Below are 144,179 nucleotides of genomic sequence, written 5' to 3'. Positions count from 1 at the left end.
AATTTCCACCTCACCGCATTGTAGCTGCAGCCTTCAAATCGTCAATCTCGCCTGGCTGCCTCAACACAAAGATGCAGAAGCGCCTCCCCTTTTGCCTCCCGGTGCCTGGGGCGATGCAGGGAGCCCCCCCAGCCGCCGCTGACACAGGGGTCCCCCGCTACGCCGCCCCCTTGGCAGGGGCCCCTACAAGGCTCCCTGTGCCTCCCCGATCAGGGGGGAGCCCACCAGGAGCACGCGGGGTGAGCAAAGCATGCCCGTCGCGATCCTCTTAATTATCTCCCCTGGAATTAGCAATCTTGCTGGCTAAGCTGTTCAAATACAGAGCACTTGCAGCAGGCCAGGAATCACTATGCTTAGAAGGGAGAAGCTCTGATTAAGGCATTCAACTTAAATAATGTGAGTAAAAGAAAATTAATGTGACTTGTAGCAGTAAGTATGCCCAAGAGGCCCATGGCTGAGCCTACATTAAGCATAGTGAGGCAATAAGCCACAAATTATGCAGACACTGGTAACAATCCTTCAGAGGAATGCCCACCTATGTCTTCAAAGCATTCACCTCTTTTGAAAGAAGAGGGTTAGGGTTAGGGTTAGGGGATTTCTGTTTTGTATCAATACGAGACAATTCTAGTCCCTTCAATAATTTCATGAAACCTGGCTCATTTGCATTCAATAAAGCCCCGACGGAAAATTCATCATGTGTTATTCATAATCCATAAAATGTTGGCCATCATTTACCACTGGAACCATTCATAACTACTGATGCAAATGTAGAACTAATTGCTATAATTAAAACAGAAATATAACACAGTTCAATAGTGTGGAAGGTGGCAAAAAATAACCTGTATGCTATTCACTGGTAGTGACTAACAAAGGTTCCTAATTTTTTTTCCTTTTTAAAATTTGAAAATCAGATTAAAGTTAAGTTTGAGTGGTACTAAAATTCTTGTGACTACTCAGATATAATGATGAAGCTTTTTCGGTTTACAATAATATGGAAAGAATTTATAACCGTTTCCTAGGCCAGTGATGGTGAACCATCGTATGAAAATGACACACGCATGCATGCTCATCGGGGCTTCTCTCTGGAAAAGCCGAACACATGTGTTCTAGTGCACATGTGCACCCAATGATCAGCTGGCTGGCGCACATGCCCAGGCTAGTTTTGGCAATGTTGTGCATGTGAAGGGATCATGCTCCTGAAAAGTTAAACTTTCTGGTTCTGATGCACATGTGCACCCAACAATCAGCTGGCCGGCATGCATCCACACACCGGTTTTTGGCACTGAAATGTGCAAGAAGGATAGCTGATCATCGCACATACATGCATTCCAGAAACCCAGAAGACAAACAGGCAAGGCCACACATGTTGGGCAAGATGGCTTCATGTGCCACTTTGGGCACATGTGCCATAGGTTCTCCATCAGGGTCCTAGGCTATTTTGACTTCTTCCACAGCCCTGGAGTTTCCTAGTAGCCAGTCATCCAACTACGAAACAGGCCAGATCCTGCTTAGCTCCAGAGCCATGACATGATTAACTGGTTGATATCATCTACCATGACAAATCAGAATTAAAACACCTTCAAATAAAGGCTTGTCCTCCGATAGCTCTGTAAACAGAGATATGCTTTCTATATAATACGATTCCTAATTATGTTTGATTTTGACTGTACATGCTATTCCATTCTTAAATAAAAAATTTGCTCTTTCTGATTATGGAAAATAGGCAGTTGAGACAATCTAATAAAGCGAAGGTCATATTGTCATCTGTAGTCTGAGGCAGCCCACACCAAGAAATAGATTCCATGGAAAATTAAAGCTAGTTTTATTTAGGTTGGCTATAGTAACATAATCTTGCAAGTTTGATTGTGTTTCCTATCTTCCCTTTTTTTATATTGATAGGTCTGTTTGAGATATCTTGTAACCCTCCCTCATCATTTGGACCCAAGCAATTCTTTCTTTTTTGTTTCTCTATACATCTACCTGCTACCAGACATTCTGTATGATACTGGCCCCAACCTTTTGGGCACCAGGGGCCAGTTCCATGGAGAGAGATATTTCAGTGGACTGGAGGGGGTGTGGTTTTGCATGCTACCTGCATCCCATGGATGGGGCTTCACTTGTTTGCATGGTTTGATTTCTGGCATGCCACAGCATGGGGCCAGTCCATGGACCTGGGGTGGGGACCTCTACTCTATGATTTCTTCATGCAGCTACGTGTCCCCAGCTGGGATTGTATCTCCCAGAAGTTTTCAATCAGCTCCTTAAGAAATTGCCAGTTTGAGCAGCTGTTTTAGTCAGATTATGCAAAGATCAGATATAATTGAATGAAGGAAGATGGAGGGTAGATCTCTGAAACGAGGAGGCCAAAGGTCTGAGATCCCATCCAGGAAGGAAGATTGGCTTATTTGACTAGGTTAAAAGAAGAAAATAATTATACCTGGTTGATGTTATTGGACTTTTGCTGACAAAGATTGATTGGCATACTGTTGGACTTTGTTTTGATTATCTAAGAAATAAAGTAAAAAAAAGAGACAAAAAAGTTTACTCATTGTTTAGAGATATGACAAGTTAGTAAAATTATTTTTACTTACGGGGTTGAAGGAGAAAGTTTATTCTCTATTCTTTCTCCTTCTCTTTTAACTTTTTTTTGTTTCATACACCCCCCTTTTGTTTTATATTTTTCTCTTCATATTTTTTATAGTTTGCAATAACTTTTGTTCTCTTTATTTGTAATTCTTAACGAAATTGGTTTTTTAAAAGAGCTCCCACGCAGGAATAGCCATCGTTTTTCTGAAATAATAGTTGGTACCGTCAAAAAGACACCAAGTTTACTTTTCTAGTCTCTTTTGGAAATCGTTAACTGTTTTTCAGCTATTAGGAACATTTTGATCAACAGGTTATACAGCACCAGGCAAGTCTCCTTTGATCCTTTACAAAATAAATTTTAAATACAGAGTTTAAGGACATTTTTTTAAAAAATCATGGGTTTTTTAAAAAAATAAATACAAAAGGTGATTCAAAAGTTGATTTTAGAAATTTACAAATGGAGTTTAGGTTTGGATGGATTTGAAATAAGATTTTGAAATGAATTAGAAGAATTCTTCTTGTGGGAAATGCTGTTCTTTTGATTTTAAAAAAAATTGATAGAATGAGACTTTGAAGGTTGAGCACTAGAGGGAACCAAAAGAAACTAAAGATTACAATTAAAAAAGAATAGTTAAATTTGACTTATTAGAATGGAGGAAAATATTTTAACATTAGATGTATTTGGGGGATATTTGTGAGTAGTGGACTCAGAATTTTAAGAGTGTCTGGCATTATAGACAAACTATGTTTAAAAGATGTTATGGAAGAGGAACATATTTTATTGGACAAAATCGAAAATGATCTAAAAATGGATTTTAAAATAAAAAGGCTACAAAAATGATATGAAAAATGCTACACTGGATATAAAAATGAAATTGGTGATGTTGTAATAATTAAAATACCACAACAAACCAAAAGAGTCACCTGAGTAACATTTCTATATTGGGTTTTTAAAAGAGACCCTTTAAAGTTTTGAAGAATTTGTGAGAAGGGAGAAAGAAAAAAAGAAAAAATAAATCAAGTTCTAGGACATTACTTGAAGGAATTTAAGATCAAGTTTGTTAAAAGTAAAAAGGAGAAATATAAAGTTGAATTATAAAGTTAAGATAGATATGTTGTTATCTCTGGTAATGGACTTTTGCTGACCAGGGCTGAATGGACAAAGTTTTAAGGATTTATTTATAGATAAGAGATGGGATATGGGAAGAAGAGATCATTTCTTGTATTTTAGGAGAAGGTGACAAATTACTAAAATAGTTTATACTTACTATGATGAAGGGAAAGTTATTACTTTGCATAATTTCTTTTATTTTCTATTTTTCTTTTCTTCGCTCCTATTTTTCTTTAGCTTATATTAGTTTTGATCTTTTAAATTGTAATTTTAATAAGTAATTTAAAAAAGGGAAGATAGTTTGATAAATATGGCTCCAAAATGCAGATTTGCTATGTTTGATTGTTAACATACATAATGCACTTTAAAATATTCTAGCAGCTTTACCCATTAAACAATATCCTTCAGATATTTGGGAAATACAATTCTGGTATGGCTGACTCTGGAGGCATCAAATTGGAAAAGGCTGATATAGTGCATTATATGTTGTGTAGGTAGGCATAGGTGATGACCGATATTCTTAGTTCAAATACAGTGCATTGTTATATGAAATCTGATCCTATGCATGTTTTCTCAGGAGTAAACCTCAAACACACTAGAAATCTCCATTTCTGTATACAGTAAGTCCAGTCTTCCTTGTTTAATGTAATATTCTCGGGCAGTGGTTCTCAACTTGTGGTCCACGGAGTCTGAGCAGCCATAATGTTATCACAGAGATTCTGTGAAGGTTTGAAAAAACGTTATGATTTAAACCTTGAGTTACATCTTGGGGGGGGGGGTCTATGGCCATGGTCAGTGACCACAAAAGGTATTAAAAGGGGGCCCGTGGTGAAGAAAAGGCTGAGAACCACTGCTCTAGGGCATCTCCAAAAGTACTGATTCATATCTCCATGTGATGACATAATTTCTTTAAATTTGTTTAGCAAAGGAATTTTTATATTTCTCCTCTGGGCAAATATACAACAGTCAGAATACAATGTTTTCATGGTGTGTGGTTTTTTTTGAAATATCTAGAGATTCAAGTAACAAATTTTACCAGTATAACAACCTGTCTCTCCATTCCGTTAGGATATATTGATTTCTCTCTATGGTATTTTTAAATTCATCTTTCTGTATATCAAATGCAAATGTTTTGCAAGCTCAGTAGATGCTGGGAAGTTGAAGAACTGTTTAGAAACAAAGCAGCACTGCTTTGCCCCACAAATGCCTCCCCCGTGTAAATTAAAATGCAAGGAGAAATGTATTTGCACAGAAGCACTCTATAGGACATGCTTAAAATGCATGAAGGAGATAAGCGCTAACATTTGGGAAACCTAAGAAAACAATTCTTGGAGCAGGCTGTCAGAGAGATCTCACTGCCTTAAGTAAAATTGCTTTCTCATACCTTATCCTTTTCCACTGGCATTCTTGAAATATTTTCATTTCATTCCTTTTCCAAACAGAACTTCTGCACTTCCCTGCCAAATAGCTCAGGCCAAGTCTACTAATTAGCTTTATCTAAAACTCTGTTGACAATAAAAGTTCTCAACATTGGGAAGAAGATACTGTTCACACAAGACAAATTGTTTTTGGCTCTAGGCTAAAAACTTCCCTTCGATAGCGTCAAGTCATTTGCATATCCTGCAGGAGATTGGGTTTTTTTTTCTTCTTCTTCTTTTTCTTTTTGGTATTATAAATTCAAATGACTTCTACCAAAACCTAACTCCTGCATGAAGCAGAATAAATGATGGAAGACAGGGAGTAGAGGCCATGAGCCAGTGGGCACGCTCTCTGGAATAAATTGCATGGAATTAGTTTGGTGCATGGCTTCCCAACTCATTTTTGTTTAGGATTTAAAAGCAGAAATTGAATGAATATGATTTTTTTTTCTTGAAGGGGAGGAAGAAATTTGAATCACTGACTATTTTTCAGCCTACGATAGCAGGGCCTGGAAAAATCCACTGATGCCAGTGTTAATTATTGGACACTTGAAAATGCCCATGCTGTCCAAAACTTGTCTTTCTGGCACAGGTACCAGGAGAAGCCGGTTTTCTGGATTTCTCCCAGGCTGTAGAAAGCACTCTCTTTGGAGTTGGGATTCACCCAAATTTCATATGAAATTTACAAAAACACACTTTCTTTGCCAGGATATTTAACTGGTATTTTATTTATGATTTCCTTTATTGATATTTTTCAGGTGACCTATTGAGAGGGGGGATATGTTTTGTTTTTGTTTTTAAATTTTGTTAGTTGCCTGGTGTTAAGAGTGTCTAGACCAACTTTTTCCAATGAGCCATGATTTGTTCATGAGCCCAGTGGTACTCAAGAGTTCAAAGATCTACATTTCTGAGAATATCTTTTGCAGACTTAAAATTTCTTTCTGCTGTTGAAATTGTGCCATTATCTCCAGCTAACAACACTGCTGCTCTAGCTTGGAAGGTTTTAACAACATTAAACATAGATTCACAATAACGTTTTATTTTCACCTTTCTCTGGTTAAAGATATACTTCAAAAGGACATCAAACACATATGAGAGGATAGAGAAGAAGTTGGAAGACTTAGAGAATCTAACAGCAAAATATGATGAAAAAGTTGGAGATGTTTATCAAGTGGAAAAAGTGGTGGTTAAAATCCTAAAAATCGAAGAGGAAAATGAATATAAAGAAATTAAAATTGCTGATATTTATGGTGATTGATTTGTCTCTGAAAATGGAAAGAGTGGAATACTGAAAGAGGAATTAAATGGAGGGGAAATCTACCCCAGATGGCAAGATACAGAAGAAGAAAAAACAAAAGAATTTATGGATTTAAAGAGAGAAATTTTATTAGCAATATCATTGATAATATTACCGACAATCAAAGATAATCTGATTAAAGAAACAGAAGAAGGGCATCGAAATTACATGAGAGATTTTATAAGCAAGGAGTTGCTAAGAGGAGTCCATACAAAGTTAAGGAGATGATTAGAGGATTGACACCACGAATGGCAGAAGATATGAGACTGTTTTGCTACTGGAAAGATACAGGTTGATAGATGGAAGAGTATAATTTAAAACTAGCTAAACTTAGCGAAATTTAGTGACAATAGATATAGTTAAATAAATAATTGATAATGATAATAATGTATACAATGTGTAGTGTTATGATAAGTAATAATTGGATATGAATATTGAATGGTACCCATGAAAGGAAGATTAGAAATCCTTTTGGATTATATATAAAGGTTAATAAAAAAGAACTAAGTTAGATACAGTTAAATCTTGATTATTAGGGGAAAAATGTTATGATGCAGGATATAGTTAAATAAAGGAGGGATAATGATAACAACGTATATACAGGTATGGGTACAACATAAGGAAACTGGATGTAAATTGTAAACAGTGATTTCAAAAGGAGGATTAGAAAACATTGTTATTAAATATTATGAATGTTTAGCTAGAATAGGACATAAGGATTCAGTGTTATTGGAGGATTTTAGAAATAGTAATGCCAGTATGTGGTTATGTATTAAATCTTGGTATATTTTATGATGAAGGACGTTTAAACAATTATAGTCAAATGAAAATGGAGGTATGATGATGGTAACATGTATAAATATCTGAGTTAAAATACTTGAGTTAATATGAATTCTGTTTGTTGACTGTGGAAGAGATGCACGAAAGCCTTTTTGTAACCAACCAATACACTTTCTACAGTATGTAAAGAAGGGTGTGTTGTGTTTGTTTTGAAAATTAAAAATAATTTTAAAAAATTATTAAAAGAAAAAGAGTTCAGAGATCTATGTTTCATCAAGAACTACCTGATCCCTTGCAACTGCAAAAGTCAAAGATCAAAAGTGGGACACTCTACAACAGTGGTATCAAATTCAATTTCATTGAGGGCCACATCTGGGTTGTGTTTCAATTTCATTGAGGGTTGGAGTAGGTGTGGTCAGAGTGGGTATGGCCAGCTTGACGTCACTTATATGGGGCCCAAGTGCTCTACCAGCAAAAACAGGCCCCTGAGCTCCATTTTTGGCTGCAACGGCCTCCTGCAACCCTCTGCCATTGAAAATGGAGCTCCGTTTTCACTGGCAGAGGCAGCATGGGCCAGTTCTTTGCTGTTTCCAGGTGACCCCATGGACCAGATCTAAGCATCCTGTAGGCCAAATCCAGCCCCCGGGCCTTAAGTTTTTTTTCACTATTTAACTTTTGCATCTTTTTCTATTCTATGAGATTGGCTACACTAAATGTTCAATTTGAACAGGTGGGATATAAAATGAGGAAATGTAAACAAACAATTTGCCACTAAGCTATAGTAAGGGTCTTTCAACTTGGCAACTATAAGACTTGTGGTCTTCAACTCCCAGAATTTCCAAGTCAGCCATGCTAGCTGGGGAATTCTGGAAATGGAAGTCTACAAAAACCGTGATGGCACAGTGGTTAGAATGCAGTATTGCAGGCTAACATTGCCCATTGCCATGAGTTTGATCCTGATGGGGCTGAAGGTTGACCTAGCCTTCCATCCTACTGAAATTGTTAAAATGAGGACCCAGATTGTTGGGGAGCAATATACTGACTCTGTAAATTGCTTAGAGAATGCTGTAAAGAACTGTGAAGTCTAATCTAAGTGCTATTGCTATTTCTACAAATCTTTAAATTGCCAAGGTTGGAGATCCCTGAGCTATAGATTTTTTGAGAATCTCACTTACTCAATCCACTGTGAAATTTTCAGCTCCGCTGTTCCCCAATCCATTGACTTTTCTTATCCTGGAAGTTGGTGCTGCTATCTGATAATTGTGATCTGTCTTACACACATACATGCCCATCTTGCTATTCTCTTTTGTGCTCATCAATGTTACATAATGTGTAGAAATTGAATGAGAAAGAGTAAGGCATGCAATAAAAAATAAAATATATAGATCTAATTTCCATCAGTATTGGCACATCTGAAAATGTCCCCTCCCATATCCTTTCTATGGTAAACATTTTGCTGCGGTACTGTATAGAAATTCATATACTTATGCTCATTCTTCATTCATGTGATCCATAATTTATGGATCATGTTATCTATAAATTATATCCTCTTCACAGCAAAACTACTTCATGGCTGGTATTTTGCTACATATTGAAGCAAAGGGACTTGGAAAAGCCAAATGCTTTCCCTCTTGTCAGTTTACCAAGTATTTATTATAGTTATTCCTGCATAATTATGTTGATTTCATCACACCATTCTTAGTAGTTTTCCTTGTGTGATTAAATGCATCTCTCATCAAGACAATCTGTTTTTCCTTGATATGTTTGCTTTTTTGCTTCATAAATCTTAGGCTGGATGATTTTTTAAAAAAATATCTAAAAATGAGCATGAATTTGCCTTTATGTCACTTTGTTCATTTTTCTTCTTTGCTGAACTTTCCCCTACATGTTCCTTTCTTATGTGGGCCACTCTTAAGACCTACCTTCCCAGCTATTCCTGTGGCTGGCAGAAACAGCTGTATGGAGGATAAAGACTATGGGGAGTGGCATCTGGTGGGCACCAGAAAGAAGGTTGTTTCCATAGGAAGCTCCCTTCTGCAGCTTTTTTCCTTCAACATCTCCATCTCCATACTAGCAGTGTTATACACACCACTAAGGAAATGTCCTTCCTCCCCTTAGGTTGCATGCACCATTTCCTTTCAGTGGCTTCATTCACCCCATTGCATTCACTCTTTGTTTGTACCTTGTGTAAGCATTGCTGCATCCTTTTTACTTTTTTTTTCTTGTTGAGTTACCGCTGCTTTATTCCTCCAGTATCAAAAATGCAGAGCAAAACTGCCCATGTATACATTTCCTCACTTATGCTCAATGTTCCTGGAAAATCTCACAGATACTATCATAAAGCTAGACACTGAACTAGTGGGGAAAATAATAATAATAATAATAATAATAATAATAATAATAATAATAATAATAATAATAATAATAATAATAATAATAATATATTTATTTCTTAGCCGCACCCTCTCCTGAAGGACTCGGGGCGGCGTACAACGAAACATACGAAATAAATATGTAAACAAAACAAACATATAGCAAAGACATACACTGAAACATACACAAGGAGGAGGTCGATTGATAAAAACAATTAAAATACAGTATATAAAACCCCTAGAAATTAAATATAATTAAAATACCCAGTTAAAAACCCGTCAGGAGCGATATGGTTAGATCAAAGTTGAGCCAGGCCAGCTGCTTGGAATAGGTGGGTCTTAAGCTTAATACGGAAGGAGCAGAGGTCAGAGGTATTCCTAATATCCGGAGGGAGGTCATTCCACAGGGCTGGGCCCGCCACAGAGAAGGCTCTACTCCTAGGCGCCGCCCCACGACATTGTCTAGCGGACGGCACCTGGAGGAGCCCCTCTCTGTGCGAGCGAATTGGTCGCAGGGATGTATGGGGCAGAATACGATCCTGCAAGTAACTAGGTCCTAAGCCATGGAGCGCTTTAAAGATAGTTAGATACCATAATTACCCGCGCGGCTGCGTTCTGGACCAACTGCAGCCTCCGGGTGCATTTCAAGGGAAGCCCCATGTAGAGAGTGTTACAGTAGTCCAAGCGAGACGTCACCAGCGCATGAGTGACTGTGCGCAAGGCATCCCGGTCCAGTAGGGGGCACAATTGGCGCACCAGGCGAACCTGGTGGAACGCCCCCCTTGCCACGGCTGTCACATGGTCATCCATGGACAGCCTGGCATCCAGGAGGACGCCCAAATTGCGCGCCCGCTCCATGGGGGCAAGATGAATGCCCCCAATGGCCAATGATGGAATTAATTGGCTGAACCGGGGGGCTGGTACCCACAGCCACTCCGTCTTGGAAGGGTTGAGCTTGAGTCGGTTGTCATCCATCCAGATCCGTACGGCTTCCACACACCGGGACATCACTTCGATGGCCTCGTTGGGGTGGTTCGGGGTGGAAAAGTACAGCTGAGTATCATCAGCGTACAGATGGTATCCCACCCCGAAACCATGGATGATCTCACCCAGCGGCTTCATATATGTGTTGAACAGGAGTGGCGAGAGGACCGACCCCTGTGGCACCCCACAAGTAAGGGGGCGTAGGGTCGACCTCTCTTCTCCTGTCAACACACGCTGCGTCCAGTCAGAAAGGAAGGAGCCAAACCACCGCAAGATGGTGCCCCGGACCCCCAACCCCTCCAGCCGGCGCAGCAGGATACCATGGTCGATGGTATCAAAAGCCGCCGAGAGGTCTAATAGGACCAGGATAGAGGAACAACCTCTATCTCTGGCCCTCCAGAGATCATCCACCAACGCGACCAAGGCCGTCTCCGTGCTGTGACCGGGGCGGAAGCCGGACTGGCGCGGGTCTAGATAATCATTTTCCTCCAGATGTCGTGGGAACTGGTGGGCCACTACACTCTCTACAACCTTCGCCAAAAAGGGAAGGTTGGAGACAGGACGGTAATTGGCCAGCTCCAAAGGGTCCAGGGAAGGCTTCTTGAGCAAGGGTCTCACCACCGCCTCTTTCAAGGCAGCCGGGAGAGACCCCTCGCCCAACGAAGCATTCACTAGGCCCAGGAGCCAGTCTCGTGTAACCTCCCAGGATGCCAGTACAAGCCAGGAGGGACACGGGTCCAATAAACATGTGGTGGGTCGCAGTCATCCACGCAATCTGTCCAAATCCTCGATGGCAACCAAGTCAAACTCCTCCCAGATCGAAACCTCAAGACTCGCCATGGGCATCTCCACTGGACCACTGACTGGAACCCAGTCTCTCCGGATTTGAGCGATTTTATCCTGCAGATATTTACCAAATTCCTCTGCCCTGCCCTGTAAAGGGGCCTCCCGTGGCCTCTGAAACAAGAGGGAGCGGGACACCCGAAACAGGGCGGCAGGGCGGTTCTCCGTGGACGCAATGAGAGTGGCACAATATTGACGTTTGGCCGCTCTCAATGCCACAAGGTACGTCCTTAAATGGGCTCGTACCTGTGTTCGATCAAATTCGGAGCGAGAGGATCTCCAACGACTCTCTAGACGTCTCTTGCGGCATTTCATCACCCTCAGCTCCTCGGTAAACCAAGGGGCTAGGGTGGATCGTTGCCGCCGGAGAGGCCGCAAAGGCGCCATCCGGTTCAAGGCCCCGGTAGTTGCATTATTCCACGCAACCACCAGGTCCCCTACCCGGGGGCGGGTCAAGGTTACAGGAGGTGGCCCAAGCTCCGTCTGGAACCTATCAGGTTCCATCAGGCGCCTGGGGCAGAACCATCTGGAACTTTCCGGTTCCGCCTCCCCGCGGCGGGAGGTAGCACCAGGGAAGTCAAGACGAAGGAGTGAGTGATCTGACCATGACAGGGGAGTGATGGTTAAGTCCCCTCCTCCCAGATCACTCAACACTGGCCAGAGACAAAAACAAGGTCCAGAGTGTGTCCTCCCTCGTGTGTTGGGCCCTGAATCATTTGAGTCAGGTCCATGGCTGTCATGGAAGCCATGAACTCCCGAACCCCCTCTGATGCTTCTCCCACCGACGGCAGGTTAAAATCCCCCATCACTAAAAGTTTGGGGGTCTCAACCGCCACCGATGCGATCAGCTCGAGTAGTTCAGGCAGGGCCGCTGATGTATAGCGAGGAGCCAGGTATACTATCAGCAGGCCCAACTGTCTCCCAGGCCCCCATTTCACAACAAGGGTTTCACATCCGGACGTCTGTGGCACAGTAGACTCCCTCGGCTCTAAGTCCTCCCGAATAATTGCTGCCACCCCGCCGCCCCTTCCCTGGGCCCGGGGCTGGTGAAATGCTCGGTATCCTGGTGGGCACATTTCCACGAGGGGAAGACCTCCCTCGTGGCCCAACCAGGTCTCCGTTATTCCCGCGAGGTCCGGCTCCCCCTCTAAAATTAGATCGTGAATGAGGGGGGCCTTGTTAACAACGGACCTCGCATTGCATAACAACAGCCTTAGGCCTTGGGTCTGTGACTCTTGACCACCTAGAACGCGGGGGTTGGTACAAGCGACCGGGTGTAACCAGCAACCACGGTCTCCCAACCGACTGTAAGTTCTTAAACTGTCCTCGTAACTGCCCCTCCCTGCGACTGTTGGAATTAAAGAGCCCTGTATAGGAATGGTATCCTCCCCCTCCTCCTCCCTTCCACCCCTTCTGCTCGCGACCACACCTGGGGGCCCGGCTCTCACATCGCTCCTGATCTGACCCACCCGCCCCACAACCCCTAAAACCCCACCCCTACAAATATTTAAAAAGCAACTAACTAAAAACCCCCTAAGTCTCCGCTTCCTCCACCTCTCGGGATTAATAAAACCGTCATCAAGGTGGGCCCTCGAAAGGGCGGAGGGCCACACCTGCGAGAGGGGGGACTCTCGCAGTAGGATAAGGTCTGACCTTGAATACATAAAACGTTAAAAAGTTCGTCGTCGGGGCTTAGGGTCTGTGCTGAAGATGTCATGATCCAATAAAAATTTGAAGAACACAATTGCAGCAAAAACAGAATAGTCCAGTCATTAGACTTAGATGGGGGGGTAATAGTAATGGATTGGTTAGATGACAATCAAAAGGTGGGGGCGGTGGGTGGTAGGTGGCAAATGGCAAGGGGTAGTTGGACTGTAGTTGGAAATAGGCAGGGAGCAGATGGTCAATCAGCAGTGAATCATATAGGGTAGGCAGAGGTCCTCTAGGGCACACGCAGATGGAATCCGGGCAGTTGTTAATAAATAGTCAGCAGGGGGGGGTAGGTGGGGTGCAGTCAAATGCACGATGACAAGGGCCTCCTGGCAATCCACCAACAAAACTCCCCCCCCAGTCTCTATGGGGGGGAAGTAAAAAAGGAAGTAACAAGATACACTACATTCAATTTGGATCGCAAGCACATTGACAATTATTCAAACGTATCTGCTTCCTTGCCTCGCATTTTATGCACAGTGGAAATCTTTTCCATATCTTTTCTGGATGCCTAATGGATATCGTTATTATGGCAGACAAAGGGGCAGAAAGTGCTATGGTTTTTATTAGCATTCTTCATTATGTTGTGAACAGCAGATTTTCCCAGGTTAAAAGCTTGTTTTAAGACGGACAATTTGTCAGCTTCAATGCTCTGCAATTTGTCTAACTTTGTTCCTGGTGTCAGAGAAGTTATTTTCCTGTTCCTTTTGGGAAAGGGGATTAGACAAGATGTAATAGTTATATAGCCATTGCAATTACAAAATAAACGGGAGACGGGATGCACAACCAGAACAGTGTAACAACACAATGGTAAATGCAGGAACAGGGGGAAAAGGTTTTGGTATGAAAATGTTCAAGTAGTTTTGGTAAGAAGAAATCTTTGGCATAAATTGACTAAGCTGGCACAAATCACATAATGGCATTTCCCCCTCCCCTCCCCCACATGAAGCAGATTCTTACACAAAAAAATATCAACCCTATGATAGCAAATCTACATTAACTGAATGGAAACCTGTTTTTGACTTTCTTTCTCATTGCAAAACCATATGATGATTGAATCATTGAGGCTTCATTAGAGAACTCGTATGTTAAAGTTGTGCAAGGAGGATGGCCCAACTTTGAATGCAGCACTGTAAAAAATGCTCTCTTTTTTTTGCCTGACTGCAGCTTTTCTTTTGAATTCTAATTACTCGAAAGTAAAGTTGCTCTGATTAAGCATACTTCAGCTTTTCCCATTCTGGTGTGATATGGTGCTTTGTTCTGCAGATATAAAACCCTCACTGTGAAAACTGTCACTTGCCTTTTAGGTAAGAAAAAGAGAAACGGTAGGTGATCAGCAGAACATATTACAGCATGCTTGAAACTCGTGTTCTCACAACATGCCGAACCTGCTTGCTGAATTTGCAGAGTTGATGCCGGTGTGATGCATTGAGTAAAACATATTGTTAAATTGGACCCTGACACCTTGGCAGGTGTGTTTTTTACAGTGCAATGTGGCAACGCAAATACGGTCATAGCTACCGCCTGCTGCATGGCAGCTGATGACAGCTGGCCAGTCAAACGATGGATCCATTTCCTTATTGGATGAGGGAGATAGTTGTGCCAAGGGGGCAATGTGCTTCTGCTCCTGGAAGTGCTTCAAATCATTTCAAACTTTGATCAACAGTTTGATCAAAGTTTGGGGAAAATATCCTTTGCTGGGGTGTCTTCTGCTTACTGAAATGGCCAGATGCAGGCCTGCAACTGGCATGTTTGTTACTATGAAAACGTGCATGTATCAGAGGTGGTGTTCAGCAGGTTCTGACCAGTTCTGGAGAACCGGTAGCGAAAATTTTGAGTACTTTGGAGAACCGGTAAATACCACCTCTGACTGGCCCCGCTCCCATCTATTCTCTGCCTCCCGAGTCCCAGCTGATCAGGAAGAAATGGAGATTTTGCAGTAACCTTCCCCCGGAGTGGGGAGGGAATGGAGATTTTACAGTATCCTTCCTCTGCCATGCCTACCAAGCCACACCCACCAAGCAATGCCATGCCCACCAAGCCACGCCCACAGAACCAGTAGTAATTTTTTTAAATCCAACCACCGGCATGTATGTATGTCTGCAGGTGCATGCACACATTTTTTCACAAGCAAACTTGATGGGATACTCCATGCAAATCTTTGTCAAAGTGAAACATCCGTTCAAAGATTTGCAAGTTCCTAATCAGACCATGTCACTGTAGCGGGTATAGATATATATCTATAGCTATACCAACTACAGCGGGTATATATCGCAGAGACATCTCCCTTTTCAGATTGTCCTACCTTTGCAAAGTTAAAACATTAGAGCACCATTGAACAGGTTTTTATATAGCTTATCCACATTGCTTCAGTATAAACAGGATGCAAACTATGACATACCTCTGCTCTATTATAAGGGGAAAAAAGCAGTCCTTTGTGAATAAGCAATGAAGTGGAGAGTTAAGAGCATTTTATTTAATGGCATCACTCAAGGGTCCATTAGGGTCCATTTGCAGAGACCAAGTTATAGTCGCTGACTTAAAGAGCAGTTCAGTCCCACTGAATCTGAAATAGATTAATACTACAGCAGATTATTCTTCTCAAAACCAAAACTTTGCTGGGCACATGGAGAAAGAAGAGATAGCAGAGAGACTATGGTTGAAATTGAGCTAAGTTTTCTTCTTACAGATGTTTCAATATCAAAATAGATCAGGAGTGGGATTCTACCAGTTCAGACCAGTTCAGGCGAACCGGGAGCTCCAACTATCAGCTGGGAGCGAACTGATTCACTCCGACTTTTGCCCCTGTGCTATATTCACCTATATTCCCTTTTCTGAAGCCCAGATGATAGGCGTGGCAGAGTGGATTGCTGTGCCTCAGCTGTTTTCTTCCTGCGGAAGGTGATTTCCCTGTAAACTGCGCATGCGCAGTGAAGCGAACCGATTGTTAAACCGGTAGGATCACGCTTCTGAAATAGATCATTTCGCCAGGACTCTAACACAAGTGCTTAGGATTTGCTGTTTTTTTTGTTTTTTTTTAAAAAGACCTTTGAAGTATGTACAAGGAAAACGTAAAACTTGGCAAACACCAAGATCCCATTGTTTCAGTGCTAGGTATTAATAGAAAGGAGCTCAAAAGGTCTGAAAATTTGGAGAGCTACCCTCAGAGAGTCTATGGAGCATGCAGCTTCATGCAGGCTATTTTGGCTCATGTTTCCCTTCTCAGCCGTAGCTGGGGTTTTTGTGTAAAAACAAATCTGCTCAATTACCTCAGACAGGCAAGCAGATGAGACAAGGACCTTCCATTTGCCAGACAGATGATAGGTACCAGGCCCTTCATCTCAACGCACCTCACTTCATAACTTGAAGGTCAGTGACACAGAACCAACATGAAATGAAATGAATCCTGTCAGCAGGATGCCTTGTAATGATATGAAGTTGACAGCAGTTCTGAAACATGCCTATATAGGGCAGTTAGCTAGTCCAGCTGTTGACAAAAAAACCCCTGACAAGACAAAGTTTAAGACAGAAGGATTTGGATGGTAGTTTTTTTGGCTCTATATACCCATCTATTCCCTATCCCTATCATTAGAGCTAATGCGAGCACTCTAATTGAGGGCCTAATCTCACATGGCTATACTGAATACAGCACCTAGTCATAAGACTGCTTTGCTGTGAGCCTGCCCATACCAATGTTTTGCTTATATCCATGGCAAAATTGCTTGGATCTGCGTCAGATTCGGAATGGGCCATATGCAGCACTCATTCGTGACAAACTATATACAGTAAGTATTTATTAGTCTTCTACATGATGAATCAAATTTTTCCATAGATTTAGTGAGCAATCCTACACAGATTTAGGCAGAATCTCACTATGACTGGGGGCAGAGCACCAGCTGGCCTCTGTTCTGTTTCTCTCTTTCTCACTCATGCCCAGCCTTGGCTGGTTGAAGGCTCAAGTAAGCAACCTGTATGGACAATGGCAGTGTAAGATCACGGACGTTGGCCTGGATGGTGAGGCAGAAGGGAATATGTTGTTTTAACTTTTGATGGGAGCTGTCCAGAGTGGGTTAGAACATGGGTGGCTGCATAAATGTTTTAAATAAATAAAAGTATGGAAATGCCCTGAGTCACTATCTGAAGTGATTAAAATATTGGCACACATATTCAGTCTTCTCCCACTCTTTAACTAAAAATTTAACTTTGTTCGTAAATGTGGTTATACGATTTATTTAATTGGCTCCTTTCACATTGCCAAAGTTAGAAGTGGAAGAGAATTGCCAAATGTCAAAACTTGTATGTTCCTATGCCCAATATATATAGTTGGCCCAGAAAAAAAAAACAGTTTCTATGATTTAACAGGGCCATGAATATTTGCAGTTATCTTAAAGCCAATCTAAATTGTCTTAAATTTATTGGTAGTACATCCAGCCGATGTTGCCTGTGAGCTAAAATGAGATTGTAGGGGCTACTCATAATGGCTTCTGGCCAGCTAACAGAGCAAAAGTCAATTATTTGTAAGAAAGAAAGCTGGGTAGCCAAAACAATAGGCTGCAACCAGTAGTCCACGGGAGATCAGAGATCAAAGACAAAGAAATATTCTTTTGAGAGGAGGCTAGAATACTAGAGAGTCTTTTAATTAAGGGAGTTTGAAAAGCATTGCTGCTTCCTATTAAAATCAGGCCTTACATTGAAGGGACCAGGAGAAAACTCAGATAAACAACAGAAGACTTAAGAAACGATGTCTATGCTTTCACTCCAATATCTGACATTTTTACATGTCCTGGCAATTTCTCATCAGAGATATGAGAAATCATAAAGTCATTTGGATGGGCTTGTACGGCAATAGTAATTAGACCTCTATACTGCTTCATAGTGCTTTACAGCCCTCTCTAAGTGGTTTACAGGGTCAGCAGATTGTCCCGAACAATCTGGGTCCTTATTTTACTGACCTTAGAACAGTGGTCCCCAACCTCTTTTTGGCCATAACCCACCTAAGCATCTCTAAAATCCTGATGCCCCCCCTGTGACATATAATTCTTACTTTAGTCAACTCTACTCATGCGGAGGAAGTCTAAAAGGCCATTAACTTGGTTTAAACAAGGTTCAAATTGTCCCCATTAAAAATCAAATTGCCCCCCTGTGGGGCATGGGCCCCATGTTGGAAACCACTGCCTTATAAGGATGGAAGGCTGAGTCAACCTTGAGTCGGTCAGGATCGAACTCCTGGTTGTGGGCAGAGTTAGCCTGCAATACTGTGTTCTAACCACTGTGCCCTCATGGCTCTGAATAAATAAATAAATCATTACTTCAGCCTTCCTCAACTTGGCAACCTTCTACATATTATGGGATTCAACTCCTGTAATCTCCAGCAGTATAGGTAGTTCTTGACTTGCAACTATTCATTTAGTGACCATTTGAAAGGGTCACAACAGGGCTGAAAAAAATGGGATTTTTTCACACATATGACTGTGTGCAGCATCCCCATGGTCACATGATCAAAATTTGGATACTTGGCAACTGGCATGTATTTATGAGGGTTGCAGTATCCTGGGGTCCTTTTTGTGACCCCCCTGACAAGCAAAGTCAATGGGGAAGCCAGATTAACTTAACAACTGTGTTACTAATTAACAACGGCAGTGATTCAGAATGATTGTGGCAAGAAAGTTCATAACATGGGACAAAATTCACTTCATAACCTTCTTGCTTAACAATCGAAATTTTGGGCTACATTGTGGTTGTAAGTCAAGAACCACCTATATATGGGGCATCAGACAGGGAAGGCTGAAATGAACAATGAGAAAATTTGAAATCCACACATATTTTAAACCATTTTTCCCCCTTTTATGTGTGAACTGATCATCTCCGCTTATTTTTAGAATTAGTTTTTGGTTTGCTTTTAGCGCAATATATCCTTTGAATTATAGAGTGGTGATAATGAAAAAGCATTAGTGTTTGAGGGAAGAAAACAATCTATTGTGAGAAGCTGTCGTAATTATTCTCTCCCTTTCTAAGAGGTTCTTAGACCTGGCAATCGGTGAATTCTACTGGATCTGATTAGACAATTACCCACCCAATAAAAATATGCAATTGGAGAAGACCGCGTAGAAAAAAAATACTGAATGTTCTGCATATGTTAAATGTCTACAGTATTTCAAAAAAGTGGGTTGTATTTTAACTTATTTTTCAGCAAAAGCAAAAAACTGTGTTACTGCAAGGACACACATTATTATAAAGATGGAAGATTCGTTTAATTCCTTTACTCACTGGCAGCTTGAGACTGATAAACAATTGCTATGCAAGAACTATTCACCGGGAAGATCTTTTTTACATTAATGAGTACTTAAAAACCCAGAATCCTAGAGCGAATGTTAATTTTTAAAGTGGCGAGCACATATGCCTTAGAAAAAGGAGTTGAATTTTATCAAAGGGATACTTCATCCAATGTCCCTTTGCTATATCTTTCATCTGTTGGCCTCTCATGAGACAGGGCCAATTTGGTTTAATGGTTAAAGCACTAGACTAGAAGCTAGGAGTTCTGAGTTCTAGTCCTGTCTTAGGCATGAAAGCCAGCTGGGTGGCTTTGGGTCAGTCATACTCTCTCAGCCCAACCCACTTTACTGGGTTGTTGTTCTGTGGAAAATAGGAGGAGGAACAGTATCAGACATGATTGTCACGAGTTATTTATAAAAAACAATAAAGGTGGGGTTAAAATAAAAAATAAATAAAAAAGAGAGCCCTCAGAAATCTGGCAATGGTAGAAAGAAAGAGAAGAAGAGAACCACCAGCAGCAAGAGGGATGGACTCAAATACAGCGATGATGGATGCACTGTTGGGGGTAGAATCATCTTGAAGAAGGTCTATGTGGTCATTAAGAGTCAACATCAACTTAATGACAATCAATCAATCAATCAATCAATCAAGCCCTGAAAAATACAACCCCCACAGGACCTCTCTGCAATGTGACTGTGAGCTGTCTATCATTTTAAAATACAAAGATAAAAAAAGATAAAAGTGCAGTTTTTAAAAATCTAGTGGGATTGTGAAGTTTGTAGAGAAAGAGCTTTTAAAAATTCCTACACTAGCCACAGAAAGTGCCCAAGCATGCTAATTTGCTGCTGTCCTAGAGTTCACTTGAAGAAAATTAAGACTGATGTGTCTAATAGAACATTACATGCTTTACTTTTAAATGAGTTTGAGGATCCAGAAAGAGAAGAGAAGGAATTGCTTGGAATGTGTAATAAAATTTAGTGATTAAAAATAGGTTCTGCATCATACTGAGTCTTAACCTAATATGCTTACATATGCATGTCAGAAAAAATAATCAAGATTTATAGAGAATTCTGCTTATTGGTTAGCTAAGAAGGAAAACGAAACATTTTAGCCAAGCCTTATTCATTCTAGTTTTATTTTAATTTCAAGAGATCTAGAATCATGCAAAAGGCCATAGAACTGAACTCTTCAGCTGAGATATATCTATACCTATATTTATATATCTATATGCACATATACACACACATACATATATATATCCTCTCATATTAGATGGGTGGGAGAATATCAGCAGGAGTATGATAGCCAGTCTCTTCTCCATCCCAACTTTCCACATAAATAGGGTGGGACTTGGTCAACTTTTAGTTGGATAATAATAGTAATAATGGACAAGCACCTGTCCTATAGCATCTGAGATTTAACAATATTTGATAAGAAAGACAAAAAAATTAGATAATGGACGTTGTAGTGCAAAATATAAAGACCCACAAATAGAAGTAAAACAACTGTGGCAAAAAAAGCAAAGCTAGTACTAATAGTAATAGGCACCTTGCATAAAATCCCGAAATACATGGCATGCCATTGGAACACCATTGGCACTAACAAAATCACCACCAGTCAATTGCAAAAGGCAGCTTTACTTGGAACATTTTACATCCTGCAACGATAACTTGATAACACTATCAAATAACATCTTCCTAGCCCAGGTCCTTGGGAAGGACTCAATAGGAAGATAAACATGCCAAATCCAGTTTAAACATCTGGATGACTGTATGAACAACCATATTAATGTGTTCCCTATGGGGCTGCCTCTGTAGGCTACTCAGAAACTATAATTGGTTCAAAATTGTTCAAAGCAGTTGAATGTTTAATTTATGGATACTATCCAGTTTGACATCTCTCCTGCTCTGGTTCTCTGGTTGCCAATTAGTGGTCTGGCTATAATTCAAAGTACCTTAGATAGCTGATGACCACTAATCCTAGATATATATGCAGCATTCTACTGAAAAAGGCAGCTGCCTATTCAATAGGAGTTGGAAAAGGCCTAGGCCCCAACTCCTAGGGACTTTTGCTATCAGAGCTAATGGGGATGAACTTTCATTACTGCTCCCTTCTTTGGAACAACCTTGCTAATATTTTAGTAAGTTGTTAAGATCTGGCTTTTCTATAATGCCTACGGGAGATGATATGAGTACAGAATCCTTTTCAAAAATGAAAAATTTTCTTCGATTATTGTTTTGAGTACAACAGTTTGTTAATTGTTTTTAGTTTGGGTTTCTGAATATTTCAGAGTAAGCAATTTAGAGTCAAATGTAACCTTAAAGCAGTGGTGGGTTTCAATTTATTCTACTACCGGTTCGCTCGTGTGCACTTGCGCACTGCTTCTGTGCATGCGCAGAAGCATCCGGACGTGTGGGCAGAGCCTCCCACTGCTGCCACTACCAGTTCTCCTGATCCAGGGCGAACCGGCAGAAACCCCCCTCTGCCTTAGAGGCTCATAAACCTCAATCAATCAAACAATAGGAAAAGATTGCAATACTCCAACTTGGCAGATTCCACAGCATGAATCTTACTATATTGCTCATTGAAACCTCCTTACATATTTAGCATAGAAAAGGAAGCCTTTAAACCCATGGTCTGATTGTCCTAATTCCTCCTTGTTATTATCTATAAATTTAGGGGATTGAGAAGCTCTGCAGTATATGGCACTTGATCCTCCATTTTAGATTTAACTTCCTTCCTTTTGACTTGACAAATTATTATCTTATTGCTCTCTAGTGCCATTGGTGGCACAATGGTTAGAATGCAATATTGCAGGCTTACTTTGCCCACAACCAAGAATTCGATGCTGACCAGCTCAAGGTTGACTCAACCTTTCATCCTTCTGAGGTCAGTAAAATGAGGAGCCAGATTTTTTTTTGGGGGGGGGGATATATTTGACTTTGTAAACCTACATAAATCTAAGTGTTATTGCTCTCGACCACAGAATAAACTAAGATACTGACATGTTTTTTTTCTTTTATAAAGTATACAAAACAAATTTATGACATATACTTCCACACAATGCCAGCATGTTCATATCTGGCCAAGTTATGGATCTTTTTTGGGCCAGCTGAATAAGTAAACTGACTGACTCATGTTAATATAATGTTTGGAAATGTTTATTTGCATTACATTGAAATGGCAACATTCTCCTACCAGTTTTTCCAATCTGGTTCCCACCAGATGTGGGACATTATCACTCTTAGTATTTCTGGCCACTGTCAGTGGTGTTATGGATAATGAAAGCTGAAATCCCAAACTTCTGGAGGGTATAAACTAGAAAAGGTTAGATTGATCTTTACTAAGGAAACAATCCATAGAGTCCCACAGAATGCAAACTCGTTTTTTAAAATGACCTTGAGAGCTGATATTTTCTCCTGGCTTCCAGAATGAAAAAACAACAACACAGAATGCTGAACTAATGAGTACAAAAATGCAACGGCATGCCTCACATCCTAAATATTGAATTTATATACCACCTTATATACTGCATCCAAAAATAAATTCTTCTGCAAGAAATAGAATATTTAGAAAGTGTCATGTTCTTATATTTTTATGATGGGAGATAAACAGTTTAATTTTATAAGCAACATAATAAAATTCCACAATGGTGGGTTGTTTTTGAAAAGCAACTTGCACCTCATAAATAAAAGGAATATTTTAGCAAGTGTGGACAAAATGTATTATTTATTTCTCTTGACTGTCCAAGTTACTATTTAATTATAATGCTGGTTGCATTGTTAAAATACTGAAATTAAAATACTGAAAAATAATTTGAGTAAATGTTTGCTCTTGTGAGTCAGTGTTTGGTCTCAAGTGGTTAACTAGGAGAAATGAACTTTTTCTGAATATCCCTATTTGAAAATATTTATTTATTTTTTATTATCACATGTTTACCTCAGATAGGTAGATGGATTGAGTACATGGGTAGATGGATTGGGAGTACATAGATATGCAGCCATGTTTATTTATAAGCCAATTTGGAGAAAGAGCAATGCTTCCGCTATTGTGTTATTGACAATGTTAGCCAACCACAGACACCAAATAAATACTTTTGCAGAATGTTCACAATTACTCCAAATTTGCTTATTTGCTTTGAAAAGTAGTTCTTCTTTTTGGCTCAGATTTATTTATATCCTTAAAAACAAAGACTAATATAACTCCTTCTCTCTGTCACACACACACACACACTTATTTTTTTCACCCTTGAGCCTAGCTAACAATAAGTATTCAAAAATAATGAACTGTGAAAAGAGTTCCTCTTAAATTAAATGCAAAATTTCTTAAGTGCAAACATTCTGTTCAGTGATTATGTTACAATTAAAATAATAATTGTACCCCTGCAACAAAAAGAACATTTTTTTCTGAAAATGTAGATATATGATTTTTAATTTTATTACTCACTTTTGATATAAAATAAATGATCAGATGTTACTGTTGATATGTTCACCTTTAACTACTCTAGGGTTTATGGGCATCATACATGATAGGAAAGGATAGTTAGGCCCACGTTTACAAATACTGAAGGCTTAGTCGAAGATAAAATAGATCGGCCAGTGGACAATCATACCAGCATATTATTAGTAATAAAATTTATTTTTATTTAGTTTATTATACCTTATTTGCAAGAAAAAGGAAAGAAAAGAGAATCATAATTCCTAGCCATGCTTTCCAGCTAAAAACAGTAATAAGTTTTGAAATCATAAACCCAAAGCCCAGAGGTTGAAATGTTTAGGGCAGTATCTTTCTCTGCATCCTTCCACATTTTGATACACCCCAAATATGGCAAAAGAAGGAAACGTGAGGCCCAGACTCTAAGCACTTTACAAGCATCTGCTGAATATAACACTGCCTTTTAAAAGCTAGAGATCCCTAAGGAATATCCTTTTAAAATCAAGTAAAAGCAGATGCACATAAAAGGCTATATCCACAGGAGAGCAATATAGATTGACTGAAATGTATGTTTAGCTATTGAACAAGCAATTTACGTGCTAAGCCCATCATCTAAGCTGTGGCCTTTTGAATGAGAGGTTAACTCAACAACTCATGATCTTTGATTGTCTTGGACAATTAGGGCTATTATTTAATATTTGACTACTGTATTATCACTACCTCTCATATCGCTTCAGAAAATGGTCAGAAAATGGGCACTTGGTTAATAGCTGAGAGCATTTAGATATTCTGTAAGATGCTAGATTTCCTTGGCAGGCCATTAATATTTTGGAAAAGAAGAACTAAGATATGAAGCCAGAGGGCAAAATGTCTGTCATAGTTCAAATTACATACTTGATCTGACATTTATGGGAGGCAATCTGCACAACAATCAGATTATGCTGTTGGAATACAGACTTAGAGTCATCTCTTCTCTCACACTTTGGGAAAGAAAAAAGAAAAAGAAAACCTGTCTTGGCAATGCCTTCATCCAGGGTGATTTTTAGCAGTCGTGGTCATGTTTGGAAAGAAGTCCTTGGTGGCTGCAGAAGCAGGGCATGGCGGCTTCTCTGCAAAGCTGGGTAGGTTCAAAGACTGGTGGGAATGTATAGTGGCACTAAGCCCTATTGAATTCGGCAAAATTGGTCTAGGTTGGGTGTTGGCAATTTGCGGCTCTGGAGTCGCATGCAGCTTTTTCATCCCCCTGCTGTGGCTCCCTGTTGGCTGAACCAACCACTGGCTGGCCCCACGCCTTGCCTCCCCTCCCAGCCACTCCTCACCTGGGCTGAGAAGGTAAAGGTGACAGCAGGGGATGGAGACTTGCTCCATATTCCAGAATGGGAGTGAAGCGTCCCTATATTTTCCATATCTCGTTTGTGCTTCTTCTGGCCCTTGTTGGTTCTGCACACACCTCGGTCACTTGGGGAGACATGCAACTTGCTCTCTGTCCTGAGACACTGGCCCAGCCCGGCTGCGGCCGATGCTCTGTGTTGTAATGGGCTCCAGGAGGAGGAGAGGATGTCGTTCTCCCCCATTGTGAAGCATACTAAATTTAACTGCTGCACAAAGTGCTGCGAGAGCAGTGGTAAGGCTATGGAGGTGGCAAAGGCAGTGGCATTGGCCACAGTCGCACTAGGCCAGTGTCTCGGGACGGAGAGCAAGTCGTGTGTCTCCCCGAGCAACCGAGCACCAACAAGGGCCGGAAGAAGTTCCCGTGAGATGAGGCAAGTACAGGGCCTTCGTTTCGCTTCATCTCTGGAATATACGGAGCAAGTCTCCTTCCCCCACCTTCACCCTTACCTTCTGAGGCCAAGCAAGGGATGACTGGGAGGGGAGGGCAAGGGGTGAGGCCAGTGAGTGATGGGTTCATCCGACAGGGAGCCACAGCAGGGGGATGAAACAATTTCATTTATCTGGGAACCTGGAATGACTCTTGATTTAAATCATATGATAAAAAGCACCTGAAGAAGGAGAAAGAACATCAATGTGTTTTTGGAAATGATTCAAGAGGAAAACACACACACACACACACACATACAAACACACACGAGACAGACACACACACACACAGAGTGTTGTGTTCCAAGTGTGTCAACCAGCAGATGGTGCTGTTTCAAGCGCCTCTGAATGCTATTGGTTCCCCGTCTGACAGCTACCCGTATAAATAGCTGTCAGACGGGATTTGCTTTGTTCTGTTCCTGTCAGGTTCCTCTTGTTAATAAACAGTTAAAGGTTCTGTAGCTGCCTCACTTATTGTTGCTTCAGAAGACAAAAGACAGAGAGAAAGAAAGATGAGCGAGAGAGAGAGAGGGAGAAAGAGAGGGAGAGACAGAGAAAAAGAAAGAGAGAGAGACAGACACACACAGAGATAACTGTTTCCCACAGGAAAGAAAACACTAGGAGCTACAAAATCTAGGGTGTGTGTGTCATGTGACTGGGTGGGAATGAGTGACGTCAAGTTGGCCATGCCCACCCAGGTTTTGTGGTTCCCGGTGTTTTCTTTTCTGTGGGAAATGGGTCCAAATGGCTCTTTGAGAGTTTCAGGTTGCAGACCCCGGGCCTAGGTTAATCCCTGAAAGGGCCCCTCTAGTCCCTCTATAATTGACTGCAGGCAGGTAATGAATTTATATAGTGGCTTTGTTACTCTTTCTTCATGCAGTATGTCTCATGAAGAATATATTCATATGGATTTCCCCCCGTTTTTCTAGTAATGAGAGGGAGGCACATGTCAATGACAAGGAAAGATAGTGAAAATAATGTGATGGGAAGAGAAAAAAATATTTTGGGAGGAGAGGAGAAAAAAGGAGAGGAGAGCAGAGGAAAAGACACTAGCAGAGTATCCAAGAGTCAGGAGATTTGATGAGATATCAATCAAACAAATGCTCTGTTTTAGGTAGCTATTGCCTCATTTTTTTTCTCCTTTGTTTCTCTTTGTTTGAGTGCATACGCGCATGCGCAGCACTGAAAAATGCTTCTGCACATGCGCAGAAGCCAAAAACAAGGTGGCGGCACCTATGGTGCTGCCGAGAGAACCGGTTCAAGGGCGTGGCAGGCTGAGTTACTACCTACTCTGCTGAACCGGTCTGAACCGGTAGGAACCCACCTCTGATCTGAATACCTGTGCATCTGCTTCATACACTATTCTACAGATAGCAGCAAACATTGTTCCTGCAGACAGGTAGAATCCAAAGAAATGAACCAGGGGTGACAAGGCAGGTTAATTTATGTAACCAATTTCCTGGGCAGAGGGTTCCAGCAGATATACCGGCAGGGCGCTCCAAGGATGCAACTAGCATTCTGTAAAATATACGTGTTGGCTGCTTTGCTGCTGGGGCCATCGTGACTTCACTAAAGCAACCAAATCACTTTGTGACCTAAATTTAGTGACCTAAATTGAATAAGCAGGCATCAATGCAGTGTACACTGAGCTTGCAGCAAAGCACTGGCTGCTTGCTGAACAGCTCTGAGCAAAAGTACCTTTGCCCTACTACACTGCAAGGACAAGACAAAAGGAGATCAATCAAACACCTACACCTTCCACTCCCTGAGCACTAGATACCCCAGTGACTTTTACTGGTCAATTGCCAAACCACTATTCTTACAGCATTTTTGAAATATGTATTTGTTCACAAGCGCAAGGATGTAATGTATATTTGCAAGCAAATATAGCGGATAGTAAGAGAGACAAGGTTGAATGAATCCCCCTTCTCAGTATAAACTTATAGGGTCTGCTTTCACTCAAACATTTTTACAGGTAGGTTCCATTTTTATTGGTAGCTACCTATTATCACAAAAGCAGTGGGGAGCTACAGTTCAGAAAAGGAAGATAAAGAAATGATTCTGGATTCTAATTCAATTCCCAGCTTTTGAAATTTCAGAGGTGGGGAAAATTCATGTCTGAAATGAAAGGAAAGTGGCTGTCAATCAATCTGGAAAAAATACTGATCAATGATCTTACTTGGTATGACCAGGTCAAAGCATGTGTTTTTGTCAATGTCTGGTTTCCAAATGTCAAATTGGTTTTCTCTCAATGCAGGTAAAAGTTCCCATTAATAGCAGCAGCCAACTGTCATGTTTTCCTGAAAATACAACCTTCTCCCGAAAACAAGCCGTAGCCCGGTTTTCACACCTGTACCTAATAGAAGCTCTACCTCAAAAATAAGCTCCAGTTAAGCACAGCCCACTGCCTAGTTCTATAAGGTGAGGTAAGGCGCATGCGTAAAAATCAAGCTAGGATGGGGGTGGCAAAGCTGCACCCTGTGCCCCGTACCCACCTACCTTAGGGCAATCACAGCCAGGCCTCCAATGCCCCTGTACCTGTCATGCGGCTGCCCAAGTTCTTCTGCAGCCATTTGTGGTGGCTCATGGCAGGGGACCATGTGATGTATTATGGCCATGCCGCAGCTTGCAGCAGGGTGCCGCCTGGCTTATTGCGCCAGTACCGCCACTTGCAGCAGGATGCCATATGGCCCATTGTGCCAGTGCCACTACTTGCAGCAGGATGCCATGTGGCCCATTGCGCCAGTGCCGCCACTTGCAGCAGGATGCCATATGGCCCATTGTGCCAGTGCCACTACTTGCAGCAGGATGCCATGTGGCCCATTGCGCCAGTGCTGCCACTTGCAGCAGGATGCCATATGGCCCGTTGCGCCAGTGCCGCCACTTGCAGTAGGATGCCATGTGGCCCATCGCGCCAGTGCCGCCACTTGCAGCAGGATGCCATATGGCTCATCGCCCCAGTGCCGCCACTTGCAGCAGGATGCCATATGGCCAATCGCGCCAGTGCCGCCACTTGCAGCAGTATGCCATATGGCTCATCGCGCCAGTGCCACCACTTGCAGCAGGATGCCATATGGCTCATCGCGCCAGTGCCGCCACTTGCAGTAGGATGCCATGTGGTGCATCATGCCGGTGCCACTGCTTGCGGCACGACATTGGATGGCACATCACACCAGTGACACCACTTGCATGCGCAATGGCACAACGCATCACATAGCTTCCTGCTGTGATTAGCCACACAGGCACAATGAGCCACATGGTGCCTGGCTGTGAGCGGCCACAGAAGTCAGGGAACAGCACAACAAGTCTGGAGGCCTGGCTGTGGTGGTCCTAAGGTGAGCGGGTAAGACATCCCCCGAAAATGATATCTGGTGCTTTTTAGGGGGCCTAAAAGAAAATAAGACCGGGTCTTATTTTCGGGAAACATGATATAAACAAATTAGCAATATTCATTTAAATATTTATTAGCTGATCAAAGGAATGTTCCTAAGCATTATCAGAAGAAAAGTTGGAGAGCATAAAATCAGTTGCTGGGAAAAGTAGTTGCAGTAGGAAGATTACTTAAATCATGCACAACATGCATTTTCTTCAGACCTTGGGGGGTGGGGTGTCATCTTGCTTTATGACAGAATTGCTCAGTCTATAGCCAGGACATGTTTGCAAACTATTGTACTGTCCTATATAGAAAACAAGGTACAATGTAGACCAGAAAAATTATTTGAACAACAGTAACTAAGCCCAATTAATAGCGCAAAAAAAAAATCCTGTCTCTGATATTAATTAATAAATCTCTTAAAGACTAAAATAAAAATGACTTATAACTAAATAACAGCCAAGAGAAGAAATGAAATAAGATAGAAAGTATTAATATTAGAAGTTTGCAAATATAACGATGCCCACATTCCCTTTCAGGGTTTGGAGTTTAAAATCAATCCTTGTTTGTTTTTGCTCTTTAATTCATTTTGGATTAAATAAACCAGCTTGAGGTATGCCCCCTCCACTGCAATGTAATCAAGCTAGAACTTTTGTAATATGGCTTCCTGCCGTGCAATAAAAGAGAAAAAAACATACATCATAAATATTGCAGCCTATATAGCTAGTTGGATACAAACAGCACACACACACACACACACACACACACACACACATTTCTGCTCTTTACGAAAAATAATGTTTAGAAATAAATAGTAAGGAAAAAATGTGCTCTTTGGTAAGTCAAATCACTGAATCTGTTATTTAAACCTTTCGTGAAATTTCTTGTCTCTGCTCCCCTTTATTCCCTGGGAAGAAAAACATTTGTTCAACATCCAGAGGAGTTTCATAGAATTGGCACAGAGAGAAAACAACATTTCAGGTGCAAATTTTCTTTTTAATTCTAGTGTTAACCTGGCCATGTGTGATTTGGCATGATGTAGCCGATTTTGTACAAATAGATCCATCTTAGAAGGTTCAGATTCAGTGCACGAAGTCCTTGTGGCACTGAGAGAAAAACAGATATTGCAGAAAACAGATTGTTAGATACTTGCTTCAACTACAGTGGTTTCCACCAAGGTCCTCTGTTCTGGCGGGAACAGAGGTTTAATCCTATTGTTCGAAGGGTCTGACAGCTCCCTATTAAAGGGCTGCTGTCAGACTCAACCTTCGCTGGATTGTTCTTACTTGTACTTTAATAAAGAGCTGTTGTTGCCTTTAGCCTGAGTGTGCCTTTCCATTACCCGATCCAACACAGATTTTTCTGTATTTTCTGTGGGGGCATATATATTTATGTGCATTCCCTGAGGGATTCTGTTTCTATTCTTAGAAATGGAATGCTTTTGGGAATATCATTCACAGGTACATTAATGTACCTTTAAAAAAAGTTTTAAATGTTTTTATATTTTTTTAAAAAAATATTTGTAGGAAGCATTGAGCCATTGAGATTGGGCTACAGCAGGTGCATCAAACTCAATTTCATTGAGGGCCACATCAGGATTGGGTTTGACCTTGGAGGGCCAGGTGGAGGGGTGCGTGGCCACACCTCCACAGACATGGTTTTATAAACTTATAAAAATAGGGAGGTGTATATTTCTTTAAGTATGTTTAATACTTACTTGATCTACTTGATCACTTTATGAGAGAGAGACCAGATCAAGAAACTGACTCCATAGGAAGACTAGAACTATAAATTATTGACATAGGCTGTAGTAGCAGATTCCTGCAAGCCTGAAAAGTAAAATATTCTACTTTTCCTCCCTTTTATAACCTTCTGAGTCAAGGACGGCTTCCTGGAGCACTCTGAAGGCCCCGTTTTGGACCTGAATGTCCTTCTGGAGCATTTTGCAGGCCCTGTTATGGGCCTGGATGTCCAGAGGCCCCATTTTGGGCATGGAAGGCCTCCTGGACCACTCCAGAGGCCAAAAGCCTGTACCTCATTTTTGCTAGGAGAGCCACTGCGGGCCAGTCCTTTGCTCTTTCCAGACCGGCCCCATGGGGCAGATCTATGCACTCAGAGAGCTGGATAGCCCAGCCCATGGGCTTTGAGTTCGACACCCCTGAGCTACAGTATCTGCATATTTAACAAAGGTCTTAATTCAAATCCCCAAAGCGGTCCAAATGCTAAACAATCATTACATTATATGACATGATATAAGCATCATAAATGCCCCGGTGGAACAGAAGACACAAAGATCTTTTCAAACCATTTCAAAAGATTTCAAAAAGGTTCTGTCACAAAGATTTCCAAATCTTCTTTCTGGAAAGCATTTGTATTCCTTCTTCAAAAGAAATGACTAATGAAGATCTTGGGAGTATGCGTTAATATGGGTTGAATCACATACAAAAATAGGTGTTTTTTTCTGCACAGAAAATACTGTCATTCTTAATCTGATAATATAATTTAGACTGAGCTGAATATTGTTGTTGATATTCTCCCATTATATAGATTTGTAGTTTTAAAAAACCAAGTTGGTGAAATTTTGAAAAAGTTGATCTAAATCTGTGATACCTGTATATGCTGTTTATCCGCTTTGTGTTTTATTTTTTTCATTGTCTTCCCTCTGTTTTATCCTTCATTTTTTTGGTATCTTTTTTGGGTTTTCTTTTCTTAAAATGCTTAATAAAAATGTAATAACCATAATCAAAAATTCAGAAAGATGAATAAAGAAGTGAGTCTTAGGTGCTCAGTGAATTGGACTATGGGAGAATCTTCTGAGGGACCCCAAAAGCAGAGAATCATTTATAAAGAGGAAGTGATAACTAATGAAACTCTATACTGGTAGTCCCCAATGTATGACTCAGTGGGGGGATTCACAATTTTTTACTACCAGTTCTGAGGGTGTGGCTTGGTGGGAGGGGCGTGACTTGGTGGGCATGATTTGGGCATGGCATGGGAAGTATACTGCAAAATCCCCATTTCCTCCCGATCAGCTGGGACTCAGGAGGCAGAGAATAGATGGGGGTGGGACCAGTCAGAGGTGGTATTTACTGGTTCTCTGAACTACTCAAAATTTCTGCTACCGGTTCTCCAGAACTGTTCAGAACCTGCTGAATACCACCTCTGGTATGACTGGTTGTTTAGCAAGGATTCGAAATCACAACAGACCTCTCCTCAAAGCTACTTATGATTCAGTTTTAAAGTTGTGACCATTGCACCATCCCTATGCTCATTAGCCCTTATGACTGACCAAACAATGCTGTAGCATTTCTGCTCCCATCTCCTCCCCATTCCACCATAGACCTTCCAATCCACCAACCCAAGGGAGATTTAAGCTAGTTGCACAGGCAACTGGCACAGCTCACAAGCCTTGGGCCCCTTCCCCACCCAGCCACTCAAGCATCCAAGGAACTTGCAGGACTCTATTCCTCACCAGCTCCAGAGCCTGGAGTACCTAACTTACCTTTCTGTTTCTTGCAACTTCTGAGAGAGGCTCTCAGCTGATATGATGGAATGTGATATGTTGCAAGGCTCAGTTTCCTACAGAAGCAGCCTCCTCTTATTCACCAAGCAGATTCTATTCTCTTGATCCTGTGGGGGGGCTCCTCTGTTTCCTTTCCTTAAAAACAGAACCTCCTTAAAAATGGAGGCTTCCAAAGGATGGTGTAAGTAAGTAAGTTAATCTTTATTACAGTCAAAGACCAACAATACACATTAGTTTTTACAATATGTTAAAAAGTACTGACATTAAGATATAATTAAAAAGTATTGACATTAAAAATGAAAAATAACATACATGTTCTCAGATTGTTAGGGTCACTTCCTAATTTACCTGGGTGCAACACTGTTATGTATAGGAGTAAATACAATGGTCCAAAGATTGTTAGAGATATGTCCAGATAATTGGTACAAGATGACAACTATACTTCTGTAGCCAATTTTTTTCTTATGGACATTGTAGCAGCCCAAAACTTTGCCACTGCATACGTGGTAACAGGGTTAGTGTCCTGGAAGAGAACGCCTAGATAAAAATTGTCTGCCCTCCCTGGCAATCTCTCTAATAAGGGAAGAATATGTGCAGACCTACAAGCTCTGTATAGCTTGGAGTCCAAAGGATGGTGAGAACAGCACTCACTTGCAGAATAGCCTGAGGCTCCCACAACCACTTCCTTTAGCTAGTTTGCCTTTTGATCCTCATTCCTACATCCTTCCATTGTTCTCCACGGCTTTCTTAAAAAAATATGAAATCCCTCTTCTGCTTAGCTCCATCTTGTTTCTCTGTCTTTTTGTCAAATCCTTCCTTCCTTCCTTCCTTCCTTCCTTCCTTCCTTCCTTCCTTCCTTCCTTCCTTCCTTCCTTCCTTCCTGCTTCCCTTCCTTCCTTCCCTCCCTCCCTCCCTCAGTCCATCTCTATTTGTCTTTAAATATTCTTACTTTTAACTTCCTTCTAAATCAGCACTGCACTGGAGATAATGCAACATCTTGCACTTCTCTCACAGAAAAATAAATTACAAACCACATCCCATGCGACCAAATCTGCTCACTGATCATTGTCAGAATTTCTTTGCTGCCACCAGGAAAAATACAAGTTAAATTGTATCAAGACCTAAATGCTAAGTAGGTATAATTGCTTTAGTTTAATGCCAAACACGATTCATTTTAATCCTGACATATGTGCTCTAAATGATACGTACCGAAAAGAAATCAGGTGCCAGGAGAAGTTGAGCACCCTAAAACATTTCTAAGCTTGGCAATACATATTATTCATTAGATAGTTATGAATCCAGCAATACCCAACTTAAAGTTGAAATTATAGGAGTCCTATTTTAGAAGATGACAGTAGTAAGTCCCAACCAGCTTTCTGAGCTACAAGTTTGTCATATTGTTAGGAATACATTGTACAATGTATTATATCATCAAATCTCTGTCACACAATTGCATTGGTTTGCCAAGTATCCATTAAACAGATTTTATGCAATACATTGGCTTATCTGTTGATGGTGGTGAATATCACGCTGTCAGATGTAAATGACTGGTGGTTTCGATTAAGCCTCATTTCCCAAATGGGGATTCCAGAAATATTTGGAAAATAGTTTTCTCCACATGGAGTGACTGTCATTGCTGGCTTCTTTGTTCAACATCGCAGAAATGCATCAGTCTCCATTAATAGAATTCTTAGAATGCAAGGGTAACATGCAGCTAGAGTAAGTGTGTTTTTCTGTGCTGAACTACTATGTAATTTTCTAGTTCGTAGGAAAAAAAGCAACAACTTCCTTCAGATGAATAGAAACAACATTTGCATCCTGGACTTTATACAGATACCTTTTTCAGATTTTAAAATTTGTAATGAATAACTTTTCCTTCCTTCCTTCCTTCCTTCCTTCCTTCCTTCCTTCCTTCCTTCCTTCCTTCCTTCCTTCCTTCCTTCTCCTTCCTTCCTCCCTCCCTCCCCCCTGCCACAATTTCATGCATCCCAAATCCATTGATGTTAAAAATCTTGTTTTTAACATCAACAGGAGATAACCAGAGGTGGTATTCAGCTGATTCTTTCCAGTTCAGGCAAACCTGTAGCAGCAGCTGGGGGAGGCTCTGCCCACCCACCCTTACATAATGTGCGAGCACTGCGCATATGCAGAAGGCAGTGTGCATGTGCAGAGGCGGCACATGCATTCACATTTGCGAACCGGTAGGGAAGGTAAGTGAATCCCACCACTGGGGATAACAGCAATTGTAATCCAAAGTCTAGGACGGTACCAAGTTATCTTCTTCTGCTTCATGGCATGTATAGTAGATATCAAATATCAAGCTAGGATGCGGGAGTAACAAACTTGTCGCTGCTTCATGTGCTGCTGAGCTGCATAACTTTGATGAGGGACGCTGGGAACAGTAATTCAGTGACTCCAGTTCTAAACTGTTACTTTTAGAGTAATAAGACCAGGGGGCTATAGCAGGAAAGATGCTTCTTTCCCCGAGGAAACAGGTAGAGAAAATGTAGTATAGTTACAATCTGGTTTGGGTTTTTGTGTGGGTGTGGGGGGATGGGTAGATAAATCACTGCCAAATATACACTGGAGCCTCCGGGAATATGTGAACATAAGGCACAAAGCAAGCTTCTGTTTGTGCAATGGATAAATGCTAGCATTTATCCCTTAGCATCCATGGATCTTTGCCTACCAAACTTCTTCCACCCACTCAGATTTGCATATCCAGAACCCAGTCATTAGCCTATTGGTCAAAAGTTATAGCATGGAAGGCCATTTAAGAAAAGAAATTCTTTAATGACTTTGCCTATTCCCACAAATGCCATATTAGTTCCTTATTCATTTCTAAAGACAACACCATTCAGCTTCAGAAAATAAGCTTATTTTTTTCAGCGTAAAAAGAAATGGCTTCAATATATATTTTTTAATTATATCAGAAAGAGGAACACGACTGCCTAAAGTTTTTAAACTGAAGTCATTACAAAATGGAAAAGGAACAATTAGATTTTATGTTAGAATTGCCAATCTTCCTCTGTTTTAAAGACAGCTCCGTTTTTTTCTTGCTACCTCTTGAGGACAGGCTATAAATGCTAATAAATGTTAAACAGTCAATAGTATCGCCATTCTTTTATTAGGGAAAGTCCATTTGATGGGAAAGAAAATGGAAAATAATTGTGCTTTCTTGGGCTAAATAAGAAATCTAAAGGAACAATCTATATAGGAGATTTAAAAAGAGAAATCATTTACAAATTTAGACACCATCATGAAGGATAAATTTATTTCACTGAAAGTTTAGAACAGTTAAAGCTTTCCAGTGGGAATGGGTGACTGTGAAAGCTGGACAATGAGAAAAGGCAAGAGAAAAAAAAATACAGGCATCGCTGGAGATGATTGCTATGAGTAGCAATAGCAATCGCACTTAGACTTATATACTGCTTCACAGTGCTTTTACAGCCCTCTCAAAGCAGATTACAGAGTCAGCCTATTGTCTCCAACAATCTCATTTTACCAACCTTGGAAGGATGGAAGGCTGAGTCAACCTTGAGCCTGGTGAGATTTGAACTGCCAAATTTCAGTCAGCGGGCAGTCAGCAGAAGTAGCCTGCAGTACTGCATTCTAACCACTGCACTACCGCGGCTCTTACAACACTATCAAAAAATAATATCATTCAATCTACAACCAGAATCTGACAATTCCAGCAAATACAAACTCATATGGGCATATGATTCCAGTAAATGATGGACTATTGAAGCAATTAAAAAAACATGAAACAAACACGTATAATAAACACTAGCTTAGTTTTTGTTATAGTTTAGCTTTCAAAGAGCATTTAATATTGACCACACCAAGCAATGCTTATCCATCTTTCTATCAGACTGTTAAAAGAGCCAGATCATACATAGAAAGCAAACATTTGGCATCTGTCTAAGAACATAAACACAGGGCTGCACCATCTTTTCATTATAAAACAATACAATACAATACAATACAATACAATACAATACAATACAATACAATACAATACAATAGTAGAGTTGGAAGAGACCTTGGAGGTCTTCTAGTCCAACCCCCTGCCTAGGCAGGAAACCTTATACCGTTTCAGACAAATAGCTATCCAACATCTTCTTAAAGACTTCCAGTGTTGGGGCATTCACAACTTCTGGAGGCAAGCTGTTCCACTGATTAATTGTTCTAACTGTCAGGAAATTTCTCCTCAGTTCTAAGTTGCTTCTCTCCTTGATTAGTTTCCACCCATTGCTTCTTGTTCTACCCTTTTTTGAAGATGGGAACCACATCAGCTCTTTTCCAGTCCTCTGGTAGTTCCCCGGTGTTCCAGGATCTCATTCGTTCCATATGCCATACTCAATAAATTCATAGTTCTTCAAGCAGTGATTGTAGGGGCCTGGAGCTAAGCCCATAGGATGAAAAGTTGGAGGTCTTCATCTGCTCTCTCGGATGTCCTCTGAAACTGCCCACCATTCCACATGCTTTCCTGTTGTGTTGCATCTTAGTTAAGGTAGTTAAGGATGCCATCATTTCTCTGCTTTTAACTAACATCCTGCCTCCTAGCCAATATAGGGATCCCACAATTTAGTGCCCTACTTGGATTAGACAGGGACATAATAATCATAACAATGTTGGTAATTTTATAGGGCCAACTTCTGGCACTTAGGAAGATACTGTAAAGCTTCTCTCTTTCTCGGAATAAAATCAATCACACAAAGGATAAGCAAATTGTTTTGAGGAATCAAAAAGAGATACAGGGCATAGAATTATAGAGGTGTATAATCAACAGAGAATCTAGTCCCCATTCCAGAAAAATACAGAGGGGAGATTTAAATTAAGAACAAAGAGTAAATTATGAGCTATTAAGGGAAGCTCTGTCAAGGATAGAAAATTCCTCTAAGCACTGGATTTGCACAGGTAGCAAAGATATCATAGGGCAATGAAAGTATCCAAGTTGTTAAAGCAGACCTAGCACTCACAGCTACATCGAAGCACAATATTGAACAAAGATTTCTAGCCAAAAACGTCTCCCTATTCTTTAGAGGTAAGAGAGTTCTTAAAGCAAATGATCCATTTTTCTTCTGTGGATCTCCCAGGGGGTTTCTAACTTTTTTCTTCAGATGCTTCTGTTCTTTGTTTCAGTCTTGCAGTTTTCAGAGGCTTCAATTAAAAAACAAAATACTTTTGTACTCCAGAAAAAGTAGTAGTTAAAGAGATCTCCATTTCCTACCTGCACATAAGGATTAACTCTCCAGCTTTTGATGAAGGATGCCACTTCTGTGCTTGGAGAAAGTTGACTGATATCATGAAAAAGATTCAATTTTTTATTCTTTGGCACAGAATTCAAAATCCATGTATGTCTTTGAACCATATAACTTTTCCTAAAACCATATTAATAAACATAGTGGCATTGATGTTTCATGGTCAAGCTCATGTCCAAGTCATGACATTCACTAGAAAAGTGACTGGATATTCCCACAAAGTTAAACATTTAAATACTCATTTATTCTACCTGTACAATTAAATATTATTCTCTGTCCATTCTTGTCTAAGATAATTTAAAGGATTTCAGAGAGAAATTAAAGAGAGAACAATACACCATATTGTAATTTATCCTTAGTTAGTTATTCTGGTGCCATTGAGCCAAGTTTGAATTCAGATGATTGTGAAGACAAATGCTTATCACCTTGACTTTTGTTTCATAGTTATTTTTGTATTATTCTACTGTTATATTAAAAGGGGCATGCCTTACACATTATTATTGTTTATATTTCAAAGTAATAAATCCATGATCAGAGGTTTTAGAAACTATCAATTATGTTTCTTAAGTTCTTAGATTAATTCAGCGGTTTTTTCATGTGTATTAGACTCTTTGAAGAAGATTTTAGAAGATTAGGATGTCAATATTTGAATGCTGGAAATGTAAAATGAAAGAAGGGACACAATTTTGTTTCATGTCAACTTCCACAGCCTTCTCTGCTCTGCTATATATAAACAGAGTTTATAATAAAGTTGGACAAAAGAACAGATTGGGGGAAAAGAGAGTTAGAAGCAAGGAAATTACTTATATGTTAGGAATCTGGAGGACTTCAGAGTTTATAAATTAATGGGAGATAGGAAAGTAGACAAAAGTAAATAAGAGAAAATAGGGGTAAGAGATCCTGGAATACAATAAAGATATTCTTATCAAATCTGGTTTCCTAAAAAGGAAACCAGATTTGCAGAGAGGAAGGCCAAAGAACTCAGAAGAAGACATGAAATTAGAGTTTGGGAAAATGATATAAAACATGTGGGAACAATGAGAGAGAAATTTAAAATGAGAGAGAGAACACTCATGAGTCTGGCAGTTTAAGAAGACACAGAGGAAATACAAGATGAAATGTTCCAGTTAGGAGCGAGGCAGAAACAGAAAAATTACTTTGTGGAGTAAAGAGATGAAATATCTCCTTCCCCTTCTGCTAGCATTGGGCCCCTCCTGGATGCTTGCCTGCAGCTTGGGTGCAAGGGAGTTGGTTTGGTGCGACAGTGAACAGAATCATGGGTCAACCAGAGGGAGGGCAAAGAGCACCCAATCGGATTCAGTTGGGAATAAACTGGGACTGGCAGAGCAGACAATCTGGATTTTGACAGGGGCAGAGGTGGGTTTCATGTAAGTTTACCACCAGTTCGCCCTGCTTGCGCACACTTGCTTTGTGTGTGTACGCACCTTCCATGCATGTGCGTGGCCTTCCACTCATGAGCTTTGCTCTTGCATGTGGCTTGCATGCATGCACATGGCTTTGAAAAAGTGGCTAAATAGGACGGCAAGGATGGGTGGGCAGGTAGGAGGGTCCATCCCAAGGTCGCCACTACCGGTTCACCCGAACTGGTCTGAACCAGCTGAATACCACCTCTGGACAGGGGGCAGAAGGAAGAACTGCAAAGAACCCAGGCAGAGCAAGAATAGGAGAGTGAAATAGCTCCATGGGATTTTTGTAAGGCAACTGTTAGTGCTAATGAAGTAGGCGGATTCCTTGAAGTTGTGAGTTCAGCTCCTTTCTATTAGACCCATATTCTCTTGGTTAGTCAAGACCTCCTGGGAGGTGGCACGTGTTAATGCTTCTTTGCAGGAGGGATGGTTTCACTTGCTTTCAAAGAGATACAACACTGAATGGCTATGGGTTTTAATAATAATAATAATAATAATTTGAATTTATTAGCCGCTCCCTTTCCAGGCAGGACTCGGGGCGGCGTACAATGGAAAATAAAGAACATAACACATGTGTACAAACACATAAACATACATATATACAAAGACATACATGCACGGAGGAGGTAACAAATTACAACATTTAGACAATTAAAAATCACCATTAACATACCCCAATAGTAAAAACCCAATGTACAATTAAAATTTAAAATTTAAAAAAGACAGTCAGGAGGAGTAAGGAAAATTACGGTTGAGCCAGGCCAGATAATTGAAAGAGGTGGGTCTTCAACTGTACACGGAAGGAGCGGAGATCGGAAGTAATCCTGATGTCACGGGGGAGGTCATTCCACAGGGCTGGGCCCATCACAGAGAAGGCTCTGCTCCTGGGTGTCGCCCCCCGACACTGTTTGGCGGACGGCACCCGGAGAAGTCCCTCTCTGTGTGAGCGAATTGGTCGTAGGGATGTGTGGGGCAGGATGCGATCCTGCATGTAACTAGGTCCTGTGCCATGAAGCGCTTTAAAGATCATAATCAAAACCTTGAAACGCACTCGGTAGACCACAGGAAGCCAGTGCAGCTCGCGCAGGAGAGGTGTTACAGGGGAGTATCTAGTCCTCCCCATAATCACCCGCGCGGCCGCGTTCTGGACCAACTGTAGTCTCTGAGTGCATCTCAAGGGAAGCCCCATGTAGAGAGCATTGCAGTAGTCCAGGCGAGACGTCACTAGCGCATGGGTGACTGTGCGTAGGGCATCCCGGTCCAATAAGGGGCGCAATTGGCGCATCAGGCGGACCTGATGGAACGCCCCCCTTGCCACGGCTGTTACATGGTCATCCATGGACAGCCGGGCATCTAGGAGGACGCCCAAATTGCGCACCTGTTCCATGGGGGCTAGTTGCACGCCCCCAATGGCCAGAGATGGAAGCACCTGGTTGAACCGGGGGGCCGGAAGCCACAGCCACTCCGTCTTGGAAGGGTTGAGTTTTAGTCGGTTGCCATCCATCCAGACCCGTACGGCCTCCAAACACCGGGACATCATTTCGACGGCCTCATTGGGGTGGTTCGGGGTGGAAATGTATAGCTGAGTATCATCAGCATACAGATGATATCCCACCCCAAAACCACGGATGATCTCGCCCAGCGGTTTCATGTATGTGTTGAACAGGAGAGGCGAGAGCACCGATCCCTGTGGCACACCACATGTGAGTGACCTCCGGGTCGAACTCTGCTCCCCTGCCAACACACGTTGCGTCCGGTCAGAGAGGTAGGAGCCAAACCACCGTAAAACGGTGCCCCTGACTCCCAGCCCCTCTAGCCGGTGCAACAGGATACCATGGTCGATGGTATCAAAAGCCGCCGAGAGATAGGACCAGGATAGAGGAACAACCCCTATCTCTGGCCCTCCAGAGATCATCAACCAATGCGACCAAGGCCGTCTCCGTGCTGTGCCCGGGTTGGAAGCCGGACTGGCGCGGGTCTAGATAATCATTTTCCTCCAGGTGACGTGGGAACTGCTGTGCCACCACACTCTCTACAACCTTCGCTAAAAAAGGAAGGTTGGAGACTGGACGATAATTGACTAGGTCCGTTGGGTCCAGGGAAGGCTTCTTGAGCAGGGGCCTCACCACCGCCTCTTTCAAGGCGGCCGGTAGAGACCCCTCACCCAACGAGGCGTTCACTAGGCCCAGGAGCCAGTCGCGCGTAACCTCCCAGGATGCCAGTACAAGCCAGGAGGGACACGGGTCCAATAAACATGTGGTGGGTCGCAGACGTCCACGCAACCTGTCCAAATCCTCGATGGCAACCGAGTCAAACTCCTCCCAAAGCGGTCCCTCAAGACTCGCCATGGGCGTCTCTACTGGACCACTGAAAGGGGCCCATCCCATCCGGATTTGAGCGACTTTGTCCTGTAGATATTTCCCAAACTCCTCTGCTCTGCCCTGTAAAGGGGCTTCCCGCGGTCTCTCAAACAAGAGGGAGCGAGTCACCCGAAACAGGGCGGCAGGGCAGTTATCTGCGGACGCAATAAGAGCGGCGCAATGTTGACGTTTGGCCGCTCTTAATGCCACAAGGTACGTCCTCAAATAGGCTCGTGCCTGTGCTCGGTCAAATTCGGAACGGGAGGATCTCCAACGACTCTCTAGGCGTCTCTTGTGGCGTTTCATCACCCTTAGCTCCTCAGTAAACCAAGGGGCCAGGGTGGTTCGTCGCCGCAGGAGAGGCCGCAAAGGCGCCACCCGGTCTAGGGCCCCGGTAGTCGCACTATTCCATGCGTCCACCAGGTCCTCTACTCGGGGGCGGGTCAGGTCCACAGGAGGTGGCCCAAGCTCCGTCTGGAACCTATCTGGTTCCATCAGGCGCTTGGGGCGGAACCATCTAATACCTTCCGGTTCCGCCTCCTCGCGGCGGGGGGGGTAGCACCAGGGAAGTCAAGCCGGAGAAGTGAGTGATCCGACCATGACAGGGGAATAATGGCTAGATCCCCTATTCCCAGATCACTCGTCCACCGGCCAGAGACAAAGACAAGGTCCAGCGTGTGGCCTCCCTCGTGAGTAGGGCCCTGAATTAACTGGGTCAGGTCCATGGCTGTCATGGAAGCCATGAACTCCCGAACCCCCTCAGACGCTTCTCCCATCGACGGCAGATTAAAATCCCCCATCACTAAAAGTTTGGGGGTCTCAACCGCCACCGATGAGATCAGCTCGAGGAGTTCAGGCAGGGCCGCTGACGTATAGTGAGGAGCCAGGTATACTATCAGCAGGCCCAACTGCCTCCCTGGGCCCTATCTCACGACAAGGGACTCACACCCGGATGTCTGTGGCACGGTGAACTCTCTCGGCTCTAAGTCTTCCCGGATAATCACTGCTACCCCACCGCCCCTTCCCTGGGCCCGAGGCTGGTGAAATGCTCGATAACCTGGCGGGCACATTTCCATGAGGGGTAAATCACCCTCGTGGCCCAACCAGGTCTCAGTTATTCCTGCGAGGTCCGGCTCCCCCTCCAAAATTAGATCGTGGATGAGGGGGCTCCTGGATCAGATTTCTGTCCTTAACTCTGAATCGGCTTGTATCCCCCAAGACAGACTTGATGAGCCATTTTGAGGCTGTCATAGATTCATGGCTCCTGGTCCAGGGACAGCTGGCAGCTGTGGCTAGGAGGGATTAATCTTGTGCCCCAACTGCATCCATTTATGGATTTAGAGAATCATAGTAGCTCTGGCTGGTAATGTATACTGTCTGTGGCTGTCCTTGGAGAATATTTGGAAGGATAACTGGTCCAGAATGTGGCAGTGTGGGCAGTTCTCTACTTTTCATAATGATTCATTATAGTCTTTGAAGTATACTGGCTTCTGGGTGCAATTCAAGAGGCTAATTGATAATAACGCTGCACATGGCACAGAATCAGGCTATTTGGAGGACCACCTGCTTCCTATTGTTTCTCTTGACTCCCACCAAATGACAGGGTGAACATGCCCTGCATTTTTTACATTAAGCAAAACCATTTTGGAGGATCCAGGAGATGTGCCTTTTTGTTGTTGTGATGCCTCTGTTGTGATGTTAAAGGGCATCTCCCTGGAGATTTGGCTGACCCAACTCAATTTGTCTTTCATAGGGCCCCTAAAGAACGACTTGTTCACTCAAGCATTAAGGCTAGGGTCTTTGGTGAGTCCTGTTTGTTTGTTTATTGAATTTATATCCTGCCCATCTCCCTGATAGGGTGACTCTGGGCAGTTCTGTTGCTTGCTTTTTTGTTATACGGATTGTAAGATAAAATGATCTGTTTGGACCCGCTGGCACATGATACATTGGAAACTTTTGTAATTTCTTTTTTTATTTGAGTTTTATTTTGTGAGTAGTTGTCCAGAATGAGATGGGCAGCTGTATGAATGTATAAACAACAGACAAACAAACACATAAACAAACAAACACCACTGAATCTTTTAAAAAGCCTTCCTGGGTGTTGTAAGAGACAGAGAAAGAGAGAGGGAGGGAGAGATATAGATAGATAGATAGATAGATAGATAGGTAGGTAGGTAGGTAGGTAGGTAGGTAGATGATGATGATGATGATGATAGATAGATAGATAGATAGATAGATAGATAGATAGATAGATGATAGATGATGATGATGATGATGATGATGATGATGATGATGATGATAGATAGATAGACAGACAGACAGACAGACAGACAAACAGATAAATAGATGAATAGATAGAAACAGACAGACAATGAATTTTTTGTTAGATACAAAGTAAATGATTGAAACTACTGAAAGATACAATGTAAGAATAAGCTGTTAAGATTTATTTAAGCAATAATATTTTGTTTATTATTTAGTAAAAGTTATGAGACTTGGGGGGAATACCATTTTCTGCATGATGTAGCTGTCAAAAAATGTTCTTCCATACCCATTATCTTTTCCCTTAAAATTCTGTAAAAACCAATAAAAAACTTTTAATTTAAAAAAAAAGAAACAGACAGACAGACAGGGAAGAGCGATTATATTCTGCAGGCAAGTGGTAATTCATTTTCATTGGGTTCAGTAGTTACTGAATTTGTTGTGTTAGTCTAAGTGGTGCTGTATGTAGACCCGTTATTGGAAGCAATAAAAAGGGAGAGAAATGAAAGAAAACAACCAAGCTACTTGGAAACATTTGTCAAGAAGGGTCATAAAGGCCAAGTTGATTTTGAACTGAGCAGAGGAAAACTTCCCATCATAAAAAAGTAGAATAGAATAAAGCAAACAAGCACAACTAGTTAGCAATAGCAGTGGCCCTTAGAGTTATATACTGCCCCTCAGTGTTTTACAGCCCTCTTTGAGCAGTTTACAAATGTCAGCATATTGCCCCCCAACAATCTGGGGTCCCTATTTTACCAACCTCAGAAGGATGGAAGGCTGAATCAACCTTGAGCTGGTCAGAATTGAACGCTGAGGGCAGAGTTTGCCTGCAGTACTGCATTCTAACCATCGCACCACCATGGTTTCTAGTTAGGAATCTGAAACGTTAGAGGAATACAACGTATTCCACATATCCAGGGCTTTCATTGGAACCAGCTCCTTCAATGGGCTGCCGAATATCTTTGAATGTGTTATTTTTCTGTCACATTGCAGACCCATCAAACAATCCTGAGTTTCAGCAGCCAGAAAAACAACTGCTAACACAAGTGCCTGGAGAGTGCCTTGCTACAGTACTACAGTACTGCAGTTCAAAACATGGCACTTAAAACAAAATTTGTAGGAAAACAATGTAGTACTCTGCTGAGATGCCATGTCAAGTTTGAACAGATACATGTACAAAAGAGGCAAAGCAAAGCAAAACAAAAACAAACAACAACCACAACAAAACCGGAAAAAAAAATCCCCAGTCCCAGAAAAATGATTTTAAAAAAAGATATCAGGATAATGAATCGCTAACTGAGAAGCCCGGCTTCTTCTGTTGGCAAAGCAGTCAACTCCAGGAACATTCTCATTTTAACACAATTCTTCTAATTGTGGGTTGGATCCAAAGCAGTGATTAACAGACATCCGTTTGCATTGGCAAAAGAAGCTGGGGAGTCATTTTGTGGTGGTGGTGATGATAATGATCCTTCTTTGTGACTTCTGAGTTTTTAAATTTAAAGAAATAATGTCGCTGCCCCTGCCCCTGTCACAGCTAAGGTCACTGAAAGCTAGCACCCAACTTCTGTGGGACTTGAAGCAGAACATGGTTTTCTTCTGTCATAAGGAGTTCTGCTACTTTATTTACTTTAATATCCGACTTCACAAACAATCCGAATGAAAACAGGTGCGCAGGAATTGTGCCTGACAAGTCTATATCTCTCATTTCTCAACAAGCTGCATACCACTCTTCTTTGGTTATATGATATCGGGGTTGATGGCCGCAGGCATAAAATATAGAAATTACTTTATCCAGCTTGCTAATCATGTTTTAGCTGAGAAATAATTATGTCTTATGTTGTAAAACATGTTCACTTTGAGCTGGACCTCTGGAGTGACTATTTGGGCTCACATAAATTATTGTGATACTTCAATTATGGCACATGTCAAAATTGAAATTCCTGAGATATATCCCACATGTGTGTTGTATGTTGTTGTCCTCATCCATATTTATAATAATAATAATAATAATAATAATAATAATAATAATAATAATAATAATAATAATAATAAAAATTTATTTCTTAGCCGCACCCTCTTCCGAAGGACTCGGAGCGGCATACAATAAAACACATAAAAAACAATATGGACAATACACACACAGAATAAACGAACACGCGTACATGGAGGAGATATGAAGATAAGAAAAGACAGTTAAAACATAGTTTAAAATCCCCTAATAAAAGTCTAAAAGTCACAAAAATTAAAAAACTCATCAGGAGCAGTGTGAACGAACTATGGTTGAGCCAGGCCAGCTACTTGAAATAGGTGCGTCTTGAGCTTTATCCAGAAGGCGCGGAGGTCAGAGGTAGTCCTAATATCCGGGGGAAGGTCATTCCACAGGGCTGGGCCCGCAACAGAGAAGGCTCTACTCCTAGACGCCGCCCCCCGACATTGTCTGGTGGACGGCACCTGGAGGAGTCCCTCTCTGTGCGAGCGAATTGGTCTCAGGGATGTATGGGGCAGGATACGATCCCGCAAGTAGCTAGGTCCTGAGCCATGGAGCGCTTTAAAGATCGTTATCAAGACCTTGAAATGCACCCGGTAGACCACAGGGAGCCAGTGCAGCTCGCGCAGGAAAGGTGTCACATGGGAGCACCTTGTACTCCCCATAATTACCCGCGCAGCCGCGTTCTGGACCAACTGTAGTCTACGAGTGCATTTCAAGGGAAGCCCCATGTAGAGAGCGTTACAGTAGTCCAGGCGAGACGTCACCAGCGCATGAGTGACTGTGCGCAAGGCATCCCGGTCCAATAGGGGGCGCAATTGGCGCACCAGGCGAACCTGGTGGAACGCCCCCCTTGCCACGGCTGTCACATGGTCATCCATGGACAGCCGAGCATCAAGGAGGATGCCCAAATTGCATGCCCACTCCACCGGGGCAAGTTGAATGCCCCCGATGGCCAGAGATGGAATTAACTGGTTGAACCGGGGGGCCGGAACCCACAGCCACTCCGTCTTGGAGGGGTTGAGCTTGAGTCGGTTGTCATCCATCCAGACCCGTACGGCTTCCACACACCGGGACATCATTTCGACGGCCTCGTTGGGGTGGTTCGGGGTGGAAATGTACAGCTGAGTATCATCAGCGTACAGATGGTATCCCACCCCGAAACCACGGATGATCTCACCCAGCGGCTTCATATATGTGTTGAACAGGAGCGGCGAGAGGACCGAACCCTGTGGCATCCCACAGGTAAGGGGGTACAGAGTCGACCTCTGCTCCCCTGTCAACACACGTTGCGTCCGGCCGGAAAGGTAGGAGCCGAACCACCGTAAAACGGTGCCCCCGACCCCCAACCCCTCCAGTCGGCGCAACAAGATACCATGGTCGATGGTATCAAAAGCCGCCGAGAGGTCTAATAGGACCAGGATAGAGGAACAACCCCTATCTCTGGCCCTCCAGAGATCATCCACCAACGCGACCAAGGCCGTCTCCGTGCTGTGCCCAGGGCGGAAGCCGGACTGGCGCGGGTCTAGATAATCATTTTCCTCCAGATGTCGTGGAAACTGATAAGCCACCACACTCTCTACAACCTTCACCAGAAAGGGAAGGTTGGAGACAGGACGATAATTGGCCAGCTCCGTAGGGTCCAGGGAAGGCTTCTTGAGCAAGGGTCTCACCACCGCCTCTTTCAAGGTGGCTGGAAGGGACCCCTCACCCAAGAGTATTTCCTAAGAGAATCATCTCTGCACCTCATGATACCTGTGAAATGGAAACAGGTGGGTGTGAGAGCCTCATGGCATGCTGACCCTCTTTTTACATGCAGTTTGCAGCATAATTTTGAAAGTGTACACAGCCTACACAAGAAACGTAAATGCTGTTGATGCTATGTGCAAAGAATGGTAATGATGTTCTAACAATTCTGGAGAAGTTTGATGTGTTCAGTCCATGAAACACAACTCTGAATTAAAATGCAGTAAATCACCTGGGTGAGCTCAACTTTTAATATTGTGCACTGCATTCATAATCACAAAGGAAATGGAAAGTTGTTTCTTTTTTGATAACATCCCTGAAAGAGACTCAGGAGCTATACTGTTTCATCTTTATTCTTAACAACTTTACCAGCATAAGATCATATTTTGCAAAAAGGTTGATAACAGAGAAGAAATTTCCACAGGTTTACCAATGCACATCCTCGACCCCCTGTGTGTCAGGGTTCCAAGTAACACCCCAATGAAAGAAGAGTCCAATGCTAGAAGTTCCTACAAGTTCCACTTTATTAGAGATATCATATTGGCACATCTGGGAAAAGCCAAATCTGAAACCTTCCGGGTTTTCCCCACCCAAAGAAAAGTCAAAGTCCCTTCCCCTGCACCCACACGTCCATCACATGGTCAAATCAATCCACCGTCCCAACTGGAGATGCCTCCTAGTCACGCCATTCTAGGTGCAGGCTGAACGCCCTTGACTCCCAGAGAAAAGAATGTTGTTATGGCTATATATCTCTACCACTCCATGAAATCCCTCCTCCCAGTTTCCCACAGCACTAAAGATCAGCTCTGAAGATCCAGAGAAAAAGACAGCCTCCAGGGCTGACACTGTGATCTCAAAAGAGCAAGTTAGAGAGAGTCCAGGCCAGGGCACCCTTGATAACTTGATCTGGCATTTGCTTCCAAAAGCTTGCCTGTCTCTGGACAACTTCTTCTAAATTCTCCATCAATGTGTTCTGCGAGCACATTGTTTAAGAATGGAAGGTCCTGGAGGTGACCATCTGAAGCTTTGCTTCTTAAATAAGGTCACCTACGAGTATCAGTGACTCAATCATTTCTTCTGTGCCTGGCAATAGATTTGGTCTAAAATTGGATGGTAGCAAAGCTGTCCTTGTTACACCCACAACTTGCTTGTTTGCTAAGATTCTTGAAAAGAATTGGTATCACATTGGAAATGGATCAGGTGCTAGACACAGTCTACTGAAAACAATGAAACACTTCAAATAACTTTCAGGGGTTCACTGAAATGAATGTACTTTTAAAGAAATGCCTGTCTGGCCAAGGTGACATGAGAAATACTGTCACTTAATCACCTGACCCCATCAGAGAGGCAAGTGCACACAATGGTCCAAGAGAAAGTTGCTATCTCTTGGTGCAAACTTGGTCTTGCTCCACGAAGAGGATATTGGATCCATCTGCACAGAATCAGATTTCTTTTCTTCTCTCCATCATGAGTGAAGGCTTAAGACTTTTTCTACCACACTTCACTATATGGGATACTTCCACAGCTCCCTCCTGATATCCTGATATGTGGTGAATCAAGAATTCCAAAATTCTTTGTGTTTCCACCAATATCACTTTTCCTTGATAATAGCTTTACTCTAAGCTTGTTTAACTGATGCTTAGACTGAACCATGGGATTTCTCTCATAGCTATTGTTGACAATGTGATACTGTACTCAGGGTACTATTTTTCCTCCAGAGCTTTTGTTACTTATTAGTATAATTGTCTAAGTGGATAATAGTAGCCAATACAAGTAACATACCCTGTTTCGCTGAAAATAAGACCTCCCCAGATAAGGCCAATCAAGCTTTTGAGCGCATACAGTAAAATAAGCCCTCCCTGAAAATATTGCAATACAGCAGCAGCCATGAGGTGACCACGCTCGCCTCCTCCTGCACCTCAAAGATAATAAGACCTTCCCCAAAATAAGGACAAGTGCTTATTTCGGGGGTCAAAAGAAAATAAGACCCTGTCTTATTTTCAGAAAAACACGGTACATTAAACAACCCACAATTATTCACTAAAATAAACTAATATTCATATCAGTTATAGCTGTGTCTACATTTTGACTACTCTATTCAGAGAATTTTGGGAAGTTTCAAGCAACCTTTGATTAAAAATAAACGTGATTAAATCCATAATGATCATTTTTAGTAGGGTTGTACAAAGCATTCAAGAAAGGCACTTTGTAATGTGCAATGATAAAAATGTAGTACCTCTCTTCTCAAAGTGTTGATGCAACCATATCTGGAAAATTCAACAAAAAGATCTCCTTTTACCGCTGCACCATAGAGAGTATTTTAACTTACTGCACCTGTGTATGGTTTGCCAATTGCACAGTGGCAGATAGGACAGCATTCCAGAGGGTTAACATCATTGTCCAGAAGATCATTGGTTGCCCTCTCCCCTCTTTGGAAGAGCTTTATATAGATCCCGTTGCCTTAAGAAAGTTCAAAACATTCTTAAAGATCCATCTCACCCTGGGCACCTTTTTTTTTTTAACTATTACCATCTGGCAGATGATACAGGATAATAAAAACAAGGACAAATACGCTGAAAAACAGCTTCTGTCCCAAGGCAGTAACTATATTGAATTCTACAGTATAGTGCAATATTAATGCAATATCGGGTTTTCAATTCAATTGTATAGAATGTGGATGCGTGTTTGTATTTTATTTTTATAGTGTACACTGCAGATGGCATTTAATTTTGTTGTACAAGGTGCAATAATAAACTTATTGTGGGCAGGTAAACAGAGACCAGGAAACTCCTTCAATGGGACCTTCTGGAGAACAATATTTTTTTTAACAAGAAACTTCATACCTGTCAAACATACCTGAATGTTTTGCAAACCCTAAGGTTGAGAATGTATTCAAATTTGGTTTTTTTTCTTTTGCTATAAAAAACATTACAATATATTTATCTTCTCAATAAACCAACTAATTTCTTTGTCAGTTCTAAATAGCAATTTTTAATGTTATGCATTTCATTAACTTTAATGATTATGATTAATAATAATACATTAACAATGTACAATTTATAAAGCATATCATTATATGAATGCTGCAAAAGCAGGAACCATAGAGCATGCTTGCAGGTTTATAATATTTTTGTATTTGCTTAGGGAGACTTGCTGAATCATATGAACACAATTCCATGAATATCTCCTTCAAAGTATGAAACTGAAGGAATATCTCCTTCAGTTAAATTTACAACAGAGGTATATGCACAACTGTCCTCTAGAAAAAAGAAACCTCTCCTTGTTTACTCAGTTTTAATAAAGGATACTTTTAATAAAGAAAGTAATACCTCCTGGTGTTCTCATTGGAGGAAAGAATGAAAGGACTTGAGGAAAGAGTTTCCATACTGAAACACACCAGAGAAAGTGAGAATGTCTTAGATAAGACAAGTGATGCTCCTTAAGAGGGCTAACAGATTTCACATATTAACAGAGTTCGAAGGGACTTTGCAAGTCATCTAGTGCAACCCAGTAATGGTTTCTTCTTATCTTCGCTAGCGGTTAGAAACCGGGAGCTCAGGCAGAGTGCTCGTGATGATGTCTGGGTGGGTGGGCAGAGCCTCCCACCCCCGCTGCTACCGGTCTGTCTGAACCAGGGCAAACCAGCAGAATGCCACCTCTTGTCCAACCCCATAGAGTATTTGACCTTGTAGGTCATCTACTCCAACCCCATAGGTAGAGAAGGGGAGTGAATACAAAAGAAAAGAAAGAATAGGAATGTAGAGAATATGACTTAGAGAGGCAAGCAAGGTGTTCAGGAGGAACACCGGATGAATGTCTCAACCAGTATCAAACATAGAAGATGATTCACAGCCATCTGAGCAAACCTCTTCAATCCCAGTCTCACAACTCAGGATGGACAACACACACACCTCTGTGGGTTGAAAAAGCCCATGTACCATATTGAGAGAGAAAAAGTCCTGATGCTGGAGATCAGTTATTCCTTGCTGAAAGGATCCTAGGCCATGATATACAAATCTGATATGAAGTTATAGCCAGGTTATGGTGACAGGCTACCAAGACTACTTCAAACATACTGATAACTCCCTTCTTCCTATGGATTCTTATGGGGACAAATTATAAATCACAAACAAATACAAACCAGGAACAACTGATGTTAACAGTTTGAACATTTTAATATGATCTGGTAGACAGAATCTGTCTGAAATCTTAAAATGAGACTTCACTGCCAGTTGTCTCCATAAAAGTGAGCTGTGTGGAATTTTCTTAATACCTTTGCATTCTCACTTTTCAATTCCAATATCCAGAAATTCCCACTGATCAGTTTTTTAAGTATTGCAAGTTTCAGATTCAGCACTAGCACCATTTATTAACCTGAGAAAAAGACATTTTTGACCACCACAGGATATTTCAAATTCTTTTGTTGTGATGAAGGGCATTAAAGTGAGCTCACTGCAAAGCAAAGCTCTCAGAGCAATCTGGATTTAGCAACCTTGTATAAAAGTGTTGGCAATCCCATTGGTGCCTCCAGAAAAATCCCTAAAATGTTACTGCTGTCCAATTTTTGATCCATTGGTGGCTGGTTGATTTGTGATTTGGAGGGATTTTATGCAGCAAAACAAATAGTTTAATTTGTACTCCCTTACTTTAAAAAAAAGTCTCCACCTCCTTCCATCCCTTCAATGAAGGCTTTCCAACATAAGAAACCAGGTCTCTTGTCTGTCTGGGCAATGGATACCATCCAGTCAACAAAAAAAAGGATGGGGGACTTTGTTCAGGCCTGATAAGGCAACCCAGCAGGTGTTTTCTCTGCAGGCTTGTCTTTGTCCTCCTTTAGCATCCAACATCTCCTTCAACCTCCCACACCTGTCTTTTTTCAACGCAGCCTTGATGCTACACAGACACCGCAGGCACTTACCACTGTCTGGAACTGTGGCTCATTCACAAAGAGGTTGGTGTTTTCCCTTCACCACACTCTCATTTTTGATGATATGAAATTACTTTATCAGCATGATGCGTTTCATATTTCCTATTGGTACTGACTGCCAAGCAGCTCATTCCTTTTCAAGCCTAATAACATCCATTCATTTAGACACTTTCATTGAAAGTCCTATTCATGTGATATAGTCATAGAAATAATTTCTACAGTGTCCATTAAGCAGCAAACAGAAATGTAGAATTATGACTTCAATGATATGAAGGGGCAGCTGAATGAATATTGGAAACCCTTCAGTCATTTAAGCAGAACTATTTTCACACTATCCTAGGAATTCTTTAGTATCCTAAAAGAAAATCCAGAAAAGACTTTGAATGCCACTGATAGATTGCTAGCAGCCTGCCAAGGTTGCATCGGACATCTCTTCTCTTTCTCTATATCCAGCCCTCTATTCACTTTCATTTATGGTCTTGACATTATGACTATTTTCTTAATTGATTACGCACCCGTGAATTTGCTGCTGAAGAATCACTTTATATTTGAGGCATTCTCCTTGTGTTGAACATGTTGTAATGTTATGAAATTCTTGTTGACATATTCGAGGCCATCTGTAGCTCCCAAAGCTAGTAAGCGCTGGTAGGAGGGTGACTGATGCACAATGGGGAGTTAGAGCACTAGTTTTCAAGATGAGTATGTTTTATAACAATATGATTTTATTGATTTCATTAGGTAATAATATTACCTAATTTACCTAATTTATTAGGTGTAGGTAAAGTAGAACAACACAAGGAAAATCTTGTAAACACAACTCAAACATTTGTATGTAAGCCATGGGCTATCTAGGAGCTGCGGTTAAACCCTTTTATCTCAGGTGTCTGGAAAATAGTAACATAGTAAACCCTTGAATTTATTTATTTTTAAAGAAAGAGGAAAAAGTAACCACTCAAGAAAAGAATGATGTAATTGGAAGAAACATAAAATGTGCTTGCAGGGATTCAGACTGGCAGTCTTTTTTATGCCACATGAAGATCTCAACCACTATATTATTTCACAAAGGCTGATAAAGGAAGGTATCTTCCTTCCATTCTAAAACTCTTAGAATGCATCATAAGCATTGGAGAAGCCAATTCTTTTGCAGAGTAGCTAGTGAGTTACCTGTAACCAACTGAAGTGCTACCGTGTTTCCCCGAAAATAAGACAGGGTCTTATTTTCTTTTGACCCCCAAAATATGGCCTTGGCCTTATTATCAGTGTGGTGGTGGTTATTATTCTTTGACAGGTGAGGCAGGCAAGAAGCGAGACACGGGTCTTACCTTTCCAGCTCCATTGTGTTCCTTGCCACTGTGTCCAGGCAAACATGTAAAAAAAAAAAAAAACTTCTCGCAAGTTCAATCAAACTTCTGCTGCCCCCCTCTACACTGGTAAAAAATGCCAGAAATAACATGCAGGTGGGACATGGAGCAAGACATGGCTCCCCTTGCCATCTTTCTTGCCCCTTCACTGGGCATGGCAGGGCTTCCTACCCATCGCTTAGCCACCCGCCCCCTTTAGACTTGCAGTTTGGGAGTGGCAGGTAGGGCATGGAGTGAGATGTGGCTCCCCTTGCGATCTTTCTTGCCCCTCACCAGGCATGACAAGGATACCCACCCATCGCTTAGACACCCGCGCCTTTAGGGTTGCAATTTGGGGATGGCAGTTCGGGCAGGGGAGAAGCGAGTTGCACATCCTAGTGGTACCAGAGACTTGCAGCTCCATTATGTTCCTTGCCATTTTGTCCAAGGAAGCACCTTGTAAAAAAAATGTCACGAGTTTGAGAAGTTTGATGGAAGTCACGAGTTTTTTTTTACAACATGCTTCACTGGATAAAACGGTGAGGAACATGACGAAACTGCAAGACTCTGGTATCACTATGTGTGCCTCGCTTCTCTCCCACCCCACCTGCTACCCCTCTTGCTAAAGAGATGGTGGGGAAGGGAAGCAGGCAGGATGCTGTTGGCATTGGAGCAGAGTGGGAGATGTTGGATCACAAGACGCGCGTCTTACCGGACATTGACAGCTTTGTCGCATCTCTCAGCCAGTCTGTGCAGGGAAACAGCTTGCACAGTAAAGAAAAACTTCTCACAAGTTCAAGAAGTTAATTGCTTGCACTCGCGAGAAGTTTTTCTTTATCATGCAAGCTGTTTCCCTGCACAGACTGGCTGAGAGATGCGACAGAGTTGTCAGTGTCCAATAAGACTCGAGGCCTGGCCTGCCCCATCCCCAACCCATCTGCCATCTCCAAACCCTGCCCCACCATGAGGCACATGTCTTACCGGAGACTGGCAGCTCCATCACATTATCCAGGGAATCACCTTGTAAAAAAAACCTTCTTGCGAGTTCGAGAGGTTTGATTGAACTTGTGAGGTTATTTTTAACGTGTTCCCCTGGACACAATGGTGAGGAACATGACAGAGCTCTTTTTGAGCAGGAAGGAGTGGGGCGTGGGGTGCGTTGCTGGCCTGCCACCCTTTTTGTGGTGGGCTCTCTTTTTGCCCGGCCATCAGCCTTACTGGTAGGTACGGTAAGGGTGTGTGGGGTGCATGGGGCATGTCCCCTGCTTTCCCCCCTCTGGCCTCTTCACCTCACCTGTTTGTGTATAAAGCAATCAGTGGAAATGACCGGTGTTTAAGTAGTGGGGGGGTGTTATTTGAGGGGGGTTATTTTAGCACATGCCCTGAAAAGCCCAATTGGGCTTACTATCAGGATATGTCCTATTTTCAGGAAAACATGGTATAACCCAAACAAGAAGGAAAATTTGAGCTTCCATAACAGAGAAAAGTGTGCTGTAGTTTAGATGGAGCAGACAAACACACCCTCACATCAGGTAAATGGAGAAATAACAGAGATAGACATCAAACCTTTGTGTACAACAGTACAGTGCAGATAAGCCCTAAGGATTTTCCATAAGATTATTTAGCTCATTTATTTCACTCATATTCTCCTAATAGATTTGATGCACCATTTTAAAAGGAGCCTTACTCCAAATAATGAACATCCCTTGAGAATTCAAATAAAATTTTAATGATGTTTAACCCAATAGTGCCCATGTGTGTCTAATTGCCTTAAGTGCTAGAAATATCACCAAGTTCTTACTATAGTTAGAACCAAGTGTTTGCCAAGATTTGAAGGATACCAGACAGTATAATTGAATATTACCCTTTAATAATTACTAAAATCAATATAATTTACAATATTTTTATAATTTACAATAAATTGCTGACATTTACAAGAAGATCCAATATTTGAAATTTGGGAGATTAAACTCTCCCTCTTTGTATGAAAGGCATAGCTTTAAAATAGCAATCCTTATTGTATTTGACCATTCATTAGGACTTTTATTTTGGAAATCTCTTTTTCCAAGTTAAAGATGCAGTCAAATTCCTAATATGTGTTTCTGAAAGCATTGGTAGATTTATTTTGTGTAAAAAGCCATCCATCTGCTTGGTAGTGTCACTTCATTTATGAAAAGTAGACTTGAATAAAACTCCACCAACTGAGAATTGCTTTATAATTTCCACGAATTGCTCCTGTGGAATCTTTTATTATAGATATTATTCTTTTGTTTTGGATGTTTCAAACATGAAGCCAACAGTTTTCCAGGTTTTTCTCCTTGTTCCCAATAGGACTGCTCAATACACTTTAATGAATATTCAATACTCGGAGCAGATAATTGGTCTAACTCCAGTTTTACAGCTCTGAAGGCACAGTATGATTCCAATGCGTGATTTCTACCATAAATATTCAAAGCCTCCTTTACATGTTTTTCTAACTTTTTAAGATACAATTCATTTTTTTCTGCTAATATGCCTGTCCATGTGTGTCTCTGTCTGCTTGTTATTGGTTAACAAAATGAAGCTTGTTGAGTAATGAAGCATTACTATATTTCTTCTCTCTAATTTGAACTTTCCTATCTAAAATGTCTGATATTTTTTTTATCAAAGCATTATGCAAAATTATAACTGAAAAGCTCTGATTGATTTAAAGCATTTATTGATTTATTAGAAACTCCAGCCCAGCCCATTCAAGCATATTCCACCTTCAGGGTGTCAACTATAGATGCTCTTCTAATTCTTTACTGTTTGCAATAAGCCTTTTAGAATTCTGAACCATCATAATTAAAATGCTATCAGAATTATATTCCAAAACTGATGTTTATTAATCTCACAGTAATCTAGAATTTGATATATTAAAATGAGCAGAGGGGCTCTTGGCTTAAAGGTTGCCTGGTGCCGTGGGCAGGGCTGGGGCTAGTAAAAGTGTGCTGGAAATATCTCCAGGCACCCAGAGAAACAGAACTCGCTGGATCAGCTGATCTGCAGGCTGCGGTTAAGGGGCCCAGCAGCCATGAGGTGACTGCTCTCTGCCTCCTGCACCTCAAAAAGCCTCCCCGAAAATAAGTCCAAGTGCTCATTTTCAAGCCTGAAAGAAAATAAGGCCCGGTCTTATTTTCAGGAAAACACCAGAGGTGGGTTTCTGCTGGTTTGGCACGGATTGGGCGAACCGGTAGCGGCAGCAGAGGGAGGATCTGCCCACTTACCAGGACGCTTCTGTGCATGTGCAGAAGCGTCGAGCGCACGAGCGAACCAATAGTAAAAAAAAAAGGAAACCCACCACTTGGAAGCACAGTGTGTGTGTGTGTGTAAATATTTGGTTCCACCTCATTAACAAGCTCCTTCTTTCTTTTCCTTTCCCATACTCCTTTCTCCAAATCAAACTAAACCAAAACTGCAGGGATTCTGTTTGGTTCCTTGATAAAGGTAAGGGGCATCAGAGCCGAATGAACTATGAAGGCTGTACACTTATGGATAAAACTAGTGAAATGCCATTTACACTCACAGAGCAAAGGACGAAATAAATTCCAGAATATTAAATAGTCTGAATAGTTTTAGGTTCACAGAGCCTGCACAGCTCACTGCTCCAGGGAGGACTTGGGTAGAACGCATGCGGCAGAAGAGCATGGTTAAAATGCATTCAGGCAGCAGCACATAAATCAATTATGCTAGAGTTGATTGCAAATTAGGGCAAAAAAAATGCAGTATACAACAATAACCCTAGATTAGCTGGATGATGGAATTGGCTTCTTAGAATGGACTGCATGGAATTTATGTAGAATTGTTTTATGCCAGATCTTGCTGAGGCATAGCTCTGTAATTTCACTTTGGTCTCCCCAAAGTGCATTCTAGTTGTGCTTTAGCTGAAGGGCAGAATAAGTGCATGTAAAATGTCCCAGGCTTTATCCAGTAAACTATTTCAGGAGCTTTTCTTTTCTGATCAGGATGGATCCTGGAAATGTACGAATTCCTACCAAATCTTTCCTAGTCTATTTTTTAAAAATTAACATACCAATCTTAGTCCTGGCAACAGGGTCAATACAACTAGTGAAAGAGAATGATCGATTTATTTGCAAACCATACCAGAATGAACAGTAACGTAAGACATTCCATTCCATACCAGTGACTGTACATCAAAAGTGGACATGGAATGGCTGGGAAGACATGAGAAAGGACACTCCGTGATCCCTGGTCAAATTGATCATGGGTTTTTAAAACAATGTACCACAGCAGAAAAAGACATAAAACATTGCAGTTGCAGAGATTTAGCAAGATTCTGTGCTTTGAAAAAAACTTTTTCTCTTGTGTCTGTAGAGATTCACAGGCATCCAGGTCATGGTTGTCCCAAAGGGGCTTTTTTTCAGGAGGCAACTGGACTTTCTGGTTTTTCTTTGAAAACATTTTGCTTCTCATTCAAGAAGCTTCTTCAGCTCTGACAGGAAAGTGGGGAATGGAAAGAGTTATACACCTTGCAGACAGCTGGTCATTTGCATCCTTTTAGAGGCTCTTTGAAGCACTTGGAGGTTTATCTGTGTCCTCAGGATCTCCTGAGTAGCGTTCCTGGTTGCTGTAGTCTACAATTTTTTCTCTGGAAATCCATTCCTACTCCCACACTATTCAAAGGATCCTCATCCCAAATTATACAGCTAATACAGAGATTCTCAGTCATCCAGGTCGTGGTTGTCCCCAAAGTGCTTTTTTCAGGAGACAGCGGGACTTTCTTGTTTTTTCTTTGAAGATGCTTCTTCTTCTCTTGTGTGCAGCTTCCTTAGTAAAGCCTAGGTAGACTGTTTTCTTTTTCTTAGGAAACACCAGCGAGATCTTACTAATTCCTGTCTATATGTATGCAAAATCTCTTCTAGTAACATGCAGGAATTGAACAATAGCATTATTTGAGCCAGTCTCAATAGCAACCTTCACATAATGAAGATTTTGTTCACATGTTCAGTTTCATTTAAGAATCAGTGGTCAGGTAAAAAAAAAACCTTCCTAAAGTCTAGTAAAGTGAGTTTGATTAGGAATATTCACAATGCCACTCATACTGTTTTATTCTGTGTAGCTGAGATTCCAAAAGAATAATTCAATTATTGAAAATACTGTGATTATCATTCACTGTTGTTTCCTAAACTTTCATTTGATCCTCCAGGTTAGAGACTTTATTCTAGATCTATTTAAGAGAGATATTAGTCTCTATAGTGACTGGATAACGAAGAGACTATTAGATTCCCTTCCAATTAATTGGCAAAGAATCTCTTCATTGCTATGTAAATTACTAGTGGGATCTTGCATGAGGCGTGACCTTTTACCTATAACTTTTTAATGAGCCTAACTTTCCATTCAGTTGTCACAATTGTAAGCTATTTATCACCACCACTTGCACCCGCTGCCAAATACATCTCTCTCCCTTATTTCAAAAGTCTAGTATTGTTATTGGTGATGATATTGCTTTATAAGAAATGCAAACTGCTCAGCACCGCCTTATAAGATTAACTAAAATGCTCCAAGTCTTAACGTTCTGCAGACCATCTTAATACTGCTACATTCTGTTCGGAAGCACCTACCAAGGTTGAAAGGAATAACAGGTGACATCACCAATGTCCAGGGAATGCCCAAGGGAGATCCTTTCAGTCCCTGTTATTTTTTTACCACTGAAGTGGTACCTCTTTATTTACTTGCATTTGCCTGCTTTCAAACTGCTAGGTAGGCAGGAGCTGGACAAATTGATGGGAGCTCATTCCGTTATGTGGCTTGCGGTCTTGGGTTTTGAATAGCTGAGCTCTCAACGGTCTTCAGACTCAGCGTCTTAGCCACATGAGCCACAGCAGCTCCATGATCTTTAATCATTGATAGCGATATATCTTTCTATCACATAAGTATATATGAAGCTGGAATACAAGTTTATTAGATTATTAGACCTGTTGTAGCCCGGGTCAGCCCAGTGATATTTTTCATGTATACATTTCACACATGCTGAAAACATCTCAATTTTCCACCATCCTTTCTTAGCTTAAAATGCCTCCCCTCGTACACTTCTGCCTCACATCTAAATCTTGATGGAGGGGGAAAAATTCAATGTTCCATTATCAATTCTTGGTGCAGGAAGGGTATACCAAATTACTGATTCATTGGAAAGCGTAAGTGGATGTTGAATAATCTTGAAAGGTGGCAAATGAGATACAAGTACTTCTACAGTTCAGGTTGTTATCCTTTCCTGATTGCTGGCACAAAAACAGTTCTGGCAGAAGCAAGTCACTTTTTTTCTCTATTTTTGTTGATAATTACATATACTTCACAGGGCAGAGGAATGAGGTGAGCTTGCAAAAATTTCCCCATCCCTCCTATTGGCACTGATAGCTGCAGTTCTTATAATGTGTATTTAGTAAGCAAAATTTTCCCTCTACCTGCAGTTTTTGTAATGATGTTTTTAAAATGTAACTCCAATATTAAAACTGTTTTGCAATTGAACCATAACGTGCTTTATTATTTCTTAAGTTTCAATCCCAGTAAACATTTTACGAAGCAACAAAGATCCACTGAAAATGAGTAATCTTGTCATAGGTGCACAATGCACCATTGGATTGTAATCACTTCTTCCCAAGTTATTCCTTATGCTAATTTAATGCAAGGAAGGGGGCAGATCTGAGGGTTCTGTACCTTGACTCCAACATTTCTGTCACCATAAACTTCCAACGTGCAGAAAATTTTAAAAGTATGATCAGTAAACCTGGATGGTTATAATTTGTAATCGCGTGGAATATCCTGTCTATATGTATGCAGTATAGCTTCTCCCTTCAAATATTCTGAATTTTGTAATGAAAAGAGTGGAGCCTTCTTTGACAGGGGCATTGTGAGGCAGGACCCATGCACAGAGTCTTATACATGTTTGACCACATGGAAAACTAACTTTGAAGGTTAGTAAGAAACAAGAGATACAGCTGACATGCACTCTCTTGAATGCCAGATTTATTTCCTTAGTGTTTTCACTACGGAAGTTTGCTATTTGCATTTACGGAACGTAGATCTTCACGTATGATTTATTCTGAACGGACTACCCAGAAAAAAAAAATCTCATGAGACAGCAAATGGACAATGTGAGTCTTCTGCTTGATTTTATCTCAAGTTTCTTTTGGGACATTTAAAAAAAAATGTCCTTTGTCCTTCTTAGCTCATTGAAATAGCAACATGGAAGACAGGCAACCTATTTGTCACAGTGTGACTGACATACATCAAAGTAAATGATGTTCACAAATGAAGTCTTTCAATTATCTTTGTTCTGTGTCCAAAGTTTTCAAAGCAGTCTTTTTTCTGCTGTACCAGATCACATGCTCATTGCCATCAAGTATAAAAGCTGGAAAGCCATGAAAAAAATACTTGCTAAAATGAATTTACATATCCATGAACTTAGCAAATTTGACGGCTATTGGAAATAAGAAAACACCTATGACACTGTCTAAAAAATCATGTTCAGGTCTCGGCCATATATGTTGCTGGAAAAATAAGGGATGTATATTGTTTCCCACCCCTCCCTGACAAACTGATTAGCAAAGTAGTCTGACACTAAGCTTGTGAGGCGTCTTTACCTATAGGAATCTCTGGCTCAGGATCACCTAAGTCAGGGGTCCCCAACCCGATCTATGGACTGGCACTGGTCCATAGCATGCCAGAAACGGGGCTGTGTAAACAAGCAAAGCTCCATCTACAGCAGCAGGTGTGCCGCTGGTTCAGCCCTGATTGGGCGAACCGGTAGTAGTGGCAGTGGGAGGCTCCGCCCACCCACACAGATGCTTCTGTGCATGCACAGAAGTGTCGCATGTGTACGCGAGCACACCTGAACCGGGAGAAAACTTGACAACCCACCTCTGATCTACAGGATGCAGGCAACATAAAAAACCACACCACCAGTCTGTGGAAAAACCTCTCTCCATGGAATTGGTCCCTGGTGCTCAAAAGGTTGGGGACGGAGGGACACTGATTAAGTACATTGGGCGTTTTTTTAAAAAGTCAGAAGGCGATGATGGCAAGCAACTTCTCTAATGCTGAAATTATAAGGATATCCCTGTGAAGTTAGCAAGAATCAAGCTTAATTTTCAGGCTTTACATTAATGATCTGGTTATAGATATAATAGAAGGGTGGCCATATTAATCTATGATAGCCAAAATCAGAGGACGTGTAGCACCTTTTCCTACTAACACATTTTATTAATAGGCATAAGCTTTGTTTGAATTGCAGCTCACATCATCAGACTGATCATGCTTATGTCTTTTAAACAAAACGTGTTGGAAAGATGCTACCAGACGCTTTTGAATTCTTAACTGGGACATGCAAAGCAAATACATGAAAACCGGAAGAAGCTCAGTGTGAGCAAGAAAATAAGAATTTAGAAGAAGTGACAGCAGAAACAGAATTATGTATGAGCTACACTGAAAACTGGTAAGCTGATTCTATTGATCAGTATTGCCATCAGGGATCCATATATCTATTTCAGAGATATGTGTAGATACTGAGAGAGAACGATCCTGTTTAGAATAAAAGAACTATTCATCTATTGATCTCTAGATTAAGTAGTAGAGTACAGCTTAGAAGAGATCCATGCTATATTCAGTTGTGTCACTTGAGACCTGCAGAAAGTACATAGAATTGCACCTGAGCTACCTCCTTTGAAACTTTTTATAAAAGCTAATTATGTGCTAAGAAAGCTTCGATACTTTCATATAGAAAACTGTGATGAAATGGACTCTGCCATGCATTTGGTCCCAGTTTCATTTGTACACGTGAGGATGTGTAAGAGGCTTTATGTTGTTATACATATACTGTAGTTTTGCACATAAAAAAGGAACTTGGGTGTACCAAATCCCCCATTGACAGAGAAAGTTCTCTAAATGTAATTGGTAAACCTATCAATTCCATTCTCATATCCCCAGCCTACTCTCCTGCTCATGTCCAGCTAGGCAGGGAACACGCTCGGCACTTAACTGGATTGAATCAGAACATGATAACCAGTAAGTGGAACCCTTAATGTTATGACGTTCTTTTCTTTGGCATATTTGATAATTCTTCCAGATGGCATCATTACTATGGATTGGATTCAAGGCAATAAGGGCAAGCACAAAAGATCTTCATTAGGAGTTCTAAGTAATATATCTGTTAATGTAATAAATGTGACATACTCTTCTTGCATGGTTTTGTTTAAAAAATTGTGGTTCAATTGCAAGGATCCATAGCTTCCTTCTAACAGCTATATTGAATACAGAATAAGAACTGGAAAGGACTTTGGAGGTCTTCTAGTCTAACTTCCTATTTTCGGAATGGGTTGGTTTGTTGTCTGAGGACAGGAGGAATAGAACTGGGTAGAAACGGAAACAAATCCTAGTTACACAGTAGACTTGTGGAGTTCATGTTTCCCACCTTAAATTAGGTGATGCAAAATGAGAGGGCACTGAAAACTGAATGAATGAATGTTTGCATGCAAGCGTAAACTGCTTATTCTTGTTCCAGTTGCTGCCTGCAATAAATGTGGGAGAGGTAAGATGAATTACTTTAAAAGTGACTGCCCTATCAAAGGCAGGTATTTGTCATCCTTTGAATACCACAATGAGAAACCATATTATGGAATCAGTTGGTGTAATACTTGCTTCTCCATTTCACTTTAGACTGAACATGACAATAGATGTCCCAAATTTGAAAATTCCTCAAAACATAACTTTCTACCCTGCACTTTGATTACAGATAATCCTTGTTTAGCAACTGCCTCTGATAGCAAAAAATTCACATGATGGGAATGAAAAAACGACTTTAGGACCTTTTGTAAAGCAAAGGGAACCTGAAGTAAGACCGTAAGCACAGTTGCAGTTTTACTTAATGACCATTTCACTTACTGACAGCTGAAGATCCCAATTGTAGTAGCTAAAAAAAGGCTGCCTATAAATGATTTGTTTCTCATAGAATTAAAGCTTTCCATTGTCAACGATCATTTAAATAACTGTGTTAATTAGAACTAAGTACACATAAAGGTATCATAACTTTTTAAAAATGGTTAGATACATACAAACAAAAGTAAAGAAAAAAATAGATTATGGTAAGATACCAGGCTGACACTGAATGTTATAAAGGGAAATCTTTTCCTTCTAGCATAAAACAATCAAAAGAATGAAAGGTAAGAAAAATAATTATCTTTGTAAAATGATGTGCTGACATATCTGAATATTTAGAATGTCTGCTATCTTTCTCAGACTTGTTAGGCAGTAAACAATTGTCAAAAATACTTACTGTGATATACTTGACTGACATATACTTCTTTATACTGCTTGCTGCAATGACTGCTTAAGTGACTCTTATGCTATGATGTAAATTTGTTTAGAAAGACTTCCCTGCATATTTTGAACAAAATTAAAAGTGCCAAAATAAAATATTCAGGATTAGATTTAAATAATTTCACTTCTGAAGCTCTAGAATATCAATTCTGACAGAATCCTTTGGTGGGAGAAGAGAGAAAGCAATCTGAGGCTATCCGGAATATATAAGGTTTTTTTTTTTGGGGGGGGGGGGTCCTCTGTGGCAAAATATTTCTCCACAGCATGGTTGCAATATTCCAGTTTCTTAAATTCAATATGTCAAAAACCTCTTGCACTGTAAATCTAAAATTTGACAGTGGGGCACAGTTTTGCTCCTTGGAATGTCAAGTCACTGTCTGGGACTTAGGTATTCACTATCATCATTATGATCATCATCATAATGTCAGTTTAAAAAGAAAAGAGCCAAGAGGAGGGGAAAGGGAGGTGCTGGAATGTTTTATTTCGTATCTTTGCAGCTTCTACTTTTCCACAAGTGGACATCTGAACAAAAAAAGATATACTGCAAAATTCTTGTGCAGTTTCCAGGTCTTTGTTTGATTTCATCTTCTGTTGCATCTGAAGAAATGCAAATGAAACTGAAAAGCACATGATCTATAATTTACAGAAAGCATCCTTTTTATTTATTCTACTTCTCCATTATGTCTGTCGATTGAGTGGCAGACTTTCATGTCTGCCTAGTGAGCAACATTAGCTTAATAGGAAGCATGTTGTGCTGAGCTCAGAATCAAGAGTAATTTTCAAAACTAGCATGCTAACGGAAAGCTAAATCTACTAGAGTAGCTGTTTTGTCTGGCACTGTACACAGGCTATCTTCTCTGATGTAAGTGATTTTAGAGCCTTACTGGGTAAAACATTTAATTGCTGGCAAAATGTTTAATTTGATGATTTCATCTTACTTGTTTTATCCTAGCTCAGGGAAAGAATTTGGCTAATTATTCCCTTCGGCTATAAGTATTGAAGGGTTATCGGAATATGTTACTACTTTGGTTGAGTAATTAGACTCCACTCCATTTTTGTGTTAATGATTCTCTCATTAACTAAAGAAGTTTAATGATAAAAACAATTAACAGTGAGCACAAAAAGAAATGTGAGCAACTGCCTAGCTGAATTATTGAACTGAATATAGTAAATTCACGTTGGTAAGAAAATGAAAATCAAAGCTACAACCAAATCAAACAATTTCCCAGGGCTCACCAGATGTTTGGATGCAATTTCCATCCACACCTAAACCTGCCACCCAAAAGTTTTGCTGCTATCTAGTGGTTAATCAGACCACTTTGCAACCCAGGTAAAACAGTTCTCCACTCACCCCTTTTCATATTGGGAACGATTAATGGGAAAGATAATTCAACATAAGACACAGGGAATTTTAAACGGAAGAAATCTGAAGAGCAAAGAAGAGATGAGGTTATGACAGGCAAAATAATAGATTCTTTGATGATGAGAGTAAATATTGGAAAGTTTACTCCAGAAGATAGATTGATCAGAAAAGGGATGGTCAAAGAGCTTTGTATAAACCAGGGGTGCCAAAGTGCTTAAATCTGGCCTGCAGTGGCACCCTGAAAATAGCGAAGGCCTGTGGCACCTCTACTAGTGAAAACAAAGCCTGGGAGGGCCGCGTACGACCCTCCTAGACCCCATTTTTGGCCACAATGACCTCCTTTGGCCTTCTGCCAGTGAAAATGGAGCCTGGAGAGGCCCCTGGGATCCATTTTTGCTGGCAGAGGGCTGCAGAGACCATTGTGACCAAAAATGGAGCCCAAGGGGAACACATTTAGCCCCCCTGGGCTCCATTTTCACTGGCAGAGGGCTGTAGGTTATTGGGATCAAACAAAAAAATGAGAAATGTTTCCTCTTTTGTATTTGAACATCCAAGAAGGGACAGGAAAAGAGAAAGAGAAAAGACAAAGAAAAAAAGATGGGAAGAGAGCAAGGAAGGAAAAAGAAGGAAAGAGGGGAAGGAAGAAAGGAGAATGAAGAGGGAAGAAAAAAGAAAAGGAAGAAAGATTATGAGGGAGGGAGGGTCTGAGGGAATTCCTGCCTTAACACTTGACTACCAGCAGCCCTGCTGCCGTTTTGCCAACTCCTTTTCTCCTCCTGACCTCTGATGTCTCCCATCCTATTGTTGTGGATGCTTTTGTTACAAAGCCAAGTCTCCTTGGGTGGAGAGGGAGTGGGCCTTTCTCTGACATTTTGCCCTCCCGCACACACCATGAACCTAGCCAAGGAGAGTGAGAACAGCAGCAGCAGCATTGAGGAGGTAAGCGCAGCTGGGCACCTCATTGGGGAAGCAGGGCGGGGCTGGAATGTGGGGTCCCAGTGCACTGGGAACTCGAGGGCCAGGCTGGGTGCTTGCCCTCCATTGCCTAGGGCTCTGGACAGCCTGCACTGCCATCTGGGGGTCCTCCGTGTGGCCCGAGAAGGTCAGCGAGGCTCCTCTGGAGGATAAGAGTTTGGCACTCTCCCTGGTCTTGCTTTCCTCCACTGGAGACAATGGATCCCCCCAGCCCTGTCCGGCCCACTACAGGTGCCCTGACATGAAGGACATTGAGCTGGCCACGCCTACCCCAGCCCCCGAGGTCAAATATAATCCTGATGTGGCCCTCAATGGAATCGAGTTTGACATCCCTGGTATAAACAAATATCTGTCTTTAAGAGTTGATAGAACATATATAGAATTTAAGGAGAGGAAAACATTTTGCCTGCAATAATAAAAACATAACTTTAAGTTTGTATTTTTAATGTAAACAGTGGCATTATTTTAAAAAGCTATTCACATAATTGTGTAGGGTGATGAAAGTGTTGCATCTCTCTTGTGTTTTTTTAATCTGTTGCAATTTAGGTATGTTTTATAATTTTAGACAGCTACTTTTAGTAGAACAATGCTTTCCATTTTATTTTTTTCTCATTAATCTTAATTGTTAAAATGGCTAAAGGCCAAGGTACATATTATGTATGTAAATTGCCTGAAACATTTTTTAAAAAACAGCAAAATTTCCAGCTATTCAGAAACTTACTATTTATTTATTTATTTATTTATTTATTTATTTATTTATTTATTTATTAGCGTTTATATACCGCCCCCTCTCCCGAAAGGGACTCGGGGCGGTTACTATATGTTCTAAAAAAATGGCTGACACATTGGGACTTTTCACCTAATGGTAAAATATATGTGATATGCTTCTATTAATTACAGAGGATATCTGGAGTACAAGAGAGTTTATTCAGTACTTGCAAATGGTAGATCTTTCCTAATTATAGATATGCCAATCATTTATTTCTTGAAGAAAGTGGAGCCTTTTGAACTTGTGTTGTGATTTCAATTTTAAAAAGTCCTTGAACTGTACATATCTGCTAAGAGTTAATATTCTCCAGAGATATGTTTTGAAAAGGAAGATAACTATGGAAAATCAGTGAGAAATAGAATTTGCATCAAACAGCCAAACTGTGACGTAATTAACTATGGTCAATTAAGGTACCATTCTGGGAAATTTTAAAACAAAATACTTGATAGAAAAAAAATCAATTTCAAGTCCACATTGCACTACAATTTTAAATATTCTAATATCTGAATTCATAATTGCAGAGCTAATTTTTAGTATCAGAGTTAATCTGCTTTATTCAAAGAACATATTATAAATGTTGCTCAAATTTTAGCCACCAAAAACTGAAGTGATCATGAAACTGCCAAACACCCAATCAAGCAATATCGGACACCAATAAAATAAAAATTTATTAACACCTTTGCTTCAGAGCTTCATCTCATTCAGTGGAGAATTTTAGTTGCTTCCTGCCTCTTTCTTAGCAAAAGCTGGTCAGCTTCTTCCTTGAAGTTCTGTTTGTGCTGCATTCAAAAGTGTACCCAAGCGCCATAAATAAATACAGAACAAAGGAAACTCATCAGAGAGATGGAGGACAGCTTGATCAATGTCCTGCAAAAACGTTTTCTTCTCTTTTTCTTCATAACCAAGACTGGTTTTGTTTTTTTGCTCTGTGTCTGTTTCAAGAAGCTGTTCCAAAATATTACACAGAAAGAAAATATTTTCATACTGTACATTGTATTTGGCTTGAATCTGGAATGGGAAAAAAATAGCTGCATCAGTTTGCAATCAATGATAATAAGCAAATGTACATTGAAAATAATCATTAGAAAAATGTGTGTTATAGATCATACAATGCATTCATTAAACAAGAAAAAATTACATTGCTTCACAGGAGACAGGTCTGATTTTCTTTGTTTCTAACAGATCAATGAAAATGATTGGCCATATCAAATTAAAGTAGTAGTAATATGAGGAAACCATCAATAGCTTGATTAATCAATTATGCATAGACTTTTTCAGCCTTCATTTCAACATGCTTTTTTATTAATGCAAGTGTATTGTTTTATTGAAATATGTCAAAGTTTGCTTTTCTTGAATAGCAATGAAGCAAATGCTTTGAATACAGTTTCCACTTTCTATAAAGACAATCTAATGTGCTGAAAATGGGGTGGAATAATATCTGATTCCAAATGACAGATGACCTCACCCAGATACTTCATGCAAAAGTTAAATAAAAGGTGTGACAGTGTAGAATTTGGATACAGTCTCTTCCTTAATGCCAAAATTGAATGGATTCAACCATAGAGAAAGCTAAACCATCAAAATACTAAGTTCCTCAATCATTGCAATTAAGCCAGCAGGATATCACAGTTGATGGTATGGAAAGCCTCTGAGAAATCAAATAACCAAAATGTTGCACTACCCATAAATAAGTGCAACCAATGCTGTCTCAGTATATGTTTGAGCCCGAAAATCTCATTGAAAAGGGTGCATATAATCAGCCCAGTCCAAGGCCTCGGTGATAACATCTTCATCTCTTGGATAAAAACTGTCCAATATAGTTAGGACTAGAGAAATATTCTTGAGGAGGGAGCATGACACCACTCCTTCAAAAAAACAGGGACCAGCCCCTCCTTCTACAAAACATTAGTGTGGCCTAACCACATACCTTCCCTAGGGCTGACTTCACAAACAGGGGACACAGATGTAATAAATAGGTGGTTGGATTAGCAGTCTTGGGAAATCTGCTTATCTCCTTAGGAGTTAGCAGGTTCTAGCTTAGTTTTATTTATTTGTTTGTTACATTTATTTGCCACCTACCTAAATTTATTTGCCGTTTATCTCATCATGGTGCTACTCTGGGCAGCTTACAATAAAAAGGAAGAAATGAAGAGAGTGGAAATAAAGCAGAAGTAAAATAATAGAACAATAAAATAAACAATGGAAATTTTTAAAAAAGAACACTTGTCTCAGCTAATCACATAACACCATTTTGATGTGACTTGAGCAGTTGGAGTCCAATTCTGACTCTATGGTCCTGTAGCTATTCTTAAGATTCATCTTTCCCTAGCAGAGTAGGAATAACTTAAAAAGGTCTGATGGACAGCTACCTGGAGATTCAATTTTAAACATTAAAAAATATTTTTGCCACTCTAATATAATCCCTAACATGAGGGTCTTATTTGAGTTTCATCATACACCTTATCTGTTATATAAATTTTATTATTTGAAACAGTTGATTGCCTTCTGTTGATATGAAACTGCAGTCTTTTCCTGTATTCATTGCAATTTAATTCTGATATGTTAACAGACATTTTTCCTTGAGCCTTTTGGGGTTGAAGCTCTTGGACATCTCTGCCCTGAAACTATGACTTTCTATTTCACTCTTACGGTGCATCTTAAACCTCTGGTAGAGAAAGGCATGACTACCCACTTTTCCATAACAAAGAAGATTGAAGATAAGTATAAAAGATGATAGATAGCATAAAATAAACATGGAATTTACTTCAAATAGAATATCTTGTAATTCCTGAAGAAGAAAATATATGCTATACTCCATATCATTTGAACCTTCCTGAAGCTAGGATTGGAGCTGCTGGAGAGAAGGGGGGGAGAGTCACAGAGACAAAGACACTGAGGTGGGGGCCCTTAAACTCCATATCATTTGAACCTTCCTGAAGCTAGGATTGGAGCTGCTGGAGAGAAGGGGGGGAGAGTCACAGAGACAAAGACACTGAGGTGGGGGCCCGCGCGCCTAACAGCGCGCGAATCATATATCTATAAACCAAAATAGCAATAATACATTCTGGATTAGTGTGTTTGAGATTGTGATTTTATTTATTTCAAAATGACTGGCTTAGTTCAATGTAATAGCTGTTTTGCACCTGTCTTTCGCAGTACTCTTTTCAAATTTGGATACTGTCCCCTTTGTAAACAAATTACGAGTCTACATAGGCAGATTACCTATCTAGAATCTGTAATCTGTGCTCTCCAAGCAGAAACTAGGTGTCTACGTCAGCCATTCCACTCTATGGTGAAGCCACACTATCAGCCCCCTCTACCACAAAGATCTTGCAGGAGAAGAGCTGTCTGGACAACTGTGGGATCTGGCAGGTTGAGAGCTGTGAACCATAAACCCAAAGCTTTTGCTGTGACCCAGCAAAACAGATATAGTGCCCTTGCTGACCTTAATGGGGACACTAAAGAGATAGGTCAAGGCAGTTGTGATAATGATGACTCAAATAAGCAGGGGATCGTGGTCCAAAACGAAGAACTTTCTTCGGAAAGGCGAAAAGGGGAACCAGGTATCACACATCAGTCGCAGAAGAAGATCAAGGTATGTAAAAAGAGAAGTCACCTTCTGGTTGGTGATTCAATCGTAAGAGATGTTAATTTAGGAGAGGATACGGAGGTTTTAAAAGAGGTCAGGTGTCTGCCAGGTGCTACTGCCAGCAGAGACAAGAGGCGTATTCTTAAGATAGTCAAGAATGCAAGTAAGGACTGTGAGGTTGATGCTATTATACATCTTGGCACTAATGATCTATCCCAGAAAGATGTACTTTCTGTGCAGAATGATTTCCAGAACTTGGGGTATGAACTTAATAGTATAGGTTGTAGGCTTATCTTTTCAGAGGTTTTACCTGTATATAAGGAACAAAAAGGGAAGGGCCAGCGTGTAGCAGAGTTTAATGTTTGGCTAAAGGAGTGGTGTAAAAGGGAAGGCTTTGGTTTTATTAGTCATGAAGCCTGTAGCTGGTCCAATGAAAAACTGTACAAAAGAGATGGGTTGCACCCATCCAAGAAAGGAACTGAGTTACTTGGCATTAAATTCACAGATTTTCTTGATAAACATTTAAACTGAAGAGCGGGGACAGAGAATTAATAGATACAGAACATCTCTGTCCCCAGCAAACTAAAATTCATAGGGTTATAAATGCATGTAACATAGATGTGTGTGTGGGTAAGATTATCACTCCTGCTGTCAAGCAAAACCAAGCATGTAATAGTGATTGTCATACCATGTGCATGAATCACACAAGTGGCAAGAAAATAGGGGCAGTCAGGCATAATACAGGTTATGTAGACAGTAAACACAAGGTCAATCAAAATGGACTCAAATGTCTATATACCAATGCACAGAGCATGAGGAATAATAATAATAATAATAATAATAATAATAATAATAATAATAATAATAATAATAATAATAATAATAATAATAATAATAATAATAATAAATTTGGATTTATTAGCCGCTCCCTTTCCAAGTAGGACTCGGGGCGGCGTACAATGGAGCATATAACATGAAACATATATAACAACACCAAACGTACATACATACACAACACACATACATACACGTACATACACGGAGGAGGAAGCAAATTACATCAATAGACAGTTAAAAATCTGCTTTAAAATACCCCAATTGTAAAAACCCAATAAAATTAATATTTAAGAACAATTTAAAAACAGTTTGGAGGAATGGGAAAATTACGATTGCGATTGAGCCAGGCCGGATAATTGAAAGAGGTGGGTCTTCAGCTGTACACGGAAGGAGCGGAGATCAGAAATCATCCTGATGTCACGGGGGAGGTCATTCCATAGGGCTGGGCCCATCACAGAGAAGGCTCTGCTCCTGGGTGTCGCCCCCCGGCACTGTTTGGCGGACGGCACCCGGAGAAGTCCCTCTCTGTGTGAGCGAATTGGTCGTAGGGATGTGTGGGGCAGGATGCGATCCTGCATATAACTAGGCCCTGTGCCATGGAGCGCTTTAAAGATCATAATCAAAACCTTGAAACGCACTCGGTAGACCACAGGCAGCCAGTGCAGCTCGCGCAGGAGAGGTGTTACAGGGGAGTATCTAGTCCTCCCCATAATCACCCGCGCGGCCGCGTTCTGGACCAATTGTAGTCTCCGAGTGCATCTCAAGGGAAGCCCCATGTAGAGAGCATTGCAGTAATCCAGGCGAGACGTCACTAGCGCATGGGTGACTGTGCGTAGGGCATCCCGGTCCAATAAGGGGTGCAATTGGCGCATCAGGCGAACCTGATGGAACGCCCCCCTTGCCACGGCTGTTACATGGTTATCCATGGACAGCCGGGTATCCAGGAGGACGCCCAAATTGCGCGTAAATAGGGAGAATTAGAAATTCAAGTAAAAGAGGGCAGATATGATATTATTGCCATTACAGAAACTTGGTGGGATGAAACTGACAAATGGAACATACAGCTAGAAGGATTTAAATTATTTAAAAGAAATAGACCAAATAAAAGAGGAGGTGGAGTTGCACTATATATAAGAAATAACTATGTCTCTACAGAAATAGAGCACAACAATAATGAGAACTATCTTGAATGCATTTGGGTCAATATTAAAGGTTGTGGGGGAAATGACATTGCCATAGGTCTATACTACAGGCCACCCAACCAAGCAGAGGAAGAAGATGAACTCTTTGCTAGTCAGCTAACTAAGGTATGTAGGAAGCACACCACAATAGTAATGGGAGATTTTAACTACCCTGACATCAACTGGGAAACAAACTCTGCACCAAGTGGAAGATCCAACAGGTTCCTAACAAACCTAGCAGACAACTTTGTTTTCCAAAAAGTAGAGAAGGAAACAAGGGGATCAGCCATACTGGACTTAATTCTCACTAACAGAGAGGAAATGATAGAAGGTGTTGAAGTCATAGGAACCCTGGGGGCAAGTGACCATGCAATATTGGAATTCAACATTATCCAAACACAAGTAGTAGAACAAAGTCAAACTAGAGTCTTGGACTTTAAGAAAGCTAATTTCAATAAACTTAGAGAGAGCTTGGGAAAAATTCCATGGATGAGAATCCTCGAGGGGAAAACAACTCAAGAAGCTTGGGAAATTTTGAAAAATGAGATTAGAAAAGCCCAGTCTAACACAATACCAATGAAGAAGAAAAACAACAGCTCCCAAAAGAAACCAGCATGGCTGCATAAACAACTATCTGACAAACTGAAAGACAAAAAAAGTAAGTATAAAAAGTGGAAGGAGGGGGACATAACTAAGGCAGAATATCAGCAAATAGCCCGAGCCTGTAAAGATGAAGTGAGGAAAGCTAAGGCTCACAATGAAGAAAGGCTTGCCACAAAAGTAAAAATTAACAAAAAAAGCTTCTTCCAACATGTTAAAAACAAGAAAAAAGTTAAGGAAACAATTGGTCCATTGCTAGGAGAAAGTGGCAAGAAGGTGACAAGCAACAGGGAGAAAGCAGAACTATTTAACTCATGTTTTGCATCTGTCTTTACACAAAGGGATAAAACAGTCCAACCTATCAAAAGCAGCACCACAAAATTAGGAACACAAATTGAAATAGGGAAGAAAATGGTAAGTGAGCACCTGTCTACCCTAGATGAGTTCAAATCACCAGGACCGGATGGATTACACCCCAGAGTTCTGAAGGAACTAGCAGACGAGATCTCAGAACCACTGAATTATATCTTTCAGAGATCCTGGAACACCGGGGAACTACCAGAGGACTGGAAAAGAGCTGATGTGGTTCCCATCTTCAAAAAAGGGAAAAAATTAGATCCAGGAAACTACAGACCTATCAGCCTAACCTCAATACCAGGAAAGATTCTGGAAAAAATAATCAAGCAACGAATTTGCGAACACCTAGAAGCAAACAAAGTAATAGCCAAAAGCCAACATGGATTTGTCAAAAACAGATCATGCCAGACTAATCTTATTGCATTCTTTGATAATGTGACAAAATTAGTGGACCAGAGGAATGCCGTTGATATAGTTTACTTGGACTTCAGTAAGGCTTTTGATAAGGTAGACCATAACCTGCTACTAGATAAAGTAGAAGAATGTGGGTTAGACAGCATCACCACCAGATGGATTGGTAACTGGCTGACCAACCGCACTCAACGTGTAGTTCTCAATGGAACTGCATCTACATGGAGGGAAGTATGCAGTGGAGTACCCCAAGGCTCTGTTTTAGGCCCAGTACTCTTCAACATCTTCATCAATGATTTGGATGAGGGAATAAATGGGGAACTCATCAAATTTGCAGATGATACCAAGCTGGCAGGAATAGCCAACACTCCAGAAGATAGGCTTAAGATACAGAAGGATCTTGACAAACTTGAACATTGGGCACTATCTAATAAAATGAAATTCAATGGTGAAAAGAGTAAGGTTCTACATTTAGGCAACAAAAACGGAATGCACAGGTACAGTATAGGTGATACCTTACTCAGTAGTAGTAACTGTGAAAGGGATCTTGGAGTCCTAGTGGACAACCATTTAAATATGAGCCAGCAGTGTGCAGCAGCTGCCAAAAAAGCCAACACAGTTCTAGGCTGCATCAACAGAGGGATAGAATCAAGATCACGTGAAGTGTTAATACCACTTTATAATGCCTTGGTAAGGCCACACTTGGAATACTGCATTCAGTTCTGGTCGCCACGATGTAAAAAAGATGTGGAGACTCTAGAAAGAGTGCAGAGAAGAGCAACAAAGATGATTAGGGGACTGGAGACTAAAACATATGAAGAACGGTTGCAGGAACTGGGTATGTTTAGCTTAAGAGAAAGAAGGACTAGGGGAGACATGATAGCATTATTCCAATATCTCAGAGGTTGCCACAAAGAAGAGGGAGTCAAACTATTCTCCAAAGCACCTGAGGGTAGAACAAGAAGCAATGGGTGGAAACTAATCAAGGAGAGAAGCAACTTAGAACTGAGGAGAAATTTCCTGACAGTGAGAACAATTAATCAGTGGAACAGCTTGCCTCCAGAAGTTGTGAATGCCCCAACACTGGAAGTCTTTAAGAAGATGTTGGATAGCTATTTGTCTGAAACGGTATAGGGTTTCCTGCCTAGGCAGGGGGTTGGACTAGAAGACCTCCAAGGTCCCTTCCAACTCTACTATTGTATTGTATTGTATTGTATTGTAAGTTTACCAGCCTATATTAATTAATGTCTCATAATAAAACATAAAACTATAAGACAAATATAAAATTTAAAAACAAAATACACATTAGTAAGTTCTCTTTATTTACAGTACATTGCCAGACACTATTTATTTGTTAAAATTTGCTGGTTTAAATAAAGCATTGGAAGCCATTTTAAAATGAAACAATGTTCATGCAATTTTACATCTATTATCCATTTATGTAGAACAAATAACCTACTTTTTGACACAAGAGTTTGAATTACACAGCAATAATATTACAGGAAAGGCATATGCAGCACACCCAGATATTTACAGTTGAACATTTGGCATGCATTCAAGAATGCTGAAAGGAAGGTATGATTAATCAGCCCATTGAACAGATAAAAATGAAAACAGCCCCTGTGAAAATTAATATTTAAGCTTCCTGTCCTCCTGATATTTTCTTTATTAAAAAATTCCAGGTGGTTGAAAGTAGATTAAAGTTCTAATTCCAATTGTTACTGAACAAAAGCCTGACACACAGTTTCTGCTACTCATGCAAAATCTGTGCTGACTTGAAAAACCACTTATGCATATATATGAAAACATTACGGTAAACTGGTAATTTCTAACTGGGTTGTATCCCAAGGTAGCTATTTTAGGAGTAGGCAAGGCCTTTCAAAAGCAATTTTGTGAGTGCACCCATAACTTATCCTCAAAATCCCAAATATGCCTTTCAGCTAAAAAGGTTGGTGACTCCTTTTATGAAATTTTATAATAATTAATTGGCTGCTGTTGAAAGATTACATGAACTATGTGCCCCATATTTTGAACTAATATTTTGTTATTTGTTATGGCTGTCAAGAATACTTGATTTTTCCATCCTAAGAAAACTTATTTATAGTCAAACAAAATTAACAAATTCCATCTTTCTCAATCAAATTCTTATGCAATCCTTCCCCACGCCAGGAGAAGGACTTATTCTATATGCATCTCTCTGTAAGGATTGCATTAAATAATGCATTATTAGTAAGAATGGCAATAGAAGGTTGGATGATGATGATATTCCAGGTCTTTAGGAAGGAATTGAAAGCTGGACAAAAATGCCAAATCCAATCTAAATGTCTGGCTATGTGGCCAACCATAATAATAATACTATAATAATAATTGAACATTATTCAATATTAATCTAATATCAAGTAACTTGTTTTTCTTGTGGTTCAAGATATTGAACCACAATTTTCCTTAGCATCATAGTATTTCTTCAGCTTTACTGATGGTTCAGCTTTCATAGCATATACTGTATTACAACTGGAAAAACCATAGCCTTGACAATATAAAACATTGAAGAAAAGGATGATATTATTTTCTTCAATTTACAGAGAGCACTCTGCCAATTCTCCAGGATTTTCTCAAAGAAAATACATTAAAATTTCACCATGTCAAATTTTTAATCTGCGAACCTGTGAAGAGCAATGTTGCTATATATAATTTTCTGACAGACCGTAAACTATAATGTTGAAGAAGACTGAAGCAAAGTAGAGGTTGGGTAGGTTTGCCTTTTCTTTGTTAGTATTTTTCTTTCTTAGCTGCAGAGCCAATATATTTTCTTCTTCTCCATTTATTTTGGACTTATCTAAAGAAGTCTTAGCTTTCCTTCATTACCTTCACATCATTTGGAACATTAACTTTCTAGATCTGCTCTCTACAGTTTCAGACTACTTCTTTGGTGACTTGACTTTTTTTCATTTTCTGTATATGTCTACTTTTGTTTTCAGATCTTTAAAAAACATTTTGTGCATTTATACTGACTTCTTCCGCTGTCCTCCATTTTTTTCTCATTTGGATTGTTTGCAATTATGCTTTTATGTTTTTTAAAGGAACTCTAATTAGCCTTAAGCTTCTTTTCTCATTAGTTTCTTCCCATGTCCTATTTATCATTTCTCTTAGTTTATTAAAATCTACTTTTCTAAAGTCCAAGATCTGCATTTAACTAGGTTCAGCTTTAGTTTCCCTTAAAATTTCTAATTCAAATTGTTGAACATCACCTCTACGATACAGCATTGGGATATATCAGGTAACAACTTGTTAAAATTGAACCTGCCCATTCAATTCAATACATTTGAAATTGCTTGCTATGGTTCTCTCCTGCTGGTAGCCTCAGTTTTGTGCCACATTTCCCCCTTGGAAGTACAGAGAACCCCCTATTGTACAAGTACAAGATTCTAAAAACAAATTAAAGCAGCACTATCCCAGTAGGCATTTGATCCTGAAGGATACATTTGATATTGTCATTTTTATTATGTTTTTAAATTACCCATATTTTTAGTTTAGTTTACTTTGTCACTGCACTTCGTACAATGAAATTAAATGCCATCTTTAATGTACATTATAAGTATAAAAATAAAACACAAACACAAATCCATCACATTCTATACAATTGAATTGAAAACCAATATTGCATTAATATTGCACTATATAGTAGAATTCAATATAGTTACTGCCCTGGGATAGAAGCTGTTTTTCAGCCTTTTTTCCTTTGTTTTTATTATCCTGTACCATCTGCCAGATGGTAATAGTTTTTTTTAAAAAAGGGTGCCCAGAATGAGATGGATCTTTAAGAATGTTTTGAACTTTCTTAAGGCCAAGAGGGCAACCAATGATCCTCTGGGCTTTTAAAACTTCTTTTAATTTTGTTGTACTTAAGAGTCCTTATGGATTTGAGTAGCCTCTACATACTGAAAAAGATACAGGTAGTCATTGACTTATGTTCAGTCACTTAATAACCATTCTAAATTATGACAGACTTCCCCAGAGCTACTTATGACCCATTTTCAGAGTTACAATGGCTTGCATATACTGGATGGTCATGTGATCACATTTTGGTTTCTTGGTAACTGGTTCACCCTTATGGCTGTTTTCAGTGTCCTATGGCTACATGACTACGATTTGCAACATTTTTGTTAGTTACTGGCATTTACTTCTGGTTTCTTATCCAACTTTTCAAAGTTTAACTAGAATTATATTACAGCTCTTAAAATACAGATATAAAAGTTATGTCTGCCTGATAAATCCTATATGAACTTATAATTTGTAAACCCAAACACACCATGTTTTTAAATTGTGGTCTATAACCAATCCTAAACCATGTTTAGATTTATACAGACTATAAAGGACTGTTTATATCCATTCTTGTATCTTCTTGTTTCTCCGGGACTTGTTCATATGGTGTTTTTAATGAACAATGTCTACCTAATTCTGGATAAAGCAAAACTGTATTTAAAATTAATTTGATACTTGCATATAAGTCTAGATTTATAATTTATAATAGATTTATAATTAAAAATTACCAATGCAAGCAAATTGAAAAATGTATAAAAAGAATATTCTAGGTATAAGAATATATGCAAAGTTAGGATTATTTGCTTGCTAAAACTGACATAGGTACAAAAGACCTTTTTTATTTTAACATCATCATTTCTTCTATCAAGAGCTTAGTATTTGAGCTGCAAATTTTTTTTATTGAGATGCTGAAGTATAAATGTCAAACCAAGTCAAGTTTAATTTCGTTGTTCAACCATAAGCCATAACATTCAGGGTGGAAGAACAGAGGATCAATAGGTTATCACACAGACAGCATTCCACTTAAACTTTAAAATACCATTTATACTACCATACATAACACCTTTGGATTCTAATGTAAAAGTACACATTTCCCAAAGTTGGTTAAAACATAATTATACAAAACTTAAACATTATGTATAATATTAATTCAGATTGCCATAAAAATAACTAATTATCTATTTAGATACACTGTACATTCAAAATAATGTTGTATTAAATGTTCCTAAAGTTCTATTCAGGGAAGAAATAATTACATATATTAATTTGATTTAGACTTTGAGACAAAGTTTGATATTTTGGGTTGCCCATTTTCTTTTGAACTATACATTTATTCCATTAAAATTTGACGTGGGAATACAGAAATGCATTATCTTTGTTGTTCTTATTGCTGAGAGATAGTCCTTCAACATTGGAAATATAATTTTCCTCAGTGGTTTGAAGACTTGATGTTACTTGCAATTCAGGAACAGTTTGCTTATATCTAAAACATACAATAATCCCTCAAAAGCTATGTGTTTAGATGGGGAAGGAAACCATGTCCAACTCAAGACAAGTGGCTGTGGATATTAGAGCACCAAAATCTGGGGGCATTCCATCTGTAACCTTGTTTCAGGGAATGAAAAAAATGTACTTTAGATTATTGTGTCATACATGTGTTCATCATTGTGAATCAGTAGAGCAATGGCAGCCCCAATATTTCTGCAAGAGAGAATCCAGCTCCCACTAATACTAATTTTTGCCCACATATGGTATTACAAAGAGGGGGGGGGAATCTGGAGAAAATAAGAATTTGCCAGAGAAAGTTACCTGAACTGATGCTTGTAAGAATATCAAATTATCATTTCCTTTAGTGAGTACCCACAAATAAGAATTTGGTGACATACAAGTCATTGAATCTAAAACCAATGTCAACAACCAAATACAGTAAGGTACTCAAGCTCACATTACAGAGTGAATTAGATTTATAGCATAATCCTCCCATGTGTACTTGGCAATAGAGTTCAAAGATATACTCTGTCTAAATCTAATTTTTGTTAGACTAATAAGTGATTTGCTTATTTCATCAATTTTTCAGCATGTTATTTTCTTTAAAGGTAATTTGCATTATCATATCCAATTTTCTAATAAACGAATTTTTCTACTTAGTTTTTCGTAATATGACCTATGTTTAATATATTATGTTCCCTGTATGAATTGTTTCTGTTTCACACCTTCAACCAAAAAATGCAAGTATGAATAGCCTTGTGTCTTTCCAACTGGAAAGCACCATCACATGATTTCCCACTTAGCAACCCATTCTGCTTTGTGATGGATTTGCCTGGCCCAATTGAGGTCATCAAGCATTGCTATACCCATAACCTATTTCTGAGTAAAATAAAAAATGACAACTTTGCCACAGAGATCAGAATCAGTAACAGTGAGCAATTCATATAAGGCTGCAGAGTTTTTGCAAAGAAATTGTTGAAAATTTGTTATAGCTCACAGGTTCTATTATGAGCAAAATTACGGTCTATATGCCTTTCTCAATTTTTTTATGCTGAAGGTACCCTTGAAATAATTTTCGGTATCTGAGAACCTCTGTGTACACCTCTGTGTACATGGTAATTCATTTCTAAGTGACACAATCCATGTTTTACCATGTTTTCAATGGCAAAGCAGAAGGCCGGCTGCCATATCTCGGTACGTAAAAATTCCCACCTGTCCTGCTTCAGGCTTCTATCAAACATGATGCTCTGAAGATTATCAGTTTTACTTCAAAGCTGAAGAGTTAACAATGAACAAAGGGATGTAAACAGAGCAGAAGCTTGCCACAGAGTTTTCTTTGAAATAGAGCAAACAGAAGAAATGTCCAATGCCAATCCAGGGTTATTAGTCAGTGCAGAGGTCACAAGCTCAACGTTTCTTTTACAATCAGGAACATCACACGAAAGCCAGAGGTCAGACATTGATCCAGCAAAAACATGGTCAGAACTGCGCTGGCAGCTAAGACTGCAGCCAGCTGTCACTAATCAAGAGATTTACTCCCTTGCTTGATGAAGAAACTTCCACTGCTCTAGTCTCTTCTCTACTCATCAGGAGAGCAGGATTGGAGGTCTTACACCATTCTCATCTGACTTCTCCAGCTGCTGAAGTGGTGCTTATGGTTAATTAGCCTCATGTCATTCTTGGCTTTGTCTCTTCTGAAGTTGGCATTCCACAGACTCAGCCACTGCAGCTACTTCAGGCTCATATTCTAAATGAGTCTTGAGCCAGGGCTATGACACCCACTACTGCAACAGCTAGTATGCATGGTGCATGACAAATTTGTTCTTTTAATCACAATCTCTTATGAAAGTCTAGATCGCCTGTGTCAAACTTGCAGCGTTACGTTGCCATCATGTGACGTATTGCGATGTTTTTCCCCTTTGTGGAACTGGGGTGGGTGTGGCCTGCGCGTGATGCATCTGGCCATGGGCCGCCAGTTTGTCATCCTTGCTCTAGATTCTGTGGAGTCCCAGTTAAGAATGATGTGATAGAAACATATTTTATTGAGGATACCAAATATTTAGCACATATCAAAATCAGAACTATGGTTGAAGGCTATAAAATTTTATTTCTCTCTGTAACCTGATATAGGACAATGGCCTGTGCTCTCTGATGATTACTTGCAACCTTTCCATCTCTGGCGTAGGCTATTTAATTCAATTTTATGGTGGAAAAAGATGGTAATTAAATCTGTTTTCCAAAAACAATATGGGGATAGATTAAACCGCCATGCTATTCTAGAGAGGGCTGCTAAATATATATTTTCATTTCGTAATTTGATATTCTAAACATTATTGGTCCTTTTTCATGCTCACACCTGTGCCCAATATATTTTGTTGGGAAGAAGGAAATAGAAGCACTATAATTATTTAGCTGACCCAAAGTAATGCTCTCTTATTGACAATTAACTCCAAATATGGAAATTTCAACAGTTTTATACCATCACACCTGGGAAAGTGTCAGTGCATTCTAGCTTGTTAACTAAATTATGCTAGGTCCATGCTGGCACTTTAACTCTTGAAATGGTTCCCTTCAGACCCATGAGCTGATCAGCAAATTTGAACCTGTTAATGCACGTGTCCTTGTTTTTAGATGATCTTTTGTATTTGAAAAACTTATGTCTGAACCCCATCTATGAAACTTACTATCTTTTTAAAAACACATTTTGCCCATTCCATGTGACTAATAAATGCATAATATATGTTTCTCAAGTGCTCCAAAGATTCTATTTCTAGCAATGTTTTATTATTTATGCCTCTTTATTGTAGTCTTGATTTAGTTTTTGTTACATTATTCAGGATCTTCCTTGGGTAACTTCCAGCATTGAATACAGTGAAACACCTCTGTGCAACATCAACCTTTATATACATAAGCTTCCCCAAGTTTCTTAAATTTACAATACTTTAAAGAGTATGTGGACATATATGTCAACACCTTGCAAGACTAAGAAAAACCTGATCCCTTCATCGAAAATAATCTGTTAAAAATACCATCCCCTTCCAAATCTCAAAAATCTCATTTCAAATAACTGATCCTTCCAATCGTTTGCCCAAGTTAATACTAAACTTTTGAATCTTTTGTTCTTTAGCCACACAGACGTATTATGCAATATAATGGAATAATTCAAGAATGAAAGCGAACATCCCAAGCCTGAAACTATACATTTTTTAAAAAATTCCTCATTTGATGCATCATATAGTTTAAGCACTTCACCTCTTTTGCTTTCCAAGTAGAAGGTGAACCAATTGATAACACCATGTCACCTTGCTTTATTTCCAGTAAATCAAACACATCTGAAATCCAGTCCATGTACCTGAAGTAAAGGAAATGTTCTGTTGAACTTCTGATATGTGGTTTAGTTACAAATTCTCTTTTGTAGCATTTCTGGCAATTGTCTTTACAATGTAAAGTAAAAAACCAAGGATGAAAAGGAAATGGATTTTTGTGGTACTATAAACTCTAGTTCTGGGGGTGGGGGGACAAAACAAAAACAACATCAACAAAACCTTACTCTTCAGCAGGTGATTTATTAATCCTCACTTTGCTACTTCTTTGTTAAGCATCACATTTCAGAATAATTAGTTAATTCTGCATCTATAGAAGAGTATCAATGATAGATATATTGTTAAATTGTGAACATAAAATTGTGGTATAATTTTTCCTGACTGATTTGCAGTTGGAAAAATCTAGAGTGAAATTTACTGTTTCTAATCAACTCATCCTCCCCAACTCTTATTTTCCTTAAACACGTTGATGTGATGATGAATTGAAAATACTGATTTATAAACAAGGGGCTTTTAAAATTGTTTCAACTGTAAAACATGCTAGACAAATTATAAAACATAGCTTTAATCCATATGATACAAAGATTGATTTTGCTAAGAATGACAGATGAGTCTTAGAGCCAGAAAATTAGTGTTTGCTTTAATTCTTATGAATGTAATAAACTTACACTGTTGTCTGTAGAATTTCATGTGGGGACTCACCTTATTACTTAAAGTATTTACAACCTACTTCATTTCTATGGATTTCTGGGAAAGGAACACGAATAAACCAAAGTAAAGCTGTAATAGCAAATGCTTCAAATTCTATAATGCAATATTATAAAATAAAGCTATAGTTCATAATGACAGAAATGTTTGGATAAATATTTCTTTGGCCCTGGAATGAAATTGACAACTAGCCTTAACAAAGGACATTCTATTACTATTATGAACTATGTATGCAGATATATTCTAAAAAGTAGCACTCCAAGGGGAAATACAGAGATATATATCAGAAGTCCTTGTTTAGTGACAATTGGAACTGGCAACTCAGTGATTAAGTGAGGCAATTGGTAAGTGAAAACCACATGACTGGATGAAGGCTTGCAATTTTACTTCAAATACTTCCTTTGCTTTATAGAGTTAGAAGAATAAAGCAAGATTTCAGCTTGATTGGATGAAAGCATGAAGGTCAATAACCATGGTTTCAAAGGAGGAAAGAGCCCACATTTGAATTGTAAGGCAATACTAACAAGTTACAATAGTGCCCTTGGGTTTTTCTTGCCTTGCTAGTTGTAGCTAGGACTGGGTTAACCCAATAGCAATCCAAACCCAGCTCTGATGTAACCCAGATTTCCAGTGGGAAAAGAATATAATAATGTGATATTTTTTAAAAAACACTAATATTTGAGATTCGACCGGAAGTTCTCCAGCTGGACAGGCGAGGGAGGTGTGAGCTCTGAAGAGTCTCACATGAACTCTGTCTGACAAACCAATTCCGAGATCCTTTTTGGATCAGAACCCCCCCTGGGGGGAGTGAAGAAGGGGCAGCGTCTCATCACACCCAGAGGGAGTGGAACAGGTCCCTTGTAGGTCGGAGATTTGCCCTCTGAATCGGAGTCAGGGCAGCAGCATGGCAACATGGCTGCACAAGAAGCTGACTTTCAGCCAAAGCAACTGAACAGAAGCATCCAGGACGAGATGAAAGCCCAGTAAGATCTAATTAACTCACAGTCATAAATCAGAACTTGGAAAGGGCAAAGAATCTTGAGAGTATAAATAATATTAATGGACATATTTGGATTTTGGCAAAAAGAAAGAAGGGGGAAAAATGGAGGGTTGAACCACTAGCCCAAAAAGAGCCATTTGCTTGAAACACATGTGGACAGAAATCTGGACAGAAAAGGAGAAAGTAGAGAAGTGACAAACCCACTCAAATACAAACTCTAAATTTGGTCTTGGATTTGAAAAGATTGTGTTTTTAAAAGAGAGTAGGACGTTGAAATGGAAATCAAAACATACCAAGGAGATTTGTTCCGTTCGAATTTCTTCTAACTAACATATCTCAAGAAACTCCAATTAATGAGAGGTAAAATGTAACAAGGAGAAAAAAATCAAGAAAAATGCACTGTTTTCTCACTGATAACCTAACCTTGCCTATGCGGTGAATGGAATGTGAAACCCTGAGCAGGAAAATTTAATTAACCAATTGCCATAAATCAGAACTTGGAAAAGCAGGAGGTGAAGAGAAACATACCGGAATTTGGCCGTATGCAAGTTATTCCAATTAATATATTTTGAGCAACTATAACCAACGAGAGGCGGAAGGTAACAAGGGAAAAAATAATAAAATCAAGAAATGGGAAAATACAAAGTGTTTTTTCTCTGCAAAAGATCAAGATGGCTCCCATTTTTCTTCCCTTTTACATTAGCTGAATTAGCTAAATTTAAGGTGGACCAGAACTCTGAAATAAGAACAGACAATTTTGGAACTGGACATTAAGGAAGAACAAAAGATTAAGATGGCTCCCATCTTTCTTCCTTTCCACATAAGCTGAACTAGCCAAAGTTAAGGTGGACCAGAACTCTGAAATAAGAACTGTATAACTAACTGTAACTTTGGAACAGGACATTATGGAAATGTGGGAATTTGAAGAAGTACATGGAATAATGAAAAACATGCATAAATGATTAAAATCAAGTCTAAATAGAATTTTGAACTCAGAGAAGAAGGAACTGAAGGAAGAAGTGAAGGAAGAAGGGAGGAGGGATAATGAAGGGGTAGAAACAGTGGAAAATAAAAAGAAGAAAAAAACCTGGGTTTGACAGTGGTATAGGGAAAGTCGAAAATGGGGATGTGTCCCAAAAAAAGGAAATAAAAAGCAGACAAAAGATTTTATTGAGGTTGTTATTTAAAGACTTTAAATTTCTCTTTTAAAAAAGAGGAAGATATATGTTAGAATTAAATATGTATATTGAAAAAAAATTATAAATACCATCAACATAAAATGGAGCTCGCTCAGAGGATGAAATATACCAAGTAAATGAGATGAAGAGTGTGAAGTAGAGGAGAGAGGTAAGGGAAGAAGAGAGGGAGAGGAGAGAGGGCGGGGGGGAGAGGTGGAGAGAAAGAAGGAGTGGAAAGGGGAGAGAGGAGAAGGAGAGAGGAAGGGGAAGTAGAGAAGGACGACAGAGGAAAGAAAGGAGGTAGGAAGGAGGAGAGAGGGAGAAGAAAGTGATGGATAAGGTACAAATATGGTGTATGGAGAGCAGAAGAGCCAATAATTGTTTTTGAGAGTTGATGGTAAGATGTGATGTAAACAGTTAATAATATAATAAGATGTTGGTTATGTAATAGTATACATGTGGCTATATGTTATGAAAATAAAAAACAAAACTATATATACATATACATACACATACATACATACATACATACATATTTATATGAATGCATGAATGCATGCATGCATGCACCAATATTTGATGGAACTGACTAACTTGCCATAAGCGCCTTTGAATTTTCTCAAGGGAGTTCCTCTCTAAACTGATTTTGCTTTTTATCTTCAAATCAGGGGTAAAATGCTACTGGTGCTACCTGTCCGCCCGAAATGGTAGTAAAAAAATGCTACTGGTTCGGGCGAACCGGTATTTCCGACAATCAGCTGTGACACACAATTTATATTAGCTAGAAAGCAGGATTTCCTGCTTTCTAGCTAATCTAAATTGTGTGGCACAGTAGACCCCCCCCCCTCGCTGTTCTACTTACCTTTGCAGGCACACTTGGTAGCAGGCTCCACCCACCCGGACATCATCACGTCTGTTTTTGACACTCTGCGCATGCACAGAACGTCCTGTGCATGTGCGGAGGTGGCACATATGCTCACATTTGCGAACTGGTAGCAAAGGTAAGTAGATTTCACCACTGCTTCAAATGTATTTTCTGTATCTCTGAGGTTGATGGTTGGACTGTTTAATTGCAATGATGACATACAAAGAGCCCCTGTATGATGGTCAACATTGGAAGCCAGTTCGGAGGAGGAAGATGCTAGAACTGGAGCCCTCAGATGGGGTTGGCATGAATCCCCCGAAGTGGCCAGAGAATCCAGGGGCTGAGGAAAATGCAGTTCTGGACCTGTCTAGCATCAGGGTGAGCAGTCGACTGCATAGTCAGCAGCCTACACTAGCGGAGTTCCGCCTCTAATGAGGAACAGCTACTGCTTGCACTCAATCCACAGACACAAAGAATGTAGTGTAGAGAAGCACAGAAGTTGGTGAGACTACTTGCAAGGAAGCAGCCTTACTCCTCCTAATGAAAAACACTGGACTTGGGAGATTTAGCCAGACATAGGAGAAGGTAAATTTGTTGGAGACAACCATTTACTTCTGCACTACACTCTCTTTGACTTTGTGAATGTTGGACCTTGTTCTTTTTTTTGGGATTGCAGACTCTGCTCTGTGGACTTTGGGCTTTGCTGTTGCCTCGTGGAACTGCAGACCTCGCTCTTGTGGATATTGGACCTTGTCCTTGGAACTGGGCTCTCGTGAATTGTGGGAGTTTGTCCTGGGGAAATTGGGGCCAAACTTTAACAGCCTGACTAAAGAAAGGTTTGGCAACTGTCAGTTGCTTTGAGAAACAGCTTGACACAATACAGTTGGACAATAAACATACTACACTAGAACCTGTTGCTGTTTGTGTGACTTAGGTCAGAGCATCCTATAAGGGAATCCTGGCTTATCTCTCACTCATCCATGACTGATAAAGAAAGCTCTAACAGCCATTCCCTCTCCCCCACCCCCAGTTGTGTTTGCAAATCCCATTCTAAAACTTCAAATGAGTTGGAAATAAGAGGGAAGTTGTTTTATTTAGAACCTTTTCATGTAAAAGGTTACCCTATCCGGTTGTTTAGCTGACTTCCATGGGGAGAAAGATCCAGGGCCGTTACTTTGCTGTTTCTTTTTTACATATCATATGAACCCACAGAAAAGCTTGCTCTTTGTCTCACTCAGAATAGTGTAACTTATGTTTAAAAACAGTCCTAAAATATGTTAATATAATTAGGGATAGGAGAGTTGTGAAATGTGTGTTACTAAGCTGATGTCTCAAGCTCCTTCTACACATTGAAAGGAACATGTAAGGACTGGCTGTTTGCCTAGCACGCTTGTGGCTGCAGTTTAGAAAGCAAATTAAAAGCCTTCAGTGTGAAACTGATTAGGGCCTTCTCAATATTAGGCAGCAGATAGAAACAGGCTAATTAAGGTCACAGAACTGAGATTGTTAATTTGAGGTTAGTGCTTTCAGCAAGGAGCTCTACTACCAGAAGAATCTCAGGAAGATTAGTTTAAGCAATCACTTCACACTGGAAAAATGGGTCAAGCACAGGACAATGACTACCGACTGACTGTAATGCTGAACAGATAATTCAGAAATGCTGCAAAGGTCATAAAAGCATGAATTGGTCACAAAGGTATTTTTTCATCATCGTAACTACAAACTGAGACAGTCCCTAACCAAGAATGGCATTTGGATGAATTTGTAGTATTATGAATATGGATTTATCAGATGTAAATAGGGCTTAGGTGAACTAATGGCTGCCGTTCTATTGAATACAAAACACCTAGGAGTCATGCTCTAGCTTGCTTTTTGGGTGGTAGAGGCGTGATCAGCTGTGTCAGAAATATACATCGGCATTTCTAAAACACATTGCTATCCATTCCATAGGTACCAGTTTCTCACAATCTGGAACAATAATACCTTGCTGTTTTCATTTCATTTAATTACTTCCATCTAAATCAGTATTTCTCAACCTTGGCAACTTGAAGATGTCTGGACTTCAACTGGGGAATTCTGGGAGTTGAAGTCCAGACATCTTCAAGTTGTTAAGGTTGAAAATGACCATTGCCTTACCTGAAGGTAAGGGTGTTGCAAAAGAGAGTCCAAACAAGGGTTAAATACAGCCAATCTGCCCAGAACTGAATTGAAACTTTAAATCACATCCCTGGTTCTGATTATCTTCAGATTGTTTCAGTGAAGACGTGGAACTGTTGCGCGCTGAGAAGTCCAACAATGTAAACAAGTCAATAAGAAAACCAAACCAACTGGAACCGTAAACGTTCGAACTGTCACCAACGGAGCCAGACCCCAGGGTGGGGTGTACTCTCCTTCATAGCGCCCTGAAAACGACCCTTCAGGTAAGACAATGGTCATTTTCCAGGGCGCTGCTCTGGAGAGTCCAAGCAAGGAACATGCCCAAGCTAATTGTCACTAGGGCGGGAAACAGCAGCATCCAGAGTCTCTCCGCTGGTGTGAATGCCTTGAAGAACACGCCTCCCGAATGTCCCTTCCGCTGATGCAAAGCTGTCCAACTTATAATTTCGGACAAATGGAGACAACGAAGTCCAGGTAGCTGCCTTGCAAATTTCCTCAATCGGTGCCTGGGTCGCCCAGGCTGCCGTGGTGGCGGCGCTCCTAGTCGAATGTGCTGTAATGTGGTGAGGCACAGGTTTTGACTGCAGGACATGAGCAAGGGCGATGCAGGCCCTCAGCCACCCTCCGATCATAGAGGAGGACACTTTCCTGCCCTGGGAAGCCGGCTGGAATGATATGAAGAGTGATTCAGATAGTCGAAACCCCGCCGTGCGCTTGATGTACCTGCGAAGCGTCCTGCGCACATCTAGCAAGTACCAGCGTTTCTCCCTCGGATGTCTAGGATGCGGACAAAAGTCCGGGAGAACTACCTCCTGGGCTCGGTGGAACCAGGAGTTGATTTTGGGGATGAACGACGAGTCCAGCCTAAGAATTACCCTGTCTTGTCGAATCAAGCATAAGTCCTCTCTGACGGACAGGGCAGCCAATTCCGAAATAAGTCGAGCTGAGGTGATGGTGACCAAAAATGCTGTCTTAAATGTCAGATGTTTGAGACTGGCAGTTCTGAGTGGTTCAAACGGGGGGCCGATAAGGGCACGTAGAACTACGTTGAGGTCCCAGGATGGATATCTGTGAACCACTGGGGGTCTCAGGTTAGTTGCGCCCCTGAGAAAACTGCGAATGGTAGGATGCCGGCAGACCGAGGAATGTCCATCGGGAGCCATAATGGTTGAAATTGCCGCCACCTGACGCTGTAGAGTGTTAGGTGCCAGGCCCTTGTCCAAACTATCTTGCAGGAAGTCCAGGATGACAGGGACCGAGGCTGAGGAGGCTGAAGATCCACGAGCAGTGCACCAGCTGGCGAAGGCTCTCCAGGTAGTGTCATAGATCCGGGTCGTGGACGGACACCTGGACGCTTGGATGGTGCAAATCACTTTGGCCGAGAAACTGCCTCTGCTCAGGAGATCCCTCTCAAGTGCCAGACAGCTAGTTGCAGTCACTGGGGCTCCAGATGTTGAAGAGCCCCCTGGCTGAGAGAGATCTCCTGCGGAGGGATCCGCCAAGGTGGTTCGACAGAGAGGCTCACCAGGTCCGCAAACCAGGTTCTCCTGGGCCAGAACGGTGCCACCAGCAATACCTCCGCCGCCTCCGACAGGATCTTCCGGATGACTCTGGGAAGTAGAGGTAATGGAGGGAAGGCGTACAGTAGTCCCCGCGGCCAAGGGCAATGCAAGGTGTTGACTCCTTCGGCATGCGGGTCGTGGAACCTCGTGAAAAACCTTGGGAGGTGCGTGTTGGATGCGGTGGGGAACAGGTCTACCTGCGGACGGGCGAAACTCTGGGAAAATTGCTGGAACAGGTGCGGATGCAGGCGTCACTCCAAGTGGTCGACCATGGCCCTGCTCAGCCAGTCCGCCTGGGTGTTGGTCGTGCCCGAGATGTGTTCTGCCTGTAGGGACAGGAGGTGTTTCTCCGCCCACTGTCCTAGGACTTCGGCCTCTGACATCAAGGATCTGGAGCGAGTGCCCCCTTGGCGGTTGATGTGTGCCTTTGTCGCAACATTGTCCGTCAGTATCCACACGTGGCACCCTTGTATGCTGGTCTGGAACTGGCGGAGGGCCAACCTGACTGCATTCAGCTCCAGCCAGTTGATGCTGTGAGCAGCCTCAGAAGGAGACCACCTGCCCTGCGCCAGTTGACTGTGGCAATGAGCTCCCCAGCCGTAAAGGCTGGTGTCCATCGTGATGGTGAGACGGACAGGTTCTTTGAAGGGGGACCCCTTTGTTAGGGCAGGGGACAACTACCACTGAGGGAACGCCGTACCTCTAAGGAGACCGGGATTAGCTTCGTCGAGCTGCTTTCGTTGGCCCTTTGGTAAGGGAGCAGGAGCCACTGGAGCAGACGGGAGTGGAGTTTTGCCCAAGGCACGATGGACAGGCACGAGATCATTTTGACTAGAAGCTGAGACAGCTGAACCACCTTGGCCAGAAGCGACCGCTGCACTTGTGCGACCCTCTCCCTAAGGCTGGTCACCCTCTCCGGAGATAGGAAGACCCGGCAGGAGACAGTGTCGATGATGGCCCCTAGAAGTTGTAGTCTGGTTGTCAGAAGATGACTTTTCTCCAGGTTTATGGAGAACCTGTGGTCTTGAAGCACCTGGATGGTGTACTCCAGGTCTCTGGTTGCCTGTTGGTGGGATGACGACTGGATGAGGACATCGTCCAGGTAGCAGTGCAGTCTTATTGGATGGGATCTGAGGAAGGCCGCCACCGCCGTGAGGATCTTCGTAAATGTCCTGGGGGCCGATGATAGGCCGAACGGCAAGGCTCGATACTGGTAGTGGCGGCCTGCGTAAGTGAATCTCAGGTATCGGCGGTGGGCTTTGCGGATGGATACATGGAGGTAGGCCTCTTTAAATTGTATTTGTAAGTGGAGGACTACCTGCCATGTATTTTTGTAGACAAGCTTCCCAGGGTTTTGCTATTTCATGCCAAAAATCTGATAAAATTAAGTTGCACCTTCCAGATAAGAATGGGATTATTGAAACTGTAAAGCAACTAGAGAACTTCCATTTGTTAAAAACATGTTTTACTCAGAGCAAGAGGGGAATAGTAAATGCAAGTGCTTTAACAGCTGTTATCCATGGTATATAATTATGTTTTTATCTGAAAGAAGTGGTGACCCATAGTGACCACACATTATAAATGAAGTGTACTTCAATTTGTTTTTTTTCTGTAGCATGAGAGGTGCATACCTACTTAGTGGAACAGCTCATACAAATGAGTCCTACAATCATATTACGATATGTGGATGTGTTTGAATGGTTTTTGACACAGCTTTTGAGAATTCTCAGGACTCACTCAAACCTTCTGCAGCCACCTGTTATTTGACAGCCCAAAGAAAAGTGTGAAGCAAAGGCTACCATCAGTCTTTCTCCTGACAAGTACCTATCTCAGCATGTTTCTCCACAAGTTAAATCATCTTCAGCAGAGCATATCAGATCTGATTTTCTCCATTAATGTCTTTCTGTTTGTTTTACAGTTATGTGAAGCTTTTTAATATTATAATCCATATCTGCTGTCAATAATATATTGGACAGACATCTTATTCTGGATGCCACCATTTCTATGCTTGGTCATTGGGTTCAGAATTCTTTCTTTAGCAAAGTTCCTGGCTTTCTGTAAGCATTCCTAAACCTGATCCCATTAGCTCCTCACCTTGCATGTCACCATTGAAGGTCTCTAGGTCAAGCGTGTCCAACCTTTTGGCTTGCCTGAGCTGTACTGAGTGAAGAGGAATTGTCCTGGGCCACATATAAAATATATGGTTAATGTATATAAGCAACAAACTTCCTTTATTTTTTTGGGGGGGGGGGTGTCTTGTGTGCCCACATGACTAGTTGTTCAGGGCTGCATGCGGGACACAGGTTGGACATGCTTGCTCTAAGTCAGGGCTGTCAAACTCCCGGCCCATGGAACAGATGCATCACATACTGGCCATGCCCGCTTTAGCGAAGGGGGAAAAAGTCCCAATATGTCACGTGACGATGCAATGATGCCGTGAGTTTGACACCCCTGATCTAAGTTGTTGGTTTCTTCCTGGAACCCTGCTACTACAATATTTTGGGTGTGGAATAGATAGACTCATGCTGGCTAAGTCACAATTACAATCGTACAGGATGTATTTTCCTAATAGCAACAACTTGTTAACTAATGGTGTCATTTCCCAAAACGTTTGGAGGCTCTTTTTTCTCTTCCAGAATACATAGAAGATTAAGAAGATTCAAGAAACAATCCATGATATCTCTCACTACTTTTCATCGGACAATGGACTGTCATACAATTGTTATTACAGGGATGTAAATTATTTTTACAGAAAGAAAATAGGCCTCACTCAACAGGCAGATAAAGATGCCCTAAATGCATTTTATCTTAAACCTTCTTATAATAAATCATTTCATTTTCACGAAATCAATTTCATTGCTTATTCAGCTGAAGAAAAAATAACTTTTATTTTCTGATTGTCACATTCAGTTTTGTTGTACAATAAAAGAAAACAGCAAACATCTGCTTCGAATCTGCAGAGTGCTGTGTTTTTTTTTTAAAAAAAGCCATTGATCATTCTCCAGGTTGACTGGCAGGTCACATTTTTAAATATTTTCTTGCCATTTCTAGAGTTGACTTACAGCCAATGAAAGTTCTGGTCAGCAAGAAACTATTATGCCTCAACTGAGACAAAAGACGAGGAACATCATAGAATTCAGCTGAAAGTGCATAAGAATTCAAATGCATAAGAATATTTCTAGTACCCCTAGTATATTTCTGCAGGTGACAATTCATGCTTTCTTCTGCATTATTTATATGCCATCTATGTGCAGAACATTTTACAAAGAGCATGTTATGACAGTGCTCTATTCCCACAAGCTCAAAAAAGATACAGGAGCACAACAAAGGAATGGGAGATGGGGATACAGTAACAAGAATGGATAAAAAAATAATTTATATTTTGACTTATTTACAATAAGATAAAGGAACTATCTTTTCATCTCATATACCACTGTCAATTGTGGTATAAGACTCTAAATAACAGTTCAGTGAACTTGCTCCATTTTCTGGAAATCAAATCATTCTTAACAATACCTAATCATTTCATTTAATTTTGTTTCTAGGTATCTTTTAATTTTCCCATCTTAAAGGCATTGAACCATATGATCTGATTATCTAAACACTACAATCAACCTGTATAAAGCATTCAAAACAGCCACTTTGCGAAGCATGATAATATAAGTCAGGCCTGCAAACTGACGGCCCATGGGCCAGATGTGTCGTGTGCAGGCCACACACAGCTGGGCTCCGCAAAGGCAAAAAAACGTGATACATAACAATACGTCACATGAGGTGATCGACACCCGTGATGTAAGTGAACCAGCCTGTCTTGAAATATTAAAGCAGCCACGTCACTCAATGAAGCTGCTTCAATAGCTCTCCCTAGTTGTTTCTGGATGCAAGTGCATGCATGGCAGCTTCCCCAAGGTTCATTACTGAGATGAATTTCACCACTGGCAGGATTAACTATCCTTGCCTATATTGAAATCTGGTTAATAAACTACAGATGTCAGTCAGAATACTTATAAAAAAAAACCTTCAGTAATAATAGTATCAAGGTAAAACCTATAAAATTTATAACAGCAAAACGCTATACAGAATTGTACCTTGTTTGCATGCTGCAACTTATTAGCAAATTGACTGATTTCTCTGAAAAGCAGGGATATTGTAGAACGCTTTAGTAGGCTACTTTGTCCAAACAGAACAAGGGCATGAGAGATGGAATCCTGAATCTGAAACTGAATAAAAATATCATTAAGTTTTATCCCAATTAAAAAAAAAGTTTTAACTAAACTACAATATGCAGATATATTTAGAACATTTATAGGACATCCAAAGGACTAATAGAGCCTAAAAAAGCAAGTCAAACACATTTTATTGAAATGTGCATCAACTATGCATCAATATAAAACCATTTTGTATACTTCACAACCATTAAAAATATGAGTAGATCTAGTCAGAAGATTATTTGATCATAAACAGCATGCTAAATTACTGCCTTTCATGCCAATGAACCAATTTTAGAACAGCTTCCATGCAGTGAAGCTACACTAATTTACTGAACACCATTTATTTATTAGATTATTATCCTGCCTTCAGAAATCCAGGGGAGTATAGATAATGCCCCCACCTCCTATTTTCCCCACAATAACTTTGTGAGGTGCTTTGGGCCGATACAAAGAAATTAGCCCAGAGTCACTCAATATGCTTCAGTGTCTGAGGGGAGCTTAATATCTGGGTTTACCTAGTTCCAGGCAGAGTTTAAGTTCAATGTTTATGCTGATATCTGACAGGAATAAAATCAGAATGCAATAAAACACTTCTGTAACTTGATTTGGTACCTTAGCATGCCTATAGGATTTACTATCACAATCCTCTATTAGCTCGATATCAGAGGTGGAATTCTGCCAGTTCGCCCCAGTTTGGGTGAACCGGTAGCAGTGGTGGGAGGCTCCGCCCACCTGCCTAGACGTCATCACGGATGCTTGGCACAAGCGGAGAAGTGCTGTGCGTGAGCAAAGCAAGCACGTGAGCTCCCGGTTCCAAACCAGTAGCGAAGATAAGAGGAAACCATTACTGATCGATATATACTGTGTTCAATATATCAATTATTAATAAATAATGATTTCTGGAATGCATATACTGGTAGTCTTTGCTTAATGAGTAGCTACTTAATAACTGTTTGAGGTTATAACAAACTTCAAAATACCTACTAACAACCTGTCCTCCAATGTATGACTGCTGCATACACACTCTTACACATACATTCCCATGGTCACATAATCGCATTTTGGGTGCTGGCAATCAAGTCACATTTACTACCAGTTCTAGCATCCCTTAGTCACATGTTCATGATTTACTATATTTTTTGCCATTGTCCGGCAAAAACACCCATTAGATATGCTAGATTTGAATAATGATCACTTGGTTTGCTTTATGATCATTGTAAAAATGATTGTAAAACTGTATCTGGGCTCATAGTGACCCATTAAACAACCATAATGACCAATATTCCAGACTCAATTACAGTATGATCATTAGTTGAGGACTACCTGTGAACACAAGCAAAACCTAGTACCAATGCACACCGAAGTGCAATATTTTTCTCCCTTTACCTTAGCCAAAAAAAACAAAAAAAACCATGTTCAGTTCCTTCCTTCAAAAGTACTGTATCCTCTCCCTTTTTCCTAGCACAGGATTGTATGGCATTTTTGCTTATTTTTGGAATTCCCAAAACAATGTTATATAAAATTGGAAGCATAAGCCTACAACAAATTTGAAGTAATGAATTTCCAATATCTAATGGTTTGTCAACATCAGAATATTTTCCCTTGTTTCTTTTAATTTCAGTTTATATATAAACAGTTAGTAATATTACTATTATTAATTTAAATGACACAGATTACTAATATTTGTAAAATAGTAAGAGATTCTCAGTACATTATTTGCACGTTTGTTAATGTTATAAAGCACAAATTTTAAAAGTCATCTTCACACTCTGTGCTAAACTTCTGTTGATGACAACCACCATGTACGTTACTCTTAAGAAATATACTATAACTATGCATTAATTTTGAGTAAATAGCAAAAATGGAAGACAGTGAAAGTCCCGTTGCTTTGTTCATCTCCAAGTTGATTTTCAGAATTTCAAAATCTCAGTCATCCTGCTATCATTTATTTATTTTTAATGGCTATATATTCAAATATTACAAGAGATTCCAATCTTCCATTGTTTAAACTGGCAAGGTTTTACACTTTTCTATTCATGTGAAAAGAAGATATATAACATTGATAAACTTGGAATAGAAATCTCAATAATTCAAATGCCTCTTTTTACAGAATACATTTGACAGCGTGGGAACTTTGTCCAAATTTAATCTGCTGTTTAATTCAGCAGTATAATTATTAAGCACTTCATTTTTATTATTGTCTAAAGCTGTTATGGTTGTTTGGTACCTCCAAACCATTTTTCCCAAATTACTTTCATTTTAAAACCACATAAGTAGCACAGCTATTTAAATCAATGGTGTTATTCTGGATTTCTTCTGATGCAGACAACAGGCCTATAGAATTACGTCAGATTATTCTTAAATTGCTGAGAATTGAGCAGTGTACAAATATTTTTTTTATTTGAATTATTCATATCTACTGATTTCATTGGGATTTACTCCCATCTATTAATAAGATTATGTGAATCATCTAGACATAACAACTGCAACAGCATTCAGACACTGATTTGGTTGGGGTCAGTGGTGGGATTCAAATAATTTAATAACCGGTTCTCTAGCCTAATGATTTCTTCCAACAACCAGTTCACCAACTGCTCAGAGTTAACAACCAGTTCTCCCGAAGTGGTGCAAACTGGTTGAATCCCACCACTGGTTGGGATGCCACTCTTCTGGTGAGGTTTTTCTCTCTCTGCTCCATCCACCAGCATAGTTAAAACTGGGGAACATAGAAAGAGACAGCAATATTAATATTTATTTCCTATTCCATATTTTCTCTTTACATTTTTTGCCTAATGAGTTTAGATTATTTGAAAGTCTACCATTTATGCATCTTAATCATTTATTTACGCTGTGAATTTTGAGTGGGACTATTAATTCTATATATCATTGTATACTAAACTCAAAGAAAAAGTTACATACATTTTTTTTCTCTTTGAAATCCTTCCCTGGGCTTATTTATCTATAAACAACAGCAGAACATTGAAGAAAAATCTTGACCCAAATCATATTAAATATAGAAACAATTTAGCATCCAGCATAGCTGAGTAGTTATTCAGGGATATGGAGGGAGAACAAGACAATGCAGTGATAGAAATGGTTATATTTTTGATTGTACAGGTAATCAATTTATGACCACAATTATCTCTGGAATCTTCTTTTGTCAAGGGACATGATCATTAAGCAAAGCATGATGATTGCTTTGTTCAATGAATGCACTACTGGCCCCCCATTGTGGTCATTATCTCATGGCATGGATGCCTCAAGATGGGGAAGACTGCAACAGCTACAGGGCCCACTGGTGTGTAGAAAGTTGCTGTGAGCTAGGTGGCCTGGCCTGGCTATTACACAGGGTCTTCCATTATGCAGAAGACTGCTGAGGGTGCCCAGGCCTTTTCCCTGCCCCACCATACCTGGGAGGCCCAGACTTGCTCACCACCATACCATACCCGGGAGGCATGCAAAAATTAGAGCAGCATGCATAAATGTCTCCACTTACTTTGCCTTCTTCTGCAACTGCTGTCAGGCAGGCCCAGCTGATGTGCAGTGCATCCTTCCTACAGAGGCTGTCTCATGCCTTTCTGCAAGCGGGGACCATTCTCCCGATTGGAAAGCTCCTATTCCAAATTGTATGATTTGGAGAATCAACCTTCCAAATGATTGTGAGAATGGCTTTTGTGATCATTTGGAAGGTTAGAAATTTGTATGGGTGGCTGTAGAGCCAGGATGGCGAACCTATGGCACATGTGCCAGAGGTGGCACGCAGAGCCCTCTCTGCTGGTACGCACACTGTTGCCCCAGGCCAGATCTCGTTGGTGTTTCTTAGGTAAGCTTCTGTTTCCCAGCAAAGGACGAAACAGAAACTCACAAAAGAAAAAGATCTTAACACTTGCTGTGCTGCCGGTGTTGGGATGTCCTGCCTCCTGCCGGCCTGCTGTGCATGTGCGCATATCCGGGCATGTGCATGTCCCTCATGTGCCTGTTCACACATGCACATTCATGCAGATGCATGCCTGGGCATGCACACGTTCATGCATGCCTGCGTATGCATCGTTCAATTTGTGCATGCGCACAGGCACATTTTAGGCACTCGGTGTCTAAAAGATTCCCTGTCACTGCTGTAGAGTAAGCTAGAACATCAGTTAAATATATTTTCCCTGTATTTGTATTAACAAATAAGTAGGTTACTTGTTGAAAACTCTATTTGCTGATTCACAAAACTTAGTAAATTCCATAAGGCTTACTTCTAATTAAGCTTGCATAAGTTTGTAGCCATACAAAGAATACAGCAGCAGTTACTCCCCCCCACTTTTCCAGACAATACAAAATCATACATAGAAATCCCCCCCCCTTTAGTCAAGGATAGGTAATATACTGCTAATCCATAATATCCATAGATGAGAGTGGCCAAAAATTTCACAAATGGTATTAATTTAGACTTTTACAAAAAAAATAATGTTTAATAAAATGCAACTTAGCAGAATTAAATACAAATGATAAATCATGGTTAAAATTTTACCAATAAATCCTTTCAGTGATGCTTATAATTAATAAATGAAACAGATCAATGAAATATAGAAGGAAGAGATTAATTGGGGGTACAAAATATAAAAGTTAATATCCAAATAATGAAATGAGGCATGAAGAGGATTTGCGTGATTAATTCAATAAATCCTGAGACCATGATATATTGCCTTTTTTATATCAGTAAGCTAATTTAGCAAAGGACTACTGACAACTGCATACATTCTTCCATCTGGATTAATGTAAACTCACTTGACAAATCTTATCTGGACTGATTATGTTAATATATTTACATTCAGTCCCTTGGACATTTAAAAAAAATATGCTTAGAAGGTTGCAAGCATTACTGTTTCCAGAAGACAAGTTTTCTATTATAGGAAGTAAGTATCTGAAATAATATCCTGATTAAATTTTTTAATGTTGAATTTGATTGTTCTATTTTTAAAAACAACTTTAGGTATCTCTATATACAGTAATTACATCATGATATCTGACAGTTTGAGGCAACAGGTAAAGTGGCATTATAATCTCAATTTCATATTGCTGATAGTTGAAATTTCATGAAAGCAAACTTTCAGTTGAAGGCAACAAATTGACAGCTTAAGCATATGGAGCCTTATCAAAGATTATTTGGCCCTCCCTATATTGCTGGGAAAATATTCCTTGTCCTAAGCAACAAGGAAGGACGAATGTTAGAGGAGAGAGACTGACTGTTCACAATCATGAATTATAATCTGCCAAGTGCTTGCAATTGAATTTGATTGGCCATGTTGGGTAAGCTAAATCATGGTTTAGCTTTCTGATTTCCAGACTTACAGTATTTTCTTTTAGCAGACCTATGATGTACAAAATAATAGGATTCCAATTTGAATAAGAGAGCCACAGACACAGATACTGTAATGGCAGAGCAGGTTTTTTTTAAAAAATGTTTAGTCTCATATTACTTTCCTTGTTTCATGAGATTGAAATAAATTGTCCAACAGAATGGTTGGGCAAATGTTGATAGCAGAGTCCAGGGTAGATTATATTTCATGCCGCTGCAACCTGTTTAAAACTTCACATCCGGCATGTAATAACTGGACTTCAAAATTTTACCATATATTATGTCTGCGCTATTATGTAATCTACAAAAGGGTTCAGCACATATTCCTTGTCCTCTGCTGTCACAATTTCTATGAATCTAGATATTGGCCATATTGATAAGAGTGGTGGTAACTGAAATATAACTTTCACCCACTTCTCCTAAAAATATAATAAAGTAATTCTTTGTTTCTACAACACAAAGATATAAAAGGCTGTATAAGTAGAATGAATATGATTAATACTCAATTATATGGAGAGCAATTGCCTGTTGACACAAGTAAGATGAATTTGATTAAATTAACATATTTTCTAGATTAAGTCAGCAAAGCCTAATAGCACAACCAGAGATATTCCACCAGTCTGCATTTTTATACAGTGTCAAAAATGCTTCCTTGTTAACTACATTGAGCATTGGTGGGTTTTTTTTGTTTTTTGTTTTGCAAAATATTGTTCTCAAGATTGTTACTCTTCAATACAAGGAGCGATGCTATTTAAATAGATACTGAAACAAGATCTTCAAAATTAAGTTAAATTATATTTAATTTCTAATGTTCTACAAATCAATAACTTTAACTACTTTTCAGTTTCAAGAAATACAGGATGAAAGAATCACCATGTCCTTTTTTAAAAACTGGGAAGAAAATGAGCCATATCTTTTAAATGCTAAGCACTAGACCAGATCATGACAGAAATGATAAATATAGTGAAAAAGTATACAGTAACCATTTCAAAGTTTACTGGTGTAAATAAGTCATTTTTTTTACTATATTTATTTAGTGGATGTACTCCTAAATAAATAATCCTAAACCTATTTATATTTAAATTCCAAGAATCATGACCTTAATCAAACAAAATTTCTCTGGTTTCTCTTCTCTAGCTCAAATGAAGTAGGAAAGAATAAAAGGTTAATGGAACTTTCAGCAACCCCAGTGCCCCTCATCAAATTCTGATGTTTTACTGCTTTTATCCCTAGCTAACAGATTAAAGGAAATCTAGTCTGCACTAGTGGCTCCAAAGAAGTTAAATAATTTTATTGGTTTTCAAAAATACTCAAGAGATTCGTTTACAATGACTTACCAGATACAATTCAGCCATATTTTGTTTTTCAATCTCGCAAGTTATTGCTAGCATATGATTCCAATGGAATATGTAACATTTGGGGCTCTTCATTTCAGAGCTTTACCAAGGAGGCAAATTCCTTCATACTCAGGTTAGTACTACACAATTTGCTTTACTAGTCGCTGCAACATATTCATGTCATTTATAACCATGATGCAGAAACTGATTACAAACCAAATTAAAAAGATATATGCTTGAAGTGTAAGTGACTTCAAAGTAAAGTCACTTGTCAAGTGACAAGTTCTATTATATTATAAACTTTATTGAGAAACTACTGATCTGCAATTTCAGATTGAAAGACTGAAGATCCAATGGCACTATTAGGATCACCCAATTCATTAGTGATTATCTTCATTTTCATAAACTAAAACATCTATGGGTGTCTCTAGCTACATAAAAAAGATCTTAACACATAGTCATTAACATTTTCATTTACTGTAGTTTTATATAATATTTCATAAGTCTCAGCCTGGTGCTTGGGATATAAGTGACTCTAAACATCAATGACCATCAGGTGTTTTCCTTGGCATTAAGTATCCAGCCCACCAAACATAAACATACACTCACACCCAGAGGGACCTGTGTAAAGATGGGAAGCCTTTAGGAAGCCTCTTTACTTCAAATAATACTCTAGGCTCCAAAATGGCTTCTATAAGCTTTCTTAGGAGGAAAAAAGGATGGAGTGGCTATAATCCTATGGTTGTTTGGAACTGTACTCACTGGCCCAGAAAAGGGGCTAAAGTAAACAGGCCCAGGGGTGTTCTGCAACAGGAAGAGCTAAGATAATTAACAACAACAACAACAACAACAACAACAACAAGCACCTTGAGTGCAATCCCAAAACAACTGGAGAACCCCTTGAACACCATTGACAAATTCGCCATTAGTCAATTGCAAAAGGTGGGAAGGTAGACAAAAATGCCAAACCCAGTCTGAACATCTGGCTGACTGTGCAATGAACAACAACAACAACAACAATAATGGTGGGAAAATAAGCCTGAAAAAGTCACTGAAAATCAGATGGTCAAGATCCTATGGGATTTTCGTATACAAATGGACAAAATCCTGGGGCATAACACACCAGACATCACACTGGTTGAGAAAAATAAGGTTGCAATCATAGACATCGCAATACTAGGTGATAGCAGGGTCGACGAGAAGGAACATGAAAAAATCACGAAATACCAGGACCTAAAAATTGAAATTCAACAATTATGGCACAAACCAGCAGTGGTAATTCCAGTGGTAATCGGCACACTGGGATCTATTCCAAAAGCACTGGAATTACATTTAAAACAGTTAAAACTTGACAAAATCACCATCAGTCAAATGCAAAAAGCTGCACTGCTTGGATCTACATGTATATTACGAAAATTCGTTACGACGTCCTAGGCCCCTGGGTGGGGCCCGACTAGTAATCAATGCCAAATCCGGCGAAACAACTGGCCGCTGCGATACAATTGTGTAATAATAATAATTTTCAATTATTTGAAAATTGCATTTAAAATTAAATAGCTGTCTGGAACATCAGTCTTTTGTGCTTGTTTATATTCTTTGGGGCGGTTATTTTATGAACAGGTAAATCTCTTCAGAAGCCATTTTGCAAGATTCCTCACTATAAATGCACAAAATTTAAGTTTACCTATAATCCTTGAAACATTTGATAACAAATATTGTTGCAACCCAACTGCTCAAAAGTACGTTATTTTAAATACACATAGGAAGCAGATTCTAAGCTATATCAAATCTAACATCTTCACAAAATAAGGTTTGAGTCTAAGAAGATAGTTATCAGAAACAAGCTTCAGGGTTGACAGTGACTGAAACGATATCCATAATAAACCAATTTTACAGTGACAATCTGTGTTCGTTTTTAAAATTATACTCCTAGTATAAATTACATATTCCTGATCATATTTGCCACTAAAAACAACTGCTATTTATAAATAATTGATTTTTAAAAAAAATATTCTGAATACATTAAGAGGTCTCTTGATAGAAGTGATCTGAAATTGAGAACATTAATCAAACAGTGACCTTTGAAGAAGGCAATTCAACAATACTACTATTGTCCATATTTTTACTATTTACCAATCTATAAAAATGTTCTGTATAGTTATGCAACTTGTTCCCCCATTTCCTTTATTTAAAGTGTCACAAGAGGAATGATAAGAATCTAATTTATAATTTTTGAATCAAGAATACTTTACTATCATTTCACAATCAAAGACAAAAGTGGTTTTTTAAAGTCTCAGTGCCTAAAAATTAGCTGGTATGTCCTACGATTGTGATTTGAAGTTTAGATATTACATTTTGGTCCCCGACCTATAGTACTCCAAACAAAGCAAAGCCAAGATCTAATGAAAGTCTTGTAAAACTTTTATGTTCAGGTAATTTTATATTTGAGATTAATAAATGTACTATAAATATTCGATAAAATACTTTTTCAAAGTTTCTTAAACACTATTAGTATCGTCCTACTTAATAGGGTTTTCAACTATTATCTAATAGTTGAAAACCATAATATTAACTATTACAACTTCAATATTTAATACCAAAAAGAGCCATTTTCTGGAACTCCAAAGATATTACTTTTGAACAATGTATTACTAAATTTAATTACCCTACTTAAACTATAATCAGGAAAGTCTGGGAAAACCTATAAAGATTATACTACCCTGGATATTTCACAGATTTTCACTATGTTCCAATGCATCCCTTAAATTATAAAATATTTTCAAATGCTGACATTCGCTGAAATTCTGTCCTTATCAGAAAGCAGAACTATCTGGATATATTATCACCCTTGATTGAACTCATTTAGTAGGAAAGAGGTGGATTCTCTTGCACTATTAAATGTTTTAATTTATATGACACAGGCTAATCTTCAAAATGCCTGCATAATATTTATGGGGTACTTCTTGAGCACTTTTTAACCAGATTATAAATTGTCAGCCTGCTCACTGAATGTGTTGCAAATTTCATCTAGAACCATCAAAAAGCATGTGAGCATGTAAAATGAGCACTTCTTTATTATGAAAGATAACTTTTTACAAGCTGAACAAATAAACTAAACTCTGCGCCAGAGTTAGCAACCTTTCAATAGGGTATATACATTTTGCCCAGATAGAATTTATCAATAAAAATGGTTATAGTCCATGAATCCAGTTGCACAGGCTCCACAAATCCCTATGCAAGTAGGAAAATTTGTTTCTTGCAGCTGTGTGATACAACCTAGTGAGATGGGTTGCCTAGGGAGGCAATGCATAATGAGGAGGAGCTTGGCAACTTGCAATTATAACAAGCTGACAGTAATAACTTTTAAACTGCAGATTTACATTCAATTCCCAGGACATCTTAAGGTAGCTCTTCCAGAGACAATGCTAGATTAGTTGGACCAGAGTTATGATTTAACAAGAAGTTTCTTCAGCCTGGTTCTGTCAATAAACTCTACACACTCTAAAAATATAGGCTGCCCATTAAACAGTAAATATAATATGCTGCCATCTTCAAGCGTGGGCTTAAAATGGGAACGGAGCTGCCGTCTTTCTGTAAGTCTTGGTGGGAGGGGATGGGGTGCTGGCTTTGTTTCAGTAAGTGGAATGATTGGTTGTGTGGTTGTATCATGGTTGGTAGATTGGTGCTGATTGGTGCAGGCTGTGTGTGCATTGTTGTTTTGTATTGTAAACGAACACCACCCACCACCCAAGCCATTACAATACAAAACAACAATGCACACACAGCCTGCACCAATCAGCACCAATCTACCAATCATGATACAACCACACAACCAATCATTCCACTTACTGAAACAAAGCCAGCACCCCATCCCCTCCCACCAAGACTTAGAGAAAGACGGCAGCTCCGTTCCCATTTTAAGCCCACGCTTGAAGATGGCAGGTGAGATCATGCCGAAACGTTGCAAAGACAATCTCAACCTTACACGGGAAAAGACCCGAATACAACAAAACCAGCATATATATATATATATATGTATATGTATATGTATATATATATATATATATATATCAAAACCAGCATATACATCCAGCCGGCCGCGCCCGGGAGCTTCAGAGGCAGAAATGTTGTATATATATATACAACATTTCTATATAAATAAACGAGATGATACCTCCCGCCTACCAGCCATTTGGAAACCCGCCCTCACTGACAAGAGTCCCTAACACTAAGAATGATACCAGACCCACACTCACGAAAACCACACAGGATGTCACTATCACACATCCACGCAAAAAGCAAGCCCAAACCCACACCGATAATGACCACAAACCAGAAGCCCGACCACAAACCAGAAGCCAGACCACAGCTGCATTATTAGCCACTTTAAACCCCTCCAATCCATACATGAAGCAAACTGATGCCCACCACGGAGATGTGGCACGACCACAAACGCGAAGCCAAACAACAGTAACGCAGCTCACCAGCTCAAATCCCTCTGCTACTCAGACTAACACAAGCACAACCAGGCCCCCACCCAAACAGAACACGCCCCCATCCAATCAGAGCACAGCCAAACTCCCATCCAATCAGAGCACAGCCAAGCCCCCTACCAATCAGAATACACCTCCACCCAATCAGAATGCAGCCAAGCTCCCACCCAATCAGCACAAACCCCCACTGGCAGTTAAAAAGAGGAACCGGCTGAGATCTCACATTGCTCCTGGAAGCACCAAGCCGGAAGCACCAAGCCGGAAGCAGCAGCCTGAAGATGATGAATGAGACTTCATCGAAACGTCGTGAAGATACTTCCAATTCTACGCGGGAGAAAACCCGAACAACCAAAGACGTACATACAAACACCCGCAAAAACCTCAGAAAAGAAATATCGTACCTCTACGGGGAGGAAATCCACCATCTGACCAGGACCTACGAAAAACTCGAAGTCCAAAGAGCTTCCATTTTATGTGACCTCACATTCCTACGCAACTGCCGAGATCAAAATTTAACCCCCACAAGCTTCCAATTAAAATTCCACTCCAACTCTGCAGCCACCAAACGCATCCTGAAAAGAACAGAAATGGCCCTAATCAGAAATGAACTTCACACAAAAAGATTCCACCTAGACCGAATCAACAAAAATCTCCTTACACTCCACCTCAAACTCAGCAACAAGATCCACCCCACACTTTGGGACAAATCCAAACAACTCGCCACCTGGAGAGCCGAAACACAGACCACCCTCAAGACAGACACACATACCAATAAACTCCGAAGACTAAAGGAACACCAGAAACAAACCCCTCCCCCCTCACATCCACACATGAAACAAACAGTGCATAACATCTCAGATAAGATCCTCACCAAAGCTGAAACCAATGTCCTTGCCAGAGGATTCAACTTTGCAGTCGCTCCCAAACACATCCCCACTGAAACCATTATATGCGGAGTTGAAACCAGCCTGACCAAAATCAACCCCGATGACGCTAACAGAATCAGACTCGAAATCACCAACATCCTCTGCACCAGCAAGCCCCCCAAAAGCAACTTACCCAAAGAGGAACAGACAGCACTACTTAACCTAAAAGAAGACACTAGCATAATAATCCTTCCAGCAGACAAGGGGAATGCCACGGTAGTCATGAACACATCTGACTACCAAACCAAATTAACCAACCTACTCCAAGACTCCACTTACAAACCCCTAAGCACGGATCCCACCACCTACTTAGAAAAAACCACCAGATCCAAAATAAAAGCCTCCCCCATCAGCGAAGAGATCCAACAAAGAATCATTCCCAGAGAAAAATCATCCAGATGCCCTAAGCTCTATGGTCTCCCGAAGATCCACAAAGAAGGAACCCCACTCAGACCCATAGTCAGCTCCATAGGCTCACCTCTACAAAACCTAGCCAAATTTCTCGCCAAACAACTACAGCCCTATGCAGAATCCATCACCTCACACGTAAAAAACTCGTTCCAGTTCATAGAGATCATAAAGAAACAAAACTTACAGCCCAGCGACCTACTCGTGAGCTTCGATGTCGTATCACTCTTCACCCAAGTACCAATCAAAGAAGCCTTGACAGCTATCCAAAACAAATACAACCCCCCCAAACATATCCTAGATCTGACCAACCACTGCCTATCCAACACATACTTCATCTATAACGGACAAAAATACAAACAAATAGAAGGAGCACCCATGGGATCACCCCTCTCACCTGTCATTGCTAACCTCTACATGGAACACTTTGAAACCCAAGCTCTAGAAAAATCCGATCACAAACCCAAACTCTGGCTCAGATACGTAGACGACACCTTCATAATCTGGCCACACGGGAAAGATAAACTGGACAACTTCCTCACACACCTCAACAGCCTACACCCCAAAATACAGTTCACCATGGAAACAGAAGCCAATAACCAACTCCCCTTCCTGGATGTCTTAGTCTATAAGAAATCCGATGGATCCCTAGGACACACCATCTACCAGAAGAAAACACACACAAACCCCTATTTGCACGCACTCTCACACCACCACCCAGCACAGATCAACTCTGTAGCCAAGACACTCATCTCCAGAACAAAACGCTTAGCTGACAAACAACACCTCAAAACTGAACTACACACCCTCACCAACGTACTAACATCCAACGGATTCCAAAGAAACAATATCACTAACCTAATCCAAAAAGAAAACCCCACTAAAATCCAAGACAGTGAACAAGAAAACGGCAAGGCCCTCCTCCCATACATAAAAGGCACCACAGACAGAATCAGCAAGATCCTCCACAAACACAACATCAAGACAGCATTCTACACAAACCGAAAAATATCCACCATCCTAAGAAACCCCAAAGACAAAATAGAGTTAGAAAATCAAGGAGTATATGAAATCCCTTGCACCACCTGCCCCACCACATACATCGGACAAACCAACAGAAGAATAAAGGCACGCATTGAAGAACACAAAAACTCAGTCAGAAAGGAGGAACCAACTTCTTCCCTGGTCCAACACCTCAAAGCCACAGGACATGATATAGACTTTAAAAAGACCAGAACTATTGCCAAAATTGAACACTATAACAACAGAATAATCAGAGAAGCTATTGAGATAGAAAAACGACCACACAGCATGAATAAACGAGATGATACCTCCCGCCTACCAGCCATTTGGAAACCCGCCCTCACTGACAAAAGAGTCCCTAACACTAAGAATGATACCAGACCCACACTCACGAAAACCACACAGGATGTCACTATCACACATCCATGCAAAAAGAAAGCCCAAACCCACACCGATAATGACCACAAACCAGAAGCCCGGCCACAAACCAGAAGCCAGACCACAGCTGCATTATTAGCCACTTTAAACCCCTCCAATCCATACATGAAGCAAACTGATGCCCACCACGGAGATGTGGCACGACCACAAACGCGAAGCCAAACAACAGTAATGCAGCTCACCAGCTCAAATCCCTCTGCTACTCAGACTAACACAAGCACAACCAGGCCCCCACCCAAACAGAACACGCCCCCATCCAATCAGAGCACAGCCAAACTCCCATCCAATCAGAGCACAGCCAAGCCCCCTACCAATCAGAATACACCTCCACCCAATCAGAATGCAGCCAAGCTCCCACCCAATCAGCACAAACCCCCACTGGCAGTTAAAAAGAGGAACCGGCTGAGATCTCACATTGCTCCTGGAAGCACCAAGCCGGAAGCACCAAGCCGGAAGCAGCAGCCTGAAGATGATGAATGAGACTTCATCGAAACGTCGTGAAGATACTTCCAATTCTACGCAGGAGAAAACCCGAACAACCAAAGACGTACATATATATATATATATATATATATATATATATATATATATATATATATATATATATATATATATATATATATATATATATATATAGTACGTCTTTATATATATATATATGTATGTATGTATGTATGTATGTATGTATGTATGTATGTATGTGTATATATATATATATATATATATATATATATATATATATATATATATATATATATATATATATATATATATATTTGTGTTACAACCCCTGGTATGCCTAAATATGGGAGGAAGGTCACACTCCCTCTTTCTGTCCTTCGGCTTCATCACAGAAGACCATGCAGGCAGAAAACCATTTTTATTTTTAATGTTGCCTTTTATATTTGTGTTATATTTGTACTGATAAATAAATAAAGGGAGACTAGGATAGATCTATTTCGAGCTAATTAGCTCTCATCAGCTAGCCATACCCTTACTGGGATTAGAACCCAGGCTGTATATATCTTAGGCAGGAGTCTTAACCACTAAGCCACGGGTTCTCTTCCTTATCAGTTGAGCCAGGGAAATAAGTATATATTTGTGTTACAAGCATACCAGGGGTTGTAACACAAATATATACTTATTTCCCTGGCTCAACTGATAAGGAAGAGAACCCGTGGCTTAGTGGTTAAGACTCCTGCCTAAGATATATACAGCCTGGGTTCTAATCCCAGTAAGGGTATGGCTAGCTGATGAGAGCTAATTAGCTCGAAATAGATCTATCCTAGTCTCCCTTTATTTATTTATCAGTACAAATATAACACAAATATAAAAGGCAACATTAAAAATAAAAATATGGTTTTCTGCCTGCATGGTCTTCTGTGATGAAGCCGAAGGACAGAAAGAGGGAGTGTGACCTTCCTCCCATATTTAGGCATACCAGGGGTTGTAACACAAATATATACTTATTTCCCTGGCTCAACTGATAAGGAAGAGAACCCGTGGCTTAGTGGTTAAGACTCCTGCCTAAGATATATACAGCCTGGGTTCTAATACCAGTAAGGGTATGGCTAGCTGATGAGAGCTAATTAGCTCGAAATAGATCTATCCTAGTCTCCCTTTATTTATTTATCAGTACAAATATAACACACATATATATATATATATTTGTTTTCGTAGATTTTCACGGGTGTAGGTATGCTGGTTTTGTTGTATTCGGGTCTTTTCCCGTGTAAGGTTGAGATTGTCTTTGCCAAAAGACAATCTCAACCTTACACGGGAAAAGACCCGAATACAACAAAACCAGCATATATATATATATATATATATCTCAAAACCAGCATATACATCCGGCTGGCCGCGCCCGGGAGCTTTGGAGGCAGAAATGTTGTCGGCGCTCCCGGATGACGAAGCCACGAAAGCAACTGGGGTTCCTGACGGATGTAGCCAGAGCGATGCCGAGGCGGTCTGGGTGGACGAAAGAGGGAGCGAGCGAGCGAGCGATGGAGGATCAGGCAGCCTGATCCTCGGTCGCTCGCCCGCCGGACTGCCTCGGCGCCATTCTGGCTACCTCCGTCCATCCGCACCTGTGAGTTGCGGAGGCAGAAATGTTGTCGGCGCTCCCGGATGACGAAGCCACGAAAGCAACTGGGCAACAAGAACCTTCCTCCCTCTGCTGGACTTGCGCAAAGTCCAGCAGAGGCAGGAAGGTTCTCGTCATTCCCCAGTCGCTTTCGAGGACTGCGGAGCGCGAGCCGGCGGAGCACGCTCAGGAAGGCGGGGAATGGGATCACGTGTGCTGGAGGCTGAGGTAGCCTCTGCCTCCAGCACACGTGGTCCCATTCCCCGCCTTCCTGATGATGTCACCAGCCTCACCAGCAGTAAACCTCACCGCACGTCACTGGATTCAGACATATATGGGTTGTATACTATTTACAAACTCATTGCTCTCCATGCTCTAATTTATGCAAAGGGTTGGAAGCTCAGAATTTTCAGCAATGTAAAATGTTTAACATCACATAAATAAACATCATACAAACAAATTGGTCATTATTCTTGCAAACTTAAAAATACAGTAATTCCAGGAATGTATTTTACTTACTCTGTTGAGATAGCTGCTGTTTAAAATAATTTGTACAAGTCTTTCCACAGAGTCTTCCAACTTTTTAAAACACCTTCCCAATATCCGACAAGAAAAATCAGCATCATTTAATAATTTAGCTATGACAAAAACAGCCTGAGCCATAAAATCTGGAAAGGGTTGTTCAGGAAGGTTATATGATGTAACCAGACCATCGAGTAACTGGGAAAAAGAATTGGACACCACAGAGCAATCCCTTCCAAGTTTCATCAAATCTATTTTCGCACTATTGGACTCTGCCAGATTTCTTAGTTCAATGAAATGTTGTAGGAACTGCATGTGCAGCATCACAGATTGATTCTTGCTGGAAGTCAATGTGGGAAGTACATTTGACAAAATAGGAGGGCCCAAACTGTTGAAATCCTGACCCCTGAGGCTTAAACTAGGAAGGTTTTCTGTACAATCACTTGAGATATCACATCCAGAGTCTTCAAAAAAGTCACTGCTCTCTGTTGCTTTAGAACCTGCCACAGATTGGCCTGTAAGTGGCAGAATCCCTGAAAGACAAGAAGAAAACTAGACACTCAGTATATTACAATGGATGAAGAACTGGATTCTAAATCAAGAGACCTGAGGGGGGTGTTCAAATTTTCCAAAGGCTTCAAAAGCTCTTACCACTTCCATTATTTTCAATCAATGTCACTGAACAATTAAAAAAATCATAATAAAGGTTTTATCTAGTAGTCAGTGTCATTTACTTAGAGGAAATGACTGCTTTTGTCTGCAAGTCTCATCTATGTCTAAGCCTCTCTAATACTGACAAGTATGGTAAAGTCAACAAATAGGCTCTTATGGAATATGCCCCAGTGTCTTAGACCCTGCTCTTAACACTATCTCTCAGTCAACACACCTTCAGAGCGCCAGGCTTTTGGGTATTGCTGTTGAAGCTATTTTTATTTGTGATCTGATCACAGTTAAGAGGAGCCAACTGGTGTGTTATTATTATCAAAACCTGGCTGTGTTTTAGGGCAGTTGTGTTAATTCAAAGATGTGGATAATCAAATAAACAAATATGCTGATTGCTTATTTAGTATCCTATGACTATCACTAAGTGTGGTATCTTATGATTCATGATGAATGTATTTATGATGACTATGATCATGATTTATCACTTATAACTTTTATGTACAATGAGAACTTATGCACTGAAGACAAATTTCTTATGTGTCCAACCACACTTGGCCAAAAAAGAATTCTATTTTTTCTATTCTATAAGGGCAAGGAAAAACCTGACCTGTTTAATTTAATTTATTTGATATAATCGTATGTTTAATAGTAACCATCTTCTATTACATAAACATTAAAATTCTGTGGGTACTTTTTGGGAAAACTCTGGAGAGTACATTCAAGGCTTCAGGGATCCACACACAGATTGCAATCCCAAAACCTAGAGGAGTCTGCAGCCTGTTACTGCCCAAAAGGCAGTGAAGTCAGCAAGAGATTTGAGCAACTCATCAGTCTTCCATGCTGGCTGTCTAATCCGCTTCACTTCATTTTAAGCTCAAATACTAATGGCAAGGCAATTTATAATTTCCCAAATATATAAATAACACACTTACTTTTAAAGAGATAGTTACTAGAAATACATTGGAAACTTACTGTTTTTTACACTGATTCCAGAAAAACATTTATTCAAAAGAATCTGTTGCCTTAAATGAAGAACTTCCATTTCTAATGCTTCAACTCTTGTTTTCCATTTGGAATCCCGTTCAGATACTGTATTGGCCAGGTGCACTGCATATTCTTTGCTGCTTTTATCTAGTGGCTTGGAGCGGATAATTGCTAAAGCCAGTGCCAACTGCAATGTTTTGAAATACCATGTTGCATCTTCTTTATCTTTTATGTCTGTTAGAATGAAAGCAAAGCCATATTAGGTATTTCTCCCCAATTAAAAAGTTGCTTTATGTTTTATTTATTCAATGATCTAAAGGAAATATTCTAGCTCTGGCAAGGCTTAATATTAATCAAAAGATTCAACCATCCAAGACAAGTAAAATTAAATATTTACAAATTGCAATGACACGTTGTCAAAAATAAATTGTAGTTTCAAAGTTTGAAAACAAAAATATGAATCAAAGGACTCTCATATTACGCTAACATATAAGGACCTGGTTTGTCAAACTTTAGATAGTGTCTATGTATATTTGTAAGTGTACAAATGAATTCTACTAAATTAAAATTCAGAAGCTATGTCCTTTAACCCTAGTCAATAATTTGGGGTAGAACGTCCCTCTGTGTTAAGCTCCTTTGAGGCTTAAGGTGAAGAAGACGAATGTAGGAGTTATTCTAAAGGTTGACATTCAACTCTGTCTCGAACACTGGAGAGTCAAATTCTTCAAATGCTGATCTTGTATTCACAACTTTGTCTTTTTACCAACTATCCATAGTGGTTCTCCCCCCCCCCCTCTAAATTTCTCAAATGGCTGAGTTGAGGCCACATATAGGGGATATTCCTGACATGCTTCCACAGCATGAGTCTTACCTTTAAAAAAATCAGGGCTGACCTTGGCTGTTTCTTGAACTAAGAAATTCCAGATGGGGAAAATAGATTGAGAAGTTTAAAAACACGGAACAGTCAAGCCTAACAAGAAACTCTTCATGCTTTTATCTGATGTGAAGCTACTGATTCAGGCAGTGGTTGTGAAAACAGCTGGATCCATAGTCATTCTAGATTCTTGCTCTTTAAATATATTTCAGTTGAAAGATGCAGTCCAGACACTAATCCCGATTAATAATCAATGAGCAAACATTGCCTTTTCTGAGAGTATATCCAACCCAGCACCCAATTCTCTGTTGCTAATGTTTTTCTCTAAAGTCTTTTAATTCAGGGGGACTTCCAATCAACTTTGGATTTCAACTATCTCTATAAATGAACAGCATTACAACAATACATAATAGGGCTACGCATGTTATGAAGATAATTTGGACAAATAGCTTTGGATCTCGTGAACACAGCATGTCTCATTTATTTACATTTTTCCCCAAGTCTGAAAACAGATTCCTTTGCTTTCAGAGCTCTATTATAGATTACTTTAATGATTCTATTCATTAGAAGAGCACTAACCCTTCTCAGGGTCAAGAAGCCTGAAAAAAGATTTGAGTGCTTTAATTTACAGTGGAGATATTGTATTCACATGAGATTCAAACCACTTCTGAATAATTTTCAAAACACAAAGCTTTATTAGCTACTATACATTACAAAATAAGTACGTTTGAACAACTTCTTGAAATAAACTGTACTAAATAATGAATATTTTGTATATATTTATGATGGCTTGAGTTCTGTTGGCTTTTAACAAATAAACTATAACATTTCCTTGAAAAGATGTCATTTAACCCCTAAAATAATTATCTTTGTACTGGAGGATATTTAATGCAAGACAGTAATTTTTTCAAGCAACCTTACTCATAGAGTACTAGAGACAAAGTGAGTACTAGAGATGAATTAATTGTCTGAATCAGGCAATTTTATTTAAAGGAAGATAATATGTCTGAAAGAGAGAGATTACTTCTCTCTTAATGAAAGAGGAACTCTAGGAAAATGAGACAAAGTAAAGAAGCTTGGCACTAGAACAGATAGGATTTGTGATGGTTTATCACTGTTATCACTGTCTGCTCTTCTGTTTTGGAGGGTTCATTTAAATGCAGGATGTTTCCTTTTGGGTAAATACAATAATTTTACCAGCAATGTTAATTTCCATATTCTCCTATAAAAAGGGTAAAGATTTCCCCTGTCCAGTTCTGTACAAATCTAGGAGGCGGTGCTCATCTGTTTCCGAGCTGAGGGAGCAAGCATGTCCTAAGACACTTCCATGGTCATGTGGCCAGCATGACTATACATTAAGGCACACTTAGAACACTGTTACCTTCCCACCAAAGTGTTATCTATTAATCTACTTGCAATTGCATGCTTTCAAACTGCTAGGTTGACCAGAATATAGCAATTCATTAATTTAGATGTTTTAGTGCTTTCCAATGTTGTACAGTTAACTAAAGGGAGAAAAATAGCCATCTATTAGTGGTGAAAAAAAATAATTTACCTATTTGTATGAATTTTCTAGACCCAAAAAAGAAAATAACTTTAGCCAAGCCAGAACATGATGAAGAGTTGGAAAAGTTAGAAAGATTGACTTTTTTATACAAACTCAAAATTACTCTCTCAAAGTACCATATTTTTCGGAGTATAAGATGCTCCGAAGTATAAGATGCACCTAGCTTTTGGGGAGGAAAACAAGAAAAAAAAATCTACCTCTGCCTCCCAGGAATTTGCCTTCTTGCAGCAAACAGCTTGTTTCAGTTTCAGTTTAGCCTGATTAGCACAAGAAAAAAAAATCTGGCTCTGCCTCCCAGCAATTTGTCTCCTTGCAGCAAACAGTGTGTTTCAGTTTCAACACAGCTTGATTAACAGAAGCAGCTGATTGTCAGTTGGATTGGCCTCCCCACGATCAGTTGTTTCAGGCTGCAGGGATTGCCATAGCCTCTTGCCGCCTCCACGCGTCCCGTTTTCAGTCTCTGCATGCCCCATTTTCTGCCCGTTCCAGGTGGCGGGGATCGGAATAAGTGGAAAATGGGGTGCAGGGAGGGCAAAAATAGGGTGCGAGGAGGCAGCAATAGGCAATGGCAATCCCTGCAGCCTGAAACAGCTGATGTGCTGTGCTGAAACTGAAACAGTGTCAGGCCTGCAGCGGTTCCTTTAAGAATCTTTGGCCTGCTGCACTCTCTCTTCTAGCTTCATCTTTAGTATGCATATTCATTAAGGGGGGAGGGGAATAGCAATGAGTAGAATGTGTTGTTTTCAAAATAAAAAATTCCTTTCTAGAAGCTCAAGGTTATTCTTTGTCTCTGCACCTTGGCACCTGACCGGAACCAGCGGAGTGGAGATGACAGCATGGAAGAAGAAGATTGGACCATGTGATGGATTAGTGGGTGTGGGGACAAGATCATGAACTTTCACTGGGTGGGAATCCTAGGTAACTTCCAGAATTGGGATTCCACAGTACGATGCCAACATGTCTGTCTTATTAAACTGGAACTTTAAGGATAGTTTTGCCTTGGACTCTGATTTAATTCTGCATGATATTTGGAACGCTGACAAACAGGCTGTTTGCTACAAGCAGGCAAATTGTTGAGGCCGAGGCCAAAGGGTGGGGGCCGGCAGGTGGACAGGACTAAATTTGGTGTATAAGATGCACCCAAATTTTCACCCTCTTTTACGGGGAGAAAGTTTGTCTTATACTCTGGAAAAAACGGTATTTCACTTCATATTAAAAGATCGGAACATTAAGAATTCTGAAACGACAAAAGTAGAAAATGTGCTTACAACTCTGAAACAAACCCACACTTTTTGTGAAATCCTATCTCTTACCTGTAGAGACCACAAAAAAGAACGAGTTCCAAATTTGCAAACGTAACCCTATCTTGAAATACAAGGGCACATTCAAACTGCCAGTTTAACAGGCTTTCTTCCAATCATGAGACTGCATATTAGTAAGTCAGTATAAATCTCCATCAATAACTATTTCTCCTGTGCTTTGGTTAATTGGGAGGTAGAGGGTGCTGGCCTAACAGTTTTCTGAGAGGCAAGTTAATATGCAGTGTTTTGTGGATTTCATGCAGAAAATAAGGACATCTGCCAATAACTCTCCCTCACATGAGACATAGGGTTGGGAAAAGAGGTAAGGTCTGATTTATAGCTAGACTATTGTCTATGGTTTAGCCATTAGTTTAGTACTTGATCCAGGGGGTGAATGGGAGCTTTCCACCTATTCTGCTGTACCCAAAAATCCTTATATATCCCATAGATGATCTGTGGATTATTCTTCTCACTCTTCTGTCTAACACTCATCTGTCTCTTATTTGCTTGTCTGTCTTTCAAGTTGTTTCTTGCTCAAGTGCTCATTTTATCACTTGCATATTATCTCCAATGCATTCATCTTTCTCCATCATTTGTCTTCTTTATTCATCGGTTCTCATGTTTGCTATATTGGTTACTCATGCACTTTTATCATTTACTCTCATTTATTTTCCCTTTCTTGCTTTCACAACTATCATTTTTGCTGATTTTTTTACTTGCTCATCTTTCTTGTTTTTGTTTGTCTATTTGTGTTATATTCTCTTTTGTTGTCTATAGGAACTGCTGATATGGATGGTTGATAGGTGCTCCAAAGTGACTTCCCCATTTTATCCAGGTACATTTTGGCATTTTTAAAAATGTATCTAGTAGTCACACATGACAAAAGAACCATATAATGTCTGACCTGCATTTGGTAATGCACTACTTGGGCATCATGCAGACAAATGCCTTATGTCTGAATATTCCTATTATCAATGCCAAAATAGCCTCTCCCTTGACTTTAGGGGAGAGTGGTTCCCACAGCAACAAAAACTGGAATTGGGCTAACTTGAGCTTCTACAAGTAAAGTATTGTACACTGTGTATATAGCAAGTCCTATGATGGGAGAAGATAATAAACCCAATTATTAACAATTATGGATTGGATAAATAAAAAAGTTAAAAGACTTAGCTCTAGGATGCTGATAAAAAGAAGGTTCAAATGAGGACATTTCATTCGAATGTTAGCAAAGAATTATTAACCCCTATTAGGGAGACATATGGATGTGCCCTGGAGTACACAGTGCAAGTATTTAAGCAATTTTTGTGCATGTCAGAATCAGCACTAAAGGAACCTACTTACGTATAATGATAGACACTGATTCGGGGTAGCAGAAACAACAGATTAAGAAAAAATAGTCTTAAAATTATAGCATGTTAGCTATATTTACCACATCTGCATACATACAAATGCAGAGTATTTAAAGCATAATCCATAACATATTAAATCAGGACTTCAATCAGTTTATGTCTTGGGCTGTAGAAGCTTGAAACTTTTAAACCTTTCTTAATAACTTCTGAACTAAAAAGATAGGCATTAGCTTTGCTAATTTGGGTTATTTTATTAATTAAACATTTTCTTCAAATTTAAGAGACTATATATAACAATTCTTAGTAGTAAAATAAAAAGATTAATTTTTATTTATTTATTTATTTACTGAGCGCTTATAGACCGCCCCCTCTCCCGCAAGGGACTCGGGGCGGTGTACAGTCCATATAGGAAATACATCAAATAAATAACTATAAAATTAAACAATTAAAATTATTAAGTAAATAGATAGATACGAAGGAGGATAAAAAAAGGTTTAAAGAACTGTACTGCTGAGTAAATAATTTAAAACCCCAACAAATATCCCATAAAATTAAATTTAAAAAACAATTCCCCTAAAAAACCAGTTAAGAAATATGTTTGCCAGGAGGTAGCAGTTATGATTATGCCAGGCCAGCCAATCGGAACAGGTGTGTCTTCAATTTTTGTCGGAAGGAGCGGAAGTCGGTGGTGGTTCTAATGTCGGGGGGGAGGTCATTCCAGAGGGTTGGGCCCATCACAGAGAAGGCCCTACTCCTTGGCGCCGCCCGTTGGCATTGCCTAGTGGACGGCACTAGGAGAAGTCCCTCCCTGTGAGAGCGAATTGGCCGCAGGGATGTGTGTGGAGAGATGCGATCCCGCAGGTAGCTAGGTCCTGTGCCGCTTTGAAGATGGTGATCAAAACCTTGAAACGCACCCGAAAAATCACAGGCAGCCAGTGCAGCTCGCGCAGGAGTGGTGTTACGTGGGAGTACCTAGTACTCCCCATGACAGCCCGCGCGGCTGCGTTCTGGACTAGCTGCAGTCTTCGGGCGCATCCCAAGGGAAGCCCCATGTAGAGAGCATTGCAGTAGTCCAGGCAAGACGTCACCAGTGCATGAGTGACCGTGCGTAGGGCATCCCAGTCCAGAAGGGGGCGCAATTGGCGCACCAGGCGAACCTGGTGGAACGCCCCCCTTGCCACGGCTGCCACATGGTCATCCATTGACAGCCGGGCATCTAGGAGGACGCCCAAATTGCGCGCCCGTTCCACAGGGGGCAATTGTTCGCCCCCTATGGCCAGCGATGGGGTCAGCTGGCTGAACCGAGGTGCCGGTAGCCACAGCCACTCAGTCTTGGAGGGGTTGAGTTTGAGTCTGTTGTCCCTCATCCAGACCCCGACGGCTTCCAAACATCGGGACATCACTTTAATGATGTATCTTCTTAGCTACAAGGACTAAAATGTGTTTGCATCAATGGTTAAGTCCTTGAAAAAAGATGAATGTTCTTCCTAACACATGGTGCTTTTTTGATATTCTCTTTTGAGACCTCATTTGTTATTTATTCTTCTTGTTTCACTTTTTGCATCTTTATAAACCTTAGACATATACAGTAGCAATTTCCAGAATGTAGAAGATATTACTATTTTGATAGCTACTTGAGAATGTGGGGAAAACAAGTGACTGGGAAGAATATAAATTTCAACAGAGATGCAAACAATGAGAGGATGAGAAATGAGATAGATATATTAAAAGAGTAAGAACGTGTATCAAAATCTTGTTGCACTCTTAATCTGCAATTCTATTTGTAGTTAACTGACAATTAAGCACCACTGAAATTAGTGAGATTTCTTACAAGACATTAATACAATACATTAATTTTGTACAAAAGCACTACATGAACAAGATCACTAAAAATAGCATGATCTAAGGAGAATATTTAGATTAAATTAGGAAGTTTTACTTATGGGCCACTTTAACAAAATGTTTAGAAAGCCCCCAGATATAAAACTTTTATGGTCTTCCTTGTGTACTACATAACTTCCCCTCCCCCTGAAATAAAACAGCATCTATATTAATGGTTCTTACTGTTCACCCCTTTTCCCAGACTCCAATAATATTGTTACCCTGCGTCCCCAAAAAAGCCAGACAGTGTTGTTTTACACAAGCGCCCTGTCCATGGCAGTCCCAAACTGGATCTTGGATTCATAAACAAGCAATTACAAACTGTTCCGTTATAGCAATAGCATTTAGCACTTACGACTTACATACCACTTCACAGTGCTGTACAGCCCTAAGTGGTTTACAGAGTCAGCATATTGCCCCCAGCAACCTGAGTCCTCATTTTACCGACTTTGTGGGGATGGAAGGCTGAGTCAACCTTGAGCCAGTGAGAATTGAACTGCTGGCAGCCAACAGTCAAAAGAAGTAGCCTGCATACCGCATTCTAACCACTGTGCCACCACAGCTCTTATCTTTAGAATACGCCCAAATCACCACCAGTTTAAGAACTACTAATCCATGTATGCAAGAGATGTATGAAAATGGCTACTTGAGTTTACTATTTTATTTCAGCTCAGGTTAATTTTAAATAAAAAAAAATAGAATAGAATAGCCACTTTTCATTCAATGCTTCCAACAATATAGTTGAAGTTGTTAGATTGGGTATTGAGAAGGCAGACACAGGCTTATAGCAACAACAGCTCTTTGTTAACAGTAGAATAGTATGTACAATCCAGCAACTGCTTGGTCTGACAGCAGCCCTTTTATAGGGAGCTGTCAGACCTCTCGACCAATAGGATTAAACCTCTGTTCCCGCTGGAACAGAGGACCTTGGTGGAAATCATGGTAGTTAGAGTGAACATCTAACAGAAGCTACATCTGCATATGCCAGCAACTAATAATTTAATCTTGCTGCATGGTAGGTAACCTAATGCCATTTCAGCCAAGAATTGTTGTATTGAGTTTACCCACATAATCTTAAACTCAAGAGGAAAGGACTTCAAAGGGCAGCTTTCAAATGGCTTTTCAAATCTTACCCTTCTGCTTATATATAACCTATATCCATTTTTTATGTAAAGTGGAGGAATGAGGGGCCCAATTAGTCTCATGAAAATGTAGTACATTTACTATAGATCTCAATGTATACAAGATAAAGAAAGCACATCAAGTTTAAGAAACCCAATAAAAGAAAATAATGATAAATTCCTGTGAGTTGAATGTCTGTGTAGAAAGATGGAAGGAAACGGGAGGAACAAGAATGGCTCCTCTTTTCTTAAGGCTCAATAAGCACACTACAATGTCAGTGGTGAATTAGTAGAATGACACAAAGGCACAGCCTATATTATTAAATACAGAAGTGCCACAAAAGGCAATGAGGGGAAGGAGAAATCAGTATTCATGACACAATACTTAAGCACATTATGTACAATGATGTACACAGACTGTAGAGATACCTACAAATCCACTGCTGGAACTGGGGAAATATAACATTTTGCACAACTGAAATATAGAATAGAATAGAATTCTTTATTGGCCAAGTGTGATTGGATACACAAGGAATTTGTCTTTGGTGCATATGGTCTCAGTGTACATAAAAAGACAAGATACATTCGTCAAGAATCATAAGGTACAACACTTAATGATGGTCATAGAGTACAAATAAGCAATCAGGAAATAATCAATATAAATCATAAGGATATAATCTTGGCAGAAAAATAAAGCGTACTTATGACACTAATGCATAGCTATTTGAAACATAAGTGTCCTTTATTCTAGATTGGCAAATATTGGTAAAGTTCCTGATTAGAATTACATGCAGAAGAAAGAGTGATATGAGGAATTGTGACTAAAAATATATATTTCCTTTCCCTTCTGGTTTTCTTCATGGAAAATATGCTTATGCTACATGCTATGATAGATGATGACCAACTTTTGTTAGCTTAAGGGCTGCGTCAAACTTTGCTTGGCAAAGAAGGGCTATATACCAAAAGTTAAGTAAGAGGGCCAGGTTCCAATTTTGCATGGGGAATTTTGGATTTGTCAAAAGGTGAAATTGATGTCTTGAGTCTCTGTAAACATAATGGTGTAATTTTGCTCCTTAAAATATGCAACCTTTGGGGAATGGAAAATAGTTGTGGTTCTCTATAGTAATCATGTTAAGCTGTTGAGAGAGCAAGAACTTTAAGAATAAGAGTATATTCTGAAAAGTGAATTAACTTTCAGTTATAACAGGAAGCAAATAATATATTAATAAAGAAAAACCTACCATCATATTGGTACCATCATACTTCATACAGTATGAAAAACTATAACTGATTCATAGCTGGACACAAAATGATTCTAGATACTTAAAGTTAGGTCAGCAAAATTCAGGATCTCACATGACAGAAATTGTCTGCAGTGTGAAATAGATGTCATTTGTCCTTGAATACCTAATATGTTGGATAATGTCTATGTATTCTCCCTCTATATATACAGGAGAGAGATACTGAATAGTATGGTATAAAATTAGTACTAATCTATGGTACATGTGATTTCCCTATCCATGAAGAATTGTAGCCTTGCTGTATTTTTTTCTCTTTCAAAAGAATGCTTTAAGTTGCTGACATAACTATGGCAAGAGAAAAATCACCCCCACTCATTAAGGCTCCATGCCAAAGTAATCAGTCGCACGAATTGTGCTTTCTATGGCAAGAGAAGAAAAACTTACTTAATTAATTAACTTATGCTGTTTATTTTTTAAAAAAACAGTCTTCTGGTTTCAAGAGAAATCACAGTATTTTAAGACGCTGGTAGGAATGCAGCAGAAAAGACAGAACACGCAGAGAATTTTTTTTCTTAGAAATTACAATTTAGAGCCATATTGGTGCAGTGATTATGGTATCAGTCTAGAAACTGGAAGATTGTGAATTCTAGTCCTGCCTCAAGCACAAAGGCAGCTTGGTAACCTTGGGTCAGTCAGTCTCTCCCAGCCCTAGAAAGAAGGGATTGGCAAACCACTTCTGAAATCTTTCTAAGAAAACTGCAGGAATTTGTCTAGGGCCTAGGCCATGACTAGAAGTTAACATTATCCAGAAGATACCAAAAAAGATTACAATTCAGCAAATAATTTTAAAGCTTTAATTGATAAGCTTCATGATAGTATACTTAAAATGTGTAAGGTTGCTGTACTATATATATCTTCTTGAACTTTCAACCCATTAATCTCACCTCCCAATCTCATTTCCTTGTTAGAAAAATAAACTTTTTCAGTGCTGTCTCATGAGAATATTTAAGAGACTCTAATTTAGTGAACAGTAACTTTAAACTTCAATGATAAAGCAGCTGTTAAATTTAATATGAGCACAGGGAATCTATTTCATCATAACCTTACAAGGATGAAAATGTGGTTCCTACATCCAAGTTTGATTTCCAAACACAAATAAATACAAAAATGTTAGCATAAATATGAGCCTATTTATAAACTAAAAGTCATTTGTATTACCTCACCACTAGCTATAGCTAGACAACTAGCTTTACCTATATCAAGTTTCTAATAGGTGCTTTTTAATTATGAAAATTTCAGAGATAACACTCAATCCAGGTAGTTTTTTAACAAAGGGCACAACTCCGAAAATCATACTTCTATTCCAGGATAAGAACATCACTTAGGCTAATAGGAAAAGGTGTCTTGCACTCAAGAGCAACAAGAGATAATTTTGTATATTTTGGTTTTTGGAGAAACACCATTCCTCTGGCTAAGCAAAGGGAAAATGCCTTGTTTAAACTTGTGTTTATCATTTTATAAGCATGAATTACATATTACAGTTCATCTATAAATGTTCCACCAATTAATTGTGATATTTTTTTCAGTTGATTAATTTTTTTTATCTGACTGATCAATTGGATATTACCATCATTGAAATCAAATTTTTGGAGCCATAAACTTGATGCGGTTCCTAACACATTGCCAAATGTTAAATAAACAAAGCTAACAATCTCTTCAGAAACAGCCTGGCTGTCAAAGCACAGTACAGGTAGTCCTCGACTTACAACCATTCATTTATTGATCATTCAAAGTTACAATGGCACTGAAAAAAAGCGACTTATGACTGTTTTTCACACTTATTACTGTTGCAGCAACCCTATGATCACATGATTTCCATTCGGATACTTAACAAGTGGTTCATATTTATGTCAGTTATCATATCCCAGGGTCAAGTGATCTCCTTTTGCGACCTTCTGACAAGCAAAGTCCATGGGGAAGCCAGATTCCCTTAACAACCATGTTGCTAATTTAACAAGTGCAGTGATTCACTTAACAACTGGGGCAAGAAAGGTCATAAAATGGGGCAAAACTCCCTTAACAAATTTCTCACTTTGGGAAAGTTGGGGCTCAACATTAAATCGAGGACCACCGGCACCTCTACAGAGGAAGAGTTGCATCAACCAGGAGTATTGGGAGGCTCTCACTTCACCTCACACAACCTACTGCAAATATTATGTGACATGGCAGGGCTCCATGCTGAGGAAAATGATTGATGGTTGAAACAAACCCAAGGAATTCCCTATCCTGTGTCACATTAAACCAGTCAGGACAGCGTCAGTCAGTGGCCTAGTTCTACTGGCACAACTACAATTCGCGTGGAAGTGAAAACGGGTTTAGGCCAGAATGCTTTTTTAATCACCTCAAGCCCTCCAGGATAACCTAATTTAATGGGGGCGTGTGTGTCTGTTTTTCTGCATTCTGACTGACCCGAGGAACTATTTTCCCACTTAAAAGTACGCTGGAAGACAACAAATTCCACAGAAGTTAATCTGCAACCGGGATAGACTTGGGGACATTTCAAAGGCGCTGGGTTCCAACACGAGGCCAAGCATCTATCTCTGCGTTATGTCGTGGCAGAAGTAGCAGCAACCGGGCAAACCGCATCTACCCGGGCTTCCCACTTCTCAGCAGCCCTGACCACTCACCTGCAGCCCGTCGCCCTGCAGCAGCCGGCAGGCTCTCTGTAGGGCCGCTGCCTTTCACACAGGGAAAAGCCGGGGCCTCCATGCCATCACCCAGCCTTCACCCCTTGCTGATCTCGGTGCTGCTTGCGCGGCAGCAATCGCTCCACGCAAGTCCGAGACAAACCACGCCGCCCCTAGCGAGGCCCGCGCGCCTCAGGGGGAAAAAGCACTCCCGCGCTGAGGACGCGCCGAAGAAAGCGGCTGGGATGGTTGGTATTGTCCCGCGCTGTGCTAAATCTCCCTGCAACTACTACGGCTGTTCTTTTTTTAAAAAGCCCGTTATGAGTCCCCCCCCCCCCAATTCTGATTAAGCGCTCATAAGTGGGACGGTTTTGCGCTTAAAAACCAAAGCAAGCCAATGGCTGGCTTGAGGCTAACTGTGGTTTGAATTTGAGGGACAAAATGCGTCTGGAGCGAGGTGGAAAGGAGCTGTAACAGCTGCACTCAGTAAACCTCTCTGATCTTTTGAGAGCAATAAGATAATGTACTTTCCTCAGCAGAAAGTGTGCATTTATTTTTGTGTGGGTAGGGTCCACTTGATGGTAAATCGGGTAACCTGCCTGGAGCAAATTTAGGCATTCAGCCATTAGTGGATATTCGTGTTTATTCCCCAAGGGTGCAATGATCTTCATAATCACGGTGGGAAATCTGATTGAGTAGAATAGAGTTATGTCTGAGGAAATCCCACAGGTTTGTGGAGCAAAGTTGTCTGTCCTTAGTGAGAAACAACCTTTTGCTCTACAAAGAGGAAGTAAACCTATGTACTTTCTATCATACTTTACTTATGGCATAACAAAAGAATTTTTTAAGGTGTTCAACTCATCCTGCCCTCATTTCCAACTGACTTTATCCTTCACCGTGTGAGGTATGCTATTTGTTCATTGTTAAGATTTATACCCACATTTTCTTCCTGTATCTCAGAGCAGTGTATATAGTAGTTCTTACACAGTGACCCCTGCCCTTCCATCCTACATCTAACAGGAGGAAGACTGAGCTGGGAGAAATTGACCCAAGGCATTTAGCTCCAATGGCTAAAGATGGATTTGAACCTCAGGGTTCTTAATCAACGTTAGAAGTCATATTCAGAAGTCTTTCCATCAGTTTTCTACCTACAGTATTGTTCTGAAGTTGGTTAAATTGAAACAGCATTAAACTACTTAGAAAATCCATATTTTCTACTATAATGAAAATGGTCCTTGAGCTGAAATATCAGGAGGTTGACAATGGAGGGAAAAGCAACCAAGCGTCTAAAGAACAATGGCATTATGCAAAAAAAATACATTGAAGACGGAGAAGATTCTGAAAAGCAGGTAGAATTAATAAAACAATTTCAAACCAGTAATCCTTTATAAATGTGCCTTTTGATAGAGTTGTTCTGGAAAAATCTTCCATACTTTGGGTGGAGGGTGTTTGATAAAAACTATTATAGTGCATTTGGAGGCCACCTCATTGGAGAAGAAGGCTTCAAAATTAAATATTTAAAATTTTGCTTCCATCTTGCCCAAGATATATTGTTTTGCTCATTGACACTATTACTATCTTTCTAATGCAAGATAAAACATGTTGATATCTTCACTATGTACTGTGTAATGAATTATAATAAATTTGTAACTATTGGTGCCTTATAATGTTGATAATTATGACAGAAATACAGTTCAAATATACACAAGCTCTTTTGATCTCAATTTGCAACTATAAATGGATCTATTGAATCAGGATGCTCAGGGAATAATGAAATGTTTCTCTAGCAACTTTTCAAAATATCGTAATATGGCTTGAGGCTTTTTCACTCAGTTGAATTCCTGTTAATATGGCTCAGAAAATATGAAACATGGTACTTCTGTTTCATTTCTAATAAAAGAGGAAAATGCTTTTCAGCATATTGTTGTCCATGTCACACTGATTCAGAGCAACTCACAATATATGAAAATATGCCAACAATTCAAAAAAAGTAAGAGTAATAACGTAGCTCTTAGCAACAACAACAAAAACTCATAATAAACGTGCATAACTAATACAATGCAACAAAGACTTCTGATACTTAAACTGGGGGGAAACCACTTATTCATCATTATATAATGGGTTCATCTAACATCCTGGTTGAAAGTCAGAGAAAAGCCAGGTCTTCAAGGTCTTATAGAAGGCTAAAAGGATTGGATCCATCTAAAATTGAAGGGGTGTGTGTGTTAAGGAATCCCATTTTAAGGCAAGTGTATGGGCTCTGCTAAACTTTATTGTTTCAGAGAAGGGACACATAGCATGCCTACCCTGTTGGATTTGGTAGGATGAATGGAAGCAATTAGAGATGGCAATCCCATAAATCTTGAATTGCACCCAGAAGCCTACTGAGAGTCAATGCAGCTTATGATGCAGTGGTGTTAACACGGTGTGTCCAAAACGGGGGTTGGTTCCTGCCAGTTCTAACCTCTTCTATAGAATAGGTTCCACAAATCTACAGTGCCGTTTAGAACCGGTTCCAGCTCCCTCCCCCTGCCCGTCCGCACATCATCAAGATGAAGAGCAAGAGAAGGAATTCTGGAAGTCCACAAGTCTTAAAGCTATCAAGTTTGAACACCCCTGGAGTTTTTTTTCTAAAGGGTTAGGGGTGCAAGGGTCTTGTAACTTGACAGCTTTAAGACTTGGTCACATGGCTGGCAAGCCACTCCCACCTGATCACATGGTCAGCAAGCCACTCCCACCCAGTCACATGGCCGGCAAGTCACTCTCACAAAGCAGGCCACACCTACAGAAGAGGTTCTGAAAAAATTTAAAACCCACCATTGGTCCAAAACTGCATTTGTTACTGTAAAGGCCCTCCTGCTCACAGCTGCCACCTCCCCAAGAAGCAGCAATGAGATCCCCAAATTGTGAACAACCCTAGGAGAATCAATCCAACGCAGAGTCAAAGGCAGAAAATCTCCAGGCCGCTAAAACTCAGAACTGCTTGATCTTATTAAGACTAAACTGAAGTCTGCTTTCCCGCAGCTTCCAGGCACTAGGAAAAAAGTTTGCTGACACCATTTGGGTGGCCTGGGTCTCCATGTACAACTGTGAATTTTCATCAGCATACTGAGAATACTTAATTCCATGTTGGCGGATGACCTTTAATATTTACCATATATATATTAAATGGATCTGAGAAAAGAATACAATCCTAAGATGTCTTGTAATGCTAGATCATTCTTCACTTCCAACACTAATTGGAACTAGCCTTGAAAGAAGGTGGAGAGCCACTGCAAAACTGTGTCTCCCACTCCCACCTCCCTAAAGCAGTCCAGAAGGGTAGCATGGTTAATGGTATTGAAAACTTTTAAAAGATTCAAAATGCCAAGGACAGGTATACCTTCCATCCTGAACTCCCAGAAATCATCAATACATATGATCAATAAATTTCAGTACTACAACTTGAAACCTGACTGGAAAAGATCATCCACCACCTCTAGGGTCCTCCATGAGCTATAAGCTTACTATCTTCTGAATAATCTTTTCTAAAAAGCTTGGAAAAGATATGGAAAGCCCAAAAATAAAACAGAATAAGAGGAACCTTTTCCATCGTATCTTTGGGGCCATTGTTAACAAATTGCGAAGTGTGAATGTCATTCTTTTTTCAGTGGTCTGAGCAGTAACTTTAACCTTTACTTTGAACGGCATGAGGAATGTTATCTTTAGAAATTGCTCCTGATGGAGACATTAGAGGTAGCTATTAAAAAATCTGGTTTTAGTAAAAAGGTCAAGGCTACATGTGACTGAAACTTCATTTTTGACTGTTTAGGTGCCTCAGCCTTCATCCCAGGAGTGTTTTATTAAGGGTTCACAAAGAAAAATGCAAAACTAGGACTGATGTGAATGTGTAATCTTTTTGCCTTTATTGGCTTAGTAGAATATGACATTTTAGTCCTTAAAACCCACTTCAGAAAATTGCTTTTTTGCATACCATCATCTCAGGTGGCAGCCTTTATATTTCTCTCAAACTTGCCACGTTTAGCTACTACAGAATAGAGTGCTCTCCTTTTTGAGAATTTTATTTATCAGACTGACGATTCAGGTCATTTTTCCTCTCTGGGGAACACATCTTTTTCTGAAGGAAGGTACGCATTGACCTACCTTCCCGTAAACTGTCTGTGGGAATCGAGTTTCCGGAATTCAACTTAAGGAAAACTGACACAGATACCACAAAAGAAAGTGCTGTGTGGAGAAATTCACACTTGCACAAACACAAGGGCAATGGGGAATCAGCAAAAGAGATCCTCATGGTTAGAATAAAATATGTCTGTCACATCTCCTTACATCATGGTTAGAGTTACCATCTCTCTAGAGTTTTGACCCAGGAAGATGAAGTCAGTTATTCTGTCCACAACATCTTCACCTATTTGTATCAGGTGGGCACTAGCAGCTAGTATAGTTTTAAGATTTATTTCCTCCCATGATGAACATTGGACTAATTTTTGCATTTTCTATCTTCAACAAGAGATTTCCTGAAGTGTTCCCTACTTCCAGCCACCAATGGTATTAGCAAAGCTGGAGTTGATCATATGTCTTACAGCAATTTCCAGTTCCAGTTTCTACTCCAGCATTTCTCATGATCTGCATCTAAACTAAGTAGACAGAAAATATATAGTCTTGATGAAAACTTTTCCCAGCAAGAACCATTTTCTTGCTTATACAATTTCATTTTATTGATGGAGAGGTCTAGTATGATTTTTAAAAAAAACGCTATTTATAGTTTGTTGGTTGCATGCAGTCAAAAGATTTTGTATAATCAATAAAACAAAATTTTGTGGGAAGTCTCTTGCATTTTCCATTATCCACTGGATATTTGCAATGTGATCCCAGATATCACTGCCTCCTCTGAAGCCTTTGATAATTCCCTTCCTTTGTGTTGTTAAAGCCTGGGTTGTAAAGTCTTGAGGATTATTTTACTAGAAGGTGAAATAACTGTAATTGTTCAGTAGTTTGAACATTTATGGAGGTTCTTTTAGGGAATATCAGTAGACCCAGGCAAAATGTGTGAGCAAGCCATTGTGGGATATGAGTATCAGCCTGACCTGGTAGAATTATATTCCCCAAATAATTTTTGCACATGCCTATTTTATATTTTCTGATTGACAGTTTGTGGGTATGCATTTATACTTTTTAATGCAACAATATGGAAATAGTTTGGCATTATGCTTCTTCTTGGAAGGCTTTTTTTCTTTCTAGTCTTGCCCTTAACCCTGTGGTCCTATGATATAAGGAGTTTGCATGCCCAACCTTGCTTAGCTTCTGAGACTAGACAAGAGAGGCGAACAGATGCTATTGGCTAAGTAGAATATTCAGTAGAATATTAATATTAATCTCTTGCATGTATAATATTCCAGAGTAATTGTGGTTAAACCATTATTATTGGCATTATTGGATTCATCATGTCCAAAGTTATTATTTGACGTGTTTCATTGGATGTTGGGATCTAGTTGGTTTCCAGCCTAATACTTTAACTATAATTCTTTTTCCCTCCATAAGTTGTTATAAAGTATAACTGGATTGCCCTTAAAAAATAAATAGCATTAAATCTTGTTTGGTTGTATTAAACTTTGAAATATGAAAATTTGCTTCATAATAAATGAATTTCTCATTCCTTCCATTTCCTTGGCTGGAAGGCACCGAGTTCAACCAAGTAAGGAAAATCTTCAGCAGCAGCTGCCAATGAACACAATTATTTCAGAGAATCCTGTTCCATTTAAAGAGACTGTCAACCTGGCTGACAGTCTGATTGATTATGAACTGGAGTTGAATAATCAGACTTTGAGGCACTCATTATAAGGTTTCTTTATTGTTGTTCTCATTATGTTGTGGTTTTTTTAATGTAAGACACCTTGAATTGCCTTGTGATTGAGGTGGCATTCAGGTTGATTAAATAAAATCAATCAATCAATCACTCTTACAAAGTATATGTTTACAATTGAAACACTCAGACAAAAAGTTGTTTCCACACAGAATAAAATTAAAGAGTTTGAGAAAATGTTGAAATCTCATGATAAAAGAACCCAAGCCCTGTAAAAGACTGAGAAATCACATTGTGAGGAACCTGGCGACATGGCATGATGAGCTAATTCCAATCCAAGGTCATTTATGCCAGACAAATTTTGGAATTTTTAATGCAGCCTCCACTAACTAATAATGTTTTTGTGAGGTGTTCCTGTTTTTGTGAGATTTCCCTGTCGAAATTTAATCAGCTTTCTTGGTTTCATCAAGAAGTCGATTTATCATAAATCAAGTATAGTTGTAGGAATATAGTTTGGCAAACCCCAAGTGATACCTTGCTGTTCTCTAGGCAAACAAGATCATTAGACTATGCAGAAAAGAAATAATCTCCCTTGACTTGACTCCAAGATTGTCAACAATCATAAAGAATTTAATGAAGTTTGGGAGATGAGACAACAAGGGAATAAGTCTTTATCCTGTCACTGGAAGTTGAAGGGGGAATATTTCATGATCCTAGGTTGTTACCAAACGCCTGAAAATATGATGTGAAATCCATTCAGATACTGAATTACAACAGTAGTCCTAATAATTTTGCAAAAATCAAGAAGGGCTATGGTGACACAGTGGTTAGAATGCAGTATTGCAGGTTACTTCTGCTGACTGCTAGCTGCCAGCAATTTGGCAGATCGAATCTCACCAGGCTCAAGGTTGACTCAGCCTTCTTCCAAGGTAGGTAAAATGAAGACGCAGATTGTTGGGGGCAATATGCTGACTCTGTAAACTGCTTAGAGAGGGCTGGAAAGCATTCTCTAAGTCTAAGTGCTATTGCTATAGATATCAACACGGTTAAAGAAGCAGTATCTGTGAAAGAGAATTCCTTCCCTGGCAAGTTGAATGAGGTTTGGATCTTTGGGTTTCAAACTTTGTTTAGACTGCTCAGCACAGGAGTTTCCCCATCCACTGGGAGTACACAGAAGGATTTTTTTATTTTAGCAGGCAATTATTTTACTCTGTGTCTGTCTATTTAACAACTCACAATTGCTTAACAATCACAATTGGGAAAGTTAGGACTGTGACCACTGAGTCATGTGGGCATCTTGCTTAACAATTTGAACATCTTATAACTGGAATTCTATGCCCGTTTGTGGTCCTTGGTAACAAATTACACCCCAACCTCTTAAATATTAACAAGCCAGCATATCATAAGATCTAATTAACATTATTTCATATTGTCCTGTCTACAAGTTACCGTATTTATTCGAGTATAACACGCACACGTGTATAACGTGCACCCCTAATTTTCGATTAAAAATCGGTATTAAATTTTGTTTCACACCAAGCATTGTAATTGACAAAAAAACGTTTTCTCCATTCTCTAACATTCGTCTCTGGTACAGTGAATTCTCGGCTAGCTGCTCGATTTCCGTGAATTTCAGCATGATCAACAACTTTGAGCTTGAATGAAGCGTCATATGCAGAACGTTTTCTCTTGATACCCTGAGTTGCCATCTAACGGGTACCAGTATATCAATTAAAATATGAAGAACACTGAATTACGGTACGCAAAACACTGAATTGTACAAAAGCAATGCTTACCGTAACGTGTGGGCGAGGCGAGGAAATGAAGCGGCGACCATACAGCAGATAATAAGAATTCTCACCCCCAGTTCGGGCCGCCCACTGTACGCGACGAGGGGATGTTTTTTTTTCTTCGCCCTCGCTTACTGTGAGCGGCTGCAGCCGGAAAAGGCGCAGTGCGAACTCACAATTCGCCTGCGCTCTCAATGGACCGGCCGCCACTGCCACCCCACCCCAGCCCTCGTTTATAACACGCACCCAAACTTTGATTTCTTTTTTGGGTAGAAAATTTTGCGCGTTATACTCGAATAAATACGGCGCGTTATACTCAAATAAATACGGTATTCAGCACAAAATATGTGTTAAAGTTTACATTCCTTAATATGCTGAATAATTTGTAGGCAGAACAAGATGAAATAATATGGCTGATAAACATTTGATAAGTTTTTTAGGGGTTCATTTGTTATTTGTTTTTGCTATGTTAAAGATTAAGAAAAACAGATGAATATGTTCCATATTTCCTTCAATTAAATACCATCTTAGGAACAGCTCTTTGGTGTGTATGTGTGTGTATGCATGTATGTATACACAAACACACGCACACACATACATACATACATACATACATACATACATACATACATACATAGTGTGTACTTAGTTTCTGCCAATTGAAAACATTTGCTCTCATTTCTTTGGAAAAAGTACATAATCAATCCAAAATCAAGTACTTTATAGGTTTGATTGTCTTCATGACATCAGTTAATCAACGACAATTAAAGATAGTTATCTCGACCCACTATTTGTAATTATGCCCACTGTTTGTAATTGGAACCAACCTATTACCAACTAATTGTAATTGGAACCAACCAATACTATTGCATTAAGTATCAAATTAATCTCCATTAGCTATTTCCCCCTAATACTTTAGACACACGTTTTCAATACTTTTGTCATTTAAATCAGGTAACAGTTGTTATCTTTGTAACTAAATTGATAAATTATTCATGACATCAGTTTGTAGAGAGGTCAACAAATAATCAGGTGGTGCACTGATCTGAATGCTAGACAAAAAACAAAGAAACTTTTAAAGCTCAATAAATGTTCAGGTGACAATCAATATGTCTCAGCTTACCTGAGAGCAACTGAAAGAAGAAAATGGGGGAGTTATATATATTATATGCTGCTTCTTAATCATTATCTCCAAGCACAGTTACATTAGCATGAATGAAAGGAGCCATTTATTCTGGGCATGGCATAAATGACATAAAAAATATATATTGCAAAATCAGCTTTCAAGCGTACTTATTAACATTATCATCGGCTGTACCATCTGATTCACACAATTCTGTTACAAGTCAAGTTAATAAGGTTAATAAGATTGATCATGGTATTTACCATAATTATCCCAATATAAAACTGGTTTTAGTGAGGTTCTTCACCGGGACTGTTTTTCGGCCTTAGTGTTTGACTGTTCCATTAAATGTAACCCATTTTATTTGTTGCATAATATTACCTTCCCCAAGATTTTGCTGTGAGTTCATATCTAATATCTACTGTTTTCTTGAGCGCCTTGATTTAGACATAGCAGATTTTAGGCACTGTATATATGCGTCTAGCTTTATTTAAAATCATATTGTGTTAGTACTATCTTAGTAAAGAAACTATGTTGTTCATTTTGCTGGATTAGATTTCAAATAATTAATTCAAAATTCTGATTGTAACCCTTAAATGTTGGTAGCTTTGTAACTGCTTGAGTACTATTGTTTCAACTCCAAGTTTGCTTGATGACAGATGTATATACTATGCCTAATATGAAATCCACTTGTTCAGAACTGCCATTCTGTGAATGAAAGTGCTTCAAAGTGTAGTCTAAGCTATGGTTTACCTAATAAATCATTATAAAACAGATAATGAGTTAGCATGGTGTGTTCACAAAGACCAAGTGAATATTACACTAAACCATAAAGTGTTTATTTTGTTTTAGCTTAGACTAGAGCTAAACATTGTGGCTTACTTAAAATCATAGTTAACTAAACCATGGCTTTGCAGAAGTTTGGAATTTAATACCATAATTGAAAATCTACAAGCAACAGTCTCAGTCCCACTTCAAGACTAAGCTCCTACACCTTCAGTAGTAAGATTCTTATAAAATATGACCATCCATTCAAAACACATCCTCTTCTCAAACTATTTAATTTGTGTTTGTGCACATTTTTTTTTAAAAAAGAGATACATTCTGAAAAGATTCTGTTTGGAATGAACCACCTGGCCCTACAAATCAGCAGGCAAGTCAGTCAAGGAGAAAAAAGCACAAGATGAATTAGAAGAAAGAGGCATTGAACTTGGCAAACCAGAGATAGATCTTAGAGCTTTAACAGAATAATAGAGTTGGAAGGGACTTGTAGGTTTTCTAGTCCAATCCCCTGCTCAAGTAGTAAACCCTATACCATTTCAGACAAATGGTTGTAGCAGACTATCTGTCCACATTATGTCCCAATGGGTCAAAAGATAACATGGATGTCTGAATAAAAAGGTTCTTAGAAAGTTCAGCTTGGAAGCTCAACAGAAATAACTTGGTATGGCTGCTTAGTTTTCCTTTTTTAGCCAATGACAAGTTTAGTTGTAACAGCCTTCAGATTTCTATAATGAATCCCTGCCTCTAAAGTATCGTCAAAGCCATGTTTTCAGAAGTTAATTGGGTAAAAAGGGGCACCTAGGAGGTTCTTCAAACCGTTCATCTATTGATATGAAAACATTTCAGTATTCAGTAATGTCTCCAGACAAATAATTAGATTAGCCAGTTTAATCTATATGAAGGTATATTCACGGCTATTTGGACTGTTGACCTAGTAGCCAGCCAGTTATGTCCAATATATATAATGTATGTAATTTAGAAAATCAGCTCAGTGAGGAAAGGAGATATATTAAATCTTTATATAAAGTTAGACCTTGATTTATGACTGATTACTTAGCAATCATAGAAGTTATAATAGACACTCCCCCCAAAAAAGTACTTATAACCTGGAATTCCAAGTAATCCAGATTTGAAGTTATAATAGCCAGCATTCCCTCCAGTCACATGACTACATTTTGGGCACTTGGCAACAGGCCTGCATGTATGGCCATTTGCAGCATATCATTTGACTCGGATTTACTATGTTTTTTGCAAGAAACCAAGATTGACTTCTGGTTTCCGGCAAAATACCCTTCATAACAAACAATGGGTTCTCTTAATGACCCAACATTAGCTTAACAACTGCCATGTTTACTTAACATGGACATTAGAACCACCACCGACTTCCACTCCTTCCGACAAAAATTGAAGACACACCTGTTCCGATTGGCTGGCCTGGCATAATCATAACTGCTACCTCCTGGCAAACACATTTCTTAACTGGTTTTTTAGGGAATTGTTTTTTAAATTTAATTTTATGGGATATTTGTTGGGGTTTTAAATTATTTACTCAGCTGTACAGTTCTTTAAACCTTTTTTATCCTCCTTCGTCTCTATTTATCTATTTAATAATTTTAATTGTTTAATTTTATAGTTATTTATATGATGTATTTCTGATATGGACTGTACACCGCCCCGAGTCCCTTTCGGGAGAGGGGGCGGTCAATAAGCGCTCAGTAAATAAATAAATAAATAAATAAATAACAACTGGCGCAAAACATAATAAAATTGGCTGTGTTTACATAATATCCTTCTTAATGACTATCAGGATTTACAAATGTAATTGCAGGCTCAATTACAATCGTTAAGTAAAGGATTACCTGTATTGCTATCAGGATCTTGTTCCCTATCCCCATATTTTGGAATCAGCTTCCAGTGAAACCGGTGCACAGGTACTCCTTGACTTACAATAGTTCATTTAGTGACCATTCGAAATTACAACACTGAAAAAAGTGATTGATGACCATTTTCACACTTACGACTGTTGCAACATCCTCATGGTGATGTGATCAAAATTCAGATGCTTGGCAACTGACTCATATTTATGATGATTGCACTATCCTGGAGTCGTGATCACTTTTGTGACTTTTTGAGAAGCAAAGTCCATGGAAAAGCTAGATTCATTTAACAACTGTGGTTACTAACTTAATAACTGCAGTGATTACTACAGTTACTGAAGTCCAGTGATTACTTGGACCTCAGTAAGGCTTTTGATAAGGTAGACCATAACCTACTACTAGATAAAGTAGAAGAATGTGGGTTAGACAGCATCACCACCAGATGGATTCGTAACTGGCTGACCAACCGCACTCAACGTGTAGTCCTCAATGGAACTGCATCTAAATGGAGGGAGGTATGCAGTGGAGTACCCCAAGGCTCTGTTTTAGGCCCAGTACTCTTCAGCATCTTCATCAATGATTTGGATGAGGGAATAAATAAATGGGGAGCTCATCAAATTTGTAGATGACACCAGCTGGCAGGAATAGCCAACACTCCAGAAGATAGGCTTAAGATACACAAGGATCTTGACAAACTTGAACATTGGGCACTATCTAATAAAATGAAATTCAATGGTGAAAAGAGTAAGGTTCTACATTTAGGCAACAAAAATGGAATGCACAGGTACAGTATAGGTGATACCGTGCTCAACAGTAGTAACTGTGAGAGGGATCTGGAGTCCTAGTGGACAACCATTTAAATATGAGCCAGCAGTGTGCAGCAGCTGCCAAAAAAGCCAACACAGTTCTAGGCTGCATCAACAGAGGGATAGAATCAAGATCACATGAAGTGTTAATACCACTTTATAATGCCTTGGTAAGGCCACACTTGGAATACTGCATTCAGTTCTGGTCACCACGATGTAAAAAAGATGTGGAGACTCTAGAAAGAGTGCAGAGAAGAGTAACAAAGATGATTAGGGGACTGGAGACTAAAACATATGAAGAACGGTTGCAGGAACTGGGTATGTCTAGCTTAAGAGAAATTAGGACTAGGGGAGACATGATAGCAGTGTTCCAATATCTCAGGGGTTGCCACAAAGAAGAGGGAGTCAAACTATTCTCCAAGGCACCTGAGGGTAGAACAAGAAGCAATGGGTGGAAACTAATCAAGGAGAGAAGCAACTTAGAACTGAGGAGAAACTTCCTGACAGTTAGAACAATTAATCAGTGGAACAGCTTGCCTCCAGGAGTTGTGAATGCCCCAACATTGGAAGTCTTTAAGAAGATGTTGGATAGCCATCTGTCTGAAACGGTATAGGGTTTCCTGCCTAGGCAGGGGGTTGGACTAGAAGACCTCCAAGGTCCCTTCCAACTCTACTATTGTATTGTATTGTATGTGATTCACTTAACAACTGTAGCAAGATAGATCATAAAACTGGCAAAAAGTGTCTCGCTTAGCAACAAAAACATTGCGTTCCATTGCTGTCGTAAATTGAAACCTGTACTTTCATTTAAAACTTAAGCAATGGGCTGGAAATGTTGGCCTCCTTTTACGTCTGAACCTTGCCCGTTCTTTCTGGAAGCACAGAACAACTGAACCATTTTCCATTTTTCTCTACCTCCAATTCCTGCCATGGAAGACGAAAATTGCAACGTTAACTATTAGAGATATCTGCACATAATTTCCCTTTGCCACAGTTTTTACTGAGTGTATCATTATTTTACTATGGATGAAAGAGTTAGTCTAAGTGAAAAAGGCATTGGCTTTGATCCAACAATCTCTTTTGACCAGCTAGTTACATATAATCCTCCTATTTCTGATAGGACAGGTTTAGCACCATGTAGCCTCCTCCTAATCAGGGGACTACAAGAGCTTTCCATGGAAGCATACAGAAGCGAAATCTCTTATTATAATTCTCAGTTGTTATAATTTCATTACACTGCTTTCAATGACATGTGGCTGCCACAGAAGCTCAACATAATTTGTGGTTGAAATGTCTTGAATTTTAGTATTTATTAATATGTATACAATTTGGGGTAACACAAAAATGGCATAACTTTCCAATAAAGTCTCTGCAGCAACATAGGCAGCACTTCTGCAAGGATGCCAAACATCTGTTGTTTTCCACCTAGACCAGGGGTCTTCAACCTCTGGTCCTTGGATCAGTACCAGCCCACGGCCTATCAGGAAATGGGCCATGCAAGCGGTGAGTGCGTGAATGAAGCTTCATCTACGGATGAGCGGATCTAAGTTGCACGTGTGAAACTATCCTCCAACCTTTGGTCTGTGGAAGACAATTTTTCTTCTGAAACTACTCTCTGGAGCCTGAACAGTTGGGGACTGTTTACCTAGACATCTGCATAAACCTTGGGTTTTCCAGAAAGAGAAATTATATAAATGTCTGAGCAAGAACTGCTGCACACAGAAAGTCTTGTTGAGTCCAAGTCTTGTTGAGAATGGCAAAGGAAGAAAAGCCCTGAGAAAAACAAGCAACATTTCTGAATTAGTCATAAGTCCCAATAGAATAGATAATTAATCACAGGTAATTAGAAAGATGGCATGAATTCTATCTTCCTTCCCATTTTCTGCCTTCCTTCCCATTTTACAGCTTTAGATTATTAATTTAAAACTGGCAAAAAATGCTTTATGACATGGTTGAAAAACGGGATTATTTAGAAAAATCTCTTGGTGATACAACCAGATATAGATTTGCCATAGCAGGGAAGCCTGTATATATACTGTAATCTATTCAGGTGTAAAAGGTTCAAAAGTTTAGCACTCCAGAAGACATTTTTATTCATATCTAAATGAGGTTCTTCTGTCTAAAAACCACTGTATGAATATTTTATGAGTGAATCATAAAAATAATTTTGGCAGAAAAAAAGGGAATACCGGGTTTGTCCACCAAATTGAACTCTGTGTTCCTTATCATTTCCCAGCTTTAGAGTATTAATTTAAAACTGGGAAAAGTGCTTTTAAGACAGGATTGAAGAACAAGGTTATTTAAAAAAATCTCTTGAGTGATACAGCCAGGCACAAGTTTGCTATAGCAAGGACACATGCACCCACAATACATTCAGGTGTACAATTGTTCAAAACTTGAACACTCCAGGTGATTTTTTTCCCCATATCTACACAAAGCCCTTCTGCATAAAAACCACTGTATGAATATTTTATAAGTGAATCATAAAAATAGTGTTAGGAAGAAGAAGAAAATAAACATTGAATTTCTCTGCCAGGCTACAGAAATAAGGAGATTTCACGTCATTCTTATTCAGAAGGGAGAAATAATTATCTATATTAAATGTGCAAATACATATTATACTTTGCTTAATACAAATATACAAAAACACAGACATTCATATTTTGTCTCGTTAATACAAAATTTAAAAGGCATAATATTTTAAATATCTATCCAGAGTTATGGTATCTTTTTGCAAACATATAGTTTATTCCCCTCACAGGCGGTTTTAAAAAGGAATGGCCAGCATAATAAAATTCCTTGTTGAATTAAAAACACAGACTGTAAAATACAAGCAGATGAAATTAGAATATATTCATATTGCAATGAAAATGCGAATAAAATAGAAGCCAACTGCGTTTATATTATTTAGGCAAACAGAGGAGGCATTGCCCCAAAACTTTTTAATCAACTTCTTGCTTTTACCTGTACAAAATTGTTGTTTTTTCTACTTGTCTTTCTTTAGCTCTGTTTCCCATGGAAGTAAAAAATCTTCCCCAACCTCAATATATCACTTTTCTAGTTTTCAATTTAGGAATGTTCATTTTAGTCTCCTCCTCTTCCTCCTCCTCCTCCTCCTTTCGCCTCAGATCAACAGGAACTTTTCTTCAACACTTTCCACCAGTCTAAAGGCAATAGGAAAGTGATATAAGCCCGGAAAATTATGAAACAAATCAAAGTATTTAACTTGTGTTAGTAACATATTGGAGAAATCGAAATATGGATATTCCTCAATTTACGGTCAGTCACTTGGCAACCATTTGAAATTACATTGGACAAACCAAAAGATTCTTAAAACCTGGTTCCAAAGTTCCAATAGCCAAGTTTCCACCATGGTCATTTTGTAGTGCTCAACAACCAGTCCACATTTACAGAAATTTATGTCCCATGGTCACATTACCATGATTTTCAAGGTGTTTATAAAAAAAAAAACCAGTATTTACTTCTGGGTTTTGACAAAAACACCCTCTAGAGAACAATGGGTTTATTTAACAACCACAGAGATTTACGTAATAGCTGCCACAAAAAAGATTGCGAAATTGGGTCAATCATGTGGGTGACCTGCTTTAAAACCATCATGTCTTACAACCATAATGGGCAGATTTTATTACCATCATAAGAGCCATGGTAGCACCGTAGTTAGAATAGAGTACTTCAGACTACTACTGCTGACTGCCGGCTGCTAGCAGTTCAATTCTCATGGGCCCAAGGTTGAATCAACCTCCCATTCTGCCAAGGTCAGTAAAATAAGGACCCAGATTGTTGATGGAAATATGCTGACTCTGTAAACCATTTACAGAGAGCTGTAAGACACTATGAAGTGGTATATAAGTGCTATTGCTATCAGTTGAGGACTACTTGTCTATATATAGACAAATATTATCAAACTGTCTCTTTTTCATATAGTTTATACTATCAGATAGCAATGATATAGTAATCTACTGAAGATTACTATATCATAAAGAAACATAAAGAACATAAGTTTGGGTGCTTGACAGAATATTTGTCCTGTATTTCAGTATCAATAATTGAAGTTCCCAGTTACTTAAAATGCAAGTTGGCTCCTAACTTCGGGACCTTGAACACACTTGTGCTTAAATGAAATTTAGCAAGCTGAGTCAAGCATTTGAACAGTGATTGTCATTGATTTCAGGCAAGGAAGTCACTGAATTTTGTAGTCTACTAGATATATCATGATTAAACCTTGGACATTTTGCATACAGAGATTTGTCGTCCTCCAATGACACACCAGAAATAAATAAACAGCATCTGTGAAAGGTGAACAAGATTTGTCAATGTTATTGTAAGACGTTCTGTGGCAATTACTGCGTAAAAAATAGAAAAAATGGCCAGTATGTGGTTAGGGCCACAGTGTTAACTGCATTTTAGTACATTCTCAAACAAATGACTACATCATCAGAACTTTTTAGTTGTCCTAAACCAGGGGTGTCAAACACATTGTCATCACATGACATATCACAACTTTCCTCCCCTTAGCTAAACCAGGGGTGAGTGTAGCCAGTGCGTAACACATCCAGCCTATGGGCCGCCAGTTTGACACCCCTGTTCTAAACCAAAGCACAGATCTTACATCACTAGAGCACTGCCATTATTATAACCTCATTAGAACACTAGCATTATTATAACCTTCCTAGAACAGTTTTGACCATTCACAGTAGCCCATTCATTCAGAAAATACATAAAATGGTACAAATCATTAATATTAGAGATAATTTTTTCTCCCTTTGGAAAATTAACCAGTAATTGAATAGCCCTTTTAGGATCTAGGAAAAACAAAAAACAACAACAACATACAAACAGAAATCCTGTCCAATGTCAGGCGTATTATTTTGATCATTGCTTTGAGCCAGTAGTGAGTAATACAGTATAGTTTCTTCTGAATACAAGTATACAAGTATTGGTAATTATTGACAAGACTGAATTTCTCCTACTAATTAGAACTTATGCAAGCAAATATAAGTTTTTTCTAACTGATTCATTAAATTTTTACAATATATAAAGTTCAAGAAGTTGGGACCAGTATAAATGGGCTGGTTTTATTAATTGCTTTTTTAAGAGAAAGATTTGGGAACATTGCATTTGTTTTGTCCACAAACTTGGTTCTGTCTACAAAGTTTTTGTTGTTCAAAACTATGGTGGGCTGCTATGGGACAGTTATCAGTTATCATTTAAAAGGAACAATTGCTCTTTTAATATGCAGATTGTTTGATTCAATTTCTAATCATATTAAAAATCATCTGCCTTTATGAAATAATGAAAACTTTAGCTTCCAGTAAGTCAGTAACTCTATGGACAAGCTATGTTCTCATCAAGAGTTCTTTGATGAACATCTATTCGAGATTGACCTTGTTTTGAGAAGAATTTATTATACCGGTAGTCCTTGACTTACGACCACAATTGGGCCCAAAATTTCTGTTGTTACACGAAATGCTGTGTTAAGTGAATTTTGCCCCATTTTGCTACCTTTCTTGCCCCAGTTATTAGTGAGTTAAATTAGTAACATGGTTACTAAGTGAATCTTGCTTCCCCATCTACTTTGCTTGCCAGAAGATCACAAAAACGGATCATATGACCCAGGGGTGGGTTCTGGCTGGCACTACTGCTGGTTTGCTTGTGTGCATGCTTCATGCGTGTGCGCTCTGTGTGCTTGATGTGCACTATGTGCGCAGTGCAATTAAAATTGTTGTGCATATGTGCAGAACTGAAAAACAAGATGGTGGCACCAGCTGCGCCAACCAGGGAACCGGTTTGGGGGCGTGGCAGGCCTGCCGGTTCCAGCGACCCAGGCCACCAAACCACTACCAGTTTGGCCAAACCAGTCCAAGCCAATCCAAACCGGTAGATACCCATCACTGATGTGACCCTGGGACACTGCAAATGTCATAAATATGAACCAATTGCCAAGCATCTGAATTTTGACCACGTGGCCTTGGGGATGCTGCAACAGTCATAAGTGTGCAAACCAACCCTAAGTCACTATTTTCAGGCTAACAAGTCCATCCAACTGGAAGGTGATTAGTTGTCTGCCACATCTATTCATCTCCGCCCTCTGTTTTTTATCCCCAGAGCTAAGGTAGGGCTTTGCTAGCAGCTGTGGCTCTTCCTTCCCAAAAACAGGCCTATGGATTTCCACTGCTCTCCTCTCCTCTGCCTTCTGTGCATCTGCATGTCAGGCAATGGACTCAGCTGTTCCTCTTCTTCCTCATCAGCCACCTCCAGACCTAGGGCCTGTTGACTCTCCATTGAAGGGCTGATGGACGGCCTAGGCTTCATCTATCTATCTTTCTCCGCCAGCTCCACTCCCTCTTCCCCTCAGAGCTCTCAGGTTGCCTTGATGCTGACCCTGACTCCCACGCCTCCTCCTCTGATTCAGCTATTGGAGGGCCCAGTGGCCAACAGGCCACAACACCCTTGCTAGCAATGCATAATTCTGGGTGCAACTAATATTCCAATCTTCTATGACTGTCGCCCCCCCCCTCCCACACACAACTGGGTTAACAGGTATATTATGACATCTGATCCTGACTGACAATTAGTGACCTTCATGTAAATTCCATTAATTTAGAAAGCAGCCTAATACCAAATCAGGCCATCAGGTGACCCTGACTGGCAGTGTCTCCCCAGAGTTTCCAACAGAGCTTTTCCTAGCCTGACTTGCTGGGAAACATGCTGAAAATGATGAGTGGTATCTTAGCATGCAAGCCAGATTCTGTGCTGCTGAGCTGCCTCACCGCATAAGTGGACTTGTGACTCTTTTCTTAAATCAAATCCACTTCATTCCTCTCTACTTCTGGAATGAAATAACTGATTGATTAAAGAATTAATCAAAATGCAAAGGAGCTATACCTATTGATTATGTGAGCATGAATTGTGAGTGGAAAGGTGTAGAAAACCAGAATTTCCTATTACATCCAAAATTGGGACTTTTGGTTCGAAGCCAAGGAAGTGGAGTTCCTATTTGTGGCTATGTCTAGTTTAAAATGAACGCGTATGGTTTATAAAGTCATAAACGAGCATCCAAAGAAGATCAGGAGGTCACTTGAAAGCATTGTTCTAATTTGAACATTCCATCTGCAATGTAGATTTGAAGGTGTAATCCTGGATCATTGTTCAGTTA

General features: G+C 39.9%; 1 protein-coding gene across 1 annotated transcript; it reads right to left on the bottom strand.

The window, feature by feature from the left end:
- Positions 1-68,042: 68,042 nt before the first annotated feature.
- MEI4 (meiotic double-stranded break formation protein 4) lies at positions 68,043-132,332 on the bottom strand (the record flags this gene model as incomplete). Its single annotated transcript, XM_081943889.1, has 6 exons — positions 68,043-68,300; positions 94,459-94,590; positions 111,153-111,688; positions 112,791-113,036; positions 128,967-129,066; positions 132,204-132,332. The coding sequence occupies 6 exons, from the start codon at positions 132,330-132,332 to the stop codon at positions 68,043-68,045; spliced, it is 1,401 nt and encodes a 466-aa protein (XP_081800015.1).
- Between the last annotated feature and the right edge of the window lie 11,847 nt (positions 132,333-144,179).

The sequence above is a fragment of the Natrix helvetica genome (genome assembly GCF_964273705.1).
Source record: "Natrix helvetica genome assembly, chromosome: 2".
Taxonomy (NCBI): domain Eukaryota; kingdom Metazoa; phylum Chordata; class Lepidosauria; order Squamata; family Natricidae; genus Natrix; species Natrix helvetica.
The sequence above is the reverse complement of the archived record's forward strand: the minus strand, read 5'-3'. Positions and strand labels throughout refer to the sequence as shown.